This window comes from Quercus robur, chromosome 2 (genome assembly GCF_932294415.1).
Source record: "Quercus robur chromosome 2, dhQueRobu3.1, whole genome shotgun sequence".
Classification (NCBI taxonomy): Eukaryota; Viridiplantae; Streptophyta; class Magnoliopsida; order Fagales; family Fagaceae; genus Quercus; species Quercus robur.
In genome coordinates, this window is record NC_065535.1 from 59,889,601 (window position 1) to 60,033,779 (window position 144,179).

General features: G+C 35.7%; 6 protein-coding genes across 9 annotated transcripts; 3 read left to right on the forward strand and 3 right to left on the reverse strand.

The window, feature by feature from the left end:
• Nucleotides 1–11,540: 11,540 nt before the first annotated feature.
• LOC126714296 (zinc protease PQQL-like) lies at nucleotides 11,541–23,678 on the forward strand. 2 transcript variants are annotated; one of them, XM_050414388.1, is made up of 21 exons: nucleotides 11,541–12,077; nucleotides 14,070–14,316; nucleotides 14,389–14,514; nucleotides 14,813–14,950; nucleotides 15,034–15,168; nucleotides 15,300–15,557; nucleotides 15,650–15,787; nucleotides 15,881–15,950; nucleotides 16,060–16,273; nucleotides 16,547–16,652; nucleotides 18,065–18,298; nucleotides 18,471–18,635; nucleotides 18,723–18,872; nucleotides 18,957–19,048; nucleotides 19,442–19,523; nucleotides 19,675–19,758; nucleotides 19,841–19,957; nucleotides 20,054–20,164; nucleotides 20,440–20,520; nucleotides 22,540–22,734; nucleotides 23,113–23,678. In XM_050414388.1, exons 1-21 carry the CDS (start codon nucleotides 11,869–11,871, stop codon nucleotides 23,188–23,190), a joined length of 3,030 nt encoding a protein of 1,009 aa, XP_050270345.1. In that variant the 5' UTR covers nucleotides 11,541–11,868; the 3' UTR covers nucleotides 23,191–23,678. The 2 variants fall into 2 exon arrangements, with proteins under 2 accessions (XP_050270345.1, XP_050270346.1); XM_050414389.1 differs by having other exon boundaries at nucleotides 11,930–12,077; nucleotides 14,075–14,316.
• Nucleotides 23,679–32,735: 9,057 nt separating this feature from the next.
• On the forward strand, nucleotides 32,736–36,155 carry LOC126714297 (F-box/kelch-repeat protein At3g06240-like). Its single transcript, XM_050414390.1, has 2 exons — nucleotides 32,736–34,161; nucleotides 35,729–36,155. Exon 1 carries the CDS (start codon nucleotides 32,982–32,984, stop codon nucleotides 34,155–34,157), a length of 1,176 nt encoding a protein of 391 aa, XP_050270347.1. The 5' UTR covers nucleotides 32,736–32,981; the 3' UTR covers nucleotides 34,158–34,161; nucleotides 35,729–36,155.
• Nucleotides 36,156–37,540: 1,385 nt separating this feature from the next.
• Nucleotides 37,541–41,206, reverse strand: LOC126714298 (uncharacterized). Its single transcript, XM_050414391.1, has 7 exons — nucleotides 40,909–41,206; nucleotides 40,730–40,791; nucleotides 40,534–40,617; nucleotides 38,927–38,981; nucleotides 38,400–38,535; nucleotides 37,980–38,030; nucleotides 37,541–37,901 (listed from the first exon to the last, which is right to left on the reverse strand). Exons 1-7 carry the CDS (start codon nucleotides 40,997–40,999, stop codon nucleotides 37,802–37,804), a joined length of 579 nt encoding a protein of 192 aa, XP_050270348.1. The 5' UTR covers nucleotides 41,000–41,206; the 3' UTR covers nucleotides 37,541–37,801.
• A 2,531-nt stretch (nucleotides 41,207–43,737) lies between these two features.
• Nucleotides 43,738–56,481, reverse strand: LOC126714299 (WPP domain-interacting tail-anchored protein 1). Of its 2 annotated transcripts, none has more exons than XM_050414393.1 (5): nucleotides 56,371–56,481; nucleotides 52,837–53,424; nucleotides 51,393–52,384; nucleotides 48,590–48,787; nucleotides 43,738–44,035 (listed from the first exon to the last, which is right to left on the reverse strand). In XM_050414393.1, exons 2-5 carry the CDS (start codon nucleotides 53,399–53,401, stop codon nucleotides 43,859–43,861), a joined length of 1,932 nt encoding a protein of 643 aa, XP_050270350.1. In that variant the 5' UTR covers nucleotides 53,402–53,424; nucleotides 56,371–56,481; the 3' UTR covers nucleotides 43,738–43,858. The 2 variants fall into 2 exon arrangements, with proteins under 2 accessions (XP_050270350.1, XP_050270349.1); XM_050414392.1 differs by having other exon boundaries at nucleotides 52,837–53,436; nucleotides 56,371–56,475.
• A 10,924-nt stretch (nucleotides 56,482–67,405) lies between these two features.
• On the forward strand, nucleotides 67,406–71,937 carry LOC126714301 (amino acid transporter AVT6A-like). Its single transcript, XM_050414394.1, has 6 exons — nucleotides 67,406–67,958; nucleotides 68,066–68,509; nucleotides 68,679–68,831; nucleotides 69,411–69,614; nucleotides 70,247–70,712; nucleotides 71,357–71,937. Exons 2-6 carry the CDS (start codon nucleotides 68,080–68,082, stop codon nucleotides 71,493–71,495), a joined length of 1,392 nt encoding a protein of 463 aa, XP_050270351.1. The 5' UTR covers nucleotides 67,406–67,958; nucleotides 68,066–68,079; the 3' UTR covers nucleotides 71,496–71,937.
• Nucleotides 71,938–73,338: 1,401 nt separating this feature from the next.
• On the reverse strand, nucleotides 73,339–106,270 carry LOC126714302 (uncharacterized). Of its 2 annotated transcripts, none has more exons than XM_050414396.1 (18): nucleotides 106,035–106,270; nucleotides 105,802–105,943; nucleotides 104,490–104,608; nucleotides 101,123–101,168; nucleotides 99,359–99,431; nucleotides 99,172–99,229; nucleotides 90,351–90,446; nucleotides 89,161–89,278; nucleotides 88,814–89,080; nucleotides 86,200–86,301; nucleotides 85,664–86,021; nucleotides 85,453–85,566; nucleotides 84,286–84,914; nucleotides 83,978–84,174; nucleotides 82,858–83,080; nucleotides 78,709–78,828; nucleotides 76,771–77,544; nucleotides 73,339–76,622 (listed from the first exon to the last, which is right to left on the reverse strand). In XM_050414396.1, the coding sequence occupies exons 2-18, from the start codon at nucleotides 105,895–105,897 to the stop codon at nucleotides 73,554–73,556; spliced, it is 6,459 nt and encodes a 2,152-aa protein (XP_050270353.1). In that variant the 5' UTR covers nucleotides 105,898–105,943; nucleotides 106,035–106,270; the 3' UTR covers nucleotides 73,339–73,553. The 2 variants fall into 2 exon arrangements, with proteins under 2 accessions (XP_050270353.1, XP_050270352.1); XM_050414395.1 differs by having other exon boundaries at nucleotides 105,802–105,948.
• Nucleotides 106,271–144,179: the final 37,909 nt, after the last annotated feature.

The window sequence follows — 144,179 nt, forward strand, 5'->3', positions numbered from 1 at the left end:
TAACCTCAGAAGATATTGTTATTAATGAAAATGGCTTAGCCCATGTTTTGTTTCGTGATTATCCTCTGCCTACTGATCTATCTACAACTATTCATAGTTTTAAATAGAACCTAAGTCCTGCATGGCTCCTCGGACCACAGACTTAGGGGAAATTATTACTCATGACAACTTATACAAGTTTTAAACAGAACCTAAGTCCTGCATGGATCCTCGGACCACAGACTTAGGGGAAATTATTACTTATGGCGACTATTCATAGTTTTAAACAGAACCTAAGTCCTGCATGGCTCCTCGGACCACAGACTTAGGGGAAATTATTACTCATGACAACTTATTCATAGTTTTAAACAGAACCTAAGTCCTGCATGGATCCTCGGACCACAGACTTAGGGGAAATTATTACTTGTGGTGACTATTCATAGTTTTAAACAGAACCTAAGTCCTGCATGGCTCCTCGGACCACAGACTTAGGGGAAATTATTACTCATGACAACTTATACAAGTTTTAAACAGAACCTAAGTCCTGCATGGATCCTCGGACCACAGACTTTGGGGAAATTATTACTTGTGGCGACTATTCATAGTTTTAAACAGAACCTAAGTCCTGCATGGCTCCTCGAACCACAGACTTAAGGGAAATTATTACTCATGACAACTTATACAAGTTTTAAACAGAACCTAAGTCCTGCATGGATCCTCGGACCACAGACTTAGGGGAAATTATTACTTATGGCGACTATTCATAGTTTTAAACAGAACCTAAGTCCTGCATGGCTCCTCGGACCACAGACTTAGGGGAAATTATTACTCATGACAACTTATACAAGTTTTAAACAGAACCTAAGTCCTGCATAGATCCTTGGACCACAGACTTAGGGGAAATTATTACTTATGGCGACTATTCATAGTTTTAAACAGAACCTAAGTCCTGCATGGCTCCTCGGACCACAGACTTAGGGGAAATTATTACTCATGACAACTTATACAAGTTTTAAACAGAACCTAAGTCCTGCATGGATCCTCGGACCACAGACTTAGGGGAAATTATTACTTATGGCGACTATTCATAGTTTTAAACAGAACCTAAGTCCTGCATGGATCCTCGGACCACAGACTTAGGGGAAATTATTACTTATGACAATTTGGAAAACTATTACCTAAGGGAAATCATTTTAAGGCGTGCGCGTAGTCTAGCACCATTGCAACCCTCATTCAAATTCGCTACATGACATCCTCTTCACCTTGACCGTTTGTATCATTACTAGCGTTAAATAAAGGGATGGTACCAGCATAAATCCATAAAAACGAAGGAAACATTCTATATTAATATTCTGAGATCAATACAAAAAGAGAGGTCCTTACAAAAGAGCGCAAAAACAGGACGACTCTCATTCAAAAAAATAATAATAATAAAGAGAGGAAGGAAATATAAAAATTAAAAAGCCTAAAAGCTAAGCCTTGGCAGGAGGATCTTCTTTCTGCTCTGGCTGAGGAGGAGGAACCTCGATGGTAGGGTCCGTAGCAGGATCCTTCGATTTGTCAGGCATGGGGACGGCATCAGGCACCGCCAAATCCTGCTCAGAAGCTGCTTGGACGCCGTCAGGATTCTCTCGGATCTCCTGAGGGTAGAAAACGTTCTCAGGTAGTCTTAGCGTCGAATCCGCAGGAACTCCTACAGCATCAAGGGCCTGAGCCCATGAGATGCTGCAGTAGTCCCTGCACACCTCGAGGATCTCCTCGGATAGCCTGGCCTTCGTTTCTTGGACCCCGAGCTGGCGAGCAGCATTCTTTTCAGCCTCTGTGGCCTCTCGGATCAGCTGAGCCTCCTCTTTGACCCGCCGCAGCTCATCCTCGATTTTTTGCAAAGCAGTCTTGAGATCCAGCACTGCCTGCTTCTCGGTGGCAAGGTTGATCTGGGTCGAATATAGCTTTTTGCGCTGGTCCTCCGCCTGGGTCTCAGCACTTTTCAAACCAGCCTCTGCACTTTTGCGCCGTTTCTCCGACTCCTTGAACTTCTCCGTGAGTTCAAGGTGATCGTGCTTGAGGGACCCCAAGGCTTTCTCCATCTCCATCCGAGACTGGGCCTCAGCCTCAGCCCGACTGCGATTATCACGACAAAATTCCTCAGCCACAAATACTTGCTGAGTAATCTGCGAACGAAACAAGATCGATTTAAAATTTAACGGGGTTAAATAAATTAATAAAACAGTAAAATGATTACTTACCATCGCAAGATCCCTTTTGAGGGATAGGAAAATCTCGGGCTGGGAGAACCGCCTATAGGCCTCCATATCCCGAGGAAGGAGTAGGGGTTGCTCAAAGGCATCATCCACGTACCCTGCTCGGCCCCGGTTGTACTCTCGGATCGACGAATTGTAGGGGATGGCAACCCCATCTAACTCCAACTTAGGGCTCCATGTACGCGGAGTAACGCGCACCTCAGCACGGTTCTTCTCGTCCCTGCTCTCCGAGGAGTTTGCCCTCTTACTCCTCTGTCCCTTTGTTGCCTTTTGCTGCTTAGCAGGTCGGGAAACCAGTTCACCCTCCTCAGGAATGTCAGTCTGCCTCTTCTTTTTTAGGTCAGGGTTAACCTTGAGGCCAGGGTCAGTAGGGACCTGAGGGGCGATTGGAGGAGGGTCCTGGGTTTGTGCCTTGGCAGGCGCCTTTGAGGACTGACCCTTTCCTCGGCTGGACATCAATTCTCGCAGAGACTTTCCCATATCACCTACTTCTCCGTCCGAGGAATCGTTCGAGCAGTTTATTATGATTGGACCGCCAGCCACGGAATTGCGGTCCTGCCCTCCTTCAGGATCAGAAAGCTCAACCACGGGGTCTTGCTGAACTTACTCCTCAAAATAAAACTCGTCTATCTCTTCCTCAAGGGAAAGACGAGATGATTCAGTTTGCCCCTCAACCGGAACAGCAACACCAGGCTCGTCTGGCGGAGGTAGTTGCTCTGCTAGATAGGGATGTCGAACGCCGGGTAGTACGACTGGTGGAAGATCACGTCGAGCTAGGAACCCGGTCTTAGACACGTCAATCCTAGCCAACCTCGGACTGCCAGCCCTTATGGCGTGACCAATAGCTTGGAAAGAGCGGCTTAGAGGTTGATAGCCCAGAACCAGATGAGCTGCACGTAACTGTCCGTCCTCAGTAACGTAAATTTCCGACCTCAGAAGGTAGTTCAGCGCCGGCACATTCACGAAGTTTAGCCGAGGAGCGACGTGAACTTTATCTGTAAACGTCCAAGAGAAGTGGGATTAGTTCATGAAATTCTCCAATTGTAAAGAAAGCAAGAAAAATAACCCCCCAATACTAAACCCTTTCCCTAAAAGGATTGGCCCTAAAGACGCCGCACCTGGGATTCCTGCCCGAGTCGGACAATGAATACCATCGAACCACTCCCCCGAAGCAATAAGGAAATCATTCTTCACGGTCTTATTGGATACTGGAAGACAAGAGATCAATCTAACAACCTCGGATCGGGATTTAAGATAATACCCTCCGCTCTCGAGGCGGTGACACTCGTACAGATAAACCACATTGTGCCAAGTAAGGCCTAGATTCATCCGCTCGTCTAAGACATCTACACAGCCTAGTATCTTGAACATATTTGGGGCACACTGATGCGGCGTCAACCTATGGTTGAATAGGTATTCCCTTGTAATCCTACGCATGGGAAGTGTCATCCCTCCCTCTATGAAAGCAATCATGGGGATAACAACTTCTCCCTCGCCTCTATCTGTCAATACTCCTTCAAGAGGACAGTACTACAGCCCCACCCCCGGGGGAATGTGGTATTTTGCCCTAAAGGCCTCCATAGCGGCCGGAGTATTTACTAATTTTTCGAATCTACCCATCTGAGCTGTACTGGAAGAATGAAAATAAAGACCGAGGAGAAAAACAAAGTCCGAGGAAGAAATCGAAGCGACAAAGCGAACGGAACTTACAGATATCTTCTCAAATGACCGATGAGGTGATCGGAAAGCTCTTCTATGGAGGGTGCTTCGCAGAAACGACTATGAAGATCTGAAGGAAGGAGGTGCTCAAGGATTTCTGGGCGCTGGAGTTCTCTAGAGGTCTCTATTCTGATGTGCAGATAAAAAAAGAAAAAGGGAGCCTGTCTGACGTCTTATATAGCCGGGAGGAGAGAGAAAAGATCGATCTTGCCTAAAAAGTCGAGAAATAATGATGGCCGTTCGATCCACGCCTCACCGTTGGATGAAGGGGACAAAAAGAAAAGCCTCCGGAAGTAAATGGCCGCGCCTTGTAAATTGTAGCGCGTCCAAAGTAACTGCCCGCACGCGCGCCCCAAGCCCTCCTTACTTCCATCCTCTCACTGACATCAAAACCCCGCTTTTCTCCTCGGAAGGAGATAAAAACCGGAGTTTTGAGGGGCTATTGTGGGGCCCGGCCCAAAATAATGGGCTAGTTAAATACGGGCCCGTCCGAGAAGCATCGTGTCCGAGGAGAAGTCATAGCCAAAACATTATTCAAGCCCAACTGCGGTAAAAGAAACCTGTTCGAGGAGTAACACCTCCTCGGACACTACGAAGTCCAGACCAAGAGCTCGCCCTAGACCAAGAGCTCGCCCCAACCACTACAGCTCATCCTCCAAGCATATAAAAAAGAATAAAATCCAAAATATCTCATGGAAAGCTGCTACCATCACATTAAATGTGTCACAACCACCCTCTTGACCGCATTAATGAGGAAAAGACCCCTGAACAGTACTACCTTGGCCACTGCAACTCACAAGGGAGTGATAAAGGTGTCTGATAGGACAGGTGCTCAAGTGGGGGCTTAGATGATCAACAAGTTTAAGGTTCAGATAAGAATGGGAGAGCTATATAATGTAATGGAGTCCCTCAAAGAGGGGGACGAAGAATGTATTCGGCACTCAGGAAATAGAATCTTCTGTTGAATATCCATTCTTGTGTTTTTATTCCTGCAACAATATTCTCCATGCATCAGACCGACTAAGCTCACTGAGGCTAAGTTCTTTGACCCATCCTCTACAAGTATTTATTGTGTGTTGCGCCTTGGGCCAAGGCCTGATCAATAGGGTTTGGGCCAGGAAAATCGTGCAACTACAAGGGGTATTTTTGATAATTTAGATAGTGATAACTAATTTTCTGAAACCTATTAATATATAGAGATTAACATTTTTTGCTCGAATAATAATAATAGCAGCAACAACAACAATAATATTAGAATTTACAAAATTCAAACTAATATCGATAAAATTCTTCAAATTTTCCCTATTAATACTATTGTATGTTTTCAAATAATTTTTGAAGATTAAGCTATTATGAAAATATATTGAAAATTGGTAAGAAAATTTGGATTAGTTCCAAATGTATTGAAATTAAATTTAAATGAGTTTTAACTAAAATGAGTTAGATTTAGCTTTAAATGAACTATAATTTGTTTTCAATGGGCTTGAAGTAGAAATTGAATGGGCTTGCAAAGCCCCTATGAAGGAGGAGGGCCCCCATACTTAGATTTGCAGGGCCAAACCCCATCCCCCATGGTGGGTAGCCAATCTATTTGATAGTAAATGATAGATTAAAAAAAAAGAGAAATATAAAATTTAGTTATAAAGGCAAAATTATATATAATGTTAAAATCACCCAAGATGAATGTGTAAAGTTAATAATCTACTTATATATATATATTTTTTTTTTGTTTAAAAAAAGAATAAAAATAAATTCTAAATTAAAGTAGATGAATATGTAAAAGCAAAATTATATGCAACGTTAAAACTGCCTAAGATGAATGTATAAAGTCAATAATATATTTATATTTAAAAAAAATGAATAAAAAATAAATAAGAAAAATAATAATTATGTGGCCAATGATATGGTGATGAGATGATGCAACAAGAGATCAACAACAATAAATGGTATACTTCAGTTTTTAGATATAAATATATAGATAGAGATAATATTTTCATAAAATGAAGAAGGAAATAAAGAATTGAATGTGGGCGTTTTGAAAATTGATTAGCAAAAATAAATAAATAAAAGTATAAAGAGAAAATTTTAGATAAATTGATTTTAATGCTCTTAATGTTCTTTTTTGAATGGTTGTGAATTCTTTAAACCTTGTAATGCTAACATTTTGTAAAGTATATAAATTGTTCATTATTTCCTCAACTAAGTAGCAAAAAAATACCAAAGTAATCATTATTTCCCAAGCACATTTGGGTTCCTTGTAACCTTGATTTGGTTAGTAATATATATTTCTATCTTCCATCTCAAAAAAAAAAAAAAAAAAAAAAAAAAAAAAAAAAAAAAAAAGACAAATTTTTAGCATTTACAAAACATGAGGTATTAATTATAAATGTAGATTTTAATTTTGTCTCATCTTTTATAAAAACCCGATTAACAAATAATTTCATAACTTCAATTTATTTTTTTTAAATTGTTTTCAACTGTAGTGTTTCATAATTTCACATTATATTCGCTATACAATATTGATAATAAATATTAACATTTTTTGCTTGAATAATAATAATAGCAGCAACAACAATAATAATATTAGAATTTACAAAATTCAAACTAAGTGAGCGTTTAGATCACGTCCACATTTGGACGTTTTGCGTTTTAGCCTCTTTTTTTTCTGGACCAGCGCTAGGTGCACTGTTCATGGGACATGAATAGTGTATCAAGGCATATGAACTGTGTTTTTTAGTGTGAACAGTAACTGGAAATTATTTTTTTATTGTTTTCATTTTTTAGCAAAATAAGCAGTATCCAAACGCACCCTAATAGTGATAAAATTCTTCAAATTTTCCCTATTAATACTATTGTATGTTTTCAAATAATTTATGAAAATTAAGCTATTATGAAAATATATTGAAAATGGACATCCAATTTTTTTATTTTTTAAACATGGAAATCTTTTTCATGTAAATTTAGTATATTAGAATTAATTATAATTTTTGGTAAGAAAATTTGGATTAGTTCCAAATGTATTGAAATTAAATTTAAATGAGTTTTAACTAAAATGAGTTAGATTTAGCTTTAAATGAACTTTAAATTGTTTTCAATGGGTTTGAAGAAGTTTAAATAGAAGGGACACTTGACTTGACATAGAATAAGCAGAAAACTCTAAGATTTTATGACTTTCTTCAATCCAGCATCTTTTTGGGTTCTTAGGGTCTGTTTGGATACAACTTATTTTTACTGAAACTGAAAACTGAAAACTAAAAACACTGTAGCAAAATAATTTTTAAATGTATGAATAGTACCGTGGGACCCATTTTTAATTAAAATTTAGGTAAAAAAAGATGTTTGTGGGTCCCGTGAACAGTGCACGGGACCCACAAACAGTGCTATTTCAGACCAATATGTGGCCATCCAAGTGCTAGTGGGTCCCGTGCACTGTGCACGGGACCCACTCGCAGGTTTGTCCCCCACGTGAAACCAACTTCAAGTAAAAAAAAAAAAAAGGACAAAACGTGAAGAGAAAAACGCAACGTGGATAAGTGCAATCCAAACATGCACTTAATTTCCTATTCTTAAAAAGGATTCCAATTCTTGTTTGAAATGAAAATGATGCTGAAATTTCAACATTCTTAAGAATCTTAAAACATTACTCCGAATCTAAAGCTTTTTAATAAGCTAAAAGCTCTTTGTCCCCTTTGTTTTTATTTATTTATTTTTAAAAATTTTAACCTTTGAAGAATAAGAATTCATATTTCTCTAAACTTTTAGGGGGAAAAGAAAGAAAGAAAGGGAACCAACAGATCGCCGCAAAGTATAACAAAAATTTCAACTCTTTTGGAACAATAAGAAGCATAAGCTAAAGAAGCGTAAACTAATTAAAGCATCTCAACATAGCACACAAGACGGTCTACAAATAAAGAAGGAAAAGAAACTGCGTGGGGAATAAAATAATTTTCACACTAAGTTTTCAAATGGAACATTGGTATAATGTATTGGTAGGTTCATAGTTTTTGTTTATGAGCTTTATCTATTTGTCTCATTTAACAAAAAAATAATCGAGGGAAAGGTAAATTGAAGTATTTTTAATGATGATTTATATTGGTTTTCATTCAAATTAATGATCTGGTTATTTATTTATTTATTTTGGGAGAAGATGTGATCTGGTTAGTTTTTTTTTTTTTTTTTTTTTGAGAAACATGTGATCTGGTTAGTTATATATGTATAATTGGTGTCACAAGTCACAACTTTTGATTAGACTATTATATTTCCTATCAATAAAATATCTCAAAAACTTCATGAACTATTGCTACATTAAATGTAACTTGGAATACCTGTAATAACGACTCATCTTTCATGTCAATTGGGAACTTTTAAAAGTTTGATCCCTTTAAAATTATTGACGGTATTTTGGTCTTAAAACATTTTTTTTTGTTACTTTTGTATATTACTAAAGTAAATGGAATCTGGAATATATGGATTAATGACATATTTTTCACGTCTATTGAGAACTTTTAAAAGTTTGATCTCTTTAAAATCATTGATGATATTTTGGTCATAATTTATTTTTTTGGTTACTTTTGTATATAGTATAAAAGTATGGCATTAGTCTTAGTTTATTTTTATACTCTTGTATATGGTATAAAAGTTAAAAGTTTGATCCCTTTAAAATCATCGACGGTATTTTGGTCTTAAAACTTTTTTTTTTTTGTTACTTTTGTATATTACTAAAGTAAATGGAATTTGGAATATATGGATTAATGACATATTTTTCACGTCTATTGAGAACTTTTAAAAGTTTGATCTCTTTAAAATCATTGATGATATTTTGGTCATAATTTATTTTTTTGGTTACTTTTGTATATAGTATAAAAGTATGGCATTAGTCTTAGTTTATTTTTATACTCTTGTATATGGTATAAAAGTTAGAAGTTTGATCCCTTTAAAATCATTGACGGTATTTTGGTCTTAAAACTTTTTTTTTTTTTTTTGGTTACTTTTGTATATTACTAAAGTAAATGGAATTTGGAATATATGGATTAATGACATATTTTTCACGTCTATTGAGAACTTTTAAAAGTTTGATCTCTTTAAAATTATTGATGATATTTTGGTCATAATTTTTTTTTTGGTTACTTTTGTATATAGTATAAAAGTATGGCATTAGTCTTAGTTTATTTTTATACTCTTGTATATGGTATAAAAGTATGTCATTAGGCATACTTTTATATACCTAATGCCTAATCCCATCTATGCTAGGAATTCAAGGAGGCATTTTCCTAGGGTTCCAAGAGCACAAAGCCACCACAGAGCTAAGAACCAATTCTCAACTACCTTCAAGAGGGACCCCCCCAATAGACCAATCCACCCAAAAACTCAATCGAAATTAATTGTGATGCAAGTCTTCCTGCCATTGCTCCTTCTTGGCAAATATCCCATCTAATTGAGGAAATCTCGAATATTTCTTGTTCCTTTGAGTCATGTTCCTTCTATTGCCCATGACTTAACTAGCTAGTAATGATAAATGGTTTATTTGGTTCTCCCCATCTTTCTAGTGTGTTTGTGTGGATGATGGCCTTTTGTTGTTATCCTCTTGTTTTGAATAAATCATTTTCATTCAAGCGAAAAAAAAATGTCATTAATTAGGATAATATTTATGCGCTTAGGTGTGTAGGAATTTAAAGAAAAGGAGAAACATTACTAATTTGATAATCCAATCATCACATCAAGTTCAATTTTTGATTCATTATTATTTACTTGTGTCGATTTAGTCCTTCAAGCTTCAAATTTTAATCAAGTAAATGCCATCATTGAATCTCATTTTATGTTTAATTTTGATCAAATTAATAATTGAAATTGACTTTTTTTTTAGAGAGTTTCAACCTATGGCGTCCGTTCCTGATAATAGCTCTTCACTATCAGACCAAGACACTAATCAGTTTTTGGTGTAGGCATCAGACCAAGACACTAATCAGTTTTTGGTGTAGGCGGGGATTGAACCCCAGATCTCTTATTCAATCATCAGAGACTTTACCAGTTGAGCTAACTAGAACCCACAATTGAAATTGACTTGATTAAATTTTTTTATCACTTTTCATAATAATCTTTTAGTATGTGCTACATTTATCACATTAGCTAATTTTATTAATTGATTTTTAAGTCAAACTAAATTATCATAATTAATAGTTCAATAATCACCCTGAACTTTACCAATAGTTGAGGACCAAATTAATATTCTTAAAAAATCCCAAAAATGTTTTCCATAATGTTTTTAATATTGAATAATTTAATTTTATTGATATGAGATGTCATTTAATATTGCATGATTTACAATACTATAACCAAAAAATCTTGTAGCTCAGTGACATTATCCGATTCCCCCAATTATAAGAAGAACATGTGTTCAAATCCCCCTCTCTCTTCATTTGTTGTAAGAAAAAAATATAATAGAAAAATAAATTGTTGTAGAGTTGTAGTATAAGGGCAGTCATTCCTTAAATATTAAATAAATTTTATAAATTTCACATGATTTGTATACAATATATTTTTCTTAGAGACTACAATTTATCCCTTTGTGGTTTCAGGTTTGACCTTATCACGATTAATTCATAAATTTTCATTTGTACCAAAATAAAATTATTAGGGTTTTATCCAAAGACCTCTTAATGAATTCATTTTTACCCGAACTTTAGATGGTTAAAATGTAACAATTAAAACATTATGATACTAAGTTATAATAGAACAAAACTACAAGAGGTTACTAAATTGTAATACAAAAAAACTAGAAGAATTAAAATTTAATTGAAAATATGTATTCAAAATGTGAAATATATTAATTTGGATAAACTCTTAATTACTTAATTTTAATCCAAATTTTAAAGAAATCAAATATAGGGGTGTGCATGGGTCAGGTGGGAAGGTTTTTTTTTTTTTAACCCAACTCAATTCACATGGATCAAGTTGGGTGGTGTTGGATTGATGGATTATGCATACATGCTTTATGCCTTACAGAATATTAAGCTCTCATCAATTATTTAATTTTTTTTTATATAAATTATTATCATTCATATAATATGGTTGAATTATAGACCAGATTTTCAAAATTATCAAAACTACTTCTCAAAATATCAATATAAATCAAACTAAAAAGAAATTAAGATAATGGTAATGAAATGAACTTATATACATGACGGGTTATAATGAGTCAGATAAGTTGAAAAAACTATTTAACTGACCTTATCTAAGACTAAAAATAAAATTTCAACTCAACCATCCAATAAAACCAACTTGAGGCATCAGGTTGGATTAGATTGGGTTGGTTTTGTTGAGCTAATGGGTTTGATGAACACCCCCTAATCAAACATTACCATTAAAAATTCCAAATATAAAAATTGTGATGCTATGATTAAGAAGGGGGAAATTTGTAAATTTTTCATATAATTTTTTTTTTTTTTGGAAGTGAGGAATTCAATTCATTATAGTTTGAAAAGACTAGGACCTATCCTCCGGCTATCCCCAACCTGACCTAATAATATGATTGTTATGTGAGGTCCATTGATGGTCTTTCTTTGCATAGTGCAAACACACAATCATGTACGTGACCCCTTTGCGTGTCAAAGCGATAGAGTGGACCCAAAAACCACAATGATGCTCAAAGATCAAAACCCAGTTGAGTAAAGTACCAAAGCACCACCAGAACATTGCCATTTGCCAAAAAAATTAATCTTATTTGATTTTAGCCAGTGGAGTAGACTAAAATATATAAAAGAAGCTTTTGGCTGCTGCAAAAACCAAATTTATTTTATTTTTTTGTTTGCCTATAAAAGAAGAGCCTAGTGGGGACGTACGAACACACAAACACACAGAATATATCAACAGTTGATTCTTTCTTTGGGTTTATACTGTCTGTCTATCTGGGATGGATTTGCTTCCGGCAGAGAACTCACAGATCCCAAAGAAACATCGGTTCAGGTCCCTGAAGCTAGTGAACGTGGACATGGACCAAGTCCTTGCTCAACAACCTGTTGGTGTTCACTATGGCAGGCTTGACAATGGTCTCTTTTACTATGTCCGTTCCAATTCTAAACCCAGAATGAGAGCTGCTCTTGCTCTTGCTGTCAAAGCTGGGTAATTTTATTTTTCCCTTTTTTTTTCTTTATCTTTTTCTTTTTTAGAGTGCCTTACATATATTGGCTTTATATGTAGAATAATATTGGAAGAATCAGTAAAAGATCACATGCAGATTGATTATGATGTTATATATATATATATGATAGAATGGTGGAGACATTGATTAATCTATTGAGGGTCCATAGTGTACCCCAAAATTTTGGGACTATGGTTTTGTTGTTGTACTTTGTATATATATGCATGTGCCCAACCGTTGTTTTTGTTTGTTGGGTTGGTTTGATTTTGATTATATGCGGCTGTGTTTTGAGTTTTGGTGAGTTTGGTAGTAGTTTAGTATGCTATTTCAAATGGGGAATTGTTTGAATCTGTTATGTACTGCAAGAATATGGGGTATGGGGTTTGACCCACTTGGCAAAATTTCGACTTGATGAACTATTTAATGTGTGGAGCAGTGTGTATTATGCTTTGGGTTGAGAACAATTAATTAGTGTCTGTTTGGGAATTGCTTATTTTCAATAGCTTATTTGCATATTGTTTATCAAAAGATATAGTTTTTGCCTTTTTGGTATGTTAATTGTGTTACAAAAAGCTAAAAGCTAGATTATTTGCAAAAATGCTTAGATGAAAAGCAAAAAGCAAAACTTTTTTCATCAATTCCCAAACGCACACTAAATGGTATGTTAGCAGCCTCTATAAGAGCTAAGAGAACGGTAGAGAAAGTTACTTTTACCATGAGATTATAGAATATGTATGTTACCCAAATGCAATTCAAATTTGGTTTACCTTCTGAAAATGAAAAACACCCAATGTAAAATTTTATTTGGATTTCTCATAAAAAGCCACTAATCACAATCTCTTGAGGGTTTTTTTCCCACTCAGGAAAAAGGGTAGGATGGTGTGGCAGGGACTGACTAGAAAGTTATACTCAACTGAGCCATAAGTGTAGGTATCATCCACTGCAAAATAAGCACAGTGGGATTCGTACTCTTTTATTTATTTATTGGTAAGTTACACATGCATCCAATGGGCTATGACCTCACCCTCCATCCCATTATTACGGGAGGAGGAATTATGAGTTGAGCTATAGCTCATTGTTCATAGTGGGATTCAAACCCTAGGCATTGAGCAAGGAGAACAAGTACATTTGTCACTCATCCACTTGTACTGGTAATCTCTTCTGTATTAAAATATGACGTGACTCCTCATTGTATTATGTGGAAAATTTGTGGAGAGAGCAGAAAAATTGAGCTTTCAAAGGATTGAGATATCTGTAATTGGGATCGTACATATTTTCTTGCATTTTTTCTTTGAATGTTGTACTATGTTTGGGGTATCTTGAAACTCTTTAGTTGATTTCATGGATCTCTTAAACCACAACTGTAATTCTTTAGGAGGCTTTATTATTTGAGTTTTGCTTTGTTTAATAAATTTTCCTTTCGTGGAAGAAGTGTTACATGGTATATAGAGTGTTTGGTCTAAGCTAGCTCACTGAAATAGATAGGTTTCGTATCTAAGTTAAAGGCTTTATATTTATTATTTATATAAATATATATTAGGTTCAAGTTACACCAGGTGTTAGTTTGTCAATGCTATAATAACTTTCTTTGGATATATTTTTTGACAAATCTTTCGTTGGATTAGATTGTCTCCTTATATCTTCTATGCCTGCAATATCTCAAGATTATCAAAGATCAATAACTAAACAATCTATAAAATGTTTACATTTCAAGTTTTTTGTATTTTAAAAAATATATATAAAACATGAGTTTTTTATTTAGATGGTAAATAACGTCCGATTAATAGGAAATTTGGCATGTGCCTCAAGAATAAAGAGAATGTGTAGTTGAACAGTTGATTTTCTAAATACTAGTCCAATAAAAAAAATTATTAAGTGGTGTAGTATTAATAAAGAACTAAACTAGGTGTAACTTGAATTTGACTATATATATAAAGAATGTCAAACAAGCTAATTTATTGGTTTCATGGCAGATCAGTTTTGGAAGAGGAGGATGAACGTGGAGTTGCTCACATAGTTGAGCATCTTGCCTTCAGTGCCACTAAGAAATACTCAAACCATGATATTATCAAATTCCTTGAAAGTATTGGGGCAGAATTTGGTGCTTGTCAAAATGCAGTAACTTGTGCTGATGACACTGTATATGAGATGTTTGTTCCCGTTGACAAGCCTGATCTGTTATCTCAAGCCATTTCGGTCCTGGCAGAATTTAGTTCGGAGGTATTAATAACCACCATGTTTGGTACTTTTGAAATTTTTACTTCGTTTCGTATATTTACTTGTTCCATGCAGGTTCGAGTCTCAAAAGATGATTTGGAAAAAGAAAGAGGAGCTGTAATGGAAGAATACAGAGGGAATCGGAATGCTGCCGGAAGAATGCAGGATGCACATTGGGTTCTGATGATGGAAGGTTCCCAGGTACTGATATTAAATACAATAAATTTGTTAATATTTCATATCTTAATGATTAATTATTGTATCAATTCATTGTTGAGGCTCTCTTGCAGATAGAATTGCACATTTATTGGATTAAAAGCTAAAACATTTCTCTTTCCTAGCTATCCTGATGAGTACATGCAATTATGTTTTACTTTTACTAGCCTTCTCTTATAATGCTTCTATATAGCAGCACCGTAATACACAAACTGCTTTTGGCCTTTCAATTTCCTTGTTTTATCATTTCATGTTGCTTCTTAAATCCTCTGATTGATTGCAGTATGCTGAGCGCTTACCGATTGGATTAGAGAAGGTAATTCGGACGGTGTCTCATGAGACTGTGAAGCAGTTCTATAGGAAGTGGTACCATTTATCTAATATGGCAGTCATAGCTGTTGGAGATTTTTCTAATACGCAGGTTTGTTTTGTTTATGTATAAATTTTCACACTGGAACCTAGGTTTTCTGGTTAAGATTTATTGACAATCTCTCTCTCTCACAGAGTGTAGTTGAGTTGATAAAGACTCATTTCGGACAAAAGAGTTCGGCACCTGAGCCTCCTCTTATACCAAAATTTACAGTTCCATCTCATGAGGAACCACGTTTTTCATGTTTTGTTGAATCTGAAGCTGCTGGGGTTAGTACAGAATAAATTTTAGTCTTGGTTCATACAAATATTTCTGCACATTTTTGAGAGCATGTGAGTAGTAGGCTTTCACATGGAAATTGTAATTTTAATAGCAATATCTTGACTTTATTCAAAAACAGTCTGCAGTTATGATTAGCTATAAGATGCAAGCGGATCAGCTGAAAACGGTGAAGGACTATAGGGATTTACTTGCGGAATCCATGTTTCTTTATGCTCTAAACCAAAGGTTCTTTAAGATCTCTCGTAGAAGGGATCCACCCTATTTCTCATGCTCAGCTGCTGCAGATGTTCTAGTGCGTCCGTTAAAGGCCTATATAATGACTTCATCTTGTAAAGAAAAAGGGACTGTTGAGGCCCTAGAGTCAATGCTGATTGAGGTCTGCTTTTTATCTGTTTATAGAACTTCCTCTATCTTCCCTCTCTCTCTCTCAAAATGTTTACCTTTTTAATAACAGCTCTTATGCTTCAGGTTGCAAAGGTACGGCAACATGGTTTTTCAGAACGTGAAATATCTATTGTTCGAGCCTTACTGATGTCAGAGATTGAATCTGCCTACTTGGAGCGTGATCAAATGCAATCAACAAGCTTGCGGGATGAATATTTACAAGTATATCCCAATTTTAGTTTCTTGGGACATCTTACTGTTAATTTGAATTTTTAGTCATTATAAAAAATTCGTCTTCTTTTTTGTTTTTGGCAGCATTTTCTGCGCAATGAACCTGTTGTTGGGATTGAATATGAGGCTCAACTCCAGAAAACTCTTCTACCTTGTTAGTAACTATTATTGTATCTATAAATGCGCTGGTTCTAAGATTTCTGAAAAAGACCAAGTATGAAAATATATATGGTTTTTCTCACCATGCTCTCTTATATGCATAGATATAACGGCATCAGAGGTATCCAAATATTCGGAAAAGTTAAGAACATCATGCAGCTGTGTCATAAAGACAATTGAGCCTCAAGCTTCTGCAACAGTAGATGATCTGAAGAATGTAGTGTTGAGGATCAATATTCTTGAGGAAGAGAGGAACATTTCTCGTTGGGATGATGAACAAATTCCAGAAGAAATTGTCAGTTCAAAGCCAAATTCAGGGTAAAGTTGGACCACTTTGCAGATCAGTATTTTGTAGATATTTATTTTATTTATTTTTTGGATACTACTCTCCCTATCTGCATTGACTAGCTTTTATTTGTCTTTGGATGTAGTTTGATACATGATGCATTCATTTTTTTCTTCTATATTCCTTACTAGCTCAATGAGACAGCTCATTTGTGCTACTTAGGAGGATCTGAATCTACAAAACAGATCACGTTTGCAATTTGATTATATGAATGTAATTTTTTTGTTGCAAATAATTTGTCTCAGGAATATTGTGCAGCAGTTTGAATATCCAATTGTTGGAGCTACTGAATTAATTCTATCAAATGGCATGCGAGTTTGCTATAAGTGTACAGACTTTCTTGATGACCAGGTATAAAACCATATAGGTATTGGAATATCTGTAGTGAAAAGAACTATCTAATGGAATTATATGTAAAATCTCATTTATATTACCTCCTCAATTCGCTATATTTATGAGTTTTTGTTGGTCTGACGTATTTGTTTATTCTTAAAGTTTTGAACTTACATAGAAACAATTATTGTATGGAGTTGGGAGAAACATAGAAGTAAATCTTGCATTTTGAAGTCCTGTGCATAAGATTAACAGTTTTTATGGTAGGAACTAATGGATGAGTTTCTTAAGTTGGGTATGAGATGAAACAACTATGAAAACTGTAGGAATATAAACAAAGGTATTGTGGTTTCCAATGGAAAAAAATTAGTGGATCGGCCTGGTCAACTATGAAATGATACAGATCATTGGAAGAATGAATGCTTACTAGTAAGAGAACTAAAACTAGACTAACAAAGGTTAGTTCTATTGTAAATTTCAGTCTTTCATATCATATAATTTCATTTTAAGACCAATTATATGGCTATAAAATTCGCACTTAGATCTTAGAAAGAAATGGATTTGAAATACTCCTATATGTGATATGATCAAGGTCGACAAGGTTCCTTTCCAGTCATTTGGGGAGTAAGTCTCCATTTTTATGTTTTTCCTTTCATTATTGTAAGCAGAAGCATGAAAGATCTGGAAATTGGTCTATCATATCTGGAGGGCATAGATTGCCTTATATGTGGACTTTGGGGATTAGGATTACATGCTTAACTGTTGGTTGCAGAGGGATATGAACTTGAATCCAATTTAGGTTCAATCTTTGCAGGAGTTATTATAGTGTGTAATTGCAAGACTGAAGGTCAAGTTTGAAACCTAGAGGAACTTCCTTTTATTTTTCTCCTCTTTTTATGCTCTCATTTTTATTTTATTTTATATTCCCTGGTGCATCTTAAAGGAGACTAATCATTATCGAGAGAACTTGATTACTTGAAGGCTCTTGTGAAGGGGCATTTATCAATTCTCCTTTTTGTTTCCTGTTCTCATTGAGAGTAGAATTTGTTTCTTGTTGACGTTACCTCAAATATACAGGGGCTCTTGTTCTATACTTTTTGGTTGCGAATTATTTTTTGGCCTACAAAAGTGATTATTATGTATGGCTTTGCTTCTGTGTCCTGGCTGTGGTTTTGAGCTGGGTGTTTGGTTTGTTCTGCACTTGGTATATTAGGTTGGGTCTTTGTACCCTGATCTTGTTACAGCTGGTTGTCTTGTTGTGGTTGGGTGCTGTTCAGCTGATTTGTAGTCTTTGGCTGTTGTGGCTACTTTCGCAGCTTCTTTTCAATAAAGATTCACTTACATATAAATAAAAAAAGTGAATATATGATCTAAACCTGAGCATGACTTCGGGTGCTATGTATAATTCTTTTGGCTCTTTGTTCCAACAGGTTATCTTTACAGGCTTCTCATATGGGGGTTTATCAGAACTCCCAGAGAGTGAATATTTCTCTTGTTCAATGGGACCAACCATTGCTGGAGAAATTGGTGTATTTGGTTATAGACCATCAGTATTAATGGACATGCTTGCTGGCAAGAGAGCTGAAGTCGGTATGAATCTTGGAGCATACATGAGAAGTTTCTATGGTGATTGTTCACCATCAGACCTGGAAACTGCCTTGCAGGTCTGTTTCATGTCCAAAGTCTCATTTGTTAGAATTTGTTAAGCATGCATATTGGGGATTGTACACAAAGTTGTTGCTTCCTATTGTGCCTGTCCCTCCTTCCAACCAGATCTGGGTTTTATTTGGGTTAATGGCTTTTTCAGTTCTAATTATGCTGTTCTGGCTCTGGCAGCTTGTCTATCAACTATTTACAACAAATGTAACACCAGGAGAAGAAGATGTCAAAATAGTGATGCAAATGGCCGAAGAAGCAGTTCGTGCTCAAGAGAGGGATCCTTACACTGCTTTTGCAAACCGTGTGAAGGAGCTCAACTATGGAAACTCCTATTTCTTTAAGGTGTGCCTGATATCCTGTTTTAAAAATTACTGATTCAAGATGGGTGCGCCGTCCTTCTAACTTGCTGTCAATTTCTTCCTTGTGTAGCCCATTAAATTAAGTGACCTTCGAAAAGTTGATCCATTAAGAGCTTGTGAATTTTTCAACAAGTGTTTCAAAGATCCATCAACTTTTACTGTTGTGATTGTAGGGAATATTGTTCCGACGATTGCACTTCCCTTAATATTGCAGTATTTGGTAAGTAATAGATTCTTTTTGTTTCTAGTTAGGTATGGAATGTTAAATATTCCATGTTAACTGGGTTTGTGATTCTGCATGCAGGGTGGAATACCAAGGCCTCCTGAACCTATTATGCATTTTAACCGTGATGACCTCGAAGGCTTACCATTCACTTTTCCATCAACCATAATTAGGTAATCAGCAAATGCGTGCAATCTCACACGCATGCTCGTATACAGCCATATAATTTTGAGTTATGGTAGTAGTTGAACATATTTCTGGAATGTAATAGGAAGGGTAGGGTCATCTATGGATTCAGTTGGACCAGCTAATGATCTTGAATTATCCTTGACTTTACAGTGAAGATTGCTCATCTTCTTTCTTTGGAGGAATTATTCATTCCACTTTTTTTTCTCTGACAGGACACCCATTCTTAAATCCTCCTCCTCTTTGTTGTTATCTTTGAATGTTGTTGCTTCCATACATTTCTGTTGACATTTGAAACATCATTGGAATTTTCCTGTGTGGATGCCTCTTTTATTTTGTTTAGAATTCAAATCCCTTTTAACCATTGGATATGCTTGTAGAGAAGTGGTCCGGAGCCCGATGGTGGAAGCACAATGTTCGGTTCTGTTATGCTTTCCTGTGGAACTGAAAAGTGGAACCATGGTATGTGTCTAATTTTAGATCTATCAATTAAATACTTCTGTAATGGATTGCCATCAGGCCTTTCTTGGCTTTCATTTTACTGATGGTTTATAGTGAGTTATCTGTGAAATAGAATAAGTTAAACCCAAAATAATAATAATAATAATGGCAGGTAGAAGAGATTCACTTTGTTGGGTTCCTGAGCAAACTTCTTGAGACAAAATTAATGCAGGTTCTGCGTTTCAAGCATGGGCAGGTCTGCATGCATGTCATTTATCTTTCTTTTGATCATAATATTTGTTGGCCTTGTTTTTATTTAATTGCCTCTCTGCATTCAGATCTACTCTGCCAGTGTTTCAGTATTTCTTGGCGGTAATAAACCTTCTCGAACTGGTAATGTTCGTGGTGATATTAGCATAAATTTCTCTTGTGATCCAGCAATCTCCGCAAAGCTGGTAGGTTGTTATAGTTGTATTTTATTTTTGGTTTTTGGTCTAATAATTCAGTGGCCTATCTGCTCACTTTCTAGCTCTTGGTATATTTCTTAACAGGCTGATCTTGCTCTGGATGAGATATTACTTCTTCAAGAGGAAGGACCTACAGATGAGGATGTTTCAACCATCCTTGAAATTGAGCAAAGAGCCCATGAAAATGGGCTTCAGGTTAGATTTTCTTTACATAGCTGTGTTTCATAAAAATGTGGTCCATATGGTTGTCAAAAAGATGACTTATTAAAAAATATGGTTGTCATAAAGATGGAGAAAAAGCTATGTGATTCTTAGACACACCATTTTCAACTTGCTTTGCATTAAAACTTTCGACTTTCTTCTCATCTGTTTTTGGCAATCACCCAGAGCATTAAGGGTCATGGATGTGAGAAATGAGAGCAATTTACTACCATTCATTTCCTGATGCTGATTTACTTATGCTTTTTCAGGAGAATTACTTCTGGCTTGACAGGATTTTACGCAGCTACCAGTCAAGAATCTATTCTGGCGATGTTGGCACTTCTTTTGAGGTTGGTGGTTGTAACTGTGTTTGTATACCAGCCTAAGTTGCTGTTTGCATACAAGTGTTACTCTCTGTTTTTTTCATTGATAAGCTTACAAGTGTACCCCAATGGTTTTTGAACCCACAACCTTACCCTCTTTACCCCATTCTTATGTGGGTGGAGGTGGCATTTGAGTTTAAACTCATTTGGCAATGTGTTATGTTTCTATTTGGCCCTAGAGTCCATTTGGTTGGGTGGAAAACAGGGAGGATAGAAAATGGGGAAGAGAAATTAGTGTTTTTGGTTGTTTGGTTTGGAGAGAAAAGGGGAAAGATTTTAGTCGGGCTCAAATATTCTCCCTGGGCCCACCAAAATGTAATCTCTCCAATTTGGAGAGAAAACTTTGGTGATTGTGCTGGCTATAGACATGGCAAAACGGGCCAAAATTTTCTGGCCCGACCCGAAAAATACTTGACCCAAACCCGATTGTTTGACCTGAAGCAAAAATGGGTTGACCCGTGACCTGACCCATTTTTTGTGTGGGTTAACCCAACCCGAACCTGAACCATTTTTTAAAACTTTTTTTTTTGGTAAAAAAAAAAAATTAAGACAATATTGGTTTAATTGTTTGTTGTGAGCTTTAAGGAAACAATTAAGACATTTACATAACTACATGCAAATTAATTGAAAGATGAATGGTTGAGCATTCTGTAATGAGTAAAGATTTTTAGATATCAAATAGCAAAGTACATGCCAAGATAATATGGTTACAGTACACTTAAAAACATAGATTTAAAATTGTAGACATATGTGAGAAATATTCACAAGTGTGAAAATAGTGAAGCCAAAGTATCAAATTAACATAAATTATGAATGCTTAGACCTATTTTTTAACAATTTATATCCAAAATAAACAGCTTTTCAAAATAAATTATGATATTTCCTAGAGTGTGTGTTGCTTAACAATGATATGATATTCATAAAAGTGACAATGTATAAATAAATAAACAATCAAACTTTAATGTATATTCTCAAATTGAAATAGAGTGCCAACCACAATTGACTATAGATTATAAAATTAATTTTCAAGATTGTAAATTTCTTATATGTTTTTATTCTTTATCAAATGAATTATCCATAAGTCATTTGTAATTTTGTTTTATATTTTGAGATGTTGATATCGTATAGAAATAAAATTTGTGTCTTTGTTTTACTTATCTTTGTGTTATTTTGTTTTAGATAACAATGTTAGGATTTTTATAATTTTAAAATTATTGAATAAGTATTAATAAGTGTAGTTCATTCTTAATATAAGTGGTGAATTCAAAGTAATGCATTTTACATCAGGTAATTTGTTGCATGACTTTCCAAATGGCAAATACATGTTGTTTTCTTTATTAAAAAAAAAAAAAAAATTCATGTGAAAAAGTTCTGGATTTCAAGTTTAATACTGTGTTTTTAGATCATTAGCAGGGGGAAAAAAAAATCTTTGGTACTTACATTTTTAGTCCCTTGTCAATTTGTTTAATATATTTTGGTAGTAGTCAATTTGGTCTCTATGGTTAACTCATTAGTGGAAATTGACTACAAGTTGAAAATAGCAAAGACCAAATTGACAGCTACCAAAATTTAGAGACCAAATTAATAGTGACCTTAAAATGGTATTTTCGCCTAAATCTTTCTTTGCTTGTAAAAATTTCAAATACAGCTGTCCTGGTTAACACAAAAAGTAGTTCCAAGCAATTAATAGTTTGGATACTTCTCTAAACAATATTGCTACTGAGGATTGGCAATGACAGTAACATTCTAGCTGAATAGTCACGATTTTAAGTATCCACCATACCTTCATGTTTCTATTCATCTTTTAGCTGAAGAAAGAAAATGTAATGCTTGGGCATGTAATTGCAGCTCAGCAAGCACTTCATCTTCACTTCCAAGCCTCCATTTGTATGGAGCCATTTTAGTAACAATAGTAGGGTAGAAACGTGTATTATACTTTTAAAAAATTCTTAAAGACTTAAATCTGTAATTATTTCTCTGATGCAGATTATAGATGATGGGCGGTCCAAAGTTAGAATATCTCTGACACCAGAAACAGCAAAGTTGGCACTTCAGAGGATACTACCTTATCCTTGCAAAAAACAGTACACTGCAGTGATTCTAATGCCTCAGACATCTCGCTTTAAGTTACTGAAATCATTCTTTCGATCTACTAAGACCAGTTATCACAGAGACGCAAAGGTCAGTCATGATTATGCATGTTTTACCACTTATGTGTATCTAGTGCACTGTGCACATGCCATTATTCTCTATAGAGTTTTTGGAACATTCTAAATATTCTCTAGAAGTTCTACAACATTCTCAATGTGTATATTGTTAATTCATTCCAAAATTTCAGCAAAATTCCTAATTTGTTAATTTGACTATATCTGCCCCTGATGTGTATTGCTTTACCCTTCGTTTCTTGGAGGGGAGAGAAGGGGTGGGGGGTGGGGGGGTAAGATGTAAGCTAATCCATTTCATCCCTGTTATCTCTTGATGAGGGTGCACTCTAGTATAATTTTTTTTTTTTTTGAAATTTGTGTCTCAAATTTTTGCTATTCTATTTTGTTGTGGCAGATTTTAGCAGGCATTGCTGGTATGGCGGTCATAGGTCTTAGTTTGTGGAGATATTCAAGGAGTACCCTGAAATCTTAGGAGATGTACTTAGCCAAGTTAAATATAGTTGAGAAGTATGAAGGTTTCCAACACAAGTCAGGATGGATTATTTCTTCACTGTAGATGGATGTGAGATGGTGCATATTACCTTCACAAGAGCTGGGAGGAACTACATTACAAATTTATATATGGCCCCAATGAAGGCTTGTAACATATATGGATACCCATTTTTTATCTGGTCAGCTAGGGTAGGATGCACCACTTTCTAGGGGTGATACGCAATGTAGTATTCATTGCTGAACAGATTACATTGTGAAACAAAATAGTTCTTGTGAAATTTGGCTGAAGACTCCAAAACAATGCTGATAATTTGTTCGATTAGCATGGCCTGGCTTCTCTAATGGGGTTTCCCCTTGTGTCGAATAGGATCGCATGTGTATGATAGAATTTGAAACTCATGAGGTATGTTTCATGATAATTGTTTTTTAATTGGTTTACTTTTAGTTATAGATGGGGATTTCAATTCACGTCATTTCTTTGACGATTTTATTAATTAGAAATTGTCATGTCTAAATTATTAAAATACGTAATTCAAATATATTGGGGCTTGGTCCGCACGGATAGGTCCAAAATACAACACCAAGCTCATAAAAATGAAAAAACAAAAAAAAAACTTTGCAAGTAAAAAATTAGGCAAACATTATTTTCCCATTTATTATGGTGCATTTGTTACTTGCAATGTCTCATAAACTTTGCAACTAACGACCTTTCTTCGCTATTGTTATTTAGCACATTGTCCCATACCAATACAACTTTTGCAACTAACGACCTTTCTTCGCTACTACAAATTTTATTACGAAAAGCTTACAAACTAGTGTGGTAATGATTAATGAATGTGATTGGTGGCATTTGAGAATTGTGTCAAGTGTTTTTTGAGCAACTTCTGGATAATTCTAGTAGAAGAAGCCTTATTATGGGTGGTGTTCGTAGCTTTTTTATTGAGTCCAAATTGTTTCAGCTGGTGGTAGAGGAAGGGGGACGGTATTTTTCTTTAAGGATTTTTGAGCGGAGTAGGTATTTCATGAAGTCGGTCTTTATGAGCAAGAATGTGGCACAATGGTTTATGAAGAGTATAGAATAGACTGTCGTTGGGGTCAGTCCTAAGTATTTTTATACATTCAAGGAAGGTGATTTAGCCTACACCCTCCAACGGAGTTCCAATTCTTTTGGCTTGTTCTTGCTGCTGACTGAACTGAAAGTTGGCGGGTCTAGGAGGTCCATTATCATTCCAGTAGGCAGAGCAAAGAATGGATGGAGGGTTTTTGGGTTAGAGTTAAGGAAGATATCGGAACCTGAAAACTATGTGAATGGTGGGACTGGGCACTTGGAATTTGTGGCTCAGCTTCATACAGGTAGAGCAGGGATTCAACCTTTTAAATCTTTTGCCGACACGGTGCTTGGGAATCAGATGCAAGTTAGGGGCAGGAAGCAGCATTATCAGTTAAACTCCCATGATAAAGGGAAATGGCTATTAGGGGATAATAAGGGAGAGAAGCAAAACCTGCTGAGCGAACCGGCGGTGAGCTTACCAGGTCCGGCAACTCTAGGAGGTACAGAAGTGGGCTTTTGGAGCAGCACAGAAGACTTTAATGTTGGAAAGTTATATCCGGAAAGAAATTTTAGGAGGTTTCTGTTGAATTTCAAATCAAATAGGATTGAACATGATTATGGAAAGAAACGGGAACTGAGGAAGTCAGTCTGGACTGGAAAAAGCTTAACTGTAGTAGTGAATGGGGAAGGAAAAAGAAGTGTGGCATGGAATAAAGGTTGTCTAAAGAGTTCCATTTGGGTGTCAAGGGGTCAGAGGGATCACGTGTTGGGTTCTTCAAGTTCTTCAAGTGTTTCACGGGTTCACAGACCAGTGGTGGGCTTAGTCCAAGCTGATACTCAAGTGGGCCTTCCTTTTCCAGAGCTCACCGGCCCATCTAGGAAGGAAGAGTGGGTTAGCCCATCTGTGGGTAACCCGAGACTCTTAAATCAGGAAGCCCATGCACTAGGGAAGCCCAACGATCCTCACGAAGCCTTGGCTGTTCAGATCGTCATCGGCACTGATGCTTCTCTTGCTGAGGAGTCACCGGAGCCACCGGTGATGGCCGGCGCAGCGAGACAACATGTCTTGGAGTCGGCGACGAACCCAATGGGTCGATCCGTGGTGACCATTAGTCCGGCGAAGGGAACGGAGGAGAATCGTGGTTCTTTTTCCGATGGGCTTCACGTCGGGGACCCACCGACGACTCTAGATCGAACCGATCTAGCTTTTCTCCACACCACAAGGACAGATATGCTGTCTGCTCCTCCAACCGAGCTTATGGGTAGCATTACGGAGACACCGACGGAGGCAGAGTGTCTTTTTTCTGTTGGGTTTAGCGCTGAGGAACCTCAGATCACACCGGGTAAGGCAGAAACTGAGGTTGACAGGGCTTTAGAAGGTCTTATGTTATCTAATTTCATTTTGAATCCATTGAGAGCTGGGATAGAGGAAGTGGTTGCTCCGGATGATGTAGAAGGTGGTTGGGTTGAAGGTGACTATGATCCTTAGGGAATAGACTCACCCTATCAGTCTAACCAGCCGGTGCTAGCATTGACTGAAGTCGATGAGGGCCTGGAAGTTGTGGACTGCTCTTCACCATTGAAGACTTTTAACCCAATGGGATTGGTTGTGTCGGCTGAATTGAATAGTAACACAGAGGTGATGAGGTTGGAGAACACATTGAATGTTTCTAATTGGGTGAAACGTAGACTCCCCGGCTTCAGTAAAATGATGGGGCTTTCTTTGGGTAGATATGAGAAGAGGTGCATCATGCTACTACAAAGACTTGAGAAGGAGACTAAGGCAGCCAATCTGGTGCACAGGAATGCTGCTCACCGTAAAGCTGTCTCCAAGGTTAAAGGGAAGAGGGAGCTGAGGAATTTGTTTTCTTCGGTTAATTATGAAGGGAGATAGTCTTCTTTTCTTTGACTGTGTTACTAAGGATGTGGTAGGGAGTATGCAGTGTCAATGAAGTTAAAAGTGGTGTCATAGAATGTTCGAGGTTTGAATGACGCGCGGAAACGTTTGGTAGTTAGAAATTTGTTACGGGAATGGAATTGTGATGTTGTTTGCCTTCAAGAAACTAAGCTTGCGGGCATGGATAGACAGCTGATTTGCAGCTTGTGGAGTTGTCCTTACATAGACTGGGTAGCTTTGGATGCGGATCAAACAGCTGGTGGGATTTTGATGATGTGGGATAGGAGGGCTTTAGAAAAATTGGAGGTTCTGGTGGGTCAATTTTCCGTTTCAGTTCGGTGGCAGGGTCTGGGGGATGGTTTTATTTGGGCTTGTTCTGGGGTTTATGGTCCAAATGATAATAACTTGAGGGGGCAAATGTGGGATGAACTGGTGGGAATTCAGCAACTTTAGGAAGTTCCATGGTGTTACATAGGGGACTTCAACATTATTCGTTTCCCAAGTGAACGGTTGGGGGGATCTCGACTTACCTCGGCTATGGAGAATTTTTCTAAGTTCATTGAGGAGCTTAGCTTGTTAGATCTGCCATTGGAAGGAGGGAGTTATACTTGGTCGAGTGGGTCGGATCAGCCCTCGATGTCTAGGATTGATAGGGTTCTAATGTCTCATGATTGGGAGGATCACTTTCCGGAAGTGATCCAACGGGTTTTACCTCGTCCTATTTCAGACCACTTCCCCATATTAGTGGAGGCAGGAGGGATATCAAGGGGGAAAAGTCCTTTTAGATTCGAGAACATGTGGCTAAAGACGGAAGGGTTCAAAGATAGGGTTCACTCTTGGTGGAATCGATATTCCTTCTCAGGTACTCCTAGTTTTGTTCTTGCCAAGAAGCAGAAGGCATTGAAGGCAGATATTATTCAGTGGAATCGGAGTGAGTTTGGAAATGTAGAGCGCCAGAAAAAAGAATTGTTAGAGGCTTTGAATTTATTGGATGTTAAGGAAGGGGACCATGGCCTTTCTGAAGTGGAGTTAGATGAGAGGGTTGTGTTGAGATCTCAAATTCAGAACCTTCTCTCATTGGAAGAAGTCTCATGGAGACAGAAAATCGAGGATGCTTTGCATTAAGGAAGGAGATAACAATACCAAATTCTTCCACAAGCTGGCCAATTCTAGGAGAAGGTATAATCATATTAGCATATTGGAGGTGAATGAGGTTATCTATGAGAACGAATCTGAGATGGCAGACCAAGCAGTACAGTTTTACAAAAACTTATACAAGGAATCAGAGGAATGGAGGCCTTTTGTGGAAGGTTTGGAGTTTGATCAGATAGAGGGGTTGGAAAGGGGCTGGCTTGAACGGAGATTTGAACAGGAGGAGGTTTTTCAAGCTGTCAAGGAGTTGGAAGGAGATAAAGCTCCAGGTCCTGATGGTTTCTCTTTGGCTTTCTTTCACCATTGTTGGGGAGTGGTGAAAAGAGATGTCTTAGCTATGTTTGAAGAGTTTTATTTACACAGTAAGTTTGAAAAATCTCTTAATGCTACTTTCTTAGCCTTAGTCCCTAAGAAGAATAATGCATCCAATATTCGAGATTTTAGACCTATAAGTTTGGTGGGGAGTGTTTATAAGATTTTGGCCAAGGTGTTGGCAAACCGCCTGAAAGAGGTTTTGGATCAGCTGATATCTGAATCTCAGAATAGTTTTGTGGGTGGTAGACAGATTCTTGACTCAGTCCTCATTGCTAACGAGTGTGTTGATAGTAGGATGAAGAGTAAAATTCCGGGGGTTATTTGTAAATTAGATATTGAGAAGGCCTATGACCATGTGAACTAGGAGGCTTTACTTGCTCTGTTGAAGAGAATGGGATTTGGGATGAGGTGGTGTAGGTGGATCCGCACATGCATATCTACTGTCCAATTCTCAATCTTGTTTAATGGGTCTCCAGCTGATTTTTTTTGGGAGTTTGAGGGGATTGAGACAAGGGGACCCGCTATCTCCCATGTTGTTTCTGGTTATGATGGAGGTCCTCAGTAAGATGATGAAAAGAGCTGAAGGGGTTGATTTACTTCGAGGTTTTAGGGCTGATGGTAGACGGGGTGAAGGGGTATGTGTCTCTCATCTTTTGTTTGCGGATGATACAATTTTGTTTTATGATGCAAATGAGGAGCAGATTCTACATGTTCGGATGCTTCTTCTTTGTTTTGAGGCAGTGACAGGTTTAAAGGTAAATGCATTGAAGAGTGAGATGGTTCCCATTGGGGAGGTTCCTAATATCCATTTCTTGGCAGAGATTTTGGGATGCCGGATTGGGTCTTTGCCTATGACCTATCTTGGTATGCCATTAGGGGCGTCCCATAAGTCTCCTACTGTTTGGAATCCTATCTTGGAGAGAATTGAACGCAAGTTGGCCGGTTGGAAGAAGTTGTATTTGTCTAAAGGTGGAAGACTAACGTTGCTTAAAAGCACATTAGCTAGTCTGCCCACTTATTTTTTTATCTCTTTTTACCATCCCTACTCATGTGGCCAATAAAATTGAGAGATTGCAAAGGGATTTCTTATGGGGGGACTCCAAGACTCATTTGGTGGGATGGAATAAGGTGTGTGCACCTTTGGAAAATGGTGGGTTAGGAGTAAGGAAATTAACAACCTTCAACAAAGCCTTACTAGGGAAGTGGTTATGGCGGTTTGGGCTTGAGGAGACAAGGCTTTGGAGAAGAGTTGTAGCTATCAAGTTTGGGGAAGAATGGGGGGGATGGACTTCCAAGCTAGGTAGAGGGGCTCATGGGTGTGGCTTGTGGAGAAGTATCTGCATGGGGTGGGAGGATTTTAGAAAAAATATTCGCTTTGTGGTAGGGGCGGGAGATAGAGTTAAACTCTGGACAGATCAATGGTGTGGGGACTCTCCACTTCACTTGACCTTTCCGAGTGTGTATGGGATTGTTTCTAATAAAGAGGCATCCGTGGCCTCTTCTCTTGAGCGGTTGGGGATAGAGGATCGGAGAAGTTGGAATGTCCTTTTTATTCGGAGACCAAATGATTGGGAAATGGGTGTTGTGGATGAATTTCTCCGCACTTTGGGTGCAAATCTTCCCCCCACTGTGAATGGTGATCGTATGCGATGGAAGTTGACAAAGAATGGGGCTTTTAATATCCGCTCGTTTTACAATAAGTTGAGAGACCCCTTGCCCATTATCTTCCCTTGGAAAGGTGTTTGGAAGGTTAAAGCTCCTCGGCGTGTTTCCTTCTTTGTGTGGACTGCTGTATGGGATAGGATCCTTACAGGTGACAATTTAAGGGGTAGAAGGATGGTTTTTGTTGACTGGTGTATCATGTGCCGTTGTAATGGGGAGACGGTGGATCATTTGTTACTTCATTGTGATAAAGCTTATCGACTGTGGAGTTTGGTGTTTAGATCTTTTGGGTCTTGCCAAGATCGGTTGCGGATACTCTATTTGGTTGGTGGAACTGGCCTGGAAAGCATGTGTCTAGCATTTGGAACTTAGCTCCATTATGCTTGATGTGGTGTCTTTGAAGGGAGCGAAACAGGAGGACTTTTGAGGACATGGAAAGTTCGGATGACCAGTTATTGACCTCTTTCAGTGGCTCTCTGTTTGACTGGTCTAGGGCCTGGGGACTCACCTCTAGTGATTCCCTCCCTTTGTTCCTTAGTTCTCTCCTGTATAATTAGTCTCCTCTCCTTTCTCTCTTTTTTCTTTTTTCTCTATCTTTCCAATTGTACTTTTCTATTTGCCTTATGTTTTTCTGCATAAGGTAGTTTCTTCAATATATATCTTTATTACTTATCAAAAAAAAAGAAAAAAATTAATTTTTAATCAATTCAATTTAAAGAAAATCCTAATAATCGGGAGTAAAATGCTTATTACCAATATTTTTTAATAGGGCTTATTACCATTAGTTGTGAGTGCACACTTGCATATTGCTCAGTTTTGAAGTTTATGAGGAAAATTACTAATTATAGGGGGAAAAAGTTGCAATTAACCCAAGTACCTAGTGGCTAGTATAAGACAATATGTGATAGAGATAGAGATGTTATATAACACGTGGAATTTACACAATGTGATAGAGATGTTATATAACAAGTGGACTACTTTTTTAAAGGGAAAAAAAAATACCAATTGGTTCATTTATCAATTAGTACTATTATGAGTAAAAAAATAAAAATACACTAAATTTTATTATTATTTTTATATAATATTTTAAGTGGAAGATTATAATTAATATGATATCATTTTTGTACGTGCCCAATTTTCCTCACTGGATTGGGTCTGGTGTTGGGCTCATAATTTATTTATATGGTGGGTTATGAGTTTCCTACTACGAGTAGCTCCTAATCGGACTACTTAGCTGTACTCCTTTGCCCTTGCGAAACTCCCTCCTCTCCTTTAAGCTCCTCTTTGTGGTTAGTATTATCTCTTGTTAGCTCTCTTTTTTCGTTCAGAATGACCCACCCCACTCTCTACTCACTTCCCCTATTTATAGCTTAAGGTTGGTGGGGTTTTCATGATTACGTTCTGGTCTCACTCGTGTGGGTGGGGTTTGATTTGATTATTCCTGACATGGGATATGCTTCTTTGGAAATGGTGGGGATAACTTTGGAATTGGTTCTTGCCTCCAAAAGGTTGCTCGGCAACGATATTCCCCAAGGAAATACCGGGCTGCCGAGTTCATGGGTTGTTCCAGGTAAATATAGCCCTCGATCAACCCATACATGGTCGGTATGGGCCTATCTACCATGCGATCAGCTGAATGAGCCTACTATTGGATTTGGGCTTGAGAGTGTCTAAGTAGTGCGCTTGGGCCAAAGCCCAATGCCTAATGGGCTCGAAGCCTTATGTCATACCATTTTTATATGAGATAAGTTTATTATTAACATAATTTTTATTGTACATTGATTACAACATGATATTTTATCTTAATTTATTAAAAACATTATGAAATTTGTTGGGTATCAAACTTGTTTAAAATCACCACACACCTTTAATACGATGGTCTCTCTACAAGTATAAATATTTGTGGGGTGTAGGAGATAAAGACTAAATTTAAGTCTTTAGAAATGAGGTTCACATACATGATATCTTATCTTAATTGTTATTAAAAACATTATGAAATTTGTCGGGCATCAAACTTGTGTAAAACTACTACACACTCTTAGTATGATGGTCACTCTATAAGTATAAATGTTTGTGGGATGTAGGGAATAAAGTCCAAAGTTTAAGTCTCTAGAAAAAAGAGTTCACATACATATACACTTATATTAAACTAGAATGGAATTTCAATCTTGTATATATATATAAAAACTTGTTTGACAGTTTTTTTTTTTTTCCTTATCAAGACTGAGGTCATACTAACGAGTGCCCTTAGAGAACTCATTAATAATCTATTTTAAGAAAGTTTTGATACAATTTTTATGGGAAATGAAAAAAACTATCAAAATATTAATTAATTTTTTTTTATTTCCCATAAAAACTTTCTTTAAATGGATTATTAACGAGTGCCCTTAGCCTTTCCCTTATTAATATATCTAAAGAGATAAGCTTGAATATGTGGCACGTAAGCTTTCCTTTTAAAATGAAAAGATCACATGGACTTCACTTTTACTATAAAGCTAAAGTTACCTTATTATGGTAGTTTAAGAATTAATTATGATACCGCATTAAATGTCACGAATTTTTGTCACAATGACGTGATCTCTGTAATTAATTACTTATTAATTTTACTTAAAATTATCACTTTTTTTTCTCATATTATTCAGAGAATCCAATCCTGTATAATAGAAAAAGATGTAAAATTTATACAATTTTATTTAAAAATAACTCACATCAGTTTGTGTACAATTATTGGATAAATTTACAAGTTTACATTGACATTATTTATTTTGTATTTAGTTGTTTATTCTTTATTTACTATATTAAGAATGAAGAGAGAGACTGAATGGTAATTGTTGTGTGAAGAAAGAAAAATTTTTAAAAATCAAGAAAAATTAATAATTTAATAAAATATAATATAAAATAGATAATTTGATGGGAGGTATTTTGAAAAATGAAATATAATATAATATTTCATTTTAGACCTTTAACTTTGCTTTCGTTCATTTTAATCATCTAAGTTTCAGATTTATTCAATTAAGACATTTATTAAAAAAATTTGAAAAAATAATCTGGAATATATTTTTCAATCATTAATTGAGTTTTTTTAATTAAAAAATTTTGAAGAAAAATTTATAAAATTGAAAAATTAACTACAACATATAATAAAAGTTGATGGAAAAACCTTAATTGAATAAACTTGAAAGTTAAATGACTGAAATGAACAAAAGTAAAATTAGAGGATTATATTGAAATTTGAAAAAATTTAGAGGTTCAGTTTTACATTTTACCCTAAAATAAATAAATAAAAAATATATTCTTATACTAAAATAGACATAAATTTTTGCACTTATGGGACAATTGTAGTAAAAGTTGTGATATATTTATGTAATTATCAAATTTTTGTTCTTATCCGGTTGTCCGAGATAAGATCTTCCAAATCACCGCTGATTGTGCCAAATCACGGTATTTTCGTCTGAAAACGCTGCGTAAGATAACACTTTGAATTAATACACGACTCAGCATAGCGGTTTTCACGTTATCCAAAATCCCCCAAAAAAAAAGGCTGCTACAAAAAGGTACTGTACAAAAAGTGATATAGATAAAACTGGATTTGGATGAGATCACACTGGTACAGACAATGAGACAAAAACAAGCCCACAAACCTGTGTTCGTGTGAAGAAAGAAAGTCAAGAAAACTGTGGCAAACACAACAACGATGGTGATGACAACAAGGCATGCAAACATGACTGAAGCCATGGCTATGTCTATGTCAATGGCTATTCCGACCCTTCCAAACGAAGTCATAGCAGAGATACTTTCAAGACTGCCAGTTAAGTCTCTGGGCCAGTTCAGGTGCGTTTCAAAGCCATGGCTTTCTCTTCTCTCTGACCCCCACTTCATCAAAATGCACCTTAAACAAAAACTGTCACACAAACTCTTTATGTATTTCATGTTTTGGCTCAAAATCCAATCTTTGGACTATGAAGCCTTAGTTAGTGGTGATGATGATGAAAAGTCTGCTGTAAAGAATCTTCAACTGCCAGTTGCAATGGGTTCCTTGCGTGGGGTTAGGATTCTTGGTTCTTGTAATGGTTTGTTGTGTTTAGGCATAGGTGACAATGGCATTATCATGTGGAACCCATGTATAGGAGAGTACAAGAGATTACAAGAACCCAGTGGATTAGGTTCCTATGGTTTTGGTTATGACTGTTGCAATGATGATTACAAGTTAGTTAAAGTAATTCCAAGAAATGGATCTGATGAGATTAGTGTAGATGTCTTTTCACTCAAAACCAATTCTTGGAGGAGGGTTTGTTATGGTGGTCATAGTTTTGATCTTCTTGATGATAGGGGGACCTTGTTAAATGGGTCTGTTTATTGGCAAGCAAAACGTGAAGATACAAAAGAGACAAAATTCATTATTGTTTCCTTTGATTTGGTGAAGGAGAAATTTCGTGTGTTGCCAAAACCTGATAGCAAGTTTGCTGAAGGGCCTTTGTTGGGTGTTCTAGGAGAGTCTCTTTGTGCATGTCGTTCTTTGTTTGGGAAGGATGTTGAGGTATGGACAATGACGGAAGAGGGAGCTAAGGTGTCCTGGATTAAATTCGCCACTGTTTCGCTAGAGATGGAGCCGGAATATATTCGTGAATATTCGGTACCATTATGCTTTGCAAAGAATGGTGAAGCGATAATGCTCAAAGGTGGATTGCAATTGGATGCCTACAATTTGAAGGAAAATAATTATAGGAGGATATACATTTCCCCTATTGGTCATTGTGAATTTGATGGGACTGTATATGTGGAAAGTTTAGTTTCACCAAATGCTTATGATGGTGCTCATTCGCAGTCTCCAAGAATTGGGGAAAATGCTCAAGAAAAGGTCGAGGAATAGCAAGGTAAAACATTTTATATTATGTTCTATCTCCATTTGTTCTTAATCCCATACTATGTTCCATTTCAATTTTCATAAATGGGTTTGGTTCCACTATTACTGATTTATTCTTCTATTTTGAGTGATTAAATAACTTTCTTCTCAAGTTTCCCATATACGACCGTACTTTTTTTGTTTTAAGCAGAATGCCCTGTTTGGTATTCTAGTTTTCCATAATTTTTTTAACTTTCAGAGGCAATTACATAGCACAGTGAGGGCCTTTTAGGTGTATCAAGATGAAATTACAGTTCACTACCTTATCAAGAGATTAAGTTGACCTGTGGTATTCATGTCACTTGATAAAATACTCAAGATGAAAATGGTACATTGATCTTGAATTCAATGCGATTTTCCTCACCTAGCATTTGAGATGTTGGTCAGCTATGCAACCAAGTGGAATTTTAACTATTCATAAAATAAAATAAAAAGAAGAAGAAGAAAAAGAAAAAGTGGATTCTTAACTAGGTAGTAGATCAGGACAACATTTTTTTAAGTTTTTAATTCCAAAGGATTGTTGCCTTGTTTTTTCATTTTTAGCCTGACATGATAAAACCCTTCTTGACTTTTAATATAACAGATGCTAGATGATATAATTGTGTGCGCGCGCACTTGCACATAGATGTACCTTCATTCACATGACTAAATGGCTATTAATTATTTGTTTTCTTCAGCCAACACAGCAATAATGCAAAAAGAGTAGTCACTGTGGTTATGGATAGAGGCTTTTGGTGCATTTTTAACATAGTGGCCTGCTGCAATGACCTTTATTCTGCAGTCTCTGGAAACTATCGATGGGTTGATGGGTTAATGAGTTTAACAAGGACTTAAAAAAAAAAAAAATTAATTTATCAAAATCTTGTTTTTATTATGACTTTGTTCTCATGCTTAGTTAAACTAAGAATCTTTTTCTTATGAGCAAAGGAATATTGCATCAATGATTTTTATTTTGATCACTTTATTTTGAAGAGAAGATGCATTCATTCTATGTTCATACTTACCTATAGACAATGCAACGCGTCCCACTTGTTCATTATTATGGCAGAAAGATGCTGCTATTCCATTTTTTACTAATTTTCTAGCACATGTTAGTAACTTTCCAAGTATAGATTAAAGGTACCATCTTATATGCGTTGTTATAGCATAGACACACAGCTTAAACTTATCAAAAAGTGTGTATTAGTTGATCTTTCTTCTCTTTTTATCAGTTGAAAAAGAGGAAAAAGAATACATGAATTGTAAAACAATCTCTAGGCAGATTTAGAGGTTTTAAAAGTTAATCCATGCCTTTTCATATAAACTTTTGAGATAAAGCATGATAGAAAGAAGTCTGTCTCCCTTATAGTGTTTTATATAGCTATTTATCTATCATTTTATAACTTGTTTCTTTTTGTTGTAGTTACTAATTACATGCATAGTCTCATTTTTAAAGAAATCAGCCTGTCAAGTTTAAACTTTAAACTTACTCTGAACTTGAGGATTACTTCTTTTTATTAACATTTTTACCTTTTTATTTAATTTTCTTTTGGGTACAGGTTGGAGAGGTTTGACCTAGGTTAGCGTTGTTGGCAAAAAAGATGATGACAAAGAAAGATGATGACGAAAAATGCAAAGGAAGAGTGATTACATTTCACTGTAGTTATTGTACAGATTGAGCACCATTGAAGAATCTTTTATCTTTTTAAATAAAACCCTGCCCTTCATAGGCTGTATAAAGATTACATGACTTAGGCTAGAATTGAGTAGCAAGTTATTTCAGATATTTGCTTCATTAATCTTTAGATTGCTTCATTAATCTTTAGATTGCTGGCTTTTGGCACTTTTATTTGGTTGTAGTTAGAACTAATTCTAATGCTACACAGTCTGATCGAGTTTTTTACAAAAATTCCACTTGTTTGATGGCTGTTTGGGTTTGATGGCAGACCGATAAATACAAGTAAAGGATATCCGACTAAAATTTCATTTGGACTGTGTGCGTATGTCTTTTTGATGCATATTACTTACTTGCAGCTAGCTTTTGCTGGATATTCATTTTCTATTGGTAAAAAGTTTGCTGAACTGTCTTCCTTTTGCTCTCCCTTTGGAGGATTAGCATTGTTGTTGTCTTTATGGCAAAAAATGTGACATTCTTTGAGGCATCTGGACTACATGACAAACACAGACTCCCTAGACGTACATGGTGAGATGGCTAAAAATTTAGATGCATTCCAGATTATTTGACACCAAAAAAATTTTGTTGGAGGGGGTGGCTCTACTGGGAAAATGATCAAGTTGGCATTTTTTACATCTCATGAATCAATAATGTATTTGCCTGGAATACTTATTTAGGTTTTATGCTTTTTTCAAAATTTAATCAATGTTGAAAGATCAATGAAAAGACAGGATACTAAATGCCATGTCTGTGCTGTAGCAACACAAAATCGAAATGATTAAAAACAATAGCCAGAAAGGAAAATGTCAAAAGATGCTACATTGGGCTTAACATATGATTTGTAGACTAAAAAACATATCAGCTTTTCCTGAACATCCTTGGACTGGAATAACATCTATAATATTTTTTTTTTCTTTTTGCTTTTTTAAATAATTCAATATTTACAATGGGATAGAATGGATTTGAACTTTAGATGTTATGAACATATCAGAATGTCAGATAGAATATGTATTTCCTTGGTTCTTTTTTCAATGTTGTCTAGTAATAAAAAGAAACGGAGGAAATACGGATTCTACTTGAATATTCTTCCATATAGTACAATAATATCATTGAACTAGGTACACAGATCACTACAAATACATAATATTAGATATACGAACCACTTTAAATACAAGAAGTTTGTGTTGCTGCCTATTGCCCAAAAGTTACTTCACCACAGATAAGGTTCATGGAGTCCAGTTTCATCCACTTTGCAATTAAGGTGCATACCCGCCAAATGTTCCCTTGTTGCAGTGTCAACCATCTTTCATTCTAGTAACAAAGAGGGACCATTCCTAAAAGTTTTTACTTGTTTCTTTGTTTGTCTGCTTATGAATTTCTTGGTGGCCCATGTTTGGTACTCGTTTCTTCTGGTATGATTCTTGTTATTGTTTACTAATTTTGATAGGACATGTACACTGACTTTATATACCGGTTAACAGAATTTTGTCATTCCAGAAGAAGAAACCGTATCTGTGGCCACTAAAATGTTCCCCTTTTAACTTAATAAGCCAGTATATATATATATATATATATATATATATATATATATATATATTGTAGGTGTTCGAACATTTAAACAAAACTATGCCATTTAGTCCGTATTTTTGTCATTTTGAGAGAACGCAAGAGAGGCCAGTTGTTATAAACGACAAAAGAAAAAAATTCATCCACTCATTGATAATAACTAACAAATTACATAGACAATCTCTACTGCCAATATTCTTCAATCACAAAATTTGTAAACAAAATTCCAGAGAAGTTCTATATACTGTTACACTATGATTTTGTACATTCCCATCAAGAACTTAATTAAGTATATGACAACAACAAACATCACTGGCGCACATATTCTTCGTCTGTCTCCTCTGTATTTAAAAACTAACTCAAACCCCACTACAATGACCAAAATTCCCTTTCAATAGGCTTTGTAAGAATACGTATAGGCTCGAAGCTTTCTTATTTCTTCTGATGACTCCAATAGTAGATGATCTACATAGAGACATACTCCAGCTCCGCTGCGATTCCATGCATGCGTTATTTCTCAGTGAAGACATTGTAACAGAAAAATGCTGACAAATAAGTTAATAACATACCCAAATGGCCCAAATGGAAGCCAGATAACATCCCACCGGAACTTTGGCAATCTACCACCCAAAGAAGTATCAAATAAGTAAACAGATCACTGCACTTAACATATTAGAACATCCAGCAGGATATAAACACTAAAACACACTTCACTATGTGAAGAGAATCCAAAGAACAGAAAAAGATGGCATCAAATTGAAAATGTAACCAGCAACTCAGGATAATTGCATCTGTACCATGTTAGAACAGGGACCAAGAAATTAAATAAAATAAAAAAATAAAAAAAGAAGAAGAAAGTCAGTGAAGCAAAAGAAATGAGGGAAGACAGAGACCAAGAGATTTTATATCAAACATACTCCGTGTGTAATATATTCATAATATTATCTTGTTTGAGTTTGTGAAAAGGTAACTTTGAGAACTTGAAATACCTTAACATGTGATATAACCAGAAAATTGCCAGTATGATTCCAGCTAAGCACGAGTACCAAATCCATTGCCTGTGATACTTTGAGTTATGAAGTAGCCCTATGATGGCAACTGAACATGCTAAAACAGCTAGCCAATCTGTTCAAATTTAAAACCAGTGTTATATCTGAAATGAATTTAACAACACCAACCGTGTAAAAAACATGACATCACAAGATTCACAACATCCAGTTTCAAATTCCTCACTCCAAATGGAAGAAATAAAACTCAACTAATACATTGAAGAACATATAAAAAGCTGTTGCCTTGCCACCAAACAGGTACGTTCTCATGAAACAAAGAATTTGATTGATAAGCAAGACAAAGGAAGGTATTACAAGAACCATATATGCAAGGGCCAAAAATAAATGCTGATTACAGAAGACTAGCTGAACAGTTGATATTAATGCTACAATAGTCTAACAATAAATGACATGCAATCATCCCAAAATGAATGGAAAAAGAAGAAGATTTAAGTAAAAAAATGAACCTGCAGATATAACCATCCATGAGTCAACCTCCTCCATGAAGTAAGCATGATAACGCTGTTCATCAAAAAAGGTTAAACAATCAATTGAACAAACACAAATTTTGAAAGGAAATAGTCATGAGATACAGTATGCAATTACATAGCCCCAAGTCTAATCTTGATATTATTGGCTAATTTTGTTGTAATGCCACAAAACAGAAACAAACAAGCTCCATTTATCCAGAAAATTCGAGGAATTACACATCTCAATTTTCTAGAGTTTTCCATGATGAACATAACAGCATTCTGCCAAGATTTCAGTATCCTACAATAGCTCACCAAAACATACTACGCTCAAAATATTAGGATCAAGGATTAAGCTCATTCTCTGGTAGAATCTGGGCTAGTGTAATGAAGCTGTGATTGATCTCAGATGCTGAAAGCAGATGGAAGGAATGGAGTGATTGGGTTGTTAACGATCTAGTAGGGCATAGTCTTAGAGTTACCATTTGTAAGATAGCCTGGTGGGCTCCTGTCGATCATTTATGGCAGCAGAGAAATGCTATTGTTCATTCAAAGAGGATCAAGAGTGAGAAGCAAATCATCAAGGTTATTAAGAAGGATGTTAAAAGCAGAATAGAGAGCAAAAGGGGAGAAGAAGAATTAATTCTTAACAGCATAATGAGGATATTATGCTGCAAATGGGACATAAATCCTGCTATTCTTTGCAAAACTTCCTGAGCTCCTTTCTGTGTAGCTGAATAGCCTTACGGCTTATATTGGTTCTGCAATAGTTTAGGATATTACTGTAATTGTAGTTTAGAGCTGTGGCAGAGTACTTTGCTCTGTTTTTGGTTTCAAGCTTATGGCTGTGTACTGTGTTGGTTGGTGCAGGGTGATATAGAGGTGTACCTATGGTTTGTTGTATTTCTGGGCCTTTGGGCTCTTGGTGTGAACTCTTTTGTGAAATAATATTCAATTGATTCATCAATAAAAATATGATTAAGGACATCTCCAAAATGACTGTCTTACCTATTACAAATCACACCCTTCCATTAAAAGTCATACCCAGTGCACAAAGCTCCCAATTTTTGTGGGGTCTAGGACAGGTCATGGTAGGCAGCCTTACCCCCAATTTGTTTTGAAGAGACTGATTCCCAACGTCCTTACATTAAGACATACATTATTTGTTCCCCTTATGTACAAGTAGGCCCAAATTCCCCCTCAATGAGTAGTTTTCAAAAGGTGGAATTTCTCACATTAAATGAGAGATAAATCATAAATGGAATTAGTTCGAACTCAGGACCACCTTTTTTTCTACCATAAAAATTACCACTACAAAGTAAAATGGAAATGAATTAATTTAATCATTCCACCATTAATCTAACAAATGTCACAAATTCAGTAAATTTACCACTTTAGATAATATAACCAGATAACTGCACGGATAATTTAAAGAGGTAATAAAATGGTGATAGTTGATAATGTGACAAAATCCAACCAACTTAATTCAAAATAGATGGATAGAATTTTAGAAACTCCATAATGGAATTAGCCCCAAGAAGATCTAATTCGTCTAATACTACTAAGCCAAAACCATGGAATAACAATATTAAGGATTTCCGTACCAGTCCCCATGGAGATGAAGCTTGCTGGAAGATAGAGTACAATAGAAATACCGCAAAACAAAACAGCATTGCTGCGAACACACCCTGCCAACAAATCCAAAAAATAAAAAATAAAAAGATTTCATTTTTGAGCTAAATAGTAAAAAATAAAGTGGAACCCATTTTGTTGCTTGAGAAACAAGTCAAATATAACTACCCGCCATAGACGACTCTGTTGAGCATGTGTCTTTTCAAAGGATCGAATCATCTCCTCCTGTTCTGCAAAATTTTTTTAGAGAAAAAGCAAGATTTCCAGATTCAAACTTTGAATTTTCTTTTCTCTACCTTCGTTTTCTCAGTAACCAAACAGAGAGAGAGAGAGAGAGAGAGAGAGACCTTGGGTGTCGATGGGGCGAGAATCGTCGAGAGTAGGGAGAGAGAATCTATCGTCATGAGAATTTCGCCATTTTCTCGTCAGCTTATTCATGGTTATCCTCCTCGACCTCGACTGTCTCTGAACCGCGCGTTTTCGTTGTGGCCGCTGAGAGAGCTTTTCCCCTGTTCGGTGCCCGAGAAAGTTTAAGAAACAATGTCGGGAAAATGTTGGGGAAAGGAAAATTGTGTTTTGTTTGTGTGACAGAAACTACGTTGACGCTTTCCCATCTGTTGTTTTAACCGCTTCGGGAATTTGACCTGACTTCGTATTCCCATCACGTTTGAAATTCAACCTCAATTTTTGCCAAGTCATTAGTAACAAACAATGGAATTAACGGATGTCGTTTTGGTTAGGAATTGTTCTTTTAACTTAGGTTAGTTGAGAGGTGCTACTTACGTAATATTTTTATAATAAACTATAAGTGGACCTAATCAATAACATCTTGTAATAACCTGTCACATAAGATTTGTTGAAAAAATATTATGTAATTAACATTTTTCTATTTAAATTTAAGGTTTAATTATTTACAATGGCACATATTTTGTTTGTTTTATTTCACTGTGAATTTGTCACAGTAAACAAAAATTGTGAATACTATGTATACATGAATTATTTGACTAAACTATCAAAATATAGCAATATTCTTGCATTTATTTGGCTAAATAACCATTTCAATTGAGAGAGTATAATTAAAAGTGTGTGTATTTAGCAATTAGTGTGTTTCTCAAGAAATAATAATAATAATAATCATAATAATAAAATAACCATTTCAATATCTTGCCTCGTGTAGAGATGAGCTATAGGTATGGCATCGAACTTGTCTCCACCTTCATATTATGTGATTATGACCTTATTTTCATAGTTACAAGTTTTTTAAAATTACACTTTTTATATGTGCGTTTGGGGCATAGTTGTCAAAATCGCGATCTAGATCGTAGAATCGCACAATTTTACGATCTCACCTCACTAAAACGTTTAGAATCGCACTAGGATCATAAAAATGGTAGGATCATGTAGGATCATATAGGATCATAAGATCGTATGGGATCCTACCAAAAACAAAAAAATTTGGTTTTTTTTTTTTTTTTATGGGATAAATTTTTTGTTTTGATAAAGCTTTAAGGGTTTTTATTTTTTCATGTTGTGATAGTATGATTTTTTATTTTATTTTTATAAAATTATGTTAATCTAAGCAAATGTTTTATAGTTTTTAGTTCACTTGTAATCAAAATGAATGAATGGATTTATCAAAAAAAAAAAAAAAAGAATGAATGCTTCATCATTTCTAAATGAAGAATTTGATGTTGGCTTTGCTGCCTTATAAACTATAATATTGTTAAATTTGTTTAATCAATATACTAATTTGTGTTCTAATATTACTAAATTTTTTTTTTATATATAATTTTATTAGTTATGCTTGTATTTGTATATTGATTGATTGATTTTTTGAGCATGCTCTTTAATTGTTACAAGTGGTATAACTTGAATAGTTGAATTTGAAATTGTATCTTGATGTCTTTTGTAGCTCTAATATACAAATATATAATGTCTACATAGATGATGAAATGGATGATAATGATTAGGAATTTAGGACGGTGGTTATAAGAACCTTAGAATGAGAATAATTAAATGTTCACTTCACCTTAATATTCATCTTGCTTTTGGATTTTATATTGTAGTTAGCTAGTTTCCATTTGCTAACTTATTTTGAATTTCAAACTTGGAACTTAAAATTTAGAAAATATTTTCCATATGTTTTGATAAATATTTTGGTATTTGGTTGCTAATTAAACATTTATTGAACTTTTTAGATACATTGGGTCACAACTTAAATGTATTTGTTTTGTTAATATAGACTTAGCGATGTATGACATGCAAATTACATCATATGATGCAAATCTTAGTTTTTTTATGGATAAATTTATAATTTACGTGATTATTCAACATACAAAGTTATTATTAATGTGTTTTTTACTTTAAATCTGAAAATATATAGGATCTTACCATTCAGAATCCGATTCATGATTTGATCTTATGATCTACAATTCTATATACCTTCAACAATTCTACGTAGGATCCCGATTTTGACAACCTTAGTTTGAGAAATGATTATAAGTTAGTTTTTTGCCTTTTTTATATACCGTTTGCAAGCTACACACAACTTTTTGTCTCAATTTAATTTTATTTCAGATAATCTAACTTTCAGCTTTTAAAGAATATAAACTAGATTTTAAATTTTTGTCTTGTATTATAAAAATAAATAAACAATTCCCATAAATTTGGTCAAACCTCGGCCTATTTTCAGTTTTTCACCTCACCAAAATAAGTTATATCAAAAGCACACTTACAGGAGAGATAATTTCCATAACAAGCATTTTTTTTTTTTTTCCAGAAAATTTATTTACTTCTTATTTGGAGGATAAATGGATTATTATATACATTTGTTAAAACCATATCATGGATTGGAGGCTAAACACCAGTCAAGAATACTTGTGTTCTGCAGAAGGCCAGAGTGTTGACGGTGGGCACTTTCCATGCTAACTTCTTGATTGTCTTCAGTCCAGGCAGATATATCATTCTCACTTGGTTCCCAACCCTATTATAATTACATAACAAAGCTCATCCTGTTATCCTCAAAACACAAAGCCTTCTGTTTGTATGTATTCAGGTATTAAGCTAATGAAAATCTGTGCTTTAGGCACAACAGGTCGCATTTCTCACAAAATTTGAGAAAAATATCACTTTTTTTTCGAGGCTCTAAACCCCTGGTTAACAACAAAACTACCATAGGAGAGAAATAACATGCACTACAAAAGAGAGAATATAAACACCAAGAAAAGCACTGATGAAAACCTTTCTATTATTGACGATGACAAAACTTTAGACGAGCATAAAATAACAGAAGGAAATTTATTTTTGAATTAAATAAGCTACAACTGAAATCAGTAAGATGATGATCGCCATTAAAACATGTTTAAAGTTCAGGAGCCCTGCATCTATTCTCCTCACTGACTCAAGCTCTGATGTAGAATTTGCAGACACCACTTTGGTCATACCAACTGTAACACTTACCTGATTCTTGTCCAACTGGAAACAAAGAAATAGGCAAGACAGCAATAACAACAAGGTTCAATTCCAAATACTTTGAAAATATAATTTTCAGTAAAACAGAGTTCAAACAGAAAAAAGGGGTAATGATGGAAAATGAGGATATTTCAGATATCTTACCAATTAAATTATTCTATTTTTCCCCACATACATTATTCTTTTATTCTATGGAGTTTTAAACGAAAAAAAATAAAATAAAAATAAAAACAAAAAACAGTTAGGGTTGGCTGCATTTTAGGACAGCTTTTGAGATTTGAGCTGACAGCTTTTGAAGCTTTTGTAAAATTGGAATCCTAAAAGATCACATCTATTCCAGGGAGTAAATCATTTGTAACAAGTATTGGTATTGTGAGAGAGGCAGTCGGTTAGCTAGGATTAGGATGTTCTCAGTCCATGTTAGAATCACACATGCTATGCACGGTTGAAAATTCTTGAGTTTTCTGTGATTCTTGATCCAAATTCTCATCTTTAAATTCTTTAATTAGTGTTTATTTACTCATGAGGAAGACTGGGGGAGAGGCAGAGGCAAGGCTGGAATCTCTTTGAAGCATTGGGAGGGGTTGGGTATGCAGGAAGTCTCCAAATCCTCTGCAGTTCAGAATATGTGTAAAGAATTGGTGGATCAGAATGCTCAAGGGAAATGGACCCAATTTCAAGATTAAAATTTTTTGTTTTGAATTGGATAAAGGGAAGCTGCTCATTTGGAAATTCCATGCTCCTGTTAAAAAGAATGGGGGAATTGTTGTCAAATATGGAGGTAGTGGAATAAAGCATTTTTTAATGGTCTACTTGCTACTTGGACAGTGTTTGGACACAAATCCCCTTTTATCTAGTAAAGAAGTCTGTTGAAGCTCCGTGAATATCATTTGGTGGGATGGAGGTTTTCACTTTTGATTGGAGGCCAAAATGTGGCATGTTGCTAATGCTAATAAGCAATTGTTCCTAAGAGAATGGAACCCCAGGCTGCAGATGGAAAAGATAAGATTTAATAAGATTCCAATCTGGAATAAATTCGGCATCTACCAATTAAATTTTGGGCTCCTAAATGCTTTAGCTATATTGCTAGTGGTATTGGAAAGCCCCTTTTTGCTGATGCTATCACTGATCAGCAGAAGAGGCTCGGGTTTGCCAACATTTGTGTGGAATTTGGGCTTGAGGATGCACTTCCAGATTTTTTACTAGTTGAATCACTTGATGGATCAACTCTTGGAGGCTTCTATAGAATACCCCTGGAAGCCACCTATACTTTTCATTGTAAGGTGTTTTGGTCTTTCTAACAGAGCATGAGCAAAGAAAGAGGATAAAGTCTGGTATAAAGGAATGGTACAAAAATAACAAGAACAAACAAAGCCTTAGTCCCAAAATTTTGGGATTGGCTATGGATAATCAATAGATTAGTTATAAGGTCAATCATATGTATTATTTTCCTCCATTATACTCTATCTAAAGTCATATTCTTTGTTACTGCCTTAATTGAAATGTCATTTTTTATTACTTTTACTAATGTCATTTTTGGTCTTCCTCTACCTTTTTTTCGTTCCCTTAACTTGGATAAACTCGCTCTTTCTTACTGTTGCAGTAGTCACTATCCTCTGAAGTTTGAACATGACCAAATCATCTCAAGTGATTTTCCATCATCTTTCAGGAAAATTTCCTCATTTCGAATCCTATCATTCCGTGTATTTCCACTTATCTATCTTAACATTCTCATTTCAGCTACACTCATTTTAAGAATATGCTGCTTCTTAACATTCGGTACCATAAAGCATAGCTGGTCATCTAACAGTCTTATAAAAATTTTCCTTTAACTTAATAGATATTCTACAATCATACAACACTCCCGACGCGCTTCTCCACTTCATCCACATTGCTTTTATTCTATAATTCACATCCACTGAAATTTCTCTATTGATCCAAGATATAAAAAGCTTTCACTCTTTAGTATCTCTTGATCATGAAGTCTTATTAACCCTTTGTTTGTGTTTCTATATTTACTAAACTTACATTCCATGTACTTTGTTTTAGTCCAATTTAATTGAAAGCCTTTAGATTCTAAAGCATCTCTCCAAATTTCTAACTTGGCATTAACTCCACTTCTAGTTTCATCCACTAAAACTATATCATCTGCAAAAAACATACACCAACGACTTCCTCTTGGATCGATTTAGTGAGCTCATCCATCACTAGTGCAAAGAGATATGGACTTAATAGTGATCCTTGATGCAAACCTATAGTGATAGGAAACTCACTTGTGGTTCCTCCACTTGTTCTCGCACTAGTTATCACTACGTCGTACATATCCTTAATCAACTTAATATACTTCATAGGAACTCATTTCTTTTCCAAAACCCACCACATAACCTCTTTAGGGACCCTATTGTATGTTTCTCTAGATCAATGAAAACCAATGAAGGAATGGTACTTTTCAACAACAAAAAAAAGTTTGGTAATAAGTAATGGTGTAAAATGAGAATAGATTAGAAGTAGTATTTCTCCTATCCGATAGGAGGTAAAGTCTAAAGGAAAGCAGGAAGATGAGAAAAACATTGAGGCTATCAAGTTGCAGGCTCTGCTTCCCCAAAAAATTCCTCTTGGAAGAGGGTTCCAGGGGCCAGAACTGCTCACTCTGATGATGCTGTTATGAGATCTAAACCTGCCGTTGGAAAAAGGATACTGATGAAGGATGTGGAAGGTCCTTATAGCAGTTGTGACAAGGTCTAGAGGGCAGACTACTTAAAAGGAGTTTTTAGATGCAACTTTGAAGCTGGGTGCAAAACTAAAGCCGAAGAAAGCTGGGAAAGCTAAGGAAAATGTTGATTATGTGGATCAGGAAGATTTAGCATGTGCTTCTCCAATTGGAGAGTGATGTTTGCCATTTCCTTGATACAAGCCAATGAAGCTTCTTATCTGGAATGGTAGAGGTTTAAATGACCCTTTCAAACAAAAAGAGGTTAAGAATGCTAGAGGCTTAAATCCATAGGGAAAACCTAGTATGTTAATTAGAGACTAGAGTTAAGGGTGAAAATTCTATGAAAATTAAGGATTTTTTTATTCCCCAATTGGAGTTTCATGAATAACTATGAGAATCATGAGTTAGGCAGAAATTGACTATGCAGGTGTAATGAAGCATATAATGTAAATCTGATTTAGAAATCTAACCAATTTCCTGTTGCGATACAATTTAAAAAGTGTACCACAAAGATCTTGGCTAACAGATTAAAGGCTTTTCTTCATAATCTGATTAGTCCTACTCAAACTTCATTTATACCCAAAAGAAGCATCACTGAGAATGTGCATTTAGCTTAGGAATTGGTGGGGAACTACCACAGGGATCTTGGTTCACTGAGATGCACAAGAAAAGTGGATCCAATGAAGGCCTATAATAGTTTATTAGAACTTTTTACTCGACACTTAGGCCACTGTTGGTATTGCTCATAGATTCATTGGTTAGATTGAATCTTGTATTACTTAACCAAAGTTTTCAGTGGCAATAAATAGCCCCTTGGTGGATTAATTTAAAGGTGGAAGGGGTCTTAGGCAAGGTGATCCTTTTTCACCCCCAACCTGTTTGTTATAGATATGGAGGCGTTCTTAAAAAAGATGAGTAGGTTGGCAAGGACAAAGGACAGATTCAAGTATTGCTCTAGGTGTGATAAGGAGGCACTCTCTCATCTTTGTTTTGCTGATGATTTGATGCGCTTTGCTACTGCAAAGGAAGGCTCCATTCAATCTTTCAGAATGTTACTATTCAGTTCAAACTGACTTCTGGCCTAGCTGTTAATCCATCAAAGATTGAGGTCTTTCTCTCAGCTGTTACCAGTGAAATGAAGCAGAAAATTCTGACACTTTCAAACTTTAAAGAGGGCTCTTTACCTGTCAAGTACTTGGGCCTGCACCTCATTTCTGGTAAATTGGCTCCTAAGGTTTGTAAACTGTTGGCTAACAAGATTGCTGCCAGGATAAACACACATGGTCTGCTAGAAGGCTGTCTTTTTTATGGAAGACTGCAGCTTATACAATCTGTTTTGTTTTGTTCTGTTTTTTTTTTTTTTTTTTTTGTTTTTGGGTGGCATTCAAGTGTATTGGAAAAGCACTTTTATTTTGACTGTAAAGGTGATCAAGGACATTGAAAGGCTCTTCAATTCCTACTTATGGAGTGGTGTGGGGCAGCCTAGTGATTGGAGGCTTGGGATGAATTGTAGACCCAAACATCTTGGGTTTGATCCCCACTAGGAGTTCTCTTGGATTACATGATACACGGTTCTGGTAGGTGAGGTTGTGTATCCATGGTTTACTCCCCAAAAGTAGGTCCAAAGGGCCTTGCCTTGGTGAGGTTCCATGTCATCAAAAAAGATCTGTCTCCCTAAGTCTTTGGGGGAGGGATTGGGCTTGAAAACAAGTGTTAAAGGCAGTTAGCAGATCAAACATCTATGACAAATTTATATACCCTGACAAGAATAAGGCAGCTTTAAACCTGCTTAAAAGAAATCGACCCACTGTTAAGAAGAATATAAATAAATAGGAAGCACCTACCATGGAACCAGTAGCTGACAACTCAGTCACTTCTTCCTTACTTTCTCTTGCACAAGTAACATCAGTCAAATCATGCTTGGGCAATGAAAATTCTTCACTGTTCCCTCGACCATTATGGCCAGTATCTACAGGGTGGTGCATGTTCATCTGCTGTAACTTCAGAAGCAAATTGTGGTTCTCCACTGTCAATGTAGATATCTGCACATAACACAAAATATCTTGAGTCTGCAGGAACTGTGCTGAGTTCAGAAAAACTCCATTTTATCTTTAGAAGCATACCCTCATATTTAAGACTTGCTACAACCAAAAAGCCGACCCCAAAGTTTTGGGATTTAGGCTTTGTTGTTGTTGTTCTTGGTGTTATTCTTACCATAACCAAATTTCTACATTTTTTTATTCTTAAACTCCACAAAGTTTTACACAAAAACAAGACTAAACATATGCCTCAATCCAATAATTGAAAAGCATAATTTGTGAGTCATGTGCAGTCCCCACTTTTAATTTTCTTAAGGCGAAAAACACATTTTGGTCCCTACATTTTCAGCCGATTCCGTTTTAGTCCCTAAGTTTTTTTTTTACCGCTTTTAGTCCCTCTCCTGAAAAACGCTTCCATTTTAGTCCCTGCCGTTACATCAGAAACGGATATTGCAGACGTGGCAAACGGCAAAGTTAAATAATAATAAACTAATGTCCACGTGGTCTAAATTAATAATAAAAAATATTATTTAATGCCACATCAGCATCTAAATTAAAAAAATTAATTTATTAATTTTAACTAAATAAAAAAAATTAAAAACAGAATTAAAAACTAAAAATCTTATGAATTGAGATCTAAGTGTGCCTTGAACAAGAACAACAAGAACACAAACACAGATCCAAGAACACAAACCTAGAAATTATTTAAAAAAAAAAAAAAAAAAAAAAAAACTAACCAAAGCCAGAAATTCCCCAGGCCAAGAAAATCAACCCACAGCCACAAACCCACTAATCACTTTAATAAGCTCACCAAACAAAACAGTAACCCTGGTTAGAGATCAGAGAGACACAACAAATTCTACAAAACAAACAAACAAATAGAAAATAGAAAAAGCACGAAGAAAACGAGAGAGAGATCACGGAGAGAGAGACACTTTTTTTAAAAGTTAAAACTGTTGTTCACGCTTCCATTGTAGAGATCAATCGAAGACCACCAAGATGGCGTGTTTAGCGGCAGGGACAAGGGTCGTTGGTTGTTGTCCTCTCACAGTACGAGGAGGAGGCTCGTCGTTGTCGCCAAGATCGGAGGCTTTGTTGTTTTCGAAGGTATCAGTACTGGTACGGATGGGTGAGGCTAAGAAGGGTTTGACGGTGAAGGCGATGGCGGTGGAGCCGAAATTCATAGGGACGCAGAGGAAAGAGCAGCAGTTGGCGGAGATGATAGAGAAGAAGGTGATAGAAGCGAAGGAGGTGTGCGGCGAGGACGGGAGATCGGACGAGTGCAAAGTGGCGTGGGACGAAGTGGAAGAGATTAGCCAAGCCAAAGCCGATCTGAGGCTCAGGTTGGAGAAACAAGATCCTCTCGAGTTCTTTTGCCTGGGTTGTTGTGGGTTTGTGAGTTTTGCTGATCTGGGTTTGTGGATTTGTGGCAGATTGGTGCACTGATCTGTGGCGAATTTGTGGGTTATGATTCAAAGGCTGGGTTTGAGAGAATGGTGGGATTTGGAGGATGGTGGAGATCGGTGGGTTTTCAAGTTGGATTTGATTTTGTGTTTCGATGGATTGGTGGGTTTCCACTTGGAGATTGGTGTTGATTTTGTGAACAAAGAGGATGCAGGTCTTTTGATTTTAATGGGTGTATGTTGGGTTAAAATTTTTGAATGTGCAGATCTGTTTCTGGGTTTGATTGTTGGTGTATGTTGATTTCTGGGTTTTCAATTTTGGTGCGTGTATGTTGATTTCTGGATTTTGGTTGGTGTATGTTGATTATTGTTTGATCTAAGTTCTGAATTTCGATTTGTTTGGTTACAAAGAACGTACTGGAAAGGCAAAGAAAAGAAAAGACAAGAACTAGGAATTAATTTACTAAAAACATGGAGAATATGAACGGTAAGAAAACGAAGAACACAAAGATGATCTTCCAACAAAATAATGAAAAGAAAAAAAAAATTTATATTAATTATTAATTATTATTTAAATAATTAAATAATAACTAAAATTTTATTTTATTTTAAAATGCTGATGTGGCATATAAAAATGCCACTTAATCGCCACATCAACGCCACATCGGCGCCATGTCAGCTAATAGGGTTTTCCGTCTACCACCTAGGATTTTGCCCTAACGGCACTGACGGAAAGAACTAAAACAGAAGACGTTTTTCTAAATAGGAACTAAAAGCGGTAAAAAAAAAACTTAGGGACCAAAGTGGGAATCGCGTGAAAATGTAGGAACGAAAATGGGTTTTTCGCCTTTTCTTAAAACACAAAAACATACAACTTTTTTCGTTTAAGAAAGCAGATCATTCATAACTCAGTTTATTAAATTTTTATATAGGATTCATCAAGGCTTTTCTATATTGGATTGAAGTGAGACACTGTCGGGACAAAAAATCTTTTATCATAGTTTTTAGTTAGTGACTACCAAGTTGCTGATTATTGAATAGTTTTATACTTTTGCTTAATTTTGATATGCAGATATTAAATACATACTTCAGGTGATACTTAAATTTAGGAGGTAAATGCTAAAGAGACAACAAAAAGGGATATTTTATAGATAAAACCAGCTTTTGATCTGAAAAATCAAATCACACATGTAATTGGTCCATACCTGCTTATGAAGACGCTCTCTTTCAATTGACAGTTGCACAACTAAATCTGTAATAACTTTTTTCCGGGTAGCAATGTCCTTTGCGTTTGCTATTTTCATTTCCTCAGCTTGATGCAAAGATGCCTCCAAGGATTCCAGTCTGCTACTGAAAAAGCTCAGTTCCTTATGTAGCTCCATATTAGATTCGGATAATATGATACATTTCTCCTCAGTACTATCAGCCCGAGTTTCTGCTTTTAAAACCTTCAACTTCAGATCCTTAATCAAATTCTCCATGTCTCCAATTGTAGAATTCAACATGCTCTGCTTCTCCTCACTAGCTTCAGCAGATGCCACTGCATGCTGTAGTCGATAATCAGATTCCTGCAATTGCCTCTCAAGTAAATTCACCTTCTCAGAGATATTACCACCATCTTTAAGAAGACCCAGCTCATCCTTAAGTTCAATATTGGTTTCTGCTAATAATTTACACTTGGCTTCAGCGCTTTCTGCCCTACTTTCTGCTTTAGATATTTTTTCTTTCAGACCCACAATAACATTGTCCATTTCACTGCTTTCAAGCTTGTGCAAATTAATTTCTTTGGATTTCAACTGTTCTGTAGTGCGTTCAAGCTCACGTCTTAGCTCAGCTTCCCTCTGAACAGCACCATTCAAATTAAACTGAAAAATATGGAGACGACCCAGTAGTTCTTTTGAAATTCCCATCAGAATTTCTGAGGCATTATCTGCCTGGAACCATCTCTCCCAAATATCTGCTCCTTCTTCCTCTAGGAAAAATACTTCTTGCTCTGAAGAATGTAGCCTCAGCTTCAATTCTTCTTCAATTTGCCTTGATTCGGTCAACTTCTTCTCAATATCCATCTCTCTAGACAAAGACTTTTCCAGCAGCCTGAGAATATGTCTTTGTTGTTCAGCAGTTTGCATTTTTATATTTGCATAGGTATCCAAAAATTGATCATCCCCCGGAAAGTCCACACCTTTATCATTATTCCCTGTCAACATGCATTCATTAGAAACTGAGATACCAACATAACAATTAAAAATTTTCTCATCTAATATTGCACTAAATTATAACGGCACCAGAGAGAAAAACTTAATCTGTCACAAATCTTCATTAGGAAGAACAGAATTGAGCCATTCAATTATAAAAACGATCTGAAGATGTTCAGTTGCCACATACAGCTGCCATAGTGGTTCAGCCATTTGAGTGGTAAACATATAAAAAATATATATTATAATATATTAAAAGAATGATTATAAAAAGCCTTTTCACTGCTTATAGTCAACTTCACATTTCTTTAGCACAAACAACCCTGTTCCACTCCATGAATTTCTACAGCTACCTCTCATATTATGATCATATTAATCCATAATACTAAAAATTATGATGATGATGATAACAATTATTTGTTATTATAAACTACATTTACTTTCTATAGCTTACAATGCTCATCCCGGTTAGAACTTGCCAAGATCCTCTGGAACTTCGCAGATTGCATCCTAATTTCAGAGACCTGATCTTGCGACTGCTTCAAAGATAGTTCAGAATCACACAACTTTCCTTCCATTTCCACAAAAGTTTCTCCCAAGTGTTTGAATAAAGATACTATCTCATGGGCACTAATTACATCTGCTTGAAGTGTAGACATGAATTTATCCACTTCTTGCACCTCTGAATCTAAAATTCCAGATAAGAGATCAAATTCCAAAGCCTTCTCAAAAGAATTACTCGACATGCCTTCTCCCCGTGACACAAAGGCTTCATAGTCACTTTCCCTGGTCGCCACTTGCATCATAAGGACACTTAGGTTAACCAATTTTTCAGAAGAACATGCTAAATCTAATTCAACTCTCGTTAGAAACTCCCCAGCATTTCCTAATTCTCCAACAACCTCTCCATTAGATGAACTCCCTTCAAGTGAGTCAACTTTATTAGACTCTGTCTCTGGATAACCAGTAACAACATCATCATGAGATACACTTGCTTCACCAAAAGCATCAGTTTCCATTGCAATTGTCTAGCTCTTAAAACCTGGAAAATGAACTAAAAGAATAAGTAAATTAGAGCAAGTTGTAAAGGAAAACAGTTGTAAATTATCTAAATATCATGAAAATTAATGCACTACAGTTAGCTAAGGAGAATTTGTTTCCAAATAATGGGAAACAGAAACAAAATTTCAGAGAATAGAGGAAGCAAATATTTCATGTTTTCACTAAGAATGAAAATGGTAGAAACTACTACTTCTATTTCTACTATCAGTTCACAAATGCCACCACCATCCCACCACAGCCACTGCTGCCACCCTTTCACCACCACCTCCAACACCACTGTGCCATCATCCTCACCACTGACACTGCCACTGCAATATCAATTTCAGCACCACCACTACCTCAGCTATGTCCAGTTACGGAAAATATTATAAGACCTAGCCCCCCCCCCCCCCCCCCCCCCCCCAGAATGTAATTTCTATTTAATAGTATATATAAGATTTGAAAGTTTGAACCCAAAAAATTTATATTCCCCTATTCCTCCCACAACCCCCCCCCCCCCCACAAAAAAAAAAAAAAAAAAAAAAAAAATTTGAAAGCTGGCCAAAAGAACCCAAAAAAACATAGCCACCTCACCACCTAACCTATATATGTGTTTAGCATGACACTTAGATTATTTTCTCTTTATTACCAATGTTAAAATTTTGGGAATTTGGGATTTGGGTGCTGTGATGCTGTTTTGCTCCTTGGGTTCCTTTTTTTTTTTTTTTTTGGTGGTGCCTACAATTGGGTTTTATTTATTTATTGATAAATATAATAAAATTCCAACCTATGGCATCTGCTTTATGATGATTGCTCTTTATCATTAGGCCAAGACACTAATTGATTTTTGATATAGGCAGGGTTTGAATGCCAAATCTCTTATTTGACAACAAGAGATTGTAAGCTAACTGGAACCCACACTTTTTTTTTTTTTTAACTTGGTAAAACTAAATATTCTTTTAGTTAAAAGAATTCAAACACGATAGATGAGATGCTTTTACTTTACCACTTTGAAATAATTTTTTAAGGAATGCAACATAAATTCCCCAATACGAATGCTCCTTATGTTGAGAAACAAGGTCAAGCTCACCATCAACAAGATTTCTTTACAAATTACAATTGAATTGAGCATCATTATTAAAGTAGACATTTCTGTGCTACAATAGATTCTAAATTTTAAAAATTAAAAAATATATATATATATATATATATTTGGCTTAGTGAAGATGAAAAGATGTTTATTCTTAGCTCAACTATGGTTCCTCTATAGGCACATAAATCTTTTAGAATTGATTATATTTGTTTTGGTCAAAAAAATTTATATGCTTGACTTCATAGATCATGAAAAACTACTATTGGAACTGGAATTGGAACTTCATCATCATAAGCATAATGTAAGTTTGCTTTTTTATTTCAAAAGATTATCAAATATTATTTTTACTATGCAAATGGCTTATAAGGACTAGAAAATCAGTAGCCTAACACTATCAACTTGTGGATGTACTTGTAATTGCTCTTCTAGTTTCAACCACAACTATGGAATGAGCATTTTTAGCCATGAATATTGTCAAAACTAGGCTTAACAACAAAATGGAAGGTAATGTTCTAAAAAATTCCTGGATTTTGTACATTGAAAGGGAAATTGCTACGAAATTAGGTTCATAATCAATCATTAATGACTTTCAAGATTTGAATAAAACATCAAGTTCTATTTTGATAGATCATAGATGATTGAGTTGAAATGTATTAAGAAACAATTATTTTATTTTGTTCATATTTTGTTATTACTAAATAAATTCTAGTTCTTCTTAAAAAAAGACAAATAAATAAATTCTAGTTTATTTTTCATATATTAATTTAGGTTTGCATTTTAATATATTTCTTATTCTTAAGTAGTCAAATTTTGTTGGCTCATAGTTTGGCACCCCAAAAGATAAAATCTTAGTTTTGCCCTTGACTATGTCTTGGCAAAGCTGTCTTAGTGGTTCACTTCCATATCATATAAAGCAAATTTTTTTCTTCCCAAAGCCATTGCAATACATTGTAAGATCTCCCAGCTCAGGCGATAGAGCAGGATCAAGTGCAAAAAAACAAATAATTGCACTAAACAAAAACTCTAAAGCCAATAAGCTTTACCTCGAATGACATGTCATTCCCTATAAGAACATGGAGGTGATTAGTTCAAAGATCCACTGGGTGTGCATTTTACTAAAAAAAAAAAAAAACTCAATAATTTCCTTAAATATCTTCACTAAAATTTACAACTTAACTTATATATAAGTTATAACTATAAATGAACACTCACTAGAAATCCAATCCAAGTTTCACCCTTCAGTAAGTGGAACAAATTATAAACTCCGCACGTATGCACAAAACACAAACAAGAAAACCATTTTCCTACCTCAAACCAATCCAAATTTCTCTTCTAACTTCTCAAACTACCTCCATAAACCAACAAAAGAATCCCTCTACAAAAAAAACTTGAAACAATTCAATGAATGAACAATCCTTACTCCTAAACACCCATCTAAAAAAGTTGACAGTTCACCCCATGAAGGTTCAGTTTCTAATAGCAGCAATCCACATAATATCAGCCATAAAAAAATTAAAAAAAAAAAAAAAAAAAAAACCTTTATATAGCTTATAATAATTCATAATAGATAAAATTTTTTTTTTTTTGATAAATAAGAAAGAGTAATAGATAAAAATTTGAAACACCCAGATCCTAAATTTCCCACATATCATTGAAAAAAGAAGTTTCATTAACCAAACATAGAAACTACAAAATGCCCATCTCATGATTTGCACTGATGACACATATAAACCAAACATTGGAGATTATAAAAACAAACCACATTATTTTCCAACATGGTTTTTCCAAAAATCAATGAGGAAATGTAAAAAACATTGAATTTACCAGAAGAGAGAGAGAGAGAGAGAGTGTTACCTTATGAAGGAAAGTAGGAGAAGAGAACCGTCAAGGTGAAAAACTACCGGAGCACCGAACAGAAATGTGTTGGTTCGCTTTACCAATTGGCAATTAGCTAATTAATACTATAAATAGGACGTTAATTTTTAGTTAATAGTTACAAGACACAACCGTCGTCGTTTTTGTGTGAGGGCCCACTTTGACGTAATAAATTCTTTGTAGTAGCGGATTTTATATTTGTTATTACGAAATACGAAGTGAACCTATTACGTCGAGAGTCTTGCTTTTAAGGCGACTAGTCTACTAGTCTATTATATCTTCTTCTTTATTTAATACAACTAGTCTATATCTTCAAATGGACATGGTTTTTTCGATTAGTCAAATGGATAAGGTTTTGTACTAGATTGTCTCTGTTTTAGACTTTCTAGATTCTGTAAATTTTTAAATTTATGAGATAATATAAAGTAGTAAATAAATTTAGACAAAAAAAAAAAAAAAAAAAACCTCAAAAATTTAAAGGTAATAATAACTTTGGATTATTTACAATGACTTTTATTTTTTGTTATCTCATTTAACATTTTAATATTAGCTTTAGTTTTTTTTAATTGAATATTAGTTTTAGTTTTTTAAAATTAGTTGATTATAAAAAGATTAGGGTAAAATGCAAAATTTACTCTATGTTCGTTATAATTCATTTAAGTCCTCTAACTTTACTTTTATTTATTTCAGTCATCTAAATTTCAAGTTTATTCAATTATAATTCATTTAAATCCTCTAACTTTACTTTTATTTATTTCAGTCATCTAAATTTCAAGTTTATTCAATTAAGGCACCTTCATCAACTTCTGTTTTGTGGCTAATTGTCCAAATTTTTAATTTTTTCTTCGAAATTTTTAAATTTAAAAAAATTCAATTAACAATTGCAAAATATTTTCTATTTAGAAAAAAAAAAAATAGTGGAAGTTGAAGGAAATGTCTTAATTGAATAAATTTGAAATTTAGAGGACTGAAATGAACGAAAGCAAAATTAGAGGATTGAAATGAATTTTGGTGAAACTTAAAGAGTGGGTTTTGCATTTTAGCCAAAAAATTATTAATAAGTTATAAATGCACCCAATGAGTTTTGAATTCATTATCACATTTTCTATTCATTCTTATATGAGAAGGAAGTGCCATTTGAGACATGGTTCATTGGTCTAGATAGATTATAAATAAGTAAATAAAATTAATTCTTTGAAAAAAAAAATTACCTAGAAAGTAATCATATGTTACTTTAAGGAGAAAAAAAAAGGAGTTAAATTAACAATTTCTATTAAAGCATTACCGAAATAGAAAATTCTTACATAAATGAACATTTAAAGTTTTAAGTGAAAGTCATATTTAAAACATTTATATCACTGATAAATAACTACTTAAATGAACAAACAAAATATAATCAAAGAAACGGAGGGAAAAAAATTCATTGAAAGAGGGAGGCAGTGAGAGTCATCAATTTTATAAGGAAAAAATTTACTTTCAAATTGGTTTGGAGAAAAACTCCTTTAACACACTACATGGTAATTAATAAAACCATGCAACACCCACAATTGTGTTGGAAGGGGTATATCAGTTGTCGCTTTAATGAATTTGGATGTCATAAATTTTCATTTATTTTTATGTATTTACAACTGGTTATCTAGTAGTTGTATTTGATACTTCTAGAATTGCTTTTTTTAGTTGATCATCTAAATTTTTATTCCTTACAAAATGAATTTTATATGGATTATGTAATTGCTCTAGAAAACTTGTTAATGTTATGAAAGTTGGCATAGAGGCACACGGAATTATTAACTATTTATAGCATGTATTAAAACTAAATTGATTTTGAAGTGTTTTTTTTTTTTTTTTTAAATAAGGATTTTGAAGTGTTGTTAATACTGATTTGGAGGACTAAGGTGTGTTGTGGGTTTGAGTGTTGAGTGTTGGCAATGAAAGGATTTGGATGCTAAGGAGAGCTAAGGTAGTCATAGATAGGCCCATTTTGCCAAGGATCAGCGAGAAACCGTGGCTCACTTGATTATTTTTAAACTTCAATTCTGTCTAATAAAATTGTGCATTTTGCCAAGAATCAGCAAGAAACCGTGACTCATTTGATTATTTATAAACTTTTGCCTATTGGAATTGTGGGGGTGTTAATATATGACTCAAGGGCAAGATATAGTAACTTCACCATCAACATGTAATAGTAGGTAGGAGGTTGGTATATGAGGCTGGCATGCAAATAGCTCAATGTATCGTTCACCAAGACCGATCATGAGATAATCTTCGAAAAGTAAATCAGATTGTAAGATTAGTCAAATCACATTTATCATACCTAACCACCCACTCAGCATTTAATGCGATGTGACATGTCCCCTTGGTGGGAGTCCCAATCATTATGGACACACATCCAGACCAACAAAACAGATAGAGATTTGTCACATTCACAAAAAACAATATGAGAAGGCAATGGAGAATTTCCACTAGATTTTATATCTTCCACAATTCTAACTTTATCTTGAGATTGCTCACTACCACCTCCTACAATGGTGCTGCGTTTATTGTGTGTAGGTACTAGCGAGTTAGATCTTCTTTTGTGAGAGCCTCCATCAAATACCCTTCACCCAATCACCATACAATTTATCCCCCTACAAGAACACTTATTATGAGCCAGGATTCTAAAGTAAATTATGTGGGGGAATCTATTCATTCAAGGTTATACTCCCATTGTTGCTCTAGAGAGTTTCTTGCCTCATAGTTGTAATACTACATTCATTTGTTAAGATGCGGAACATAATGGTTTGCTGTCGCATCAAATTTTAGTCAAATCCAATTTGACTCGTGTAGTAATTTGTTGCCACATCAAAATTTATTCTTACTCTCATCCAAGAGGGAGTTAGGGTGGGCTGAGAGTTTCCTCTAAAGCTTGGTTTAAGTGAATCCCAAGTTTTTACACGTTCTTCATACACCAACTTTACTAATCGAAACTGCCAATGACTTGCTTTCCAACACAATCTCATTTTTATATCTTTAGATACAGTCATAATAGCACTAATTCAGAAATTTCTGGTTGAAATTGCATAGAGATATAGTGTCGGTATGATCGCACACCCTCTTATATCTAAAAGGCCACACTTTTTGAGACCACACACACAAAAGGTCAATGGACATAATATAAGGATGTGCTGAAGAGTTTTAATTTGTTGGTTACAAAAAAGGCACACACATCATTTTCTAGGTGAAGTTGATGGCTAAGAACTTCTTTGTCATCTCATCTATGCTGATTTCACTTTGGATTTTTCATTTCCACTAGTGTCCACTGTCCACAAATATGTGACACGTTCTGGGTTAATGGGGATGTAAATTTGACAAATTTTATTTACGGTTTGAATTTTTTTTTAAATATAGATATGATAAATTTTTAATTTGTGACTTTTGCTTCATAATTATTATTATCTATTATCCTTTTAAGATACTAACTAGTTTTTGCTATAGATGAGGTTTTTCAAATCTTTTAATGACAAAAAATTTTAGTAGTTGAACTAAATGGAACCAATTAACTCTTTGAATTTGCATTGAAATATTTTATCTCAATCCAATCTCCACAATTTTGTAATAAAAAAACTGAGAAGCCCAATAAAAATCAAGATCGTGTCCAAAGTCCAAACTACAAAACCCAATAAAATGTGTACATTTTGCGTGTCGCCGACTCGCCGCGTCCAAGTGAATAGACCTAATTGATAGTGAAATCTTTGTATATTTTATCTATTTATTTAGTATTTTAACACTGGGCCTCATCACATGCCTAATGTGACTCTTGGTGGGCAATTGGGCTCATGGGCCCATCTCCATCATATTCACTATCCACCATGATTCATATGTAACACAAAAAAAAAAAAGAAAAAACTTGTGATGGAGATTCATCTTTTGGCTAATGAGGTCACCCAACTTTTTATAAAGTTGCAAATCCATTGTAATTTAGCTTTTGTTCTTCCATAAAATAATCTTTGAATCTTGTCCATGAGTGACTAATTAACTAATGAGGGACCCCTCAGCAAGGTACACCTCAGCAACTAGAGGGAAATTTCCAAAAAATTGCCATGCCTTTCGTCAGCTACTAAAACCTTCTTGCAACCACAGCCTCATATTTATTATTGAATAATCTGCCACTGTCATTCATTGAATTATTAAGCATTACTATTTCCTAATGTCATTAGATTGTATAAATAATACGAGTCTTGTAATTTAATTGATTGGTATTTTATGGTGTTTTTAATAAAGACATCGATTTTAAATTAATTTAGTCAAATCACAATACAAACAGATTTTACCATTCCTGGATTGAAGGCCATGGAATTTTGGGTGCTCCACTCTATGTAATGATCTAAATGTAACATTTCAAACACGTAGAGGGAATGTATAGAATATAATAAATAGGTAATTAAGGAATTGAATTGAATAAAAAAGGAATGCGATGCCCTTTTTTTTCTAGTTTTTTTTGTGTGTTTGAAAGTTTTACAAAAAATCCCCGTACATCTTTGATGTAATGGTTACTTCACAAATATAAAGTTCTTGTGGAGTGGGGATATAGACTGGAGTTCAAGTTTATAGGAAAGAGCTTTTTACACATACACACTTATATTAAGTTAGAGTAAAAATTTTATCTTGTATAAAAAAAAAAAGTTTTACAAAAAAAATAAAATAATAAAATAACTATATAATTTTATCGTTAAGTCTCTTATATTTTTATTCATAATTTTAATAAATAAGGATAATAACTTTTTTTTCTTATAACAAATGGAGGAAGGAAATTCACATCCAAGTTTTCCTCTATAAAAGAACTAAACTTTATCTTCATAGTTATCATTTTGTTTTGTATAAGAACAATAAAACAAATACGTCACATTATTTATTGTGTGCTGGGATTCAAGATCGCAGTCATTAATTCTATGTTGTTTTTGGCGAAAAAAAAAAAAGACCCCTTTGAGAAACATACACACTCTCATAGCATACTCGGACAAGAGAGGGAATGCATTTCTAACTACTAAGAGTCCGTTTGGATTGAATTTATTGTTATTGAAACTGAAAACTGAAAACTAAAAACTGAAAACACTGTAGCAAAATAATTTTTAAATGTGTGAATAGTACAGTGAGACCCATTTTTAATATTTTTTTAATGTATGAATAGTGCTGCTACAACGATAAACAGTGCGTAAACAGTAATGGAATAGTGCATGAACAGTAAAATTTGTCTCATGAACAGTAAATTTTGCTCCCTTAAACGCGTGAAAGCAAAAAAAGAAGAAAAAAAAGAAAAAGAAAAACATGACGCGGGATTCAGCGGAAACGCTGAATCCAAACGCTAACTAATACAAAAATACATTATAAACTCTAATCAAAACTCATGATAACTATTAAGAGAGGTGGTTAGGCAAATTATACTATATACAACATACTATATTAGGGCCCGTTTGGATTGAGGGGAGAAGGAGGGGAAGTAGAGCAGAGTAGAGTTGGCTGAAAATAGACTAATTTTGGGCCAAATCTATTTTACTCTATTGTACTCTCTCTCAATCCAAATGAACCACTAAGCAATATGGGATAATTACTTTTTTATTATTATTTAAGAAACACACACACAAAGGAAATGAAATGTAGTTCTAACACAAATGCACACTATAAACTCCACCCAAAAGTTATAGTAACTTTTAAAAGAGGATGAGACAAATTACACTATTTCATTTTTGTCATTTTGGTATAGTAAGTGTCCGTTTAGATAACTTAGTTTTTGCCAGCTTATTTTACTATTCAACTTATTTTTGCTACTATTTATGGGTCTCACTACACTTTTTGGTACTATTCATAGGTCCTACTGTATTATTTCAGTTAACTTTTACTTTTATCTACAGTATTTTCAATAAAAAATTTTCAGTTTTAACAAAATAAGTAAATCCCAAATAGACCTTAAAGTGGCGTTTAGGTACTGATGAAACCAGACGCATTTACGTTTGTTGTTTCCTTTTTTTTTTTTTTTTTGGCACGTTGAGAAGCATGTTTCAGCTGGAAAGTGGTTTGTCAGTGGGTCCCGTGCACTGTTCACGGGACCCATAAACCTCTTTATTCAGCAATTTTTTAATTACAAATGGGTCCCACGACACTATTCACACATTTAAAAATTATTTTGCTACAGTGTTTTCAGTTTTCAACAAAATAAGCGGTATCCAAACGGACCCTAAGTGTGTGTTTGGCAAAAATTAAAAAAAAAACTAGCTTATTTTACTATTCAGCTTATTTTTGCAACTATTTATGGGCTCATTACACTTTTTGGTACTATTCATGGGTTTCATTGTACTATTTCAGATAACTTTTACCTTTATCTATAGTATTTTTAACAAAAAATTTTCAGTTTCAACAAAATAAGCGGATCCTAAACAGACTCTAAGTGTGTTTTTGGCATGACGAAATTTGCTGGCTTATTTTACTATTCAGTTTATTTTTACTACTATTAATGGGTCTTTCTGTACTTTTTGGTACTATTTACGAGTCCTACCGTACTATTTTAACTACCTTTTACATTTTCTACAGTATTTTAATAAATTTTTTTTAATTTTAGCAAAATAAGCACGGCCTAAAAAAATTCAAAGTATGCTTTTGCCATCATTGTTAGTCTTTCTATGACTTTTGTCCATCATTTCAGCGAATCTTTTTTTTACGAGTCAAAAAAAATTCCTAGTCATAGTAATTAAGTCCTTCATGTTCCAGTGGGTTATCAGATCCAGATCCAAATGAGTCAAGTCTAAGTGAAAACAAAAGATTTAACTAATTTAAGTAATAACTAAGATTTAAGATTCTTAGAATTTTATAGTAAAAATTTTCCAAATATTTTGAGCATCTCGGCCTATCTTGTATACCATCCTACCCTCCTATTTTTTTGCAAAAAAAAAAAAAAATCGTAAAATTAGTTTTTAAGAAGAGAAAGTCTAGAGACACAATAAAATGTCACATCATTCTCACGACACTTTTGTTTTCAATTATGGTAAATCTTGGTATAATCTTTTTCATTTTATTTTAACCTATGATAAGCTGACATCTCAATTGTTATAAAAACATTTTAACATTTTGTGGCACAACTAATCTAAGGAAAGCCATGTTAATATCTAAGTTGGTACCTTCCAATTATCCATTGCATTGAATTTCTATCTCTGGGCAAACTCAATGTTTGTTGCCTTCAAAACTAAAAACTCAAAATACCCAATTCATTGGGCTTTTTAGGTTAAGGTTCTCTGCATTGGACAACCAAAACAAAACCAAAGCACTTTAATATCTAAGTAGCTACCGTCCAAAGATCCATTACATTGAATTTCTATCTCTGAGCAAATTCAATGTGTGTTGCCTTCAAAACTAAAAATTTCAAAATCCCCAATTCAATTATTGGGCTTCTAAGGTTAAAGTTCTCTCCATTGTTCACGCAAAACAAATCAAACCCTGTTAATGTTGGTGTTGATGTTGACCTCAAAGGGTGTCTATGAATAATACCTTTGCCTGATTTTTGCTTGAATGTTTCCTCTGCTCATTCCCAAAGCCTCTTTTTAGTCCAAATTTTCATTCTTGACCATGGGTTATGGGTCTATTACGTAAAGCACACAATAACATATAATCAAACATATAGTATACAAAATTAAACAAACTCATATTTATTTCTTTCTATTGTGAAAGGGTCAATGGCAATTAGCAATTTGCACACCACAGGCATTGTTTATAGTTTGTCCTTATGTTAATTAGTTTTGGCTTTCACACTTCTGTGGCGGTGGCTTTAATATAATTTGTGGCACACCACATTTTAGTTTTTTCATTTTAGCAAATCGCCCTTATGGACTTGCTGTTCAAAAAGACAATTCAAATAAACACCACAAATTTTCAACAGGAATGATGAGAAATTTAATTAGCTGCCCTTTGACCTGATTGGAAGATACTCAAGGACTTGTGGACCTGGTTGGTATATATTATTTCATGGGGATTTGAGTGATATCCACTTTGATTAATTTATAAAACATGTAATCGACATTAATCATATGCTCCTCCACTTCATATTTAGCAAAAAAATTTAAGGAAAATGCGCATCTACATTAATAGTGTTAAATTACTGATTACCCCAAAAGTTTAAGCTATTGGGATATGGTAAATTTAATTATTTAACCACATACTTTTAACACTCCTCCTCACACGTGGGCCGAAACTACGTATCATTTAATCACATACTTTAACACTCCCCCTCACATGTGGACTGAACTTAGAACCTCCTACTTTAATACTATGTTAAATTACCAATTATTTCAAAGGTTTAAGCTTTTGAGATATAATAAATTTAATCATTTAACCACATACTTCTAACAAACAAATCTCCTAGTTATAAATAATTATTAGTATTTTTAAATAATACTAATTGATCTCTTTTTTTTTTTTTGAGAAACAATTGATCTCCTAGTTGAGTCATAAGAAATCTTGTATTTGATAGGAAAAAGAATGACCTCCTGTTAATAGATAGTAATAAACACAAATAAATATACTATAAGCATATTATTTAGGCAAGATGCAACATATAATTGAATCTACAAATATAAATTAAGAAATATCTTGTGCTAATCCCATTTATAGGTTTCAAGTAAATGTACAAACATAGTATGTAAATTTGTAAACTATAAATTCGAGTAAGTTGAATTGGTAAAATATTTTGTTGACTCTTATTTTGGCATGATGGTAATCATAATGAAAAAGATGCCAAAAATTTAGTTCACATATATACACACACATGTGTGTGTGGGTGGGTGGGTAAGATGCAAGATATGGTTGAATCTACAAATATAAATTAAGAAATATCTTGTGCTAACTATTAATCCCATATATAGATTTCAAGTAAACACTTAAACATGGTATGTAAAGTTGTAAACTATAGATTCTATTTTTTAATTTTTTTTTTTTTTAGAAGATAGATTCTAGTGAGTTGAATTGGTAAAATCTTTTGTCATATATAAATTTTAAATAAACACTTAAACATAGTATGTAAAGTTGCAAACTAGATTCTAGTTTTTTTTTTTTTTTTTTTTTTTTTTTTTTTTTTTTTTTTTGAAGATAGATTCTAGTTAGTTGAATTGGAAAATTTTTTGTTGTCTCCTATTTTTATGTGAGAGAGTTAGGTACACTTTAAACAATGTTACACTACTTACAATTTTTTTTTTAATGTGAATTTTGATAGTTTCATTGTTGATTACATTTTCATATTATATTTTACGTACTTGAAAATTTTTATCTGATCAAAGATCAATAATCATATCATCTAGCAAATATTTTAATTTTAAGTTTTTTAACAAGTTGACACCAAGGCTTTATTGTAAAATTGTTGTAAAAATATTATGCTTGTAACATTACTTAGAGTATCATAGACTAAAATTCCAATTGTTAAATGAGTTTTTAGATTTTGTCTTTCCATCAATATTCAAATAAATATTAATTAAGTGTGATAATTATGTATATATTTGATATAAATATTTTAATGATATAGAAATAATCCCGGTTCACCTCTCATTTTTTCCACTTGTGAATATTAATATCAATTAATTCTTTGTTGTATTTTGATGTTATTTGCATGTACTTTGAGAGGCTTTGCCCAAACTCTATAGTCTAATTTAATCAAAATTCCTTGGTTTATCAAAAAAATAAAAAATAAAAAAGAAATAAGCCCGGTTTGTCTAAATTGTACATTGAAAAGAAGTAATATTCTAAATATTTGTAGCTAAGAATATAGAATAACTTAATTTTCATTATTTTTAAAAAGGATATCGAGTATACTTTATTCCATGACAAATAAATAGCTTTTAAAAAAAGCATGAGCATAACAATTTCATAATAAAGTCCAGGTGTTAAATTGTTAATAGTAAGTAAAAAATATATGCCATTAGTGAATTCAAATAAGAATTAATAACAATTTGCCACCTAAGCATTTTGTTGTGAAATTATTGTGCTGGCAATGCTATTCATAATTTTATCACTCTGTATGTTTAGATGGAAAACTTTGTGTAAATATAATTTTTTTTTCTGTGTTTGGTAGTATCAGAAACAATGAGTAAAAAGAAAATAATTTTTGGTCAATAGAAAAAGTATGATTTATTTTTAAAGATTTTTTTCTATTAATTTTTTTTGAAAAACAACTTTATCTCATCTTACGTAAACTAAATAAGAAAAATTAGGAGATTGTTTATCAATTTAAGGTTGCTACCAAATATAGAAAAATAAGATAATTTTATAAAAAATATTTTTTGAAAAATAACTCATTTTCTAAAAAATATTATTGATAAACAAACTATCATTAGATTAACTCACTGGAATCTGCACATTACTAATAATATTGGAGAATCTGAACCTCTTATTTAATAGCTAAAGTTAAAGATTCTAACAAGTTTACAGTTAAAGTTTTCCAAAATACTCTATTGAGAATCTCAGCCTGTAATGTTTACTTACCATTCTACTTTCCTATATTCTAGCCTAAAAAAAATCATTAAATTAGTATATAAGAAAAGCACATTAGTGATTAGTCTCTCCTCGAAAATTTATATATATATTTTTAATAAAAAGTTGGAAAACATAAATATCTTATGCATTTCATTTCTGAATTTTTCTGCTACTGGGAAAATTCAATTTGTTGCATTAAAAGACAAAAACCCAAAATCCCAAATTCAATAATTGAGCTTTTTTTTTTTTTTTTTTGATAAGCTTCTCTCCATTGATCACCCAAAAAACCAAACCAAACCCTGTCGTTGGATTATCAAAAAAAAAAAAAACAGACCCTGTTGTTAATGTTGGTGTTGATGTTGACGTCAATGTCTGTGAACGGAGAATCGTTAAAGATTGATGGTAATTTGGACCATTTATACTGCATTAGCCAATCCCTGAAATTCCTTTGTCTTTATAGTCATAATTTGCTTTCATGATTCAGTCAATTCGTATATAAAATTATTAGTAGTTTTATATTTTATTGTACAAATGTACAACACATTACGTAAGCTTTTGTCTCACGGTTTCTCACTTTCTCTATAAATTTATTGCCAAGCATCCCATCCTAGAACCAATAATTCTTGGTTTTAATTTTAAAGTTCCAATTTTTATCAATTTCTGCTTTTGGGGTTTTCAAGTTTGTTGTTTCTATTTCAGAAATCTCTGTGTCTTGTTTGGATTGGGGGGGTTTTGCTTATCTTTGAAGAGACAAGACATTCTGGGTTTGTGGAATTGGGTTTGAATCTTCTTCTTCATCAATTGTGTGTATTAAAGAATTTAGCCAAATTCCAAGCTTAATTTCAATACTTGCCTTCTGGGGTTTTGAGATTTCTTCTGGGTTTGTTAGTATCAGCCCTCTTGTTGTTAGTTTGGAACCATTTGCAAAAGATCTGCCTCTTTTGGAACTTTGAAAGAAGTGGGTTTTTTTTTTTTTTTTTTCTAAAGTTAGCTATTTGTTTTGAATATTATATCTTCTTGCGGATTGAGAATCAGTATAAGGGATCTCAATAGTTTGTGTTGAAGTTCTTCCATTTTTACAGGTTAGTATTTGTTAAAAGTTTGCAAATTTACTTGAATTTGATTTCAAACTCCCAAGAATTATACAATTTAGAAGCTAATCATATTTGGTGTGAAACTTTTATTGAAGATACTTGAAAGAAGATGACGATTGGAAATATTGCACCTAAGAAGGAGAGGAAGTCAAGAAAGAACAAATCAATTGTTGATGAAAAAGCACCCTTGTTGCCTAAGAGGCAAGATGATGTTGGTGCTGAGTTTGATGAGTTCAATGGTGCTTCCTTTACTGGGGCGGTGTTCAACTTATCTACCACAATTGTTGGTGCTGGGATCATGGCGCTGCCAGCAACAATGAAAGTGTTGGGGCTTGGTCTTGGGATTGTCATGATCATCTTCATGGCCTTCTTGACTGAGGCTTCAATTGAGTTGATCCTCAGGTTTAGCCGGGCTGGAAAGTCATCTTCTTATGGAGGTCTTATGGGGGATGCCTTTGGAAAATATGGAAAGATTATGCTGCAGATATGTGTTATGATTAACAACATTGGTGTACTCATTGTGTACATGATTATTATTGGTATGACTTATATTTCATTCCTACAAATCTCTGTTTCAGTTTCATTTGTGTTACTGGTACCTTATCTAGGGAAGTTTTTGTAGATTTTCTTGCTTACCTGTACTTTTTGGAGAAAGCTATAAATATGTTTGATTAATTTTGCAAATTTGTATCCTTATATTACTTGAAGGTGATGTGCTTTCTGGAACATCTTCAAGTGGAGTTCACCATGCTGGTGTCCTTGAAGGCTGGTTTGGAGACCAATGGTGGAATGGGCGTGCTGTTGTTCTTTCTGTCACAACTGTTTGTATATTTGCTCCGTTGGCATGCTTTAAGCGAATCGGTTAGTGTTATCCCTTACTCATAAACCATTTTTTAATCAGCTGCTATCTGAACTACTCCATCTAACTTCGAATTTTCTACCTCAAGTAGAACACTGAACAGATCTATTAATCTCTGATGTTTTATTGAAACTATTATACTAGCACTTTATTTTTTCATAAGTGATATAATTCATTGGTATGTGCATGTTGTACTAGTAGTTTCTACTACATAGCAATTAACTAGCAATAGAGATTTGCAGCCTGAAAACCTTATTTTCTTTGGATTTGATCAATGATACTTGCCCCTGCAAGAATATAAAACATATAAGTTGGTATATTGCTCTTCTCAAATTGGAAAAGTATTGTGACATCTGGGTGATTTGAATATGGTGTAACAGCAATTCACCATATCTCAAAGGCCTTCTCTTGCTTTGAGTTTTCATACCTTGTCTTTTGCATGTGGTTTCTTAAATGCTTATATCCCTCTTAACAACCTTTGTGTAGCTTGGCCATAGGGCTTTATTTCATATTCTTTGGCCTTGTTATGTTTGTTGTGCATTGCTGTGGAGATCTTATATGTCTTCTTTCTGTGGTGACAGATTCATTGAAATTTACATCTGCTTTATCCGTCGCCCTGGCAGTTGTGTTTCTTGTTATTACTGTTGGAATTGCAATCATCAAGTTGATAAGTGGAGGTGTTATGATGCCTAGATTGATACCAGATGTTACTGATCTGACATCATTGCTCAATCTCTTCACTGTTGTCCCTGTCCTTGTTACTGCATATATCTGTCACTATAATGGTATGGAAGCTGTTTACATGGGAATTTTTTTTTTTTTTTTTTTTCATTTCCTACATCCTGGTGTTTCTGTTGGAATTGGATGAAATAGAAGTAAACACCCCCCTCCCCACTCAAAAAAAAAAAAAAAAAAAAGCCTCAAAAAGGATGAAGAAAAACTCACCATCAAGACTACTGACTTAGTCAGCAGTAGTAAAATTTTGAATCAACTTGGTTGAACTGACTGTAGTTTGGATTAGTTGGCATTGCTTCTCTGCAACTTGAATGCAGCCTAATATTAAAATTGTCTTTGATTTTTGAGCTTGTGAATAACATTTTTAACCAATCAGGTTGTTTTGTGTTGACAAGGAAAGATGAAAATCAGTGTTCCCTGTATTTGATCTTTTCCTTTTCCATGATGGGCTTTGCAATTTCATAAAAGGAACCAACTTAAAAAGTGATGTTTGGTATCTGTATTTTAGCTCTGCTTTGTACATTAGATCATCCTATTAACTTTGAGTTAAAGTTACCAGGGTTGGAATAAGCTCTAGTTGTTTTGATTGAAATGGGAGGTTTCTTTTTTTCATGTTCTTTCACCTTTCAATTGTGAAACATGCAAATAACAGGGATTTAACTCCTGCGCACTTCATTTGCAGTTCACAGCATAGACAATGAACTTGAAGACTCTACACAGATAAAAGGGGTTGTGCGAACTTCACTTGCTCTATGCTCATCTGTGTACATAATGACAAGCTTTTTTGGCTTCCTTCTTTTTGGTGATGCAACTTTAGATGATGTGCTTGCCAACTACGACACCAACCTTGGCATTCCTTACAGTTCCTTGCTTAATGATGCTGTCCGTGTTAGCTATGCTGCTCACCTTATGCTTGTGTTTCCCATTGTCTTCTATCCATTGAGGCTCAACTTGGATGGTCTTCTCTTTCCCACATCAAGGCCTCTAGTTCTGGACAATCTTAGGTTTGCATTGGTCTCAATTGGGCTCGTCGCTGTTATCTTCTTAGGTGCAAATTTCATACCTAGCATTTGGGATGCTTTCCAATTCACTGGAGCGACTGCTGCAGTCTGCCTTGGGTTCATTTTCCCTGCTGCCATTACCCTTAAGTGAGTTTCCCAACATTTTTACTTTGCAGAAAGACATTTTATTTCTCTTAACTTTTTCAAATGTAAAATTTTATTTTCATTTTCAATATTTGGATATTGGAATTTGCAGAAAGCCAATGAGCACTTGCTCAATTGGCATGTTTCCCCCTCATAAGAATGGGGTGGAGGTGGGGCTTTGGGTGCGTATGTGACTACCCATAAATAATAAATAAAAAATGCAGAAAGATCATGGTTTGGTCCAGGCATTCATGGTTGATTAGCTTGTGTGAACTTATTCTTTAGGCAAGGAAAATTCAATATTAAGGCCTTTCAATTTGCATTTATGGATATTTCTAGGACTCTGATTTCCTGTGAAGGGAAATGTGTTAACCTTTTGATAGAAATGATGGACCACTGTGACTCTTTAGCCCTTTTATTTAATTGATATCAAGAATTCTGAATGGTTGCTACTATTTTTTGTATCAAATAATGTTAAACAGACTCTCTACTGGCTCCACCTGCTGTTTATTGTTCTCTGTGACTTAACATGGGGGATTATTCAGGATATCTGTCATTGGTGTTTTTATTTTTGCTTTTAATGATTTATGGATGGAATTGCTAATAAATCATTAATTTGTTGTAAATTGTTTTCCTTGGTGATTCAGGGATCGACACAACATCGCAACAAAGAAGGACAAGATCTTGGCTGTTTTTATGATAGTCCTTGCAGTCTTCTCAAACTTGGTGGCCATATACAGTGATGCCTATGCCTTGATAAAAAGGAATACATCTCCCCGTGAATGATCTCTCATGTTATGTGCTGTGTCATCTGAAGACATGCCCAGGCAGGAGGTATGGTCATTCTTCCAGAGAAAGGAACATCATGGTGGGATCCTTTGGAAGCCAGTAAGAAAATCAAGGTTTTCTAAGAGGGCTTGAGTTGAATTATAGTGATAATAAAGACCCTTACTCAATGTACAAAGGTACTTTTAGAAGTGTATGAAGGTGTATATGCATATTGGTGTGCATTGTTGTCTTGCTTTGTGCTGGTTATTGGATTTTGTTGTCAGGGAATAGGGTTAAGTCATAGAAATGCTAGTGCATATCCTAGATGGGTCTTGCATGGTTCTTTCTATCAGTTTGTGTGTCATCCCTTCTCCCTGACGAATGTGATGGGAAATTTAAGTTGCAAAAGAACACAAATTGCCTTATATAATAATATTGATGATGCCATAATTCCCAACTCTCCACTGGCTTGCTGGCACATTTAAAGTTTTGATACTTGGTATTTATGTAATTATGGCTTTAGTCTACTTTTAACTACTAATTTCTGTTTTCATTTGATACATATTAACTGACATAACTAGGACTGAATGGATTGTATTCATCATTTAATTTTCGTAGATCAGCCAATTAATACATGGTTATGGATATCTGTTAAGACTTAAAAGTTCAGTCAGACCACTTTAAACAAGTTTTGCAGCTGCATGGCTGTGGATATGTTGTGACCCTATAGATTTGTTTCCAATGCCTAAAAATAACCGTGGGATCCACTAGAAGTTTTGTTTGGCTGAATGTTTATAAAAAATACATCTTAAAATCATGTCTTAAAAAAGAAGATATTTTCAGTTTCATTTCTATATTTTCTAATTGATGCAGTGGCAAATTATAAATAAGCCACCCCCATCAACCATGATAAGACCTTGTTGTGAGCCTTTGAACCCATCAATCCATCAGCGCAACCCATGATCAAGGTGCAGTTGCGACCCACTGCTCAAGTCATATGAAGCCTTTATCAGCAACCCTGCCGGCAAGGTGAAGTGAGAAAATGAGGGTTTTACATTTTTAATGGATTGGTTTGACAATTGGGGATTTTGAATCATGATTTTGTGTTGGGGGGGGGGGGGGGGGGGGGGGGTAATATTGTGGGTTTTGGTTAAAAGAAAAATGTTTTTGGATTATTTCTTTTTCACACAAGACGATGCTTTTTCTCTTCTCAAAATAAAGATAAAGAAAAAAAGACTGTCTTTCTATGTTCTTAAAACTATCTTTAGATAAATCTTCCCATTTGTTTTTGCAACAAAAAATCCCCTTCATGTTAAAGAAACCCTTAAATACCATGAAAAACATAAAATTAACCTTAAATAACCAATATATGGAGTAATATTAGTTCCCCACTGAAGTGGAATATCCGAATATGATAATCATGGGCCCGTTGTAGTGGCAAACTCTTGTGCTACAGAATTTTTTTTTTTTTTTTTTCTTTCACTCAAGACTTTGTCCTTCTCCCCTCAAAAAAAAAAAAAAAGAAAAAAAAAAGAAAAAAAAAAGAAAAGAAAAGAAAATCAAGGCTCCCGTGTTCTTCTGTTGAGATGTTTTGTGAAGCTTTTGGTTGGTTGGTGTTGAAAGCCCTCATGGAACTATCTTTAAGCTTGGAAAGGTCCCACCGAATTTCGCCTAGACTTAGATGATGAACCACAAGCATGAGAACCGATATCATTCAATGAAGTAAATTATGTACATTTTGAGTCCATTAGAATCGCAGTATCCCATGAATCCAACTAACCTGTTTTAACTTGGTCAAGTGATCTAAACTCAAAAGTGCATTCAGTTGGAAGAGGGAAAAGAAATTATGACAGGACTTCCATTGAGAACAGAAAAAGAAATTATAATTAACATAAATAGAGAAGAGATACAAGACAGCGGACTACCGTAAAAGATCATAAATACTGGAACTAAACAACATTTTACAACCCTAACTACAAAAATCACTACTTTACGATGGCTATATACATATTCATCACCTAAAACTTTCCCCAGTGCTCCACCCAAGATACAAAGCAAGAAAAAGGCTTTTGCAGATTATGGGTTCCCGATATTGTTCACAAAAGGCACCAGTCTTTTGTAATCCCTTCTCCTCCCTAGAGCACAGCTGTCAAGCACCCGCCAAAGAATTAGACGTGTATTTTGCAAAGCCACCTCTCTAGGTGACGTTCCAGATTCAGTTGAGCCCCCTTGTGCAGGTATTGGAACTGTCCCAAACCCTGAACCCATACTAAACTGTAGGGGTCCACTGCGAGCCTTGAACGAGGTCTGAGGAGCAAGCAACTTTTCATCAGGGCCACCAAGCCCATTCTCAAATGACCCGGGTTCGTGTGGGTGAGAACCTGTCAGCGAACTACAACTTTGCAAAAGGGCTTCCAACACACTCAGTGCCTCCCAACACAAAGTGCTCTCTACCAACTGGGACACAATTGCATACATGTGTGGACTTTGTGCAGCATCCATGGGGGTGTGTTGGAGCAAGGCTTTAAGCATGAGCAATATCACTCGCTGATACTCAACTGGCCCTTTCTCCAGTAGCCGTAACAAGTGCCCAAAAGCCAAAGCTGAGTGCTTTGGAAACCACTCATTGCATAACAATGGTGAAACACATGCAAGAAGGTTATCAACACTTTTGATCTCAGCACGGGAGTAGGCTGCAAATACAGTAGCTAATTCATCCAATGATTTTGCTCGACACCAAATGGAGATGTTGGCTGCAACAGAGCAGGCCTTCTGGTACTGTTGTTGAAGCGGTGAAGCAGGCCCCATCAGTGGATCCTTGCTAAGCTGCAAGCAGAGCCAGGGAAGCAAGCCTGTGATGTGCATCAAGAGTCTGGTCTCAGCATCCCCAAATATAGAATCACACGAGTGCACTGTGATACGTGAGAGAACCTCAATAGAAACACCATGACTAACAGTTGACATGAGTCCTTTAAGCACAAGAGGTTGCACCCCTTCAAATGTTGGCAGATTCCCACTAGATGGTGGTAGCTCATAGCCACTCCTAGATTCTACACGCTGGAATTCACCTATATCAACATTTGTATCGAGCTCATCCCTAGGCATGCTTGAAAGAAGCACATTTTCTGTTGTTCTGTCTCGGAATGATAAACGATCAATCACACGAGAGAAGAGCTCCAGCACCTGGCAATAGACATGAACAAAATCTGTGTGCATCATAGCTACACACCCCCAAAATAATTGAGGGTAGAGTATCACCTTTTCTGGCTCCATGTTTTCCACCATTACTTGCAACGTTAACAAGATTTCCATGATGAATCCCAAAACTGGAGGAACTGGATTCCCTAGGCACCTATGAAGGCAACGGAGGAGTGATACACATGTATCACTTGTGACACTAGGCCGCAAAGCACGGTAAATCTGGTGTGAGCGACAGGCAAGATGTCTTGATGTGCACTCCATAGCCCATTTGAGTGCCTCAGCCCCCCAGGTCTCACGCAGATCTCCTTGGAAGAAGATGGCATCCACCATGCTCTGGACTAATGCAGAGAGAAGTGCTGCACTGGGAAGCTCAGTTCTCACTACCGTGGGATCCTCATTCTCCCACATCATGCTTCCTCGCTTCGACTGGACATACTTGATGAGGCTCACAACCTGTTGCTTGTTCTCTCCATCACTGTTTTCTACTTCATACAGCTCCAAGTGACGGCCTGCTAGCGAGTACAACAGATTAACAAGCAAATGCTGGCAGTGCTCAAGCACAATGTCTTCCGAACTATCCATTGAAACAAATGTGACATGAAAGAGCAGAGGCAAGTGCTCACGGAAATCTTCATCATTCTCATATGCAATTTCTGCAAGTAGAATCAATGCTATATCTGCATGAGTCAATGAATGTTGCTGATGACCCTGCAAGGCCGACTGAAGTTCTTTAGCATTAACGCCATGCATTGCAACCCCAGAATGCAATCCATCTTCACCAGAGTTAGGAGTATCAATGAGGTAGTCTCCACTATCCCTAGAAACATGGCGACTCCGCAAACTTCCAGTTGAACTTCTAACCCCCATCAAAGGCCCTGACATGTTAACTAAAGCTGGAAGAAGCTGGCCTGAGCGGCCTTGATTTACTGGAACAATGCTCAGCTCAGGAGGCATTGGACTTAATGGGCCTGAGACGCTTCGTCCTGTAACACCTGCTGTTCGCCAACTCAGGCTTCCGCTAGCATTCCTAAGTGGACCATCAAGGGAACCCCTGACAAGTAATGGTGACATGTGTGGCTGGCTGTCCACAGCTGTTGCAATTTGGGCCACTGAAGGCCCCTGGGAGAACTCCAACACAAAATTTCCATTAGCATCACCTTTGTTTGTACTTAGCCCGACTGGCTCAACATTATCTTCCAGCATACGCTGAGCCAGTTGGTATACCAGGTGATCAATTGTGCGCTGAGGACATATCCGTGCTAAATATAAACTTACACGCTTTGCCACCGAGAAATATGTAGCAAATGCACCACTTATTTCAGCAGAAGCATTTGAATCACAATCTTCAATCCCTTTTGTGATCAAGAAATCTAAAACAGGACTAATATTCCTAGGTTTGCTAGCAATTGTGCTCCATAATTTCTCAATTTCATCAGGGAATTGGTCTCCATGTCGCCATGTCACATAGTAAAGGCTTTTTAACAGTCTTTCACTCCAACCTGAGTCCTTGAGTTTCCAGAAATTAAGGTTCTCAATCCATGGAGCCATACATGTCAAAACCTGATGTTGTGCGATTATGTCAACAGCATCGAGTTGTCTCTGCATGATTTCCTCACAGAGGTGCTGGCTCAACCCAGGGTGATCTTTGGCAAGTTTGCATGAGAGCTTGTATTGGAATTGTTGGTACGAATCAGGCAGGTTGCCAACAACAGCAGCTCGATAGCTTCCTGAACCCTCAATACCATCCTCAGCCCATTCACGAACAGAAAGTGTCTCTAGCATCTGAAGGGCATCATCACGAATTTGTCTAGATGGGTCCACCACCTTGTAGAGGATCAGGCTCAAGAGTCTTTGGACGTCACATTTAGGTATCTCTTGGCGCATGTAGACCTCAGCCAGCACACTGAAGTAACCATCAGCTATAGCAGCATCCGAGTAGTAGCACTGGGAAAAAAGGAAAAAAAATATATATATATATATAATTAGTTCCTTGTAAAGAAACTGACAAGCATCCCACATACTAATTTATCAAACAGTAAAATGCATGCTAATTGGAAAGTGCTGCACAACAGTCAAAGAACAACATTATTACCTGATCAATGCAGGCAGGAAACAGGTCCAGATTTGTAAGTAGAAGATTTTTTAGAGCCAATTTTGCTAATGAAACACGATGATGACCACCCCTATGCCTGTCACGACCAGCAGCTCCACGACCACCTTCACCCGTGTATTTGGAATAAGATGGAGTTCTTGGATCAGCTGGTGAGTAACCAAATGGAGCCCTAGGTGCAGGCTCATTGAACAAACTATTGATCCAAGATATTACCCGCCCACTCATTTTTCTTGCGTTATCGTCAAAGCAAGGTCCATATAAAAGTGAAGCCATAGCATTCATTGAGGCCCACTGAATTGCCTCAACCTGTTCACTCAATTCTTTATCAAATGATATTTTGTCTACAGAATCTTTAGACCGAGCATGTTGAGAAGACTTGTAGCGTTCTACTTCACGTCGATAATCACTAACACCATCCTGACCCCACGTACAGCCTGCGTCATCACACCATGAGAGAAGAAGATCAAATAGTCGTTTTCTAGTTCTAAGATCAAATTTCTCTGATTTTGACTCAACAAATTCAGGGGCCAATGATCTTAGAACAGCAGCAAGTGAATAACGGAGAGGTTGCATTTCTTGAAAGCTCTCGGCAGTTGCTGTTAAGATCTGCCTGGTTGCCTCATCAATATACTTCAGATAATGGAGACGGATAACTGGCTTGCGAGCGAGCATGCCAGGCCAGATATTCTCAGAAACATTCCGATAAATATTTGCAATGTGGATACGGAGTTCTTCACGGCGAGCCTTTTGACTCTGCATCCAAAGGAGTGATATATTTTGTAAGTCATCTTGACTGAAATCCAAAATTTGGAAAAAGAAGATTTTTAGTAATTATTAATGCAAAAGAAAGGAAATGTGAGCAAATTTCTTCAAAGAATCAGGTAAAAACAGCTGTTGCCCACTCTTAAACCACACTACCTAGAATTTTTTGACAATGAACTAAAGGAGAATATGCTATTTAACATATTTTCCATATTTGGTTAGAAGGGGCGCCCTTCATAAAACAACAAGCATTCATACAGAATATGTCAGATAAGGGTTATTTTGATAGGACCAATTAATAGGAAAATCTATTTATATTTACCGAAGGAATCTCAATCTCTGATAACAGATCAACTGGTGTAACCCATCAGAACAGGTTGGTAGAACCATGCAAGTGACTGGCATCCTAATACCCTCCACGGCCTTAAGCCTTCTCAAGAAAATAGGTAGCTCCAGAGATTGAGGTATTAGTTCTCGTTTTGTCCCGTTCTCTAAGTGTGCATAAAGATTCTCTATTGTGGTGGTCTCTTTCCCAACTTGGGAGTTTTTTGGATGTCATATATCTGAGCCATGCCCTTGCACTCCAGTGTAGTTTGGATTTCTTTTTGTCATTCACTCACTTAAGAGTGTCTACCATTTACCTTAAAGCATTTGCAATTTTCATTCACTCGTTAAGTCAAATGGCTACAACGTCATTGATTTAATCATAATTTGTCAATTTAAAATTAGAGAGATTTTGTTCTTTACGTTTGGGCAGGGGTCCCCCCCCACCCCACCCCCCCCCAAAAGCTTGTATAGCTTGGTATAGTTTTTTAATGCCACATTTTTTTCTAGCTATAACTGTACATTTACCCAACTTATTTTTTAACCAAAATAAGCCAAAGAAAATTAGATAACCCAAACACATTAACCTCTTTTTTATACTCATATTACTCAAAACTGTAAGTATTGAGTTAGCAAAACAGATTGCCTGTTTCGTCTATTAATTTGTTGGTACCACAAATTATTGTAATCTTATGATAACTTACCTTTGCCAGTAAAGAATTACGTAGTTCACTGACTGGCAATTAGGATGAGAATGCTATGCTGGTTATGAATATACAAATGACAATCAGAAAATTTAGGACATTGGACAAATTAAAACAAATTCCCAACCTTCCATTTCGGCTTTGCCTCTGTCTCCATAGAAACCTCATCAATAAAAGACGCAAGCTCACCAAACATAATTTCGCATGCTTCAAGATGTGAATGGCCAAGAGCCATGCTGGCTGCATGCTAAATTGGAATGGAAAAAAATTAATTTAACCAAGAGGAACAAATCTAATAGCATTCAAATTACATAAATAAGAAAATTGCATAGATTTCTTTTTGTCTTTTAAATTAATAAGCACAAGCATCAAAATTTAAAACATTGTGGGATTAGAGCATTTAGAAGCAATTGTACAAAAAATATATTATTTGGGTGAGACAATTTCAGCCTTAAAATCACCCCAGCGTTATACATACATACATACATATATATATATATATATATATATATATATATATCCCAATGCTGCTTTCCAGTGAAGAGGGGAATGGCAGAGTGAACTCCACCAATTAGGCAAATATGTCAATTTTGTAATACCTAAGGTAAAATGGAGAAAAAATACCATATACAAGTTATAACAGTGTGTACATGTATGAGTGTGAATGTAGAGATTAGGTTAGACAAGGTAGACAAATGGCAACTTGAGCACAACATATGAAGTAGAAAGGGTTGGCAGTCAGCAGCCACCACCACCAAACCCACAGGTCTACTGATGCAGCTAGATAATGCTGCAAATATGATGCTTGCTGTAAAAGAACAGATAAGCCCAAAAAGAAAGAAAAGGGAATAATCCCAGTATTAACATGACTTTTCTGTCAAAGGCAGTCTCAGATTTTCATTCCTAATTTAAAGAGAACACAATCATAAATTAAATTTAATGCTCATAGACATTCTAGATGGTCCATTAACTACTTTCATAAGTTCCTAGATGGGATGTTAAGAGCCTACTGAGATGTGGACCACACTACTTACTCATGTTGGAGTTCCCAAACTATGGAAATCAAGGGCTGATGACTAAACCTAACTCAGATACCCAATTACAGATTTCATGGACTTTTTATTCAGGAAATTTGACCAACTGGCTATATCAGTCTCCCCTGATCATCAAGAACTCAACCTTGAGTTCATTGTCTTCTTGTCAGTTGCTAACTTCGGCTCTTGGCTAATCCACCAAACCCATTTCAATCTCTTGCAGCTTTGTGCCAATAAACACAACTCTGGCTGACAAAAGGAAAGAAACATTGAATTGATTTGCTGCTTTAACCGTACAAGACCAAAATTTTTCATCTTGCTTGAACATTATTGTGTGACCATTGATTTCAAATGCATTGTTTAAGAAAACAAAATCTTCAATTCCTCCTTTCCATGTTCTTCAAAATTACTTCACAAAAAAAAAAATCATCATAATTTGAGGAGAACTTTGTTGGATAAATCTCAAAACCATCTACTATTTTAAGCTCTCCATCATTTCAAATATAATGTCTAGTTCTTTACTTCTTAATTCAAAAGATCCATCACCCATAATGGAACGTTATTCCAGTAATCATAAAACATTGGAGGTAAGTTCCAATCAATCTCTAATGCAGGAGATGAAGGCAAATTTTTTATTTTTTTTATTTTTTAATTTGTATTAAATAAATGCAAAATAGGAGCACAACTATAGTACAAGGGATGTATATAAAAATACACTAATAAATTATCATCTAAAATTGGAAAATATATGTAAAGAAACTCAATCAAATTAGAAAAGCAGTGACCACTAGTGGCAGCAATCCAATCATACATGGTGCACAAGAAGAGAATTTTCCTAGTCCAAAATTCCTCTCTCATTCCCTTCAAAATGTACGAGCAATCTCACAATAAGTAAATGATCAGTAATTTCCAAATACCAATCCAACTTGTAGACGGTAAATCACCATTAGAATGTAGAACCTCGTAGAAATTGAGCCTCAAATATCCAATCTCTAGTCAGTGTCTAGCATATCCTATTCTCTCCCCCCCACCCCCCAAAAAAAAAAAAAAAAATTCTTGGTAGAATATTATATCAAGAAAAGAAATTAGAGATTCTAACTCCCAATCATTTATGGCTCTAATATATAAATACATATATTTTTTTTGGTAAGTAAAATAGAAAAGCAAATAATCGTGGTATGTATGGCTCTAATAAAAATAACATATCCCAATGAATATTACCATTAGACCAATGGCTCATTAGACCATGCAATTTAATACAACTCTGCAAATGCCTCCTTTAGAACATAGTCCCCACATCATAAACCTTGCAAAAATCAAATGCGACTGCCATTGCCTCCTCAAATTTAATGATCCAGATAATTTCCCCCAACCATTCCTAATATGCTTCAATAGGTTTACCCCAAAAGGACCATTTACTCCAGCTGAATACCAACCTCCCTACGTACTTCCATACCTTTTATCCTCCACTCCTCCCCAAAGTGCATCTGCCTCCACTGCATAATGCCATAGTCATTTCCCAACAATACCTGATTGAACATTACCATGCTTCTGATTCCCCATCCCCGTTCTCCAATAAACAAATTGGAATTTAAACATATATCCTATGTCTCCCCAAAGAAAATCTTACTGTAATTTATCAATTTGATACCAATACCAAATGGAAACTTGAAAATGCTTTTGTTCAAAAACTTGAACAGGATATTTTATACCATTCACTTCTAGCTATTCTAGGAAAGCACTAGAATTGAAGCAATTCCTTTCCAAAATCCGTATATGAGCTTCAACTATTGCAATAATTTTTTACGCAAAGCCACAGACCAATTTTTGCTTCGATACCACCCTAAGAAGCACACACTCCAAAATCGTAGACGTGTAATTTTTATTATTATTTTATATTCCTTTGATTTTAGATATACTGTTAATGATTTTGATGGTGTTTATTTATTTTAGAAACTCAAAATAAACCTAAAATATGCCTATAAATAAATAAAATATACCTACCTATATATTAATCAATTATTTGTCCCATTCTCATTGTGGCATGTCCTAATTTTTCAAGAATTTCCATATCGCCATGTTTTATATTTTTTTGTGTACATGTCAGTGTCAGTGTCAATTCTTCTTAGATACCACTTGATGCAGTCAGATAATGCTGCAAGTATTATATGTTTGCTGTGAAACGGTAGATACAGCCTAAAACCACCGGAAACGGAATAACCCAATAAATTAGACAAGTTTTTCTAGTCCAAGATAGCCAGCCTTCTTCAATTTCCATTCCTCTTTTATAGAGAATGCAAGCCTAACATAATTTTGATGTTCTCAGAATCAATTCCTTTCATAAGTTCCTAGATATGAAATTAAGAGTCTACCAATCCTTGTTGACTCCACATATATTTTAAGTTCCCAAAATATGTAAATCAAGGGTTGTGTTAGAATAATGGTTAAATGATTAAATTCACAATTTCCTATTAGCTTAAGCTTTTGGGACAAGTGATAGTTTAACATGGTATCAGAGCAAGTGGTGGTCCTAAGTTCGAACCAGATCTCCACTATACTTCCCATTTAAAAAAGTTAAAAATCTCACAAGCAGGGCCCTAGGGGTGTGTTAGAATAATGGTTAAATGAGTGAGTTCACCCATTCATGTCAACTTAACCTTTTAGCAAAATTGGTAGTTTATCAAGCTAATTACCTTTTTTTTGATAGGTAGTTTATCAAGCTAATTACTTACCTAACGTTACCCCATTAAACATTTTATGGTTGGTTTTTCTAGGAAGATTAATTAGAGGGCTGCATCATTCACCATTACAATTTTCCATCTCAAAATTTCACATTACTCATTACAAGTAAGATCAAGTATAAGATATTTGACTACATCAATTATCACCACTTTTCCTCCATTCAGGGAAAAAAAAGGACAAACAACCACATAAATGGGGCCATTAAACAGTTATTCAAAGCTTGCTACCTCAAATTTAATGTGGTTGTATATATATATATATTATCATCAGAATATAGGACATTAGTCTTAATCAGACCACATAGCTCTCTCTCTTTCTTTTTTTATTTTTAATTTAAGATGGAAAGAAGGAAACAGGATCAATTTCCTAAACATATGGTCCAGTCAATATTTGAGTGTCAGAAAAGAACAAGTGAGAGCTCCATGTCAGATTTGCAGTAGGAAATAGTTGGCTGGTTAACTTCCTACTACAAATATAAATATTAGATCTTAAGTACTTACTATGTGTGCTTCAGATCCAGATTTTAAGGCGGGAAAAACAAGATGGTAAAGATCTTTGGTTGATGCTAAGGCACTAGCTTCTCTAATCATTGGTGGACATGAACATAAAAACATTGCATACATCAGCCACTGATCCAGTTTGCTCTCTGCATCTTGTGACTGATGAGCCTTTCCACCCAACTCAACAGGTGTGATATGAGCAAGACGTTCCATAACCTCTTTCCTGCAAATAAAGATTTTGTTAAAAGAAGATCCTGGAATTGTAATTTGTGAACTTGATTTAACCTGAAGATCTTGGGCAGAAACTAGAAAGCAAATGTGCAGACTAAGTATTTTGTGGACAAATTAGTAACAAAATCAACCCTCACAAGATTTTGTAGTTTCCATGTCAAATTACTTTTCTCATTAATTGCTGTAAACTGTTCATTTTGAGTCACAGGGACCTAACAGTTAACACACATGAAAACATGTTCCCAAATGTCACAAACTAGAGAAACATATAAGAATTTTATTTTAGGCCACCCATAAAATATGAGAGATTTAACACTCCTTTTGTTTCAGTGGAAAAACTTTCCAAAAAAATGTTCTCTGCATTTTCTGGTGTTTAGTATGTCAGAAAATCTGTGGCAGATAAAATTTTCCAAAGTCAACAGAAAATAACCCAAAAGAGGAGGAAAATGTTTTCTGCTTCTGATTCTTTGGTGCCCCCACAAGTTTCCATTCCTATGTGCCTCCACCTCCATCACCCCCACTACCACGTCTACATGAAATATTACTGATTTTCCATGCAAGTCAAATAGCTGAAAATGTTCACTGGATATTTTTCAAAGTTGCAACCAAACATAGGAAAACAAGTCACTTTCGCCAGGAAATATGTTTCTACTGAAACAAATGAAGTATAATGAGGAACATTTTTTCTGCTTATCTACCACATCAAGTCAACAAAAAAAAAAAAAATAATAATAATAATAAAAAGTAAAGAAAAGAAACAAAAGAAAGAAACTTTGTCGCCAATATTATTTTTATCATGAAGACTTAATGTTGAGGACAGCATGTGTGCCAAGAGATCAAGTCAGCATTGGGCAGAAGCAAGCATTGAGAAGAATATGAAAACACTTACTTTGCTTCCTGAACAGAGTCTGGGCAAAGCTCAGCAGCATATTTGACAAGCTCACTTAAACACCGAGCCCATCTATTTTTATCAGGGCTGTCAAATATTATAGACTGAAGTGTCACATCAGGAGGAATAGCATCAGAATCTCGTCTCATATCAAAAGGACGACCAGAATCCCAATAGCAACTCTGAACAATGTCATCCTGTCATATCCAAAGATCAAGTTCAAATTATGATCAGGAAGTGATATGGGAAAAATTAAGAATAAGGAAATACAGGAGCAAAAGATGGGGAAATAGAAAAGAATATCCCACCCCATGTTCTTCCAGGACGTCAATTACAAATATTGGTTCAGCATCATATTTCAAACTATGATCCGGTTGTTCACGTAGTGTTAGGTCCCGTATGTCATTCCTTAAAGCGCGAACACACCGAAGTAGTTCGAGTGCTGTATGCCTAATCTGGCTATCTACAGAACTAAGGAAGATAAGCCCAACTGCATTTATTTCCGATGCGCGGAACTCAATTGCTTCTGATTGGTGGAAAGGAGGCTTCTTGGCCAACTGATTTACATGCCCGACGTGCTTTGCATCTTGAGCATCATATTCCAGTCTATCATCTAATAAACAAGCTCTCCAGAAACGCATGAGTTCCAGCAGACGTCCCAATGATGTTGAAATGAGAAGAGGGAATTCATCGGGAAGCCTTAGGACAAAGTTGGCCATTCCTTTCATAACTGCAAAGCGGCGGTGGGGAAGGTATCTTACAATCCGGTTCAGTACCTGCACTGCTTCCTCACGAACACCTGGATCAATACTTATGCCATGTTGAGGTATTATCTCAGTGATTTTATCACTTCGGCCAACTTCTTCAATCAAATATGGAATGCACTTCAGTACTGACCGGAAAAGATGTCCTTGAGACTTTTCCTTCGTTACAGCATCTGGAAAGAATAAAATTTAATTAGCATGTGCCACTGCAGGAACCAAAACATAAATGTAAGCAATTTAAGCATAACTATACAGTAAACAGATAACCAAGAATTTAAAGCATTTAATCAACAGCTTCATGAATCATTTGCATTTAATTTTATTTATTTCTATGAGGTGAGAAAGCTCTATTAAACAATTGTGTTGAACCTAGTCCATTTGGGGTATGTACATCCAAAGGGCTTGCAAACCTCATATTGAGCTCAGGCTTGGCCCATTCGCATCAGATAGAAATGGACTACATTCACCAATTATAATGAAATCAAAATCATAATTTTTACCAGGAAACATATACCAATAAAAATGATAATAAGTCTAACAAAAAGAAAAGAAAAGAACACATGATGAAAATACAATTATTTAGCAGATCAAATCAAGAGCAAATCACACAAAATATCTAAATCAATATTTCCATGTCCTTTTTAAATTAAGGTTACCAGATACCAAAACTTGCAGCAGACTGGTTCTACAATAGACAAAAAAGAAAATTACCTATGGTGGTCCTTGAAGAAGTTAGAAGAGCTTGACTATAGGTTCTATGACAAGACCTTAAAATTGACTCAATTGCAGCCTTTACTTTTGGAATGTAGTGGCCAATATCGTGATCTGTTCAACAAAAGTCAGATGAAGTCTAATCAGCCCTTGAGATATCAAAATATAACTATATAACAATAATCAAGGTCTATGACCATTTTTCAGTTACCTTTAAAGATTTCCAAGCCAACACGCTTGCTTAAAGGGGACATAACAATGGCAAGCAAAGCACGAAGACCAATCACCTTTGCTTCACTTGAACTATCTTGCTTCAGCAATTCTAATATCATATGGTTCATGGCAAAATCAAGGTTATGTTCCGCTATAGTCACACAGAATTCTACAAGTTTATCATGTTGGACATCCTGAGTAAGCATCCCTTTCCTCAGAACTGTTAAGAGTTGAGAGGTTACACTGTCTAAGTAGTCCCATATACGATTTGTGGCCTGGTTAGCCGCATGAACACTCAAGTAAAACCTCAAAACACGATGAAGACAGTCTAAGGCCATGTAACGATGGTTCTTGTCCTGAATGATTAACCCAGATTTTGTTATATGGCTAAAAACTCAAAATATAATTCCATATGGATATGGCCGACAGATAAACAAGACAAGACATTATAGAAAGACATGGAATATTAAATCATATCACCATATCCACACTTTCCTTGTTCCCCCATACTAAATGCCAAATAGTTAAACTTACTCTAAGATGCTTGTAGAGTTGCTCCATATGAGGGCTTAGGTTATTGTGGAATATTTGAGGATCACCAAGACAGAGAAGAAGAGTCACCAAAGGGTAACCAACCTAACACATAAAAATAGTTAGTGGGGATTAAAAAAACTATAAACATAAATAGGCACTTTTTTTTTGGGGGGGGGGGGGGGGGGGGAGTGGGGGTGCAAATTAATTAAGAAATGAAAAGGGAGAAAAAAAGGTGATATGAACTTACCAAAAAATTTAGTTTTTTTCCCTTTAAATAAATTTTGGAAGTTGATTGACGATGAATTTATAAAATTTGGGTTGGAAATTTTCTTCTACTGCTTGGTGCTGATTCCAAGCAGTTTAGGTACTCATTCCTAGGTTCTATTTTCCTATTTTCAACATTTGGTGTAGATTACAGGCAAACCCTCAGTGATGATTCCAAGATGCTATCCTGTTTTGATCTTCTTTTGTTTCCCAAACACAAGCCGTCATCTTAGAATCTATTGTCCTACATCAAATTTCCATACCTAAGAAACCATCAATCCACCACAGCCACTGTTACACGAGCCACAACCACAAAAACCCCTCTTCACCACTGTAAAACAACGGCATAGAACCCTTCACCCAGTTGCCTTCATTGAGCCATCGCAAAGCCCCCCACCCACACCCCCCCCCAAAAAAAAAAAAAAAAAATCTGTCGAGCCTACCCAGGAGTTCACTGGAAGTTGATGGAATCCCCACAACCCCACATCGGTCAAATCAAGCCCCTAAGCCCCGCAACTGGTCTCTAAGAAGCGCCAGCAATCTTGAACGCCAATCGCAAGGCACCTTGTCATCACAGCCAAAGGTTCAGCTGTGTAATTCAACATTTGGGATTTCCTTTTGTCAATTAGACTCAGGGTTTAGTCCTACTAGTTAATATAAGAATTTGTTTATAAGTATATATTTCATTAATTAAAAGAAAATAGGTGTAACCCACATATACAGAAAGTATAAAATAGGTACACCACCATCAAGCATTGATGGTTCAACTGTCAAGAATCTCAAATGAAGAACTAAAGGACAACAAACCCAAAACATTTACCCACTCAAACATTTATTCAATAGTCTGGTGCTGATCCAAGCCAACCTTAGGTGTTGATTCCTATGTTTTGTTCCTCTTGCTTGGTATTGATTGCAAGCAAACCTAGGTTTTGATTCCTAGGGAATTACAAAGTAATTAAAGGAAGATTCTTTTGGAAGAAATATTTATATAAAATTAGCCATATAAGCACCTAGGGAAAATCAATTCCATTATTTTCATCCCTTCTCCAGAAGAAGATCAAAGCTATTAAGAAAGGTAAAAGGAAGGTACACTAACAAAACTGAAAACAGGAAATGTTTGACTTCATAGATTCATTGTAATCATGAATTTTCTCCAACCAGAAGACAATGATGCAAGATGCTGGAATTTGATTTATTTACTTTATATTTAATTTTAAATCAGAGGCATTATTGTAATTTTATTTCCAGAGGGGCATTATTTATCACATATTGGGTTATATAAAGGGTCTCTTATGTTATTGGATCAATTACATTGTGTTTATAATAGTTATCTAGTTTGGACCTAGTGATCTAAGCTCATCAAGTCTAATTCCTATTACGGGTAGAAATCAGATTGTAATGCTTTCTTTTCCATTGCATATGTTTTGCAAAAATTTCAGAAGCTATGAAGCTTTTGATCGCGGTTTGTCTAATGCAACCTTAATGCCCAAACTTTTGAGGACATTGAGAGACCTATAGATATGTTGAAGAACTTGCTTGCTAGGACTTTGTTTGAGTGGTCTCGTATTTGGGGTCTTACACATTGTAGTTCCTTGTCTGATTTCCTTATCTCTATTAGACTTTCCTAATGATTTGATTGTATTTGTTTCAAGGGCAGTGAGTTTACAATCGTAAACACATTGTTCTTTTTCATCAATAAAACTCTTATTATCTATCAAAAAAAAAAAAAAAAAAAGTGCAATGCAACCTTAATCGAAGGTGTAATATCAAGGAAACCCTAGGTGTGATGCTTAGGATCGCTAGGTGTGAGGTTTAGACAGTATATTCTCTTTCCTTTTTCTTTTGAACTTTGAGCAATTTTCCATAAGTATCAGACCTGATTTTACTTCAATAGCTCTCTCTCAAATCCATTCCCAAAAACCCTAAATTGCCCAACCATGAAACACTTCCATTCAACCTAAGAAGACCCACCCAACTATTGTTCTTGGGTTACAGTTCCTAACGCTGGAACAGCAACCCAAACCCTAGTTATCTTTGTTTCATGTCCAAACTCTACGCTTCCCTTGCCCAGTTAGAAATACTAAATTTCATAATATTTTCCAGCCTTCCCCACCACAAACCCTAGACCTAGCTATCCTATAACTCCACAATGAGCCCACTGTCCCACATCAGTTTGGTATCAGAGTTTTTGCCAAGCGTCATTTTTACTTAATGACACAAACTGATTAGAAGGTAAAATTAAACAGAATATGAAACTTGTGAAGGTAGCAATATCCGCATCTCAGATGAAAAACAAACAGAACCTTGGAATAAAAGAAAAAGGGAGTTACATTTTCTAAGATCCACTTACAGCAAAATGTTTGCTCTGTTTATCCATCCAATGCATGAGCTGCAATCTTATTCGTCCAACAGCATCATACCATAGGGAAAGTGCAGCCTCTACACCTGGAGGTGGCCACTGGCCTTTTCCACCATCTGCAAGGGGTGCTAGGATGCTTGAAAGCATATTACAGAGTGCATGGTGAAGCTCACTTTTGCGTTTGTGTGGAGCACGGTTAAGAGGATTTGCTTTTGCGACAAAGGAAGCAGAAGCATTCAGTCCACCTTCTGTCTTAACCTGGCAATTACCTTATTGTTAAATCATTGTCTTTTCCATGCCATTTTCACTAAAAAAAACAAAAATTAACTTACACATACCCCAAGCTTTAGGTAGCGCATCCCATTAATGATGCTAAGGGTTTCACTTCGGGCAACACTAGTGTCAATCCGACGTGTATTGAGTTCCATGAAAAAGCGCTCAGTCACAGAACTAAATCTGTAATAGGAAAGGGAAAGAACCATAAATTTAAATATGATCTACTCCAGAGATACAGAACTAAACATTGATGGTTGCTCCCATCTCACATTCATACTATGACTACCCAATCAACTAATTTATGCAACGAGAAGCATATTTCTTTTGGTTAGTAGAAGCATTCTATAGTCAAAATATAGATCTTTACTTTCTTTCTTCTTCTTTTTTTTGGCTGAATTAGCTCTTTACTTATAATCATATTTTAAAAGCTTTAGGAACAACCCGTCTGATCAGCAAAACACAAATTCTACCAGACATGACAATATAGAGCCGAGGGTAAGCATCAAATTATTGAGAATACTATTATTAGTAATCTAAATCATTTTTAAACCATGATTTAGACATATACTAGATAAGGCCAGGAAAATTATTAAAAAAAAAAAAAACTGTCATGACAAACAGGCAGCCATATAACAACTTGGTACCCCCCCCCCCCCCCGCGGGGGCAACCTCAAAAAAATTCAGATTATCATAGTTGCATTGGTTTCGTCCAATAAGAGAAGCTAGTTCCCGCACACAACTTAATTGTGTGTGGGTTAGAAATAAGCTATAGGAATAGCTGCAATTTATAGGTAGCTATTAAATTCGCATCAACTTAGAAATTTCAGACATAATGAAGCAAAAAAGGATGATAATGATGTAATCACAGATACAAGGTATGAATGGTTCACCAAGCAATAATTCTATCATTAGGGAAAACAAAATTTTCTTCCTCAAGCTACCCCAAAAGCAAGTCACAACAGGCCATAGATGCTGAGACTAAGACATGCCATACTTGACCAACATCCAATGATACATAATCATGGAACAACTAAATTCAGTTTGCCAAAAACTATGTAGTTTTATAATAATCCAACTAAGCAGCAATGATTGCATATCTCATAGAGCCAAAATTTTAAAATATGAGAGAATATAAACAGTTAAACACTACAAAGACTACCTGTTTCCAGAATAACTTTCATAACAGTGAAACAATTTTGAATCAGAGCAGAATCTTTAAAAGTTCAAGTTCTAAAGATCCTGATTGGGTTACCTGATGCGAGATAAGGCACCTAAGAGTTGAGCAACCAGGTCCAGAAGAAGTCCCCGCAAATCAACCAATGAGGGATATTCAACCTGACTAACAACCCTGCAATGAGAGTATACTGAATTCATAAGAAAAAATGTATATGTGCACATTATAAACTTCTCAAGGCTTATGATGATGTTTTCATAAAATTCTGAAGTATATGACCTAGTCCATTCTGACCAAAGGAAAATATCAAGTCCCTTAATGTCTACAGTACATGTTTCAGTCTAGATCAGAAGATTCATAAGCATGATTGTACTTCAAAATTCACACTAAAAAAATAACAACAGGATTTTTTTTTTTTTAAAGTAACCAAAAATAGAAAAAGAAAACAGAGATAGAAAACTATCCATCCTTATGGAAGTATTCTTTACAAGATATTATTATAAAACTTCCAATCTGAACAGTAGAACAAACAGCCAATCAACTCCTATTTTTCCCCTTTCCCTTCTTCTAGGTAAGTGATAAAATTCTATTATAGGGTAGAACTAGAACCCTTATGCACACAAGGCATCTTCAAAAGGTACACTTAAGTACTAAAGATAAATTTAATAGAAACAGCTGGGAAAGATGATGCGAAACAAAATCAAAACCAAAATGGATGCAAAAATAAAGTTGAAAGAACAGAAAATAAAAGATAATAACATAGGAGTTAGCACCTATGCTAGCTTGGAGTTAGCATCAAACTAGAGAGAACATACCTAGGAGTTGGTACCTAGGACTAGCTGGAGTTAGCACTAGACAATTTCCAAGAGAAAGTTTATTAATCAATCAAATTGGAAATTTTCTCCATATGAGGTACAATACTGTGCTTATATAGACTATGAATTAACCCTATTTCTTATTCTAATTGACTTAGGAAACCGTAATCATGCTTGAGTTGGGAAATTCCAATTACTGAATTACAAAAATATCATTGGCTCTAGTAAATTAAATAAATAAAAACTAATAACCTAATCTACTACTAATATCTAAAATAAAATTTAAATGACTAATAAAATTAAAATTGACTTCTAAAATTAAATAAGACTAAATTAGAATAAAATTTTCATCATGGTTCCCACATCATTTTCACATTGTTGGAAAAAACTTGACCCAAAGTTTTGAAGTGTTGAACAATAAGATTTTGGCACATGGTACTTGCACCAACTCTTGAGTTATCTTTGGCAACACCAAGAATAAAGAAGCTTTTGGGGCATGAAGGCTCCATGCCAAGTGTCTTTTGTTGTTTGGATAGCTGCATGGGGAAGATTCTCACAGGTGATTATTTGAGGAGAAGGGGCTTTACAATTGTGGATTGGTGTTGCCTCTGCCAGTGCAGTGGGGAGAATTTTGATCACCTCCTATTGCACTGTGGGGAGGTTTCTCGGTTATGGAGTTTTGCTTTTAGATAGGTTCGTGTTACTTAGGTTTTAGCCAAGAGGGTTATTGATTTATTGGTAGGATGGAGAAATTGGTTGGGAAAGCACTCTTCGAATATTTAAAATTTGGTACCACATTGTGTGATGTGGATTATTTGGAGGGAGTGTAATAATCACATATTTGAAGATTTGGTGCTTACCGGGGATCAGCTCCCAGCTTTATTTGCAAGAACCCTGTTTGATTGGTCTCATGCATGGGGATTTCTAGGGAATCCATTCCGCTGTTTTTGGATTCCCTTTCTTCTTGTACATAATTTTTTGCTCTTCTTTTTTGTTGCTTGTACATATTTTTTCTGGCTACTTCATTTCTTAATGAAGTAATCTTCTCCTTATACAATTTTTCTTACTTATATTAAAAAAAAAAAAAAAAAAAAATCAATGTGCGTGTTAGAGTTAGTTCTAGTTGTTATTTATTTTAGCATATTAGTAAGGGTGTTTTTGTAATCATGTTATAAACCCTAATATAAATATATGCTAAGGTGTGACCTTGATGAGTTAACACCCTCAACCTCTTATTTCTTTTTCTCTTTGTCTCTCTATTCTTCTCTTCCTCATTATTCTCATTTAACCATAAATCTTCATATTTTACAACTTAACTGTGTGCAACCAACATTGCAAATGATACAGCCTTATCTTGAGCCACAAGAAGCACCATTGTATCAATCTTTTCCACTTCATCAAGCCTTTTAACTTCAAGCAACATAGAGATTGGATCAGTAGTAGATGCATCTACTCAATATTCACAACAAATGTACCCTATGATTTGTTGTTCTCCAATTGAACTTTTTCCTCATCAAGCAGTGTTAAATCTTCCTTCTCAAGAGTAAGCAACATAACTGACTCTTCAACAAGCTATATCAGATCTACTACACATGGTTCTGGTATTCCAGCATGTTTTGTAAATGCTACAGTATGGCTCTTCTAGAAAATTCAAAATTACCCTATCGTATACCCTAGAGCTGTCAAAGAAACCGCAAAGAGTGCCATTGATAAGGATAGAGAATTTGACTATAGAGATACAAAAAGAAACCCACCTTCTCCATTTTTCAAGAAAACCACAGCGCTCTAACATATAAATGAGGAAGCCTCAGTTCACATGGTCATATGCCTTCTCTACATCCAACTTACACAACACCCCAGGAACTCCAAATTTTATCCTACTATCCAAACATTCATTGGCAATAAGAACAGAATCTAAAATCTGTCTTTCTTTAACAAAAGCATTTTGAGATTCGTACATAATGTCCCCAAGCACCATTTTCAATCTGTTAGCCAAAACTTTGGCAATAATTTTATACACGTCCCCAATCAAACTAATAGGCCTAAAATCCCTTACCTCCACTGCATCAGGTTTTTTAGGAATTAAGGAAATGAAGGTGGCATTCAAACTTTTTTCAAATTGAGCATTCTCAAAAAAGTAGTGAAAGAATTCCACAAGATTTGTTTTAATAATGGCCCAACAAGTCTGGAAAAACGCAACCATCAGGTCTAGGAGCTTTATCTCCATTGAAATCCTTGACCACCCCAAAAATCTCCACTTCCTCAGAGGGCCATTCCAGCCAGCTAGCCTTAGCCTCAGAGATTGTGGAAAAATTCAGCACATTTGGGTGAGGGTGATGTAGCTTATCTTCTAAGTAAAGATTCTTATAAAACTGAGTAATACCTTCTTCAATAACTTCCTGACTAGAAATCAACACCCCATCAATATTGAGACTGCCAATACTGTTGTTCCTTCTATTAGAATTAGCCATCTGGTGAAAACATTTTGAATTATTGTCTCCCTCCTTTAAACATAGTACCCTCGAGATTTCTGTCGCCAACTAATTTCTTCTAACAAGGCAGTTTTCTCAATTTCCGTGCGAATCCTCTCTTGTTCAAGCTTTTCATTCACAGATAAGGAAACCCTCTCCTCTTTAGAATCCAAGGCATTCAAATCATTCCACAACTTCATTCTCTTAATGGTTACATTACCAAACTTTGTTTCATTCCACTTTTTTAAATCACCCTTTAAAGCTTTCAACTTCATAGCTAACTTGTAACTGGGAGTACCATAGAAATCATAAGAGTCCCACCAATTTTTTTACCTTCCCCACAAAACCCTCCACCTGAAACCACATGTTCTCAAACTGAAATGGCCTATGTCCCTTATGAATATCCCTACCCTCTAGAGAAATCAAAAAGTGGTCTAACAACACTCTTACCATCCATTTTTGATGAATATTAGGATAATGTTCCTCACACTCTCGACAAAAGAGACAACAGTCTATCTTGGACCTGGACAATGAATTGGACCAAGTATAACAGCCACCCTCCAAGGGGATATCCATTAACCCATTAATGGAGATGAAATCAGAAAATTTGTGCATACTCTAAGTGAAGTTTGCAGCCCCAAACGTTTAGAGGGAAAGCGAATAGCATTGAAATCACCACCCACACACCATGGTAAACTCCACCAACTATTCAGTCCCATCAGTTAAGGAAGCATCATCGTAGTTCTTTTTCAAGTAGTGGTCATAGTCACCCATCTGAGTCCTTTGAACTAATCCATACAGACATATGGGGCCTTTCTCGTGTTTCTACTTCAAATGAATTCCATTATTTTGTTATATTTATGGATTATTATTCTCGAACGACATGGTTGTTTTTTATAAAAGAGAGATCTGAACTACCTCATATTTTTTTCACATTCTATAATGAAATCTTTTTTCAGTTTAATAAACGCATCAAGATTATTTGATTTGATAATGCGCTACAGTATACACAATCTATTATGATTTCCTTTTGTACTAATCGTGGTATCATTCATCAGACTAGTTGTCCTCGTAGCTCCCAACAAATTGGTGTGGTTGAAAAAAAACATCGTCATTTACTAGATGTTGCTCACACCTTGTTATTCCATGATATGCAAGTACCAAAACATTTTTGGGGTGATGTTGTTCTTACTGCTTGCCATCTTATTAATCGTATGCCTTCTAATATCTTAAATCATAAGTCTTTGTTTTCACTTTTATATCCTACTCGTTCTCTTTTCCCACTTACTCCTCGTGTGTTTGGTTGTGTTGCTTTTGTTCATGTCCTGGATCCTGGTCAAGATAAGCTCTCTCCTCAAGCTCATAAGTGTATTTTCCTTGGATACTTTCTCACTCAGAAAGGCAACTATTGTTATAGTCTTGAGTTTTGCCCTATTTTGTGAGTGTTAATGTCACCTTTTTTGAGTTCACCCCATTCTTTTCTTCACGTGGTCAATGTATGTCACATGATCTTATCTCTAGTCATGAGGGTGAGGTTTCCTTCCCATCTCCTACGTTTCTAGTACCTTTGTCTTCTCCTCTTTCTTCTCCTCCTCCAAAACCTTTGGCTTCCTAGCCTAATCCTCCCTTGCAAGTTTATTAGTGATCTCAGGATAGGCATGTTGTGTCATATGGCCTTGATGCTACATCTTCTTCATTTGAGGTTTCCTACTTTATCCACCCGTCTTCTAGAAACTAATGATTTTCCTATTGCCTACAACAAGGTAAACGTTCTTGTACTCAACATCCAACTGCAAATTTTGTGCCCTATCATCGTGTTTAACCTTGTCTCACCTTGGCTGCATTCATTTGCTTGTACTATGTCCTCTATTTCTATTCCCTCATCTTATAAGCTGGTCTTGTCTTCATTTGGATGGAAACGTGCTTTGGGTGAGGAAATGACTGCTCTTCACAAGAATCAAACTTGGGAACTTACTACCTTTCCCCCTGGCAAACACACAGTAGGTTGTCATTGGGTATACACTGTTAAGTACCACCCTGATGGTTTTGTTGAGCGCCTTAAGGCACAATTGATTGGTTTCCAAAGGTTACACACAAACATATGGTGTTGACTATCTAGAAACATTCTCTCCTGTGGCACGCCTAAATTCAATTTGGATCCTACTATCTTTTGAGTTAGTCACTCTTGGCCTTTGTATCAAATTGATATCAAGAATGCTTTCCTTCATGGAGACCTTCAAGAGGAAGTATACATGGATCAACCCCTTGGGTATGTTGTTTCTGGTAGTGAACACCTTGTTTGTTGATTAAGTAAGGGCCGTAAGGCATTGTATGGTTTGAAGCAATCTCCTCGTGCAAGGTTTTATCGATTTAGTGTTGTTGTACTTGGGTATGGTTTCCAGCGTTCTCATTCTGCCTTTGTTCGTCACTCTTCCACTAGCACTATTGTTTTGATTGTTTATGTGGATGATATTACAATATCTAGAAGTAACTCTGCTAGTATAACTAACTTAAAAAGATATTTGGGTCTACAATTCCATACTAAGAACCTAGGTACTCTTCGCTATTATCTCGAGATTGAAGTTGCTTGTTCCTCCCAAAGTTTATTTTTGTTTCAACAGAAGTATGTTCTAGATCTTTTGACCAAGACTGGTTTTTTGTGTGCTCGTCCTACTGATACTCCTATGGATTCCACTGTTAAACCTTTTTTTTTTTGTGATAGAATCCACTGTCAAACTTGATAAGGAGCAAGGTGAATTGTTTAGTGATTTTGGTCGATATCGCCACTTGGTTAGGAAGTTAATTTACCTTAGGGTTACTCGTCCTGACATTACTTATGTGGTTGGAGTGGTTAATCAGTTTATGAAAGCTCCTCGTTAGCCTTATTATGAAGCTATCTATCCTATTTTGGGTTATTTCAAAGGGGCTCCTGGCACGGACTTTTGTAAGAGCCCTCTCATTCTCTTTATGTGACAGGTTTTAGTGTTGCCAATTGGGCTAGTAGTCATTCTAATCATCGGTTCACCTCTAGTTATTGTACCCATGTTGGTGGCAATCTTGTTACTTGGTGTAGTAAAAAGCAAAATGTTGTTGCTCGTTCTATTGCTGAAGTTGAGTATGGAGCTATGGCTCACACTGCTTCTAAGATGTTTATGGGTTCAATCTCTCCTTCATATTGAGGTGGATTGTCATTTCATGAAGATGCCATCTTTATTGCTAACAATCCCGTGATTCATGAATGTACCAAACATATTGAGGTGCATTGTCACTTCATTTAGGATTTATTGATGAAGAAACATATCGTCACTCTCTTTGTTCTTTCAAAGTTTGACTTCCAAGCCAGGCATGTTTGATGTGTATGCTCCAGCTTGAGGGAGAGTTTTAGAGTTAGTTCTAGTCGTCATTTATTTTAGCATATTAATAAGGGTATTTCTGTAATCGTATTATAAACCCTAATATAAATATATGCTAAGGTGTGGGCTTGATAAGTTAATGCCCTCAACCTCTTCTTTCTTTTCTCTTTGTCTCTCTATTCTTCTCTTCCTCATTATTCACATTTTACTCTAAATCTTCATATTTTACAACTTAACTGTGTGCAACCAACATTGCAAATGATACAGCCTTATCTTGAGCCACAAGAAGCACCATTGTATCAATCTTTTCCACTTCATCAAGCCTTTTAACTTCAAGCAACATAGAGACTGGATCAGTAGTAGATGCATCTACTCACTATTCAAAACAAATGTACCCTATGATTTGTTGTTCTCTAACTGAACTTTCTCCTCATCAAGCGGTGGGAAATCTTCCTTCTCAAGAGTAAGCAACATAACTGACTCTTCAACAAGCTATATCAAATCTACTACAAATGGTTCTGTTATTCCAGCATGTTTTGTAAACACTAAAGTATGCTCTTCTTGTTGCCCTAGCAATATCTGTTTGTACTTCCATTTCAACACTAGGTTAGTGCCTAACATTATTACAATTCATGCTTGAAGCTTTACCTTTGAGGTAATTGGGCATTCTTGATGCCTCCAATAAATCAAGCTGAGTATTAATATTATCACACACTTTGCATTGGAGTGGGTTTAAGTCTAAAAACAGCAGGAACACTCATCTTGTTTTCTTTGATTGTGTCACTAACTATATGTTCCATAGCATTAGAGCGTATCTTTGATCTAGAAAATCATCATGATGATATAGTGGTAGATATTTCTTTCGATATGATTAAGGTAGATATTCCTCTCATAAGTTTGTCTTTCATTTCTTTCCCAATTAGTAATTGCAGGCTTGTACAATAAAGCAAAGATTCTCATGGACACTCAATATTGTTCTTGTTATGTGATAGGAGAGATTTTTCTTAAAAAAAAATTGATAATTCAATAGTTACAACAATGGGGGAAGGGGGCTTGGAACCTAGGAAGCACGGGTGCGGATTCGGATTCGGATTTGGGTGTGGTGCGGCGACTCGGCAATTTTTGAAAAAGTAGGGTGCGAGTGCAGCGGGATACGTTTATTAATAAATTATTTAATATATTTTTATTTATATTTTCTATATATTGCTAAGCATATTTTTTTGTATAATGGTAAACATATACCAATTTAAGAGCAATGAGAGAGTTGGGGGTTAGAGAAAGAGAGGAGATGGAGAGAACGAGAGAGTCGTGGGTGAGAGAGAGAGAGAGAGAGAGAGAGAGAGAGGAGACGGAGAGAATGAGAGAGTCAGAGAGAGTTTGAGATGAGTTTAGGGTTTTTTCTTTAAACTAGGATGTCAAAACGGTGTGTTTTGACAAAAAAATTTACAATTTTTTTTAACACTTATTTTGGCCTATATCAGACTGATTCGGGGCCTGTTTTGGACCGAATTGGACTGTATTGGCCCGAATCAGAAAATAAAAAATTCGGTGATGGACGCACGTGCATCTGCGTCCACGGCCACATGGCACGTCCATGCGTATTGGACTCGAGTGCGTTGAACCAATCGGCTCACCCGTGCTTTCCAGTTTGGAACCTTTAATATCTCTATTGAAAATTCCAAGAGGTGTCATTTGAGCTATTATAAGGCTCTTGGAGAGATTTTTCTAAAAAATTACATGTGAAAATTCTATTAGAGCGTAAAAATCTAAAAAGGAGATGGGGCTACAAAAAGCAGCCATCAAAACATACAAGGGTTTCAAAAATAAGGATTTGAGCTTGTTACAAAGAATTTCAACTCCACTGAAAGTCCAATTATTCTTCTTACTCTGGATAGTCCACATAACTAAGGCCTTGTGTACAGCTCTTTAAAGCATTACTTTTTTCTAGGTACAGTTATACTTTTACACAATAAACAAAATAAGCTTTGATAAACTAATGAAAATAAGCTCATTCACACGCTTAAATGTGTCAATGTCCAGAAATCTTGCACTGATATCTAATGAAAGCTAGAGCCTAGTATATGTACAGTAGATACAGCTCACACAAACTCAGTTGAATATTTAACCTAAAGATGAAATAACCACATTCGTTTGGGAAGTAGGAAGTCCAAAATTTTATCACAAACAGTCATTAATATGCAAGAAAAAAGAATGAGCACATAACCTCTATAAGTTCCCACACCCATTTAAAGCAGCTTACCTGTCAGCATTAATCAGCCAGTCAAAAACAAAATTCTCAAGCCCAGACCACAGCTTCTCTGTAATGAGCACAATCCGATACGTCACAACAAGATATTACCGTTTTAAAGGGGAAAACAGCATAATAATATATCCAAATATATATATATATATATATATATATATACACATATATAAACTTTACAAACCAGTAAGTCCCTCCTGCGGACAGCACTCCACAAAGCGAATACATGCTGAGCAAAAAATGCACTCCACTGCAAGCTGACCCAAATAAAGACAATGTAAAATCAAGAATCAATAAAGCACACTTATCCGGATGAAACAATTATGCAATATATGCATTAAAAAAAAAGAAAAAAAGAAAAAAAAAAAAGGTCTTTCACAATCAAAAGATAATTAAGGTTTGTCCAGATGTCTTCTATAAACATAGTCTTAACAAAGAAAAGAACTGTAGCAATTATCTGTTTTTATAAATACCAGTGTCACCATCTTAATTCTAGCAGATTTAACCCATTGGGGCCAATCAGAGAAAAAAATGCAGAATAAGGATTAGATTGAAATGCGTTCATGTCCAGACTCATGATAGCTATAACTAAAAATAAATAGATTAGCTCACTGTCTAAGTAAGCAAATGAATAAACAACACCCATCTATCCTTTTCCTAATGATTTTGCAGGGACATAAAGCCATCTCATTGCCTTCAACCAATTTTTTTCCCTCTACTGCATTTAAGCAGTTCTTTCATCGATCATAAACTAAACTGTTAGTGACTAATAGCTAGGCACACACAATTCAAAAAAGTCAACATTGGTAAGCAACAAAGACAATAGAATACTAAAATCCAACATTTGGACTAAGCCATGATTTGATAAATCAAACAAAAATCTTTTTTTTTTCTTCTGATAATTGAAAAATAATATAAGTAAAACTCAAAGGGATGATAATAATAGCTTCACAAAGGGACAACAATGCTCTAAAAGACAAAAATGAAAAACCCAACCTTTTGATTCAAAATCTAGGTCTAGAAATCAACCACTAAAGAATCCATCCACAATGACAAGAACACTCATAGATGTCCCCTAGACAATAAGCTTACACTAATGTGATATGACTGCTACAGAAGCACTAGCATGTGTTAAAATCACATAGCAAATAAAAGGCCAAAATTATCATGTCCATATCTGCCAATAGCAGTATCAGAGTAGTTTTTGAAAACTCATGACTTTAATTATTCTTTTTTTGATAAGATCATGACTAATTATTCTAATGCTCTAACTGTGTATCTGCAAAAGTCAATCCTAAAGAATCTATCCACAAAGACAAGAACACTACTAGATGTGCCCTATATGATGAGCTTACACAAAATTTATATGACTGCTACAAGAGCGCTAGCACGAGTTAACATTATGTGTCAAATAAAAGGCCAAAATAAGCATGTCCATATCAGTGAATAGCATTATCAGATTTTTTTTTTTTTTTTTTAATCACGACTTTAATTATTTTTATGCTCTAACTGTGTATCTGCAAAGTGCATTTGTTGGTTATAATTAATGCTTCCATTGTTCACATCTGATCCAGTGGCAAACTTTTGTTCAGTGCCCAGGGGAAAAAGAGAGAAAAGGGGGGGGGGGGGGGGGGGGAGTAGGACTAGTCAGTTGATAGAATCCAATTCATCGACTGCAGTGATGAAGGAATAACTCTTATATATATAAAGACAAAGGGTCTGGGAGTTTCTTTAGGCTTCTAAAATATATCTCTCTGTACAGTCATATAGTCACAAGTTTACAAAAACTACTCTGATAATGACGTCTTTAAATGATCATTAGTAATTAAGGGAACCAACTGCATTAGTGAAACAGGTTCATGACTGTCAACATACATTAAATACAACAAAAAATTAACGAGTCTGCTAATAGGAATAAACTTTACAAGCTACTAATCATAATACAAACCTTCCTTTGGAATGTAGATGCATCATTTGCTCCCTTTGGGGACTCACTGCAATGAATAAAAAAACCCACAAAAAAAAAAAAAAAAAAAATTCATAATCCAAATACAAACACCAAATAAGATCACAGTGATAGGATCATCTACTAGAGTGATGCCATTTCCATTTTTATGTTAACCCAAAATATATATATATATATATATATATATATATATGAAGATTATCAACAATATATTTTAACTCTTATATGCATGAAAACAATAACATAGGAGGTTAAAATTCCTCATTCATTGTAGTCGATCAAATTCTTTCGCCATTTGATATATAGACAACAAAGACGTTGGATGGTTCCCTATGGGGTTGTTAGGTTGCATCTCTTGTAAATTTGATATCCTTTTTTTTTTTTTATAAGTAATAACAAATTTTATTTAAAAAAAAAACCAAGTACATCTGGGTTGTACTCAAAGAGAAGAATAATCAATCTATCAAATAAAATGATCAAACATATTTAGAAGAGTAAAACAAGGAGGAGAATGAAAAGCAACACAAGGCTTTAAGCAGATGAGGGAATTCTTTTCCTTGGCAGAGCATTTGAAGTTTGTATAGCTCCAAGGGTGGCTTTCTTGCCATGGTGCGTAGGAAGACGTTGATTATAGACAATCTAAGTTAGGGAAAACTATTTTGAATTGTTGTTTTATGTGTAAAAGACATGATGGGAGTGTAGCTCATCTTTTCCTCAACTGTGCAGTGGCTGAAGATTTTTGGTCTTAGTTTTCTACTTGTTTGGCGTTTCTTGGGGAAGGCCTTTCTCTATGATGGAGTTATTATCATGTTGGAAGGTACATTTTGGTAAGAGAGGTAATGGAAGGATTTGAAAAGCTGTTCTGTCATGCTTGATGTGGAGTCTTTGAAGAGATAAATGCTCACTAATTTGTGGGAAAGGAGCCAAACTTGATTGAGTTTAAGTTCTTATTTTTAAAGACTTATATGAATGGAATTCAACTTCTAATACTTTTTCTATTGTGGATTGTCTAGTGTTCCTGGATACCTTGAGCTTTCATTAGCCTTTCTAATATTTTCACTTTATTTTTGTTTCTAATTGCTTGGGCATCTCCTTCGTATATTCTCCATGTACTAGAGTTGCTCCATTGAATCTCAATTGAATTTTCTTACTTAAAAAAAATTTCTGAAACCTCCATCAGCTTCAAAACCAAAGGGTAACATAGCTTGTCTTTTGCAATGAGGAGGCTTTTTTTGTACATGACCTAGGTGGCTCCTGTAAAGAAGTCAAAGATGGCATTGAGAACAGGACTTTGATGACAATAGGAGTAGAGGTGGTTAGCTTCATGAGGCAAGTCACCTCACAGCAGGGAATTCGGTTATAGGGTGTTGCCAAAGTCTTGGGCTCAATTGGTGAAGCCAGATAGAGTTCAAGGTGATTTGAAATGGGTTTGGCCTTCATTGAGGTTCGATTGTGGTTTTTATAGCTGACAACGATGACTTGGGTGGGTAATGTACTCAACATGAATTGGTTCATGGTTGAATGACAGTTGGACCCTCTGGATTTGTGACGAATAAAATCTCTGGTTGGGGTGTTTAGGATGGGTCTTGCCACTCTATTGTAGGTTGCAGCAAGATTGGGTTGGCAATGCTGAGGGTGTTTTTTATTTCTTAATGAATTATGGGGAATTTGGATTTAAGCTGGCTTTGGAGGTAATTGAGGGTCGTTTTTTCTTTTTTCTTTTTTATTTGGATAGGTTTTTGGAGTTGATTTGAGGTTTTGGAGGTTGACTATGTTGTGAACTTGTGATGGTCAATTGAGGAGGGTAGCAATTATGGTGGCTTTCTTGACTTTCCTAGAGACTAGATCGTGGTTTGCTCAGATACCACACGTACCAAAACAGAAGGACAATAAAATCTTAAAAGGGAACTTAGAGTTGGAGGAAACAAAAAGAACAAAATTTATAGAACCTAGGAATCACTACCAAGGATGAAAATAGAAAAATAGAAACTATTAATCACTACCTAGGGTTTGAGGAACATAAAAACTAGTAATTACTACCTAAGGTTGCTTGGAACCAACACCAAGTAATGGGTTAGCTTGGAATCACCACAAGGCACTAGAAGAAAACTTCTAACCCAATTTCATTAATCCAGAACCAACTATCTACAATAGTGAATTTTCAACCCTTTAAAACAGCTCCCAAAATCACATTAGACATTGGGAAAAAAAACCTCATAACAAGATTACATAAGAGATATGAGAAATAAAATAAAATCAAATCAAATCCATCAAATAGTATCAATCAGCATCAATCAAATCCAACAAAATCAATCAGCATTAATAGGTCAAATTTGGCATCCACGCTACATAATCCACAATAACTCCTAAATAGAGAAGACAATAGACCACAGTTTATGGCCAACTGCACAATGCAGCAATAAGAGATCCACAGTAACCCACTACCCTTCCACATGCAACACCAATCGACAAGAGTAAATGTGATGCTATATTATTTAAAAGGGACTCACCACACCAAATATCATTCCAAAATCTAACTCTTCTGCCATCTCCAATCCCAAAGCCAACAAATTGACATAAGGAATCCCAACCTACTACTCTAGCGGCGTTTCAAACTACTAACCCATGAGTAGTGCGAATTGGACGTAGAAATTGGTTTTATTGTTGGGTTTAATGTAGGAGGTCAAAACATGGGGATTATGAAGATCTCATATTTCCTTTTCACAGATGACATTGAACAGTTTTGTGAGGAAATTCTCAACATCCTGATTACCTATGAATATGATTCTACGAAGTTTTATCCTTTGCTTTGAAGTAGTAACAAGCTTAAAGATCTTTATTTTTCTGATAATAAAAAAATTTTATAGAAGAGGAAAAGATAAAGACACATAATAAGATGGGAACAATCCCTTTTCAAAGAATACAATCGCAAAGAAAGAGAGTCAATAAAATCAACAAATGACATCAAATGGAGGTCGCCAAGAGAGTGCACTTGGCTTAAAGGTCATATTGAGTAAAAATGAGCCTATATTGATTGAAAATGTGAATGGGCTGTACATTGGGTCATTTACCTACAACATATTTGAGATTTCCATTTCATCTACATGTGTAAAGAATAAACTAATAATAAACTTTCAAATTAGATTCACCAAGAGAGTGAATCACAAGGAGTAGTGTGTAGCGGGGAGTGGAGATTAGGTTCATTGGGAAAGGAGTTCAAAGAAGGAAGAAGGGGAAAGGTCAAATGTCACTCTTGTCCTTTGATTATATACAAAATAAAAGTAAGCAACATGGATTGTATTAGCAATATAAGAAAACCAAGGGAAAAAAAAATGGGGATTTGGCCCACCTTTCTCTCCATCTGAGAAGAGCTTCTAGAAGAGGTACAGGTGTATGGCGTGCAATCATGGCTAAGGAATCCAGTACTTGCTCATAGGCAGGGTCTGACGGTCGAAGATACTGTCCATCCTGTGATTTGCCCAAGTAGCAAGAAGAAGAAATACAAAATACGATAGATGAGCATCAATCTATATTAGCAATACAGCATAGGCCAGCTTTCAGAGTCATAGTTTTGCATGGGGTAATATATAAAAAATATGCAATTCTATAATAATGTTGGTAAGATTTTAAATGAATGGTCATTGAGAACAAAATCGTTGGTATCTATATCATACACACAGTACAGAAAACGTAGGAAACATGCCATGAAATTGTGGAAAAATTAAGGTTTATATCTCTTGCAACCCTTTTTTTATTGGTAAGTTACAAATGCACCTTGTGGGTCTTGAACCCTCTATCTCTTGCAACCCCACTTAACACACTTTTTCCTTTATAATGGTTTGAGACCAAGCTATGAAATCCCAAAAAATAAAATCTGAATAATCTTACCTTTCTGCAGAAATTTTGACGCATAATAATAATTGCTTATTCTTTTCTTTTCTTTTCTTTTGATAAGTAATGAGTTATTAGAATATCAAAAACGTGACACCCAAGTATACAAGAAGTATACGCTAGGGACAAGAACAATCAAAAACCCAAATTACAAACATCCATCAAAGAAAAAACTCAAAAAATAAAAAATAAAAAATAATAGAATGACTGCCTACTACAGACAACCAATCCAATAAGATTTTGAAGAGGAAGATTTTAAGATTAGGAATTATCCTTTCAGAATCTTCAAAACTTCGGTTATTCATGTTTAAAAAAAAAAAAAAAAATCAGAAGTCATGTATGGTCGATTAAACTTGTTAGTGTCCAAATATTTTTGACAATCAGCATAAAACTTACGTCTTATGAACATGAATCCTGTAGGAAAACAAGTTGAGGCGTCCTATAACTAGCAGCTCGCTACATCAAAATACAGCCTAATTTGGAATTTCCTATAAGCAACGCACCTAATTAACTCCCACACCTATGCATTAAGAAAGCTACTCCAAATGAGTTGGTATCTACCAGTTAACAACTTGGAACATAAGGTCATTGAAAAAAAAAAAAAAAAAATTCATCACAAATCTTAATGCGTTAAGATACAAACATTGTCTTGCAGTGAATTAGACATGTCATGTCATGTCATGTTATTATAAGCAATGATAATAGAGTTATTGAAATGGAGTGGTGGTGTTCAGTTCATCATATAATAGAAAGAAATGAGGAGAGGAGACCTGAGCTTGGGCGGTTTCGATGCGGCGGCGAGCGAGGGGAAGGAACCGCTGCAGGAGGGCGTCCACTATCAACTTAGCAGCGCTCCCTGCCTTCATTTTCCTAACTCTCGTGTTTTTTCACTCAACACTATCTCATCAATTCCTTCACTTCAACATCCCAAACAAACAATCAGTAAAGTTTCTAATAAAATTTAAACCAAAATTTGTGAGAGAGAGAGAGAGAGAGATTGTACCTGAAGAATTTGCAGAACCCTTAATTTTTGGGAGAGAGAGAGAGGATCGAGTCTAGCAAGCACGAAGCCCTAGACCTCCTCCGATTCTCCGACGGAGATGAATGATTAACAACAAAACTGAAACTATTTTCTTATTTTCGTTTTCATTTCTTCATATATACAATTTTACCAATTTTCTTCTGTTTTTGTTTTCTTTTTCCTCTACAGCTTCAAGATAAGCAAATCCCAAGCCTTTTTTTTTTTTTTTTTTTTTTTCATTTTTCTTATTTTCTTTATTATTATTATTCTTTTTTTTATTTTTTATTTATTTATTTATTTTAGAGATAAGCGATGTGTACTCGATTGCTGATACCCCGACCGAGCGGGTTCGTTACTCGAATCATTCTGTCCGGTTGGGTTCACGTTCATATTCTGTCTTTATTTTAGTTTATTTTATTCTGTTTTTTAGGCAGATTACTAGATTGTGATTAGGAAAATAAGTTTTTTTTTTTTTTCTTTTAACTAAATTTTATGTAGGAATCATCTATGCAAACATTTTGTAACTTATTTAATGTAATAATAGAGTTTTTATTTAAGATTTTTCATCATTTAAACTATGTATAATCTTTATCTTTATATATTAACTAGTATGTAATGAATCGTAGTGGTGTTATTGATGTTACTCGTGCATACCCTTGCAAAATAAGCCCATGCACTCGGGTGGCTAAATGTTGAGTACAAAATTTTCACGTCACATGACTTTATTTCATTGGCAACCTGCACCTCATCAATATTATCATGGATTTTGGGTAAATCTATTTCAAAGCCCAAAAGAGCCTATATTTACACAAAACGACGCCAAAGCCCATGGTCTGAAACCCATGGCGATATTATCTTATCAAAGCCCATCGTTTAAGCTCATAACACATCATCTCATTTTCGGCTCATTATCCAAGCTTATGAGTCTTATCAGGGGAATTTTAAGAGTTGTGGTTTGGAGGGCCAATAAGTATGTTCAATAAAACTCTAGCGGTTCAAAGTTGATAAAGGAAACATGTTGCTTGGCATGTCTTCCCCAATTCCCTAAACTCTGACGGGTCAGTGTGCAATAGGTAACATTTGATAAGACTCTATTATCACATTACACTTAAAATGATAAAACTCCACATTGCTCTTTACCTAAAACTTAATATTCATTATATAATATAAATTTAAAAATATAATTATATTATTATTTTCATTTAAATCAATCTCAAGCATATGACTAAATCTATATTAATATCTCATATTTAGCATTAAATGCTCTCCTTGCTCTCTAAAATTTGGTCAAAACACTAAGAAACCATAATTACATCTCTAAAACTTCATCAAATATCAACCAACTAGTTTATTATATACAAAAAAAATGTATTGTATAAAACCATGGACTAAACATATATTTTTTCCAAAAAATGAAATTTAGCCAAAAGCTCGAGTAGCAGCTCCAACAAAAGCTACCTTAACTCCAGCAGAAGCTCCAACAACTGACACATGTCCAAAATTGACATCATCAACCCATTAATGCCCAATTCCAATAGCTTGTTGCCATACCCAAAGAAGTAAGGGTCCTATAAAAGAAATCATACCATTTTAAGCTAAGATCCTTAACCTCCAGCTGCAGTACCAAAAATAGGAAGAACTCTCATGGAAGGCAATATCACTCATATTTGACTAAAAACTAAAAGAGCATTATATGGGGAAAATCATTTAAGTGCATGATAAAAGGGATAAACTTAACCAACCTATGCACACGGTTGGACATATTCTCTCTCCCTCTAGTTGCACCCATTTTTCCCCTTCAATCATGAAGTCACCATGAAATGACTTATAATATCATATTATACCGCTGGACTTATTTTATTATGTCGCTAAAATGTTATAACTACACTGATGTTATACGACTGGAGCCACAAACCACATAAAGATAAGTCATTATGTCTTTATTTCTAAATTTACATTATTGAATATATTTTACTTCATTATTATTGTACCGCTGGACTTATGTTATTATGCCGCTGGAACGTTATCAGTTCACTGACGCTATACGGCTGAAGCCACAAACCATATAAAGTGATGCTATAGTTGGAACCACAAACCATATCAAGATAAGTTATTATGTCTTAATCTATAAACTTACATTATTGAGTACATATTGTATCATTATCACTATACCGCAAAATGCAACTTACACTAATTATTTCTTACTATTTAACAAAATGGATTCACTAATATTTCACTAATGAATACAAAAATATTGACAAGTTGAACCTAACCACTACTGGACATATATTATTTAGACATTAACCACTGTTGGATGTGTAATATTTGGACATAAACCACAGTTGGATATATATTATTTGGACATGAACTATTGCTGGACATATATTATTTGGACATAGACCATTGCTGGACATACCTTATTATATTGAACTTGAACTATACTACAGCTAAATATGGACTATTGGACTCATCCCATTATTGGACATATGACAATTAATTAATCATTCTAATGGACATCACTTAACACACATAATAATAACATTCAACTCATCATTTAATCAAATTTATTATCCTAAACATATTATTTATTTATTTCAACCATTATCACGATTCTTAGACTTTGGGCTTTATCTTTTTTGTAGGCTTAAAAATGCACCGGAAGCCATTGGTCAATGCAGCCCAATGTCGAGTTCCAGATTGAACTCCCCAAAACAAATCCAAGCCTAGCAAAGTCACACCTCCAACGGAGGAAATGTGGCTATGCGCAAAAACGGCCCCCGACATTCTGGCAACTCCATTGGGGAGTCATAAAGCCTAGCCTTATTATGCCTCCAAAAGTCTAAGATCACATATCATGAAGGAGATCTCAACCCCAACATATCACATGCTCAATATCGCTTGGTCCATATGTTCAAGATATTTTGTGAGATGCCAAACCACCTATCTCTCAACTATGTGAGCTACTCCAAGGCTTTCAACATGCTTATTCTAAGCATATAGCCCCCATGAGGCAAAGAAAAAAGAAGCTTTTATCCCTTTAAAAAAAAAAAAAAAAAAGAGTCTATCCAGCTGCGGTGGCAGCAAAAAAAAAGGGAGTTCAAAGTTTAGCAATAGAGGTTCTCATCAGCAGAAACCCCTTTTTTTGCTAGAATAATTTATTATAATCCATCATCCCGGCCATGGAGTGCTCTAGTGGTAGAAACCCCCCTTACCACTAGACATTCATCCCTCCAGCCACAAAGGGCATCAGGAGCAGAAACTTCTCTTTTTTGTTGGAATAATTTTTTATTACTCATCATCCCAGCCACAGGGGGCTCCAGCAGTAGAAAGCTTTCTAGCCATTGGACATATTCATCTCTCCAGCCACAGAGGGCATCAATAGTAGAAACCTCTCTTACCACTAGACATATTTATCTCTTCAGCAGCAGATGACCTCATCAGTAGTAAGCCCTTATGCATGCTAGACAAACACATTGTTATCCATCACTTCAGTATAAAAAGTTGGGTTTCATTAGTAGAAACTCATCCTATCTCTGGACAATCCATTCTTCTCCAGCAGTTGAAGCAAATAAGTTTCCAACAAAAAATACATTAATCCTACTTATCCACTCATCAAAAAAAAAAAAAAAAAAACTCAAATAGCCTCCACAAATATTTCTCATCCCATCACCAAATTAGTCCACAAATATTTACTATCTCATTACCAAATTGGGCCACAATATAAATCATTCCCCTAAAAGCCCAAAAACCACATATCTTGCCCTATTTTTTTAACACTTGGCAAAGCCCAAAACTGACCATATGAGCCCAACGTGCAAATATCATCCCTTCAAAGCCCAAGACAACATATACTTGGCAATATTCAAAAAGCCCATGAGTCAAGTCCATGGCAAAACTATTTTATTAATGGGATTCAACCCCATAATCAAAGCCCATGGTTTAAGCCCATGGCTAATTTATTTTATCAATGGAATTCAAATACCATATCCAAAGCCCATGGTTCAAACTCATGGCAAATTATTTATCAAAAGCCTAATCTAACTACTTGGCAACATCAAAGCCCATTGCTACATGGCACTATCAAAAGCCCAAGCTAACTACTTGGCAACATCAAAGCCCATTTCTACATGACACCATCAAAAGCTCAATTCTTATTGGCACCATCAAAGCCCATTGCTACATGGCACTATCAAAAACTCAATTCTCATTGGCAACATCAAAAGCCCAGTTCTTGCTGGTAACATCAAAAAGCCCCATTCTTATTGGCAACATCAAAAGCCCAAGCTAACTACTTGATAATTGATATTATTTTATCAGAAGCCCAAACTAATTACTTGTCACTATCAAAAGCCCAAGCTAACTACTTGACATTATTTTATCAAAAGCCTAAGCTAATTACTTAGCACTATTTTATAAAAAACCCAAGGTTATTAATACTTGGAAAATATTATATTATAAATATTTTACTAAAAGCCCAAGTACTATTTTTGGCAAACCATCATTTCAAAAAATCCAAAATCACTTTACAAAAAAATATATTATATCTTACTCAAAGCCCAAAGTTAATAATCTTTGGCAAAATAAAAATTTTCAACAAAAACATTATACTTAAAGCCCGAAGTTAATAAACTCTGGCAAATTAAATTTCATAGTAAGCATAAGCTCATGGCAAATATTTATACCATATTATCTATCTCATGTAACACCATTCATTTTTTCAAAACCCATGGCAAACATATATCAAGCCCATGGAGAAATGTGAGTGTGTGTCACTAATAATTAAGCCAATGGAAATTATATTTGAAACCTATGGCAATTATATTTAATTATTTATTTTATGTAACACTATTCATCTTTCCATAACCCATGGCAAACATATATCAAGCCCATGGAGAATTATGAATATGTGTTACTAATATCTAAAACCATAAAATTTTTTACCTTAAAACATATAGCAATTTATATTCAAAACTTATGACACTTATTTACTTCATACTTTATAATAAATCCATGGAACTTACCTCATTAAAACCCATGGTAATTATTTATCCTATATTACATTATTTATATCTCTACTATTCAAAAGCTCATGGAAACTATCTTAAATCCCATGGCAATTAATATTTTACCTTACTATTTTACAAAAACCCATGGAAATCATTTATAAAAAGCTCAAGGAAAAATTATATTATCATGAAAATTATAATTATTTATCTTATGTTACATTATTTATCTCATTAACATTCAAAGCCCAAGACCAATAATGCTTGGCAACATCTTATCAAAAGCCTAATACTACTTGGCAATATTTTAAAAGCCCAATATCATTTGGCAAATATTGTCGTAAAATCTTAAAAGCCCAAGACTAATAATACTTGGCAAATAAATTATTTCTAATATCTTATTAAAAGCACAAAACTAATAATCTTTGGCAACATAGATTTCTTTACAAATATATGTACTTATCTATACCATAAGATTCATAAAAAATGTTGTAGCTACTTATCTTATGTAACACTAGCCATCTTTCCAAAACCCATGGCAAACATACATCAAGCCCATGGAGAAATATGAACTTGTGTTTCTAATATTTAAAACCCATAGAAGTCATATTTGAGACCTATGGAAATTACATTTATTTTACAAACCCATGGCACACATTTATCAAAAGCCCATGAAAAACTATATTACCAAAGCAATTATTTATTCTACAATTATACTAATTAATAAAAGCTCATGATTTAAGTCTATGGCAAAACTATTTTATCATAATCAAAGCCCATGGTTCAGCCCATGGCAAATTATTTATCAAAGCCCAAGACCAATAATGCTGGGCAATATCTTATCAAAAGCCCAATATTACTCGGCAATATTTTAAAAGCCCATGATTCAAGTCCATGGCAAAACTATTTTATCAATGGAATTCAATCTTATAATCAAAGCCTTTGGTTCAAGCCCATGGCAAATTATTTATCAAAGCCCATGTAGCTAAGAAGAAATAGTCAACGGTTCAGCAGTGATACTTGCAGCAATTTGGCTTATACTATTTTACCACTAGAACTCATACCAGCCATACTTTCCTAAAAGCTTCCAACAAAGAGATGGAGATCCATTGCTCTCAATTATCATCATCTACTCAACAATCATTAATATATTTGGCAAGTCACAAAGCCACCAAGGAATGAGGAACCATTTATCCAAATCAAGAAAAGATTACTCCAGTAGTAAATGAACACATATATAGCAGCAAACAAAACAAGCTCCTTATGGCTGGAAGATCTCAACTATCTCTTTGTTACAAGAAAATGATCATCTCAACTGCTAGATATGCCATGTTCTCTTTCATTAAGGGATCCAACGGTTACATCCAAATTAAAACTCCAGCTGCTTATGTTTAGAATACCAGCAATCTTGTCAGATGCCTCCAGTAGTCAGACTCCTACTAATCAAGCATATTCAAGCAAAAAATCATTATACAAGATCATTATCGCAAGTGCTTGCGCTATCTCAAACATCAAAGTGCCAAGATTCCACTGTTGAACTTGTCAAGGTGCTTCCCACATTCCCAATTTATGCTAATCCAATGCCTCTACACACTTGGGGGCTTGATTAGTCCAAAGGGTTCCAATTCTAGGGCCTACAACTAGATATTCAACAAAGTATCAACTATATCAATGGAGCATTTCCTCTACACAAGTCTATCAGTCCAACAACGACCAATCTTTTTTATGAACATTTTATTTGACATTCATTACAAAATTACAAGCAACAAATAAAGCTCACATCAAAACCAACGATCATCAACTTCATCATCACATTTCTCAAGTTAAGTACATGGAAACATCATATCTCTTCATCAAATGTACCACATGTCCAGCAGCACCTATTTTACTACTCTAGCAGTACTATCAGCCATCATCTCTAGCGGTCAAAAATCTCAAAATGGCTCAACCACAAAGTCTTCAAGCAAAACCTTAGTCGTACATGCCCTTGCAAAACAAGCCTATGCACTTGGGGGGCTAAATGTTGAGGACAAAATTTTCATGCCATATGGCTTTATTTCATTGGCAAACTACACCACATCAATATTATCATGGATTTTGGGTAAATCTATTTCAAAGCCCAAAAGAGCCCATATTTACACAAAACGATGTCAAAGCCCATGGTTTGAAACCCATGGCGATATTATCTCATCAAAGCCCATCGTTCAAGCTCATGGCACATCATCTCATTTTTGGCTCATGATCCAAGCTCATGAGTCTTATCAGGAGAATTTTAGGAGTCGTGGTTTGGATGGCCAAGAAGTATGTTCAGTAAAACTCCAGTTGTTTAAAGTTGATAAAGGAAACATGTTGCTTGGCATGTCTTCCCCAATTCCCTAAATTTTAACGGGTCAATGTGCAATAGGTAACATTTGGTAAGCCTTTATTATCACATAACACTCAAAATGATAAAACTCCCCATTGCTTTTTACCTAAAACTTAATATTCATTATATAATATAAATTTAAAAATATAATTATATTGTTTCATACAAATTATATTATTATTTTCATTTAAATCTGATAGGCCAAAAACGAATTGACCCCTTGTGATGAATTAATTGATTAATTAGCCAAGTTTATTAATTAATCAAATTAACATGCAAACGCGTGGTAGCACAAACAAATCACCAATTAAACTAAGTATGCAGCGGAAAATAAATTGACACGGTAATTTGTTTACAAATGGGGAAAACTTATACGGCAAAAACCCTACCGGGTGATTTTAAGGTCACCACTCCCAAGAATCCACTATTATCACAACAAATGATTACAAGTAAAAGAATCTCAATACCTTATACCAACCTACAGCTAAACCCTTACCCCAATACCCAATTGGATTTGTTCTGTAGTGACAATCTCTCCTTGTAATGCACGACTCCTAGTACGTGACTAACCAATTACGCGGATCCTAGTACGCGACTTCAATCACCAACTAGAGAAGGTTGTTGGTTGCAAAGTTCTTCAATTCATCCAAACGATAAAAATCAAGAAGATACTTGGTCATAAAATTCTACGGTGTACAAACACAGCAACTTCTACACAAGAGAGATGAACTAGGGCAAATTCTGTCTCTAGTCACAATCTGCTTGAACAAACTTTGCTTAATACTTGTGCAACTTGTTCCACCTTTGACGGCCCTTAAAATAATCTTTTTATATGTCTAGGGTTGTGAGAAAAGAAAGTCCAAACACATAATCATAAATTAGAGTCAAAACAAAACTGAAAATCTGTTTTTCTTAAACCTCGACAGATACCCCATCTGTCGAGCTGCTGTCGAGCCACGGGGCTGGAATAGCTCTTCAAGCTCGATAGATGGCTAGCTGTCGAGCTTTAATGAACTTGCACTTTTGAGCTTGAATCTTGGACAGACTTGCATGGTTTTAATACTTGATCTTGAAACAAGGTTTTTTGAAGTATTAAACACATCCTAGATCTACCCAAATACAAGTAAAATGCGTTTTGTCAAAAGATTAGCCAATTACATAAAATAGTGACATATGTTCCTAACAAGTGAATCATATATGTCCTAACAAAATCAATCCCAAGCACATGGCTAAATCTATATTAATATCTCATATCTAGCATTAAATGCCCTCCTTGCTCTCTAAGATTTGGTCAAAACACAAAGAGATCATAATTACATATCTAAAACTTCATCAAATATCAACCAACTAGTTTATTATATACTAAAAAATGTATTGTATAAAACCATGGACTAAGCATATATTTTTCCAAAAAAGGAAATTTAGCCAAAAGCTCCAGCAGGCAGCAGCAGCTCCAGCAGAAGCTCTAGCAGAAGCTCTAGCAGAAGCTACCTTAACTCCAGCCTCTAGCAATTGACACATGTCCAAAATTGTCATCATCAACCCATTTATGCCCAATCCCAACAGCTTGCTGCCATACCCAAAGAAGCAAGGGTCCTATAAAAGAAATCATACTGTTTTTAAGCTAAGATCCTTAGCCTTTAGTTGCAGTACCAGAAATAGGAAGATCCCATAAAAGTTATCTTACCATTTTTAGCCAAACCCATGAATTTAATGCATAATATTTTCTACAGTAGAAGACCTCGCACAGCTGACACCATCCAGCTGTGTTAGGCCAGCTACTGTTGTACAGCTGTCAGCTGCAGCAGCTACTGCTGTACTATTGTGTCAGCTGCTGTACAGCTATAACAGTAGCCTTAAAGTTTCAAACTTTCTCCTTTTGGCTAAAAACCAAAAACCCACTAGAGAAATCACTTACTTTGGCAAATACTTTTCATTATTTGCTAATTTTTCCTGCAACTAATTCTAATCTAGTTACATACTTGGCTCTATATAAAAAGAACCGAGCCACACACTGACATACCACCACTACCCATCTCTCCTACACTCTATTATTCTGAAATATCATCATATTGCTGCCCATATCTCTAAACATTTCCATACTTCTCTATCTCTCTTACAAAATCTCTCTTCTTAGATAACAACATTACAACACACCTATTACACACCACTACTATCCATCCCTCTCTCACTCTTTTATTCTGAAACTTCGTCATTTTGCAGCTCATAAACACATCTCCATCTCTTTCTCCATTTCTCTTGCAAAATCTCTCTTCTTAGAAATCAACATAACCCATAACATAACATAAAAAATCACTCCAGTAGGAATTATAAGCTCATGTATTTACCATATTTAACCTTCATATTATCTATCTCATACTTCCATATATTTTACAAACACATTCCTCACAAACTATCTATACGTACTTCCCTCATATATTTCTAATATATCTTACAAACACCATATCTCACAAAAAATATATATTTCTTATCATCTCCATACATCTTAAAAGATATCAAACACTCTTCCAAGAACATGTAACAAAAGCCCTTATCATGGAAGACATACATTTATAATGCTAAAAGCCCTTCTTATGAAAGGCACAAACTTATAATACTAAAATTCATTCTCATGGAATGCAATATCACTCATATTTGACTAAAAACTAAACGAGTATTACATGAAGAAAATCATTTAAGTACATGATAAAGGGGGTAAACTTAAGAGCAACCATAGTACTGGAGCTAAAAATTTAGCTCTTTGGCATCACAAAAAGTTACTTTATCTATTTTACCTACACATATGATGCAACAGTGGATTTATTTTAATTTTCAACACAATAAAATAATATAAACATCACAATAAAATAATATATCTATTACAATAAAATAATATATTCACTACAATAAACAACAATTACAACCATCTGCAACCACTACTACTGCCATTACCGCCACTGCCATCGACTCTTCCACCGCCACCGCCACCGTAATTGCTACCGCTGCCACTATTGCCGCCACCACCACCGCCAACTCTTCCACCACCGCCGCCACGTATTCAAAAATCAATTATTCAACTGAACAACTCTTTAGAGAAACAACACCAACTAATTCCTTTTTTCTTTTCTATTCATTTCATTTCCTTGCAAATTGCTCTATGTAATCAACAAGACCAACACTAATAATAATTAACAATAATAAAAATGAAATCTTTGTAACATTAAAGAAACTTTCTTCAAAACCATTACACAGTAAACATCAAATACCCAAACTAAACAAAAATACATGTACCCATTACTATATCAAACAAAAAAAATACCCAAAGGAACTAGAATCATTAAACAAAAAAAATTAACATCAAGCATTTAGAATCATTAAACAAAAATACCCAAAGGAACTAGAATCATTAAACAAAAATTAACACAAAAGGAAAAAAAAAAATACTCATTACATGAAGGGTCATCGGTTGGGGTAGGAGGTGAAAGGTTGCTGGATGGGTGGGAGGTGAAGGGTTGCCAGATGGGTGGGAGGCGAAGGGTCGCCGGTTGGGTGCGAAGGGAGTGAAAGGAGGTGAATGGTCGGCGAAGGGAGGTGAGCTGAGGCGTCAGCGAACTGGATTGGCGGCAGCGGCGAGCTCGAATGGTGGTGATGGCCGGCTGAGGTGAGGTGGTTGTAAGGGAGAGAGTGAGCTTGAGAAAGTTTTGAGAGAGGTGAGACAGAGGTGAGAACTTGGGAATATTATTGTAATCCGGTTGGGAATAAAATATTATTATTTTTTTAGCTCTCAGCTACAGTGCACACCCATAGATAGATGTGCACTGTAGCAATGAAGCTAAAAAAAATAGCTTTAGCTCCATTGCTGGATGGTGGTTTTTTGTGTTTTGGTGGAGCTAAAATAGCTATATAGCTATTTAGCTCCACTGCTACAAGTGCTCTAACTAACCTATGCACACGGCTGAACATATCATATTGTACCACTGGACTTATTTTGTTATGCCACTGAAATGTTATAAGTCCATAGATGTTATATGGTTGGAGCCACAAACCACATAAAGATAAGTCATTATGTCTTTATTTCTAAATTTAAATTATGGAATATATTCTACTTCATTATCATTGTACCATTGGACTTATGTTATTATGCCGCTTAAATGTTATCAGCTCACTGATGCTATACGGCTAAAGCCACAAACCATATAAAGTGATGCTATAGCTGGAACCACAAACCATATCGAGATAAGTTATTATGTCTCAATCTATAAACTTAAATTATTGAGTACATATTGTTTCATTATCACTATACCGAAAAATGAAACTCACGCTAATAATATCTTACTATTTAACAAAATGGATTCACTAATATTTCACTAATGAATACAAAAATATTGACAAGTTGAACCTACCCACTACTAGACATATATTATTTAGACATTAACCACTGCTGGATGTGTGATATTTGGACATAAACCACAGCTCGATATATATTATTTGATTCTTAAAAAAAAGGATATATATTATTTGGACATACCTTATTATATTGAACTTGAACTATACTATAGCTGGATATGGACTATTGGACTCATCCCATTATTGTACATATGACAATTAATTAATCATTCTAATGGACATCACTTAACATACATAATAATAACGTTCAACTCACCATTTAATCAAATTTATTATGCTAAACATATTATTTATTTATTTCAACCATTATCACAATTCTTAGACTTTGGGTTTTATCTATTTTGTAGGCTTAAAAATGCACTGGAAGTCATTCGTCTATGCGGCTTAATGTCAAGTTCCAGATTGAACTCCCTAAAACAAATCTGGGCCTAGCAAAGTCACAGCCCCCGACACACTTTTTGGCCTCTCTAGTGGCAATCCAAGAGCTCGGTCCCATATCAGCTGAACAACAAAAGAGAAAATACAATTTAGATAAACTCATAAAAGAGCTGCATCAGAGAATAACTGCAAATAAAAGTAGTGGAAAAATATAACTTGAGAGCAGATCTGTCTTACGCAAAACTCCTTGCCCAAATCCAAGGACAACCTGCAAATTCAAAATAGAAACACACGAACTAGAGACTAAAATTCAACAATTTGTTAGGCCAAGGCTTCCGATAGAAATAATAATTTGAAATGAGAAAAGTGATGATTTGGAGTTAAGGAAGTCAGAACTCAAAAGAAAAACTAAGGATAATATATTAAGACCTTAAGTTGCAAGTCAATTCAGTACTGCAACTTCCCAAAGTCAGCATAAACAGAAAAGTAGAGAGCAAAGAAGTTATTCAAAGAGTAACAAGATGGTAAGATATGGAAAAGAAACTGATTGCATGAAATAAAAGTAAGGGATCAAATAAATATTAATAGTGGTTAAAAGAAGTACCAGGGAAATATAACATTATCCCATAACCATTCCAAACCATGTTAATTAGTGTTGCATAACCATCCATAAGCACACTTACAATAACAAAACCCAAAGACTACAACAATATAGCTAACATAAACACATAATCTTCCAAAATATGGAATTGTTCTATAATTATTAATAACCTAAAGAATACCATGGTACCACTAACTTGTTTCGCAAAACGTATCCAATAACTTCAAGTTAGAAGGTTTTGTTGAAAAATTTCTCCAACCAATGCTTTCTCATCCTATCGTTTTGTATTCTTTTGATCAGATTGCATGTTACAATCATTTACATAACATAAAATAAAATGGCTCATGCTAACGAGTGCCCTTAGGGCATTGGTAAACAATCTATTTTAGGAAAGTTTTGACACCATTTTTATGGGAAATGAAAAAAACAGTCAAAACATTATTTAATTTTTTTTCTTTTCCCATAAAAAATTACTTTAAATGGATTATTAACCAATACCCTAAAGGCATTCGTTAGCATTTCCCAAATAAAACATAGGAAAACCTGGTCGGCATCCTCTTCATAATGAAGACTTTCACACCTCTATTTCCTATATATGCTAAAATTTGGACTTAGAGTCCTTAAGGGGTCCTTAACATAACTTGACCAGTAAACTTATTCTTTCATTACCTAAGCAAAGTATGATTTTAAATATAGTGAAGATCCTTAACTGATATTTCATGCATAATTACAAATGAGCTCTATGCTCTGTTTTTATAGTACACAAGATGATTATAACTACTTAATTAACCTTCCACATTATGCAGATCTAAACCTAGAAAAATAGGGATTACATTTTGGCAACTCTAACAGATTTTTGCGCCATGCCAATGACTCTTTGAACTTAGCAATATGGCACCATTTCATCCACTCATAACTTCAAGTTCAGCCATTAAACTAAACGATGCGTTTTGTCAACAAAACCCCTTTAATGAAATGATGTGTTGGTGCGTTTACTATTGCAATGGCAAAACACTATCGTTTTGATTGTCCTTTATCTTCAACCTCTGCTTCTTCTTCTTTACAGGTCTGAGACTACTACCATCTTCAACATTCCCCCTCAAACTGCAGGGGGAGGAATCCACCAAAAGTTTGTCCCGATGAAACTGGAAGAGGGGAGTAGGGAATAATTTACTGAAAACATCAGCAACATTGTCCTTTCCAGAAACAAATCCAATCTGCAATTGCTTGAGAAGAACCTTCTCTCGAGTAAAATGGTAATCCACCTCGAGATGTTTTGTATGAGAGTGAAAAATAGGATTTGCAGAGAGAGCAATTGCAGAAATGTTATCACACCAAATCACAGGAACACGACGAAGAAAGATTCTGAGCTCTTTGAATAAAATTCAAAGCCAAGACAATTCCGCTGCAATTGTTGCTAAGGCACGGTATTCAACCTCTGTTGAAGAACGTGACATTGTACTTTGCTTTTTGGTAGACCACAAAATAGGATTAGGGCCAAGGAGAACAAGCAAACCTGTTTTAGAGCGGCGATCAGTGGGGTCCCCAGCCCAATCCGTGTCTAAGAACGTAGTGAGTGTCAAAGGTCCAGGGGATAAAGAAATGCCAAAATGCAAGGTGCCTTGAATGTAGCAAAGAACACGCTTGGTTGCTTCTAGATGAGTGGTAGTAGGGTGACTCATGAATTGGCATAATTGGTGAACACTGAAGGCAATATCTAGATGAGTGAAGGTCAAGTATTGAAGAGCACAAACCATGCTCCTATACTCAGTAGGGTCTAAGAAAGCAACCCCATCATAAGGCACCAATTTGGTAGAAGGGCAACAAGAGTTTTAGTAGCTTTAGAGTTCTCCATATGAAATCTGTGAAGCACATCAGATGCGTATTTGGACTGAGTGAGAGTGAGACCATAGGTAGTTTGAGTAATTTGAATACCCAAGAAGTAATTGAGGGGTCCCAAGTCCTTAAGCTCAAAGACTTGACCAAGAGCTGGTATAAGACGTGCAACTTGAGCTAAATCATTCCCAGTGACAATGATATCATCAACATACAAGAGAAGATAAATGATGGTATTAGTTGAGAAGAAAATGAATAAGGAGCTATCTGCCGCTGATGCAGTAAAGAATAGGTGAAGTAAATGAAAGGTAAACCTCTCAAACCAAGCCCTTGGTGCTTGTTTGAGACCATAAAGGGATTTATGCAATCTACAAACATAATCAGGATGCTTAGGATCCACATAGCCTAGAGGTTGGTGCATGTAAACCTCTTCCTTTAGGCAGCTATGAAGGAATGCATTGGAGACATCAAACTATCTCAATTTCCATTTGTAACTCACAACAATAGCTAAGACTAACCTCACAGTGGTTGGCTTAACCACAGGATTGAAAGTCTCATGAAAATCCACACCTGTTTGCTGACGAAACCCTTTTGCAACTAACCCGGCCTTGTACCTTGAGATTGAACCATCACTATTCAATTTGAGCTTAAATACCCATTTATAGCCAACTAGATTCACATTAGGAGGTGTAGGAACAAGGGACCAGGTTTGCTGTCTTTGGAAAGCTTGAAACTCAGCATCCATTGTCTCACACCACTTGGGATATTGAGAGGCAATTTTGAAAGAGGGAGGTTCTGAGTAGGTATAGTCAAGAATTGCCTTGTAACAAAGTTTGGACTTAGGTTTGGTAATCCCACCCTCGGATCTGGTTTGCATAGGATGATAATTGGATGTAGAGTTAGAAGGAAGTGAGGAAGGTTGTGTTATTGTAGTGGTAGGGAGAGTAGTTAAGGATTTTGGAAGAGGTTCTGAGTTGGATATAGTGGATGGTTCAGCAGATGAAGGTACAATAGATGGAGAGGTAGGTGAAATCATAGGAGGAGAAGATTCTAAGATGGCAGATAAAGGTTGTGTTGGAGTATCTGACGGAAGGACAGTTGTGAGAGATGTGTCCCTCAAAAAAAGAGATTCGGGTACCTTTTTAGGGCACCTCTCTTTTTGGGTAAGTGGTATGAAGTCGCCACTTATTTTTCTTTATACAAAAAAAGAAAAGAAAAAATACTAATTACAAAATACATGATTGAATAGTTCCATTCATTGATTGAATAAAATTACATATCTGAAAGAAAATTAAAAAGTTACATAGCTTTGGGTCCTAGTTACAATCTACCAAATATTTACATGGCTTGTCCTAGTTACATTCTATCCAAAACAAATGAAGATAAGGCTAGATCTACTAAACCGAAAACCTAAATCTGGAGGCTAGGTTACGGAATGGGAAGGTGTTAGGCACCCATTCCGCCTAGACAAAGTTTGGTCTTCTAGACTCTTATGACCAATGTACTATGCTATGCATGGATGAAATCTCTTCTTTTATTGTAAAAATCAGAATTGTTTTTATTGTTAAAAAAAAGAAAAAAATTGATTTTTATTTGTCAAAATATCAAATCTGCTTTGTGGGATGTGAAAAAAAGGTTTTATAATGACAAAAATTCAGATATGTTTTGTTATATAAAAAAAAAGATTTTTGATGACAAAAATTCAGATTTGTTTTATTATATATTTAAAAAAAAAGATTTTCTAAGAAGAAAACTTCACTCATAATCTAAAATTATGCAATCATGAATTAAAATAAACACAAACACAGTAATACATAATCTCTTTCTTTATTTCAACAATTTGCATGTATTAAGAAAATTAGATTTGAGAAAAATTTAGATCTCCATCTCAAAAAGATGCAGATCTCTTTTTGTTTAAGAAAACTTAGATCTACATCTTAAGAAAGATGCAAATCAGTTTTTGTATTGAGAAAAAATTTAGATCTACATCTTATAAAGATGCAGATCTATTTTGTTTTAAGAAAAAAATTAGATCTACATCTTATAAAGATACAAATCTGTTTTGTTTTAAGAAAATTCAGATCTATATCTTATAAAGATGCAGATATGTTTTATTTTAAGAAAAAATTCAGGTCTACATCTTATAAAGATGCAAATCTGTTTTGTTTTAAGAAAAATAATTGTTCACATGCAAATTTATTGATATTCAAGAAAAAGATTATAACAATCATATAGAAAATATCATGCTTTAAACAAAAGGACAATTGACAATTCATAGATATTTGAAAAAGAAAGATATATAATATGGACCATCACATTGCAAGAGAAGGGTGAAGGAAACAACCTCTTGCATGAGCACACTTTGTTCTTGAGAGGATGTTTTAGGGTTCAAAGAAATTTATTCAATTCTCTTTGAAACCTAAAAACCCTAATTTTGCAGCAACACTCAGAGAGAGGATAAGAAAATATGTGTTGTTTAAGAGTAAAAAACGTATGCCTCTTAGAGTGTAAAAAAGAGGTGTTGAATTATGAGGTTCAGTCTCTATTTATAGAGCTTAGAGGACTCTAAAAAAATAGGTACAGACGATTAGGATTTGAATCCGGATGCATCCTTTTGCGAAAAGGTCTAAAAGGGTGTGCCTTGTCGTCACCCGAAGGCCGTTGGGCCAAAGCCCACATGATGGCAATTCAACACTTTTAGAGTGCCATTCGGCACTCCAAAAGTGCCAAATTGGCTCTTGAATGCTGAACGCACTTCCGTGTTCGGGTGCCATTTGGACTCTCCTTCTAGGGTTTCTTGGCCGGTCTTTGTACCTAAACGTGTTTCAACCTCCATTTATGATTTTTTTTTGTCTCTTTTTTGGATAATTCAGGCTATTTAAGGACAGTTATCTTAAACAATTATCTTGTGGATAAATCCCTTAAAATAAATCTTGATAATGTTCAGATTATCCACAGTTTTGTTGTTATCCAATCATCCCTTTTATTCCTATGCATACATTCCTATTTTAAACACTAATTATTAACCAATCACAAAATTATCTAATTAATTTTAATTGCTTAACCAATCAAAATTAATTTAAATTAAACACGTGCGGTCGATTCTACCTAGACACAATGCATGCTGATAGGCCAAAACGAATTGACCTCTTGTGATGAATTAATTGATTAATTAGCCAAGTTTATTAATTAATCAAATTAACATGCAATTGTACATGGTAGCATAAACAAATCACCAATTAACTAAAGTATGCAGTGGAAAATAAATTGACACGACGATTTGTTTATGAATGGGGAAAACCTACTCGCCAAAAACCCCACCAGGTGATTTTAAAGTCACCATTCCTGATAATTCACTATTATCACAACAAGTGGTTACAAGTAAAGAAATTCTAATACCTAATACCAACCTTTAGTTGAACCCTTAACTTAATACACAATTGGACTTGTTCTGTAGTGACAATCTCTCCTTTTCAATGTGCGGCTCCCAGTATGTGACTAACTAATTGCGCGGATCCCAATATGCGACTTCAATCACCAATTAGAGAAGGATGTTGGCTGCAAAGTTCTTCAGTTCATCACACGATGAAGATCAAGAAGCTTCTTGGTTACAAAAACTCTATGATGTACAAACACAACAACTTCTTCAAGAGAAAGATGAACTATGGCAAATTCTGTCTTCGGTCACAATTTGCATGAACAAAACTTTGCTCCACACTTGTGCAACTTGTGTCATCTTTGATGACCCTCAAAATAATCCTTATATATGTCTAGGGTTGTGAGAAAAGAAAGCTTAAACATATACCACGGATTGGATGAAAATAGAACTAAAAAATCTGTTTTTCATAAATCTTGGCAGATACCTATCTGTCGAGTAGCTGTCGAGCCACGGGATTAAGACAGCTCTCTAAGCCTCGATAGATGCTAGCTGTCGAGCTTTAATGAGTAGCACTTTGACACTTGATTCTTGGACAGACTTGCATGGCTTTAACACTTGAACTTGAATCGTTGTTTCATGAAGCATTAAACACATCCTAGATCTACCTAAATACAAGTAAAGTGCGTTTTGTCAAGGGATTAGCCAATTACATAAAATAGTAACATATGTTCCTAACATGTGAAACACATATGTCCTAACAATCTCCCCCTTTGGCAATTCGTGACAAAACTATAACAAACAAATGAACATATGAGAGAAGTCATAAATCACTCAATTCATACTCACTTGTTGAATATAATAAAATCTATCCTAACACAAATTCTTGAAAAACTTTGCAAGAAGAAAGTTTATGGCAAGTAGACTTTGACAACCTGTATTTTTGAAACATTTTAAACAAAACTCATCAAGGCATCTTAGTGTAAAATAGAAATAATAGATTGTATACAAGTAATAAGAAACATGTGCATAAAGAGAAAAAAGAAACAACATATGTAAAGATAGGTGAAAGAACACACATCAATATTTAAAGAATATAAGTACAATGTATGTCAAAATGGTCACAAGACCCATGTATAAGAGAAAAAGATACATAAAATATCACTACATCCCTTAAAATCAACACTCCCCCTAACAAAAATCTCCTATACTAACCCTCCCCCTAAGTATGACTACTCTTATATCCAAAACTACTCCTCTTTTTTGGGTAAGCGTATCAAGTAGACATCTCATCAGTACAGGAAGAGCTAGCATCTCCATCCTCATCATCATCGTCGTCGTCGGAGTCATCATCGTTCTCGGATGTCTCATTGTCCTCGGATGCCTCGGGAGGAGGAGAGGGAGACTCCACAAAGCCACCAAGGCGAGCCTGCCGTCTGGGAATACGGCCGACATGGGTATTCACCTGATACATCTTAGTAGTGAGTGTATCAAGGTGAGCATCCATGTGCTGAAGCTGTGTCTTGATCGCATCAAGGGTCACACCTCCCGCAGAAGAAGAGGGAGCGGAGGTGGATGGAGTTGAAGGAGTGGGAAGAGCTATCGACCTGGACTTCCTCGAACGAAACTGTGCCTCGTTTTGTTTAATGGTAGCGGTATCTATAGCCCTCATAACATGGAAGTGGTCGGACAAAGGAAAGGGAACAGAAAAATGGTGTAAAATCCTCGTGATAGCTGAAGGGAAGATGAGCTTATCACGGGTCGCTGAATCCTTATGTACATCTATGATAGAAAGAATGAAATGAGAGGGAAAATCTATAGAGAGATGCTCTAAAAGGAAAAGCAAAAACCGAGCACGGGGCTCTGTAATAGAGTTATAGTGAGATAAAAGATGTAAAACAAAAGTCATGACCATGTTAAGAAAACTAGGGCCTTTAGCAAAGGCTGTACAAGAGGTGAACTGACGATTACCCCAATTAGAGGGACGCTCACAAAAAGAAGATATGAGCTCGTCTTTGGACATAGTCCTCAGACAATCACAATCGGGGTAGTCAGGATGCTCTACCCTTGGGACACAGCACATCGGATACAATATCCGGTGTGACCATAATACGCGTACCTTGAACGCGAGTAACAAAAGAAGGTACTGAATAATCAAATCCATGCATGTTGGAGTAAAACTCCTAGATAAGCACGGATGGACAAGTGACCGGGACATCACATAGTGACTTCCAACCCCTACTGTGAATGACAGTGGGTAGGTTAGTGTCAAAGAAGTCCAACAAAATGACTTGGCGTTCCGAATGAACACCTCTTCTAGAGAAGTTCTCAAAGAAATCTGATTTGGCCTTTTCATCACGAAACCGGATAGAAAATGGTGTAGGATCAGAAGAAGTGGATGCCTTGGAATGAAGAGGGTTTCGGGATGGAGTAGATTTGTGTTTGGGTGCCATAGAAGTAGACTAACACAAACAAAGAGAGAGGGAGAAAGAGACAATCAGAAAAGTCCCAAGCAGCAAAAAAAATATTAAAATGTATTGAATAGAAAGTACGTATGCATGAGAATGCATGAACATGTGACATGCAAAAGTAATTGCATCATGGGCTTAGCCCAATCCAATCCTACCAGCACACAAGTTTGCAACAAGGTAAACACACATTTAAGAATGCATGAAACATTGTTATAATGCAAATGAAATGTAATGCATGAAGTTTTAAGATAAAAAACACAAAACCCATCTTAAAAATTTTACAATAACCTCTTTGATTTTGAAAAACCCCAAATTTTTAATCAAACCCCAAAAGTTAGGTCATAAAAGATGAAATGCATGAAAAGGAAGGCTTAGGACCCTTACGAAGTGAAGAAAAACTTGATCTAGGCCAAGAAATCCTCAAGGAAGAGGTTTGGAGTGAGTGAGAGAGCTTTTGAGAGGTGAAGAGTCAAGAGAGATCGACAGAGATCGAGCGAAATGAGTCTGAGATCGCGAGAACCCTTTATATACAAGCTCAGTAATTCTCAACAGATCGAGAAGTGTCGAGAGGTGTCGAGCTTTAAAGGGTTCGACAGATGTAGCTATCAAGTAGGTGTCCAAGGCAAAAATAATCTTGATGGATCGAGGATCTGTCGAGGAGCTATTGAGGGGACAGAAAATTGCTTGATCGATCGACCTAACTATCGAGAGGTGTTGAGATTACGATAAAAAGAAACTGAAGAGCTCGATAGATAAGCTATGTGTCGAGAGGTGTCGAGAAGCTATCGAGATTGCTTAAAAACATTTTTTAAAAGAAGAGAAAAACACAGACATGAATGCAATCAAACATGCAACTCAACCAAGGATCCAAACAACATTTTGAACTCTCAAAATCATCTCTCAACAAAAAAATGTTAAGCACATAGATCCCAAAACTCACACACACACACACACACACACACACACAACAAGTTTAACCAATTTTATATTTCAAAAACAAGTCAAGACAGTTTAGTGAGCATACGTTAACACATGTAGACCTTGTGATAATCAAATCACATTGTACCTGCACATGTATCAAGAGTAGCAAAGAATATTGCGTGTTGTGTGTGAAAAACATCGCAAGATTGCATAAGTGTCTACATGTTATGACGATTTGAAATATGAGAAAATTACTTTAGCTCACACACAATCATAACTGTTTGATGGGGACTATCACCTTCGAGGTACATCCTATAACTTCCACATCTTCTAGAATACACACTTGCAATCATATATAAAGCATTTTAATCTTTTTGCTTTTATTTTTCTTTGCATATTTTTTTTTTCTTTTAAGCAAATCATACATGGGTATATAAGAGAGAGAAAAGAAATACCCAATTATGTTAAGCAATTGACATTCCAATTTTGCTATGCCGAAGTATACAAATGTCATTTCATGATTGGCGGGCCACAGTGGTGAGATGGTTATTTATGCCTTTCTCTTAAGATTTTCTAGTCCTTTCCATCAAAAAGAGTGATACGAGTGTTAAATATAAGAGATTACTTAATCTTACTCATCACAAGCACGAGCCACAAAGCTCACTTACTTAGTTATGCATAGAGATGCTCATTTAAGTTACAAAAGATACAAAATTTAAAAATCTTTGTTTCAATGGCCATCCAAGGTACACAAGTACCAATGTACACAAAACACACACTGTTTTTGTATTTTTTTTATTTTTAATTTTTTTTTTAATTTTTATATGAAAAAAAAAATAAACAAAACTGAAAACAAACAAAAACATGTTAAACAAAGCAAAGCATAAAACTAGATTAACTCAAAACTTGAAAGCAAAACACACAAGTAATGCAAACACAAAAACAAGAAGAGAGAAAGAAAAGTGATAGAGTCACTTGGAGCCCCTTTCCTTCCGCACCTTGGAAGAACCTTTCCTTTGAGTGAACCCTTGAATTGGCGGTGAGGGGGAAGAATTGAAACCGTTCAAGTTTGAAAGGAACATGAGGGCTCTGAGAATATCTCCAAGGGGAGCAAAAGAGGATGGAAACTGATTCTAGTTTCCCGATGCGATCAAGCCGTTGCTCTATTGAGTGGCTAACCACTTATAACAATTAGGTCGAGTGTGACTAGCTACTTCACAGTGATGATAGAGATGTTGTTTCTTCTGTTTAGGCTTTTGAGAGTTAGCCTTCTTAGCCCTATGATTTTTAATCTCTTTCTTATCAAGCTTAGGGAGTGCTCCTAAGATAGATTTACCCTTATCTATGTTCTCATTAGCTAATTCATTTTTAACAACGTTATTCTCAGTTTCAATATTATTAGAAGGAGGAGCAAAAACAGCAGTACTAGTAGAAGCAATACTAGAAAATGAGAAATCATATCCTAAACCGGTTCAATCGGAAATAGATTTCTGAAGACTGAGCATCTTATTGAGCTTAGCGCTTGAAGTTCTTTCCAGCTGAGCTTTGACTTGGAACAATTCTGCCTCAAGCTTCTTGGTCTTCTTAGCCAAGAAATTATTCTTAAACCTCAGTGCTTCAATAGTCTGATTTGCTTCATCAAACTTTGTAGAGATTTCTTCTCGCTCAAGCTCCACATCACTAAGCTTCTTGGTGGCCCACCTATACATTTTCTCATGCTTTTCTGAGACCTTGTATAACTTTGCATAGGCTATGTGGATGTCATCTTATTCATCCATCTTCTCAAACTTAGACTCCACCAATTCCTCTTCTTCATCCATATCTTCAACAATCCCCTCAATAGGATTTACAGTGGTAGTGAAGGCATTTAGGATTCCATCATCCTTATTATCAAAATCATCCTCAGGCTCAGTGTCACTCAACGTAGTAGCAAATGCCTTGCTCTTCCCAATGGTCTTGAGATACGTAGGGCACTCTTGTTTCATATGTCCAAAGCCTTGACACCCGAAACACTTTAGTCCTGAGGGAAGTGTACTAGCCGCCATCCCTAGCATCCTTCTTCCCTTTGTCTTGGCTCTTGAACTGTGAGGAGCTAGATTGCCTACGGTCCTTGTCGAAACCCTTCCCATTGGCATTCTTCATGAACTTCTTGAATTGCCTTGTAATATAGGACTTCATCTTAGAATCTTCATCATTTAAAGACTCATCAGTATCACTGCTCTTGGCCTTCAATGCCATGCTCTTGCTCTTGCTCTCGCTTGATTTCCTAATCCTTGTTAAATCCAACTCATCGGTCTGTAGATTTCCAGCCAACTCTGTCAAAGGAATTTTGTCAATATCCTTTGATTTCTCAATCGTAGTGATCTTGGCATGGAATCTCTCAGGTAGAGATCTGAGCACCTTTCTCACAATCTTGGGTTTAGGAATGGTTTCCCCAAGATTGAAAGCTGAGTTCACTATGTCCTTGAGTTTGGCATAGAACTCATCGAACGACTCATCCTCCTCCATCTTGATCTCTTCGAAGCTAGTAGTTAGCCTTTGAAGCTTCGAGTCCTTGACAGCCTTTGTTCCCTCATAGTTTGTCTGGAGAATGGTTTGTGCTACCTTCACAGTTTCAGTGGAGGATATCTTCTTGAACTCCTCATTTGTGACCACACTAAATAAGGCATTCAATGCCCTGCTGTTAAAGTTTGCCGCCTTGATCTTAGCATCATCCCAATCGGCTGGCACTTCTATAGGCTTAGTCCAGCCTATCTCCACAGCTTACCACACTTTCTCATCTAAAGACTGCAAGAAAGCTCTCATGCGTACTTTCCAGTATGCATACATCAAATAAAGGAGGTATAATAAGAGACTGTTCTCTATCTATGACAAACAGGGGTCAATGGATCGCATAGCAAATATTAACCGTAATCAGAGTGTGCCTACTCTGATATCACTTGATAGGCCAAAACGAATTGTCCTCTATCTATGACAAACAGGGGTCAATGGATCGCATAGCAAATATTAACCCTAATCAGAGTGTGCCTACTCTGATGTCACTTGATAGGCCAAAACGAATTGTCCTCTATCTATGACAAACAGGGGTCAATGGATCGCATAGCAAATATTAACCCTAATTAGAGTGTGCCTACTCTGATATCACTTGATAGGCCAAAACGAATTGACCTATTGTGATGAATTAATTGATTAATTAGCCAAATTTATTAATTTATCAAATTAACATGCAATTGTACGTGGCAGCACAAACAAATCACCAATTAACTAAAGTATGCAGCGAAAAATAAATTGACACGGTGATTTTTTTACGAATGGGGAAAACCTACTCGACAAAAACCCCATCGGGTGATTTTAAGATCACCACTTTTGAGAATTCACTATTATCATAACAAGCGATTACAAGTAAAGGAATCCCAGTATCTTATACCAACCTACAATTGAACCCTTACCCCAATATCCAATTGGGCTTGTTCTTTAGTGACAATCTCTCATTTTCAATGCACAGCTCCCAGTATGTGACTAACCAATTGCGTGGATCCCAGTACGTGACTTCAATCACCAACTAGAGAAGGATGTTGGCTGTAAAGTTCTTCAGTTCATCACAAGAAGCTTCTTGGTTACAAAATCCCTACAGTGTACAAACACAGCAGCTTCTTCAAAAGAGAGATGAACTAGGGCAAATTCTGTCTTCGGTTACAATTTGCATGAACAAAACTTTGCTCCACACTTGTGCAACTTGTGTCACCTTTGATGACCCTCAAAATAATCCTTATATATGTCTAGGGTTGTGAGAAAAGAAAGGTCAAACATATACCCATGGATTGGATGAAAATAGAACTGAAAAATATGTTTTTCATAAACCTCGACAAATACCTATCTGTCGAGTAGCTGTTGAGCCACGAGATTCAAACAGCTCTCTAAGCCTTGATAGATGCTAGCTGTCGAGTTTTAATGAGCAGCACTTTCACACTTGATTCTTGGACAGACTTGCATGACTTTAACACTTGAACTTGAAACCTTGTTTCTTGAAGTATTAAATACATCCTAGATCTACCAAAATACAAGTAAAGTGCGTTTTTTCAAAGGATTAGCTAATTACATAAAATAGTGATGTATGTTCCTAACATGTGAAACACATATGTCCTAACACATGTTGACCGTGCAAACTTGATCATGTGATATCTTTCGATCTGATGGTCCAATTCTGAAACCGGAAACACCATTGCGATCATTAGAATCTTAAGATCATTTTTATGATATGCAATGAATGAATTAATGCATACAGTGAACAAATTGATGCATGTGATGCAAGAACAAAATGATGCATGTGATGCAAGAATGATTTTTTTTGGTACATGGATGGTCACTCCAGTCATCTTTTTTTATTAAATCATGGGTGCAAAATCGAGTGTCTATAGAATGCCCCTCATTGATAGAGCTTGGAAAGCAAATGTCAATGTAAAAGAAAGACACTGATTTTAGCGACCATGATTTAATTGAGGTTGAATTTTCAAAGATTACCTAGCCCTCGAACCTAAAACTTTGGAACGTAGAACTAGTGCCTTATCTTTTATCAAAACAATGAAAATACTTGACTTAGCTTGTAATTGCTGAACTCTAAAATGACTCTTGATAACTGATACGGCTGAAACTTTTTCATTCTAATCTTAATAATGGAGGTGTCTGCGATCAACTGGCTTGATCTTGACGAAAAGGGGCGTCTGTGACCAACTGGCTTGGTCTTGACGAAGAGAGGTGTCGGCGATCAATTGGCTTGATCTTGACGAAAAGAAATATCTGCAACCAACTGGCTTGGCCTTGACGAAAGGAGGTGTCTGCGATCAATTGGCTTGATCTTGACAAAAAGTAGTGTCTGCAAGCAACTGGCTTGGTCTTAACAAAAGGAGCGTTTGCGACCAACTAGCTTGGTCTTGAAAAAAAGGAGTGTCTGTGATCAACTGACTTGATCTTGATGAAAAGAATGTTTGCAATCAACTGGCTTGATCTTGACGAAAGGAATGTTTGCGATCAATTGGCTTGATCTTGACGAAAGGGTGTATGCGATCAATTGGCTTGATCTTGACGAAAGGGTGTCTGCGATCAATTGGCTTGATCTTGACAAAAGGAATGTCTGTGATCAACTAGCTTGATCTTGACAAAAGGGTGTTTGTGATCAACTGGCTTAATCTTGACTAAAGGAACGTCTGCGACCAACTGGCTTGATCTTAACGCAAGGGTGTTTGCGATCAACTAGCTTGATCTTGACAAAAAGGAGCGTTTGCGACCTACTAGCTTGGTCTTGACAAAAAGGAGCGTCTGTGACCAATTGGCTTGATCTTGACAAAAAGAAGCGTTTGTGATCAACTGGCTTGACCCTAACGAAAGGGTGTCTACGATCAATTGGCTTGATCTTAACAAAAAGGAGCGTTTGCAACCAATTGGCTTAATCTTGATGAAAAGAAATATCTATGACCAATTGGCTTGGCCTTGGCGAAAGGAGGTGTCTGTGATCAACTGGCTTGATTTTGACAAAAAGGAGCGTTTGCGATCAACTAGCTTGATCTTGACGAAAGGGAGGTGTCTAGGGCTTCTCATCCTTGAAATCAAGTTGTTGCCTGCAAAAATCAAAATTTGGAATCAGTTTCTAATTGATAAAGGCTTTGCGTTCCCATTGTTTTTTGAGATGTGATCCCTTTCTTGATTTGAACTTTATCAAGAAAAGTTTAATTGACAAAATATTTTTCTTTTGAGAAACATTTGATTTTTGAAATTCTGAAGTTTTGAAATTTTGATTTCGACTTTTGAGACTTTGAAAAAAATTCTTCTTGAAATCTAGAGTTTAAAATCTAAAATTTTGAGCCTTTAGAATTTTAAAATCAAGGCTCGGAATCTTGATCATGAAATTTGAAGTTTGAGTTTTTATTGAAAACTGAAGAGTTGAATTCAAAATTTGGGCATTAAGAATATGAATTTGAAAATTTGGGAACAAAAATTTTGAGTTGAAAATTTGGGATTTGAGATATTTGAAAACTTTGAAACAGAAAGTTTTTTTTTTTTTGGGTTGACTGAGTCAACTCAGTTTGACTAAGTTGACTTAGCCTTAGGCTGAGTTTAAGTGTGGGGGCCGAATTTTGCTCCCCCACTTTCCTTTGTCTCTCTCTTTTCCTTTTTTTTTCTTTGGTTTGTTTCATCTTTCTCCACCTCTCTTCCTCCATTGTCACTATTCACTCTTTTCTTCCTCTTGGATTTTCTTCTTCATCTCACCATTTCTTCTCACAAAAAATACTTTTCTAAGCTTCTCAAGCTTCTCTCATCCATCTCCGCCAATATCTCTTTAGATCCTTGTGTTCTTGAGCATTTCATCACATACCCATTTTTGGTGAAACCCATTTTCCAAAACCCATTTTCTTTGCATCAAAATGGCTTCTTCCTCCAAGGGATTTTCCTTTCTAACTTCTCATGGTAAGAAGTATAATCCAACATTTGAGTGGCATGATAATGATGGACTTCTTCAAGACCCTAGGACTCATGCTCCATATTGTCATGTAGACACCAAGGTGAGTTTTTCTTTGGTTTCTTTGTGTTAGGACATATGTGTTTCACATGTTAAGAACATATGTCATAATTTTATGTAATTGGTTTATCCTTTGACAAAACGTACTTTACTTGTATTTGGGTAGATTTAGGATGTTTTTAAATACTTCAAGAAACCATGTTTCAAGATCAAGTGTTGAAGCCTTCAAGTCTGTCCAAGAAAACAAGCTGAAAGTGCAGAGTTACTAAAGCTCGGCAGCTAGCATGTGTCGAGGTTTAAGGAAGCTGTTTAGCCCATGTGCTTGACACTTGCTCAATAACTGCTCGACACCTCCTATCTGTTGAGGTTTAAGAATTTAAGAATTCTAATCTAATTTTCTTGGAATCCGTGAATGTGTCTTTGGGCCTTCTTTTCTCCTAACCCTAGACATATAAAAGGATTGTTTTAAGGGCTGTCAAACAATTCACAAGTTGCACAAGTATTGAGCAAACTTTGTTCAAACAAATTGTGACCGAAAACGAAGTTCTTGCCCTAGTTCATCTCTTTCTCTTGAAGAAGTTGCTATGTATGTGCATCGTAGGGTTTTGTGACCAAGCATTTTTGATCTTCATCGTGTGGATGAACTGAAGAACTTTGCAGCTAACAACCTTCTTAGTTGGTGATTGAAGTTGCGTATTGGGATCTACACAATTGGTTAGTCACGTACTTGGGAGCCATGCATCAAAAGGGGGAACTATCACTGTAGAACAAGTCTAATTGGGTATTGGGGTAAAGATTCAACTATAGGTTGGTAAGGTACTTGGGATTCCTTTACTTGTAACCACTTGTTGTGATAATAGTGGAGTTTCGGGAGTGGTGACCTAAAAATCACCCGGTGGGGTTTTTGCCGTTAGGTTTTCCCCATTCGTAAACAAATCATCGTGTTATTTATTTTCCGTTGCATAATTAGTTTATTGGTGATTTGTTTGTACTACCACGCATTTGCATGTTAATTAACTTAATTAATTCACTTGGTTAAATTAATTAGTTAATTTATCACAAGGGGTCAATTCATTTTTGGCCTATCACTTTGCTTGGAAGAAATGTTGTTGCATGTTTCATTGAAAGTTTCACGGTAAGATATTATCACTTTTGAAATTTTGAGGGCATTGTGTGATTGATCATGTTTGGAATGTTCGCTTTAGAGCATTCTTGAAGTGTGTTTTTTCTTTGATCTTGGTGCAATTTGGGCAATGTTGGTGGCTTTTGGAATTTTGACAATGTAGGTAATTTGTGATGATGTTGGATTTATTTTGGTTTGGACTTTGGGAGTATTGGCATCGTGAAAACTTTGTGCTTGACTTATATGAATGTGTTCATGATATATGTGGGAAACCTTGTTGGCATGTGTAAACTTTGTTTTATGATTATGGCAAAATTTTGTGGGTATGTGCATGGATATATTTATAGGCATTGGCAAATTTTTTGGGTATTGTGGAAAAATTTTTGTTGGGTATGTGAAAATTTATTTGTGCATGAAGTTGTGGGAATTTTTTCTTGGCATGTGGAAATTTTTTCTTTTTGCATGGCTATGGAAAAATTTAGTGGTTGTACGGATATGTGATAAATTTGGTAGTGGTGACATTTTGGTGGGGTATTGATTTGATTTTGTGGTGTGGTATTGATTGTGGAAATATTTTTTGGGTATGAAAATTTTTTGGTTACATATTTTGGGTTATGGAAATTGATGAGTTGAATTTTTATGTTGTAGAGCCTCAAGAGTCGAGGGAGTCTCCAAATGTTGAAAAGTGCATGGGCCACACTGTCTCCTAGCATAAAAAATGTCATCAATGAAGCGGGCTTTGGCAACTTCTTTGAAGCTTTGTCAAATCATGAGACACATGAGTACTAGGATCTTCAGTTACTTCTTGTCTTAGCAGAGCGCTTCTAGGACACTACTTGTAACTTCCATTTTCCAAACATTGGGGAGGTAATGTTGACACCTTATGATTTTTCTGTCATCATTGGTCTGAGGTTGGGTGGTAAAAGAATTCTTGTCAATAATTCCCTTACTTCAACTGAGCTCAAGAAACTTCTAGGTGTAATACCTTCTAGAATGAGGAGTAACAATGTTCCTTTGTCTTGGTTATGCGAGACTATTCCCCAATGTGAGACTGTGGCAAAGGGTGTTCATATGTTCATGCTTCCTTTTATTGGGACTTTCTTGTGTCTGGATTTAGGCAATACTGTAAATTTGCGCTACTTGGGGATTGACAATCTGACAATTGATGATGTGAGTTCTTTCTTTTTGCTTTTTAAATATTTGGCATTTGGTTATGATCTAGTCTTTTCTCTTTCTGAGTTTCTTGGTGACTTTCTAGCTGAAATTAAATCCTTGGGTTGGATGTGAAGGGTATGCTGAGTGTAAGCGGGCTTTAGAACTGAATAGCCGCTAAGTATTGTTTAAGTGTAGGCATGGAAAGTATTGGTATCTTGGTGATCGGGTGTTGCCCCAAGTTGAACATGTGTATCCTCCTACCACAATTTTAGCTCATCCTTGTCGCATTGTTCAGTTGGCTGATGAAGAGATTGCTTGGGTCTGTGATGGCTATATTGTTATAGGAGCAGAAGGAAATTATTCTGAATTTATCTGGGATCATCTGCAAGGCTGTTTAGTTGGTACAACGGTATTTTCCTTCCCTTCTAAGATCAAACTTTTGCTCTGGAAATTCCTTTTCCATATTTCTGCTTGGTAATAGTATTTGCATGTTGGATTTTAAGCCTCCATCTTTTGAAGGAGAGGAAGAGGAAGAGGAAGAGATTCCCTCTCCTCACCATGCTGGTGGTTCTTCTAGTTCTTTCACAAAGACTTATCCTTATTTTCCGGCATGGCAGTATGATGTGATGAATCCTGATGGAAAGGCCAAAGCATGTACCAAATATTCCTTGGCCCGATCCGGTATGTTCTTGAATGTTTAGTTCCTTATTTTCTTGAATGGCTTCTAACTCGGTAGAGTTGTGCTCCAGGTTGATGTGGATCTTGTGGAAGAAAGCATGCGGATGATTGGAGGCTTGCAGTCATTGGCTCGTACCCAATCCTCCCAATATGTGATCAATGATTCTAACTGGGTATACCATGTTGCTTTCTGAAGATCTTTGGCTTAAGCTTTGCTTGATAGTGACTTTAACATTTGCTTTTGCTGACTTTTCAGGCACATCGAATGGAAACCGCTGACAATACTAGAAGAACTTTAGAGGGAAGAATCAGGAACCTCGAACTTGAAAATCGTCAGTACAATCCTCGCTTTTTCTCAAGTCAAGAAGGAAATACTAAAGGTGGCTCCTTTTGAGGTGGATTAAAGAGATCCTCCCGCAAGTGGACTCAGAGTCCTAATGATGCATGACTTGTATGTTTATTTTTCCTGCAAAACAAAAAGGAAGTGTTCCTTAGACAATCTTGTATTATTTTCCATGTTTAGCTATTTGTCCTTGGTATCACCTTGGATCATGTAGAAACTTTAACTAAGATAAGTTTAGAATTCACCTGATGAGATCTTGTAGTACTAATTTATACTTATCTTGCTTGTCTCTGTTGGAATCTGCACTTACTTGCATGAGGTGGAGCCGAATGCCCCTAGTTTAAAATGAATGCATGACTTTTGAAAATCTTGATGTGAATTTTTTTTTTTTTCGAAAATGCATGAGATGTGGGCTAATGCCCCTAGTTTGGAACATAAATCCATGAGTCTTAAGAAAACTTGAGTTAATCACTTTTTGAGAACAATGATGCAGGGGATGATTTTTCGAAAACAAGTGTGTTAGACTTGTTGGAACGTCTCAGTTTAATTAAAAAAATTCTTTTTGAGTGTCAAATGATCTTAAAAAAATTACTCGAGAACATGAAACTACATGGAATTGCATGAGTGTAGGACTGAGGGGCTGTGTACCACTTGGCAACTGAAGAGTGCCATTCGACACTTTTGGAGTGCCGTTTAGCACTTCTAGAGTGCCGAATTGCACTGAGCCACACCATGACGCTCACACCATGGTGGGCCGACTCCATATGGTCTCCTAATGCACGCTTCGCGTTTTTTGAAAAACATTTACTTCGTTTGTGATCATGAGACTCTTTCCTAGTCAGCTACAAACTCTTTGAAACCTATTTCAAACCTGATTAGGAATTGATGCAGCTTATTTAAATGAATTCTCCTGCGACAGATCTCTACATAAAGGTTAGCAAAACACAATAATCACAAGTAAAAATCATCCATGGCTAGCAATCATAATTTTTCTCATTCAACAATTCATGACATCAATAGATGGGTTTGTTGCTTTGATTTCAGTATCAAAACCAATTTTACAACCTTTAAATTAGAGGGAATCAAGGTTCTGAGGAATGTCAAAATCAAGTGGGACTTCCTTCGTGCTGCTGTGAAATTTTGGGATCCCGAAGATCATGTGTTCTGGTTCAACACTGATGAACTCTGTCCAACAATTGAAGAGTTCTCTACTATCTTGGGCTACGATCTAGGTAAAAAATCTATAGCAGTTTCATGTGACCCCAAGCATAAGGAATCTTTGTCTGATGCTCTCAGTCTTCCTACTTCCATTACTGATAGTATGATTGAAGGTCATATGGTGAATCTTCATGCCATTATCTCTCAGCTGATTGACAAACGCATCTATGGAGTAACTGACAACATGCAGATAAACTTCGGTTTGGCTTTATGCTTTGTGGGAGAACTTTTGTTTTGCTCTGGAAGAAATAGCTTTGTGGATGCTCAAGCTATAGGTGTTGTAAGTCATATTAAGGATTGTGATAATCTTGTTTCTTTAATCTTGGCAGAAACTCTTCTGGGACTGGATGCTGTATTTCATGGTGGAGAAACTTAGAACTTTTTAGAGAGTCCTTTGACTTTGCAGATATGGCTAATGGAGTGACTGGACATGATTGCCAAGCCTACAACCGATAATTATGGGCCTAGCAGTTTTCTTAGCAGGGCTATAATCAAGACTAAATGCTAAATTGAGAGTGGCTGAGTGAAATTCTTAAACAAGAAATCTAGTACCTCAATTCAATGGGACTGTTATTGGTGGAAGTGCCCACCCCCTTTACTGAAGTCTCCAGGACTAGATCATATTTTCCTTGTTGGATTGCGGAGAGCAACTTTCTACAAGGGAGACAGATTCTTGAGGCAATTCAAATATGAGCAAGGAATACCTAGTGGCAAAAGAAGAAGATCTCTCTCCTATGGACATAAACCCTACTTTTGTACAGAACATACAATTGGGTTTAGAGATGGCTGATCGAGTGGACCAATCTTTTGTCAAGGTGCACTTCCACAAGATGACTACAGAATACTCTAACTGGTTGATAGACAAGATTGTTGACAAATGAGCTGAAAGGATTGCTATGAGAGAACAGTTTCTCAGAGACAACCAGGAAGGACCTGATGAAGTCAATTATGAATTCAAAAGAAGGGACAATGCTGACAAGGTACCTATCATAGAGGGAATTGATGATTAACAGAAAAAGAAAAGACTGAAGACAAAGTGACCTTATTATTTGGCTTTGAATCATGTTTATTGATGATGCACAGAAAATTAGTAGGCGGAATGCTTCGGGCTTCAATAATTTGGAAGGATTGAAAAGAAAAACAAACAATCAAAGGATATCGGTGGTGTCCGACCAAGAACCCTCCGATGATTAAGTTAGTTTCTCTCTTAAATTCTGGAGTTCTAACTTTTTGGGAATTGTTTCAAACTTACCTTATTTTGATGTAGATGAGTGTTTATATAGTATACACTTGAAGCAGTTACTTGCCTAATAACTTCCCCTATCATTGAGGAGGTCGAAAGGTTTGGAGTTAACTTCCATAATTGCCATGGAAGTTAGATTATTTGATCTTATTTCCCATAACCGTCATTGGAAGCAGTTAGTAAGAACTTGTAGTAATGAACCTCGATTTTTACTCATGCTCTGGAACAAGAATGTGTGGTTCACTTCATTAACTTGTATAGAGAAACATGCTTGTAATTTGTGTAGTAGTCTAAACGTCTTTTTCGATGGACGACCTCTGCACGGATGAGTGCTCTATATAAAGTGCCCATTTTTCTATTCTTGCCTTGGACGACCCTTATGGATGAGATGGGAGTTGGCTTATTTTATAGTACACCATCAGTTGCCCCCCGTCCATGGGTTGTCTAGGGAAATGTATATCCTGACGCTATTCTTTGGACGTATGTCTTTAGGTCAGCGATAGGTGTGCCATGTGTCACAATCCTATTGGTGACCGACCGCGTTGATTCATTTTTTCGAGGAGTATGCCACGTGTCACATTTTGGTTGGTCGTGTTGTTTCAGGTGCCAAAGTCTACTGCCAGTAAATAGTAGAATTCCTCCTCTACCCTTTACATTTCTAAAATTTCCTTCTTTGACACTTGTCGTCTTAGTGCCTCGTCAAGAAGTTTCCCGCGTATATAGTCTCCCTTCGTCTAGATCCAGGTATTTTCTCCATCCTCATCCTTAGGTTTTAAGTTTTCTTATAAATGTCTGAGTTTGTCCTTTCCTCGTCTAGCAATAGCGTTGATAAGGCCATAGACGAGTATCACGACCCTAGTAGTTTTAGTGGTTCTAGTGATAGTAGTAGTAGTGGTAGCAATAGTAGTAGTGGGGGAACACCACAGACAAGTACACATCTGGTGTTCCTGGGGTCTCTTAGAGGTTTTTCAGGAAGAACTTAGGACTAGGGCAGCGTCTGGGTCTAGGGCTAGTACAAGTGCTCCCTTTCGTCTACTGTTCAAGACGAGGTTGAGATAGTTTATAGTTGTGCTATAGGGGTCGCTTCTAAGACAGACGAGAAAAGGCTAGACTCCCTTAAGACTTGGTACTAAATTCCTAATGACCTAAACCCCAGGTTACCTGTACACAGGGAGTAGTGTTGCTAACCCCGTTTTGGCGTTGGCATTTATGAGGCTTATCTTTTGGGGGGTTTAAGGTTGTCTCTTAATGCCTTCGCTAGGGAGTTGCTCACTAGGTTAGTTTTAGGTATATGTCAATTTAATCCCAACGCATGGAGGCTAGGTGTCTTTATGCAAGTTTTGTGGAGGGAGGTGTTTGAAGGGGATCGTTCTCTTACTGTGGACGAGTTCCTCTACTACTACAAACCCTCCGAGATTAACCAATCCCTTGACTTCTATCAATTCACAGCCATAGGGAAATATTATAGGCTAATAAAGTCCTTAGTCACCTCAGATAGGAACTGGAAAATGGAGTTCTTCTTCGTCTCTAGTTTCTGGGCTGGACACCCTGTTGAGGTTGGTAGGGATCCATTTGCTCCCTACATAAGAGAGTTAGGGAACCTTCGTCCTAAAGGTACGCTTATGGTTGTCATTTTATTATTTGTTATTTATTCTTGATTGCAATTGTCTAACAATTCTTTGTTCTCTCCTTGTTTTTTTTTTTATTTTTTTTACAGGTGTTAGACGACCTCATTTGAGCAAGTTCTATCTTGAACGAGTCCAAAAGGCTAGTCTATACACTGACAGGACTTTCCATTCTTTGGCAAGCCTTTAACGTCTTGCCACTTGTGGGTTAGGTCCTGAGTCGTCCGTTGAAGCTATTGCCCACGAGCTTATTGTCCGTAGACGTAAGTCCTCTTTTCTTTCTTCTCTTTCTTTTCTTTCTTTCTCTTTTTTTTTTTTTTTTTTTTGAGTGATTAACGTCTTTGTTTTTAGGGATGGCAACAATGAAAGAAAATAAAGGCAAAGAAGTGATGGACAAGGCAGTCAGGCAAGGGGTCCAATCCCAGCCTCGTCCATCTGTAGGTGACAAAAGAAAAAACTTGTCAAAAGCAATTGACTTAGAGAACCTTCCAAGTCAACGTAAGGAGAAGAGGGCTAAGCACAAGTCGTCCAAGCTTGGAGTGGTCAAGCCCAGCCTTCCTGTCCTTCCTACCCAGTAGCCCTCTGTCCAAATTCATGATGTTGATTTCGAGCTTAGAGATCCTCTGTCTATGGATACTCCGTCCATAGCCAAGGTGCTTGCCTCGTCTCAACCTTCTTGACAAGTTCCTCAAAATCTCATTGAAAATGAAGACCTGGCTTGGGAGAGGTTCGAGAAGGTTGTGACAGACCAGGACGTGGCGGCACGTTATGACATGTCTTTGAAGGATTTCGAGCACTCTGGTGTTCATGACCTTTTTAAGGTATGTAAACTTTTTTATCTCATCCAGTCAATAATATATACATATGTATTTTGTCTAACAAAATTATTATTTGTTTAGGCAATTTCTAAGTTCATCGCCGCATCCAGGTAGGCAATGGAGATGGACAAGACGAGGATCATGCTAGAGACGAGGATCCTGGAAGTCAAGGACGAGTGCAAGAGGTGGGTTGAGGTGACGGCTAAGGCCAAAGATATTGCCAAGGAGCTGCAAAACTTGGTTGAGGAACTGAGGACCGATGCTATAGAGAAGGATACTCGTTTTGATCACCTCCAAAAGAGGATTGATGAGTTGAGTACCATTCTTGATAAAGCAAAGGGAGATACGGTTGCGAAGTTTAAGGCGTCCAAGCAATTCACTGACTTGATGGACACTAACTACGTAGCCAGCTTTGAGGATTTCAGGATGGACGCTATGGAAAACTACCCTGAGGTTGACTTTAGCTCCATTAAACTCAACCTTGGTGGTACGACTACAAGCTCCCTCCTCCAGAAGAGCTCAGAAGATATCAATATAGAGGATGATGCCACCACCCAGCCAACTTAGGACGACCCCAATGTTGACGCCCCTCCTTCATGAAGACGAGTTCTTGATATTTAGTTTATCCTTGTATTTTTTCTTTTCTTTTCTTTTCATTTGGTCCTTTGTTTTGGACCACTCAAAGTTATTTAAGTACATTTAACACGTCCATAGTTTTTTTGGATGAGCCTCCAAACAATATCTTTTTAAAGCTTTACTTATAAAGGTTTTTGGACGATCGTCGTCTACCCTTCTCAAAACTTTTATGAATGAAGATTTCCATTGCTTTTTATTTACTATTAAACATGTTGTTTTATGGACGAAAATTATTATTTTTCACCATCCATAACGTTGATTTCAAGCATGGCCTTGTTCATGACAGGAATTCCCTCATGTTTAACATCTTTTACCATTTTTCAAACCAAGAATAACTCGACTTGAGAATGGTATTGGTTATTATTTTCATCTATAGGATTTTTAAGGCGTTCAACTTTTTGCTCGTCTAGAGTTTAGGTTGTTTTAGCTAATTGCCTGTCCATGAACTTTGAATATTCTCATGCACATATTTCCTTATCTGTGGGCTGAACGGGTGTGCTTCAGGATTTGTCTCGTCTAACGTTTAGACGAATGTGCCTTAAGTCTCATTGCTTTATCCTTTTATGGAAAGCTTATAGATGTTATATCTCTGCGTCCAGAGATTTTTACTCATCTTAGGCCTTAGCCTTCTTGTGGGTGAATTCATGGAAGTTAGATTTATGCATTACATACATTGAAAATCCAAACACCATATTTATGATATAAACTTCATCCACAAGTATGGCACATGCTTAGTAGCTAGTGCCTTTTAGGCAATTTTAAATACAACCATGGACGATGACCTCATCCATAATCCATAGCACATAGTTTAACAACTACTACATTCTTAAGGAGTTAAAACACAACATATAATGCTAACAACATGCGTGCAAGTAACAGAAAGCATGGCTCGTCCAGAGTGACAAGTGAACATTTTGGGTGATCTCGTCTAGACCGGCATCTTACTGATAATACCTTCTTAGGTGTTCAACATTCCAAGGGTGCTCCAACTTTCTTCCGTCTAGAGCTTCTAAGTCATACGACCCTTGTCTTTTGCAGTTGATAACCCTATAGGGTCCTTCCCAATCAGGGCCCAATTTCCCATGAGCTGGGTTCCTTGTCACCAAAGAGATCCTTTTCAAGATGAGGTCCCCTATGTTGAAACACCTGGGTCTTACCATTGCATCATATTGCCTGGCCATGAGGTTTTTGTACCTTGCTGTCCTTTGTTCTGCGTCCATTCTTACCTCGTCTATTAGATCAAGGTTAAGGCGAAGTTGCTCTTCGTTATCCTTGGTATTTCATCACCCTATGATTGGCCATGTGTACTTCTGCAGGTATTACTGCTTCACTTCTATAGGCTGGCTTGAAAGGAGTTTCCCCTGTGGGGGTTCTCACTATCGTCATGTAGGCCCATAGAACACTTGGTAGCTCGTC

What these genes read in the sequence shown, in the direction of transcription:
- LOC126714296 (XM_050414388.1), top strand. Translation starts at nt 11,869, where the DNA reads ATGGATTTGCTTCCGGCAGAGAACTCACAGATCCCAAAGAAACATCGG. An exon ending in TGGCAGAATTTAGTTCGGAG is followed by an intron (nt 14,317 to 14,388) that starts GTATTAATAACC and finishes TGTTCCATGCAG; the next exon opens with GTTCGAGTCTCAAAAGATGA. An exon ending in TAGAGTCAATGCTGATTGAG is followed by an intron (nt 15,558 to 15,649) that starts GTCTGCTTTTTA and finishes CTTATGCTTCAG; the next exon opens with GTTGCAAAGGTACGGCAACA.
- LOC126714297 (XM_050414390.1), top strand. Translation starts at nt 32,982, where the DNA reads ATGGTGATGACAACAAGGCATGCAAACATGACTGAAGCCATGGCTATG.
- LOC126714298 (XM_050414391.1), bottom strand. Translation starts at nt 40,999, where the DNA reads ATGAATAAGCTGACGAGAAAATGGCGAAATTCTCATGACGATAGATTC. An exon ending in TGGTTATATCACATGTTAAG is followed by an intron (nt 38,031 to 38,399) that starts GTATTTCAAGTT and finishes TTTGGGTGGTAG; the next exon opens with ATTGCCAAAGTTCCGGTGGG. An exon ending in CTTCCATTTGGGCCATTTGG is followed by an intron (nt 37,902 to 37,979) that starts GTATGTTATTAA and finishes ATGGAATCGCAG; the next exon opens with CGGAGCTGGAGTATGTCTCT.
- LOC126714299 (XM_050414393.1), bottom strand. Translation starts at nt 53,401, where the DNA reads ATGGAAACTGATGCTTTTGGTGAAGCAAGTGTATCTCATGATGATGTT. An exon ending in TTCTAACCGGGATGAGCATT is followed by an intron (nt 52,385 to 52,836) that starts GTAAGCTATAGA and finishes GCATGTTGACAG; the next exon opens with GGAATAATGATAAAGGTGTG. An exon ending in GAGAGCGTCTTCATAAGCAG is followed by an intron (nt 48,788 to 51,392) that starts GTATGGACCAAT and finishes TGTTATGTGCAG; the next exon opens with ATATCTACATTGACAGTGGA.
- LOC126714301 (XM_050414394.1), top strand. Translation starts at nt 68,080, where the DNA reads ATGACGATTGGAAATATTGCACCTAAGAAGGAGAGGAAGTCAAGAAAG. An exon ending in GGCATGCTTTAAGCGAATCG is followed by an intron (nt 68,832 to 69,410) that starts GTTAGTGTTATC and finishes CTGTGGTGACAG; the next exon opens with ATTCATTGAAATTTACATCT. An exon ending in ATATATCTGTCACTATAATG is followed by an intron (nt 69,615 to 70,246) that starts GTATGGAAGCTG and finishes CTTCATTTGCAG; the next exon opens with TTCACAGCATAGACAATGAA.
- LOC126714302 (XM_050414396.1), bottom strand. Translation starts at nt 105,897, where the DNA reads ATGAAGGCAGGGAGCGCTGCTAAGTTGATAGTGGACGCCCTCCTGCAG. An exon ending in AACTCTACAAGCATCTTAGA is followed by an intron (nt 86,022 to 86,199) that starts GTAAGTTTAACT and finishes TTAATCATTCAG; the next exon opens with GACAAGAACCATCGTTACAT. An exon ending in GACTCTGTTCAGGAAGCAAA is followed by an intron (nt 83,081 to 83,977) that starts GTAAGTGTTTTC and finishes CTTTATTTGCAG; the next exon opens with GAAAGAGGTTATGGAACGTC.